General features: G+C 37.7%; 1 long non-coding RNA gene across 1 annotated transcript; it reads right to left on the reverse strand.

Annotated features, from left to right (window-relative positions):
* Positions 1 to 21888: 21888 nt before the first annotated feature.
* On the reverse strand, positions 21889 to 100489 carry LOC132594385 (uncharacterized). The gene is made up of 3 exons (XR_009560530.1): positions 100418 to 100489; positions 30245 to 30405; positions 21889 to 21937 (listed from the first exon to the last, which is right to left on the reverse strand). It is a non-coding gene; the product is annotated as an uncharacterized lncRNA (long non-coding RNA).
* Positions 100490 to 108951: the final 8462 nt, after the last annotated feature.

Raw genomic sequence — 108951 nt, forward strand, 5'->3', positions numbered from 1 at the left:
TAAAACAATAATAAATAATGTCTATGGTTATAAATATGGAGCAAATATATAGAACCATTCATGACTGAGCACTTGTTTGGAGGAAAGTAAGGAGAAGAATGGGGAGTTATAAATGGGGAGGCTTAATTCTGTGTGTAATATTTTATTTTCTAAAAAAGGTAATTCTCTGGGCTTCCCTGGTGGCGCAGTGGTTGAGAGGCCGCCTGCCGATGCAGGGGACGCGGGTTCGTGCCCCAGTCCGCGAAGATCCCACATGCCGCAGAGCAGCTTCGCCCGTGAGCCATGGCCGCTGAGCCTGCGCGTCCGGAGCCTGTTGCTCCGCAATGGGAGAGGCCACAGCAGTACTGCAAAAAAAAAAAGGTAATTCTGAAGCAAATGTGGACTAATGTTAATATTTGATAAAGCAGGATATTAGGTACATAGGATTTCATTATGTTAGTCTTTTCTTACCCGTGTGTTTAGTATACTTCACAATACTTTTTTTCCCCTTTTTTAAGAAAGAAGGTGCTCTTTTCTATGTGCTCGCTCACTTTTTTCTGGAAATGGATACAGTAAGACCCAGGGGTGGGTCTGAAGAAAGAGGAGAGTTTGCCTCTAGTTTGGCCTGTAGCTTAAGAGGCAAAGGGCATTCTCAAAGTCTCCTATTTGGTTCAGCCTGTTCACCGGGTTTGGAGATCATTACAGAAATTGAGGTCAAGGTGCCAACTAGCAGTTAAAAATATTCAAGCATCCCTTATAAGTCTAGTGTGCTTTTAAGTAGTGCAGTGAGCTCAGGTATCCAAAGATCCAGAACCCCTGAAACTGTTCCCATCGAGAGATTTAAGTAGAAATAAGTTTCTGTTGGAGACGGGGTGGAGGGGTGGGTGAGGGCTTAGGAAGAGGAAGGGAAGGGGCAAAGAAGGTCTTAGTGCAGGGGGAGGCGAGCTCTTTGAGGAGAGCCCTGGCCAGTGAGGGTTGGTGTGGAGACCCTGTACACCTGGGGAAAAGGATGAAGGTGGCATGAAAGAAGGAATTGCAGATGGAAGGCATAGAGGCCCAATTTGGCAACTTCATACTTTTTTTTTTTTTTTTTTTGCGGCCTCTCACTGTTGTGAGATCCCCAAAGGAGAATCACCCAAAGGAGAATGCTTGGAAGTGTGGCTGAATGATTAATGAAGTCGTGCTACTTTGCTGGGTGGAAGGATTGTACTTGCCTAAATGTCCAGATGGCAACTTGTTCTTTCTCTCCAGTGTCCTGCAGAACACAGAGGGGATCCTGCTCTGTCCCCTCATGTGGCTGGTGGAGTGATTGGATTCCCAGCATGCCAGAGGCCGAGGTCTCATTAGAATCCTCCTTCTGGCTTTTAGTGAGCAGCCTTCAGCCACTTCTTAGTGTCCTTAGGGAAGAGCGTTCCATATTCAGCAAGACGTAGCTCTCTTTTAGATGCATGAAATGTTTCTGTATTTGAGCAATGAGCAAGTGGCCTTGAGGACTCATGGTAAGTATATCTTGTCATAGAAAAGCATCGTGGGCTCTTCAAAAATGCTATCTAAAAAGGCAACTTGCTGGAGAAAGGAGTTTGGGAGTTTAAGGCAGGATTAGGAAACTTTTTAATTTAGATGTTTTTCTGGTTTATATATTGTGTGTATTTTAATGTTTAAGGAGGAGTGGAGGAGATGGTAGAAGGAGAAAATAAAGAGAGCTGCAGAGGTGAGGGAGAGTGAATATGTGCTGTAGGTGATGACAGTGTTGGAGAAGGTTCCTTTGTTCCCCGACATGGACAGAGGTTTATGCTATAAAGGATCTCCATCAGGTTATTTCTCTTTCCCTTTAATAAAAATTGAAAGCTTCTGTTGTTTAGCCTGTACTGCCTCCTCCTGGTTGGTCTTGGATTAGCAGCTAAGATATAACAAAAGTAAACGTTGTATTAATGAATCCACATGTAACACAGACGTTATGTGCTAGATTATGCTGCCTGCTCATTGCCCTTGACCACAACGCTGGTAATATATCCAGGTATTGAGGGGCTGGCTTAGAACTGTTATGGTCCTGTTTTGTGACCCTTACCACTGTGACCCCATGTATATATTAATAAAATGTCTGAGTAGAACACTTCAGCTCTTCCAAAACTGAGGAAGGCAGTGTGCACACTGAGGTATCTGTGAGGTGCTTACTTCTAAATGACAGCAGTTGTACAAAATATTAAGCTTAATGAAGGGACATTTCTTGCACACCTCCAGAGTTGACTTTAATTTTTCTTCTGTGACCTGGCAGGAGTGTAGTGGAGAGATTAAAACTGTAGTCTCCAGAATCACAGACAAACTTCAGTCCAGAGAAAAGGTAATTGGTCCTTTCTTGGTGAAAAGAATTCTCCACTTTAATAGACAGATTTTGAGATTCTGAGAATTATACCTGTAAAGTGAAAGAAAAGGAAGAGACTGGGAAATAGGAAGCAGAAATACAAAATTATTGATTTTTGAGTAGGTAAAGCCAAAGCTTTATACACACACACACACACAAATTGTGTGCATGCGCACGTGTGCGTGTGCGTGTAATCTGAAAATTGTATCTGGAAATTGCACAATGTAGAGAGTCTGTGAGTAACTTCAGGTTGAAGAGGAATGAGAAATGTTGATATAAAAGGAAAATGTTGAAAGTGAGTAGCATGGCTGAGACCCTGTTTCCAGCCTCTATTAGAGTATCCGTGCATGTGGAAGTGCTGGGAGTGGGGAGAAGTTTATGTCTAAATGGTGAAAGCTTGGGAGGTTGAACTGAGTGAAGAATTAACAACAAGCTGTGGCCAACTATACAAACTGAGACAGAATTGGAACTAAGTGAAAACAAGGAAAAACACAAGTAGGAATCAGAAAGCCATAGTACTGTCATGTGGGAAAAATCCAGTGGAGAAAGAGGGAAATCATTCTGGGTCAAATCCCAAAGAACCATAAAGTCACATTGAGAGCCAAAAGTGCATACACTGAGCTGAGACAGAATTTACCTTCATAGTTTCTTGTCTTTTCAAATGACTGTTAGTTCCTGGTTCCTCCATGCACAGAGGTTCTACTCCTGGAGAGTCTAAGGCAGCAAGTGGCTTCTAAGGAATATTGTTGGAAGGACATTAGCTATCCTACTTAAGAGAGATTAGTGATGAATAAGTGTATATTATACTGCATTGTGTGTGTGTGTGTGTGTGTATAAAATGATTGGATCACTGTTGTTTGTTTTGGTTCTTCTTAGCTAATTATTTCGTCTTTAAAGTCTCAGAAAAGAACTCCATTCATGTACCTCTAAACCAGAAATAAAGGTTGACTGAAGTAAACTTGGAGAAAACAATAAAGACATAATCAGATAAGGTCCCCTTGGATCAAACCTCAAACCTGCTGGCCCACCACTCAGATCTTTGCTATTGAATTGATTTAGGATTAGGGACTGTTTCCACCTTGTAAATGATAAGGACAAAAAAATTACAAAGGCACTATATAGTAATCTGATTATCTGTTGTTCTTTAGAATAGAAAGATATGGGAGAGCCTTGTCTGTGTTTTGTTATAACAGAGCCTAAAATTCAATAAATATTAACTGACAATGATAACATGAAAATCTTCTTGACTGCTCCAGAGATGACAAACTAAACCTCATATTCTCTTCCAGGGACCCAATAAAAGCTCAAATAGCTAATTAGGAAAATGAATGAAAACCAAGCCAAACCACAAGGAGACAATTCAAGGTAACGTACATAACCAGGCAGGTGACTTCAGTTCCAGTAGGAATATTTTGATAACTGGGAGCAAGATGAAAATGGAGTATTAGTAATTATCATTTTCCTTCATAGTTAAGATATTAGAAACCAAAGAGATATTCCATAGCTTGTGAAGGCAGAGCCTCTAATTCTAAGAGCCAATTTATTTTATTCTAATTGGAGAGGTTGGCAAGACTTTCGAGATTGTTATTTGAAATGGCTCTTGCTATTAAACTGTGGTTAGGAAATCCTCTCAGCCAAAATGATGCTAAAAGAACATTAAGTTTATGAGTCACAAAAGCCAGAATGATTCCAATTAGTTCCCTGCACTTCAGCACAATAGAAGTCCTTGATAACCAATGGGGCACTGCTTTAAACTGGAAACAAGACAGGAGATCAGAATCTTGGCTTCTCTCCTCACCTTGGTAATTGACCAAGGAAGGGTTAGGTGAGCTGTTGTGTTGATTCACTTGAAAGATTCCTGTTCTGACGAAAGGGGTTAACAGGCACATTTGGGTCTGGTGGGGCACAGAGCAGTTTATTGTGTCTCTTCAGAGTGAAGTCTTTTAAACACATGGACCAGGCATGGAAGGCACTGAAGGTCTGACTCCTTCTCAGGCCCTTAGATTCAACTTTCTCTCTTCCCGCTCTGTGTACCCCTCTCCTTGGACTCCTTTTCTTTCTGTTATTATTATTATTATTTTTCTTTCATTTTTACCTTTCAAATTCATCTACAAAGTTCAGTTTAACCTGATTCCATCTAGTCCCCATATTCTGAGCAGGAAATGGCAAGTCAGGCTATGGGAAGGGTCATACCTTAATTGGATTAATTGGCACAAATAAAATACCAACACACCTGGATTTCTGGGAGCTCTGGAGGTTCTTGACAGTCTGTATTCTCAAGGGTTTTCAGCTCTTTCTGTCCCATGTATTATTCCACAAGGCTCAGAAATGCTTAATGAGATGCATCACTCAGATGTCAAAGATTATCTGGGTAATAGGCCAATGAATCTTAAATACATAGTATTGTTTAACAGAAGATTTAACAGGGAAAAGGCAAAAAACTTTCTTAGATCTCTGTCATCACAGTGGAAGAAAGAGAGACCAATGGAATTTCTGATATGCTTTTTGCCTCAACTATAAAGGCAATATATGTTCATTTTAGGAAATCTGTAAAAGGCAAAGCAGTACAAAAAAGCAAAAAAGAAAACTGTAATCTCACAATCAAGAGACAACTGGTCTTGGTTCTGTGTTGTGTTTCCTCCCAGTCTCTTTTACACATTTTCAAACTGTTTGGTATCTTTTGTCAGATAGCAAATATTTCCCCAGTTATTAAATTTCTTAGAAAATTTTATTTTTAGAGGTAATATAATTCCACCATGTGGATGGATCGTAATTTACTTAACCATTTTCTTTTCTAAAAATTTTTAAATTTTGGGGGGGAGACCTTCAAGATGGCGGAGGAGTAAGATGTGGAGATCACCTTCCTCCCCACAAATAAATCAGAAATACATCTACACATGGAACAACTCCTACAGAACACCTACTGAACGCTGGCAGAATACCTCAGACTTCCCAAAAGCCGTGTGGCTGACAGGGTCTTGGTGCTTTGGTCGGATGTCAGGCCTGTGCCTCTGAGGTGGGAGAGCCGAGTTTAGGACACTGGTCCACCAGAGACCTCCCGGCCCCATGGAATATCAAACGGCGAAAGCTCTCCCAGAGATCTCCATCTCAGTGTTAAGACGCAGCTCCACTAAACAACCAGCAAGCTCCAGTGCTGGACACCCCATGCAAAACAACTAGTAAGACAGGAACACAACCCTACCCATTAGCAGAGAGGCTGCCTAAAATCATAATAATGTCACAGATACCCCAAAACACACCACTGGACACGGTCCTGCCCACCAGAAAGACAAGATCCAGCCTCATCCAACAGAACACAGGCACCAGTGCCCTCCACCAGGAAGTCTACACAACCCACTGAACCAACCTTAGCCACTGGGGGCACCAAAAACAATGGGACTTACGAACCTGCAGCCTGCAAAAAGGAGACCCCAAACACAGTAAGTTAAGCAAAATGAGAAGACAGAGAAATACACAGCAGTGAAGGAGCAAGGCAAAAACCCACCAGACCTAACAAATGAAGAGGAAATAGGCAGTCTACCTGAAAAAGAATTCAGAGTAATGATACTAAAGATGATCCAAAATCTTGGAAATAGAATGGAAAAAACACAAGGAACGTTTAAGAAGGACCTAGAAGAACTAAAGAGCAAACAAACAATGATGAACAACACAATAAATGAAATTAAAAATTCTCTAGAAGGAATCAATAGCAGAATAACTGAGGCAGAGAATGGATAAGTGATGTGGAAGATAAAATAGTGGAAATAACTACTGCAGAGCAGAATAAAGAAAAAGAAGGAAAAGAATTGAGGACAGTCTCAGAGACCTCTGGGACAACATTAAATACACCAACATGCACATTATAGGGGTCCCAGAAGAAGAGAAAAAGAAAGGGACTGAGAAAATATTTGAAGAGATTATAGTTGAAAACTTCCCTAATATGGGAAAGGAAATAGTCAAGTCCAGGAAGCACAGAAAGTCCCATACAGGATAAATCCAAGGAGAAACATGCCAAGACACATATTAATCAAGCTATCAAAAATTAAATACAAAGAAAAAATATTAAAAGCAGCAAGGGGAAAACAACAAATAACATACAAGAGAATCCCCATAAGGTTAACAGCTGATCTCTCAGCAGAAACTCTGCAAGCCAGAAGGGAGTGGCAGGACATATTTAAAGTGATGAAAGAGAAAAACCTACAACTAAGCTTACTCTACCCAGCAAGGGTCTCATTCAGATTCAGTAGAGAAATTAAAACCTTTACAGATAAGCAAAAGCTAAGAAAATTCAGCACCACCAAACCAGCTTTACAACAAATGCTAAAGGAACTTTTCTAGGCAGGAAACACAAGAGAAGGAAAAGACCTACAATAACAAACCTGAAACAATTAAGAAAATGGTAATAGGAACATACATATCGATAATTACCTTAAATGTAAATGGATTAAATGCTCCAACTAAAAGACCTAGACTGGCTGAATGGATACAAAAACAAGACCCGTATATATGCTGTCTACAAGAGACCCACTTCAGACCTAGGGACACATACAGACTGAAAGTGAGGGGATGGAAAAATATATTCCTTGCAAATGGAAATCAAAAGAAAGTTGGAGTAGCAATTCTCATATCAGAAAAAATAGACTTTAAAATAAAGACTATTACAAGAGACAAAGAAGGACACTACATAATGATCAAGGGATCGATCCAAGAAGAAGATATAACAATTGTAAATATTTATGCACCCAACATAGGAGCACCTCAATACTTAAGGCAAATGCTAACAGCCATAAAAGGGGAAATCGACAGTAACACAATCATAGTAGGGGACTTTAATAACACCTCACTTTCACCAATGGACAGATCATCCAAAATGAAAATAAATAAGGAAACACAAGCTTTAAGTGTTAAATTAAACAAGATGGACTTAATTGATATTTATAGGACATGCCATCCAAAAACAATAGAATACACTTTCTTTTCAAGTGCTCATGGAACATTCTCCAGGATAGATCATATCTTGGGTCACAAATCAAGCCTTGGTAAATTTAAGAAAATTGAAATCGTATCAAGTATCTTTTCTGACCACAACTCTGTGAGACTATATATCAGTTACAGGAAAAAATCTCTAAAAAATACAAACATATGGAGGCTAAACAATACACTACTAAATAACCAAGAGATCACTGAAAAAATCAAAGGGGAAATCAAAAAATACCTAGAAACAAATGACAATGAAAACAGGATGATGCAAAACCTATGGATGCAGCAAAAGCAGTTCTAAGAGGGAAGTTTATAGCAATACAATCCTACCTCAAGAAACAGGAAACATCTGAAATAAACAACCTAACCTTACACCTAAAGCAGTTAGAGAAAGAAGAACAAAAAACCCCCAAAGTTAGCAGAAGGAAGAAATCATAAAGATCAGATCAGAAATAAATGAAAAAGAAATGAAGGAAACAATAGCAAAGATCAATAAAACTAAAAGCTGGTTCTTTGAGAAGATAAATAAAATTGATAAACCATTAGCCAGACTCATCAAGAAAAAAAGGGAGAAGACTCAAATCAATAGAATTAGAAATGAAAAAGGAGAAGTAACAACTGACACTGCAGAAATACAAAGGATCTTGAGAGATTACTACAGGCAACTATATGCCAATAAAATGGACAACCTGGAAGAAATGGACAAATTCTTAGAAAAGCACAGCCTCCCGAGACTGAACCAGGAAGAAATAGAAAATATAAACAGACCAATCACAAGCACTGAAATTGAGACTGTGATTAAAAATCTTGCAACAAACAAAAGCCCAGGACCAGATGGCTTCACAGGCGAATTCTATGAAACATTTAGGGAAGAGCTAACACCTGTCTTTCTCAAACTCTTCCAAAATATAGCAGAGGGAGGAGCACTCCCAAACTAATTCTACGAGGCCACCATCACCCTGATACCAAAACCAGACAAAGATGTCACAAAGAAAGAAAACTACAGGCCAATATCACTGATGAACACAGATGCCAAAATCCTCAACAAAATACCAGCTAACAGAATCCAACAACACATTAAAAGGATCATACACCATGATCAAGTGGGGTTTATCCCAGGAATGCAAGGATTCTTCAGTATACCCAAATCAATCAATGTGATAAACCATATTAACAAATTGAAGGAGAAAAACCATATGATCATCTCAATCGATGCAGAGAAAGCTTTTGACAAAATTCAACACCATTTATGATAAAAACCCTCCAGAAAGTAGGAATAGAGGGAACTTTCCTCAACATAATAAAGGCCATATATGACAAACCCACAGCCAACATCGTCCTCAATGGTGAAAAACTGAAACCATTTCCACTATGATCGGGAACAAGACAAGGTTGTCCACTCTCACCACTGTTATTCAACATAGTTTTGGAAGTTTCAGCCACAGCAATCAGAGAAGAAAAAGAAATAAAAGGAATCCAAATTGGACAAGAAGAAGTAAACCTGTCACTGTTTGCAGATGACATGCTACTATACATAGAGAATCCTAAAGATACTAACAGAAAACTACTAGAGCTAATCAATGAATTTGGTAAAGTAGCAGGATACAAAATTAATGCACAGAAATCTCTAGCATTCCTATACAGTAATGATGAAAAATCTGAAAATGAAGTTAAGAAAACACTCCCATTTACCGTTGCAACAAAGAGAATAAAATATCTAGGAATAAACCTACCTAAGGAGACAAAAGACCTGTATGCAGAAAATTATAAGACTGATGAAAGAAATTAAAGATGATACAAATAGATGGAGAGATATACCATGTTCTTGGACTGGAAGAATCAACATTGTGAAAATGACTCTACTACCCAAAGCAATATACAGATTCAGTGCAATCCCTATCAAACTACCACTGGCATTTTTCACAGAACTAGAACAAAAAATTTCACAATTTGTATGGAAATGCAAAAGACCCCAAATAGCCAAAGCAATCTTGAGAAAGAAAAATGGAGCTGGAGGAGTCAGGCTCCCTGTCTTCAGACTATAATACAAAGCTACAGTAATCAAGACAGTATGGTACTAGCACAAAAACAGAAATATAGATCAGTGGAACAGGATAGAAAGCCCAGAGATAAACCCATGCACATGTGGTCTCCTTATCTTTGATAAAGGAGGCAAGAATATACAGTGGAGAAAAGACAGCCTCTTCAATAAGTTGTGCTGGGAAAACTGGACAGGTACATGTAAAAGTATGAAATTAGAACACTCCCTCACACCATACACAGAAATAAACTCAAAATGGATTAAAGACCTAAATATAAGGCCAGACAGTATCAAATTTTATAAGAAAACATAGGCAGAGCACTCTATGACATAAATCACAGCAAGATCCTTTTTGACCCACCTCCTAGAGAAATGGAGATAAAAACAGAAATAAACAAATGGGACCTAATGAAACTTAAAAGCTTTTTCACAGCAAAAGAAACCATAAACAAGACCAAAAGACAACCCTCAGAATGGGAGAAAATATTTGCAAATGAAGCAACTGACAAAGGATTAATCTCCAAAATTTACAAGCAGCTCATGCAGCTCAATATCAAAAAAACAAACAACCCAATCCAAAAATGGGCAGAAGTCCTAAATAGACATTTCTCCAAAGAAGATATACAGATTGCCAACAAACACATGAAAGAATGCTCAGCATCATCAATCATTAGAGAAATGCAAGTCAAAACTACAATGAGATGTCATCTCACACCAGTCAGAATGGCCATCATCAAAAAACCTAGAAACAATAAATGCTGGAGAGGGTGTGGAGAAAAGGGAACCCTCTTGCACTGTTGGTGGGAATGTAAATTGATACAGCCACTATGGAGAACAGTATGGAGGTTCCTTAAAAAACTATAAATAGAACTACCATACAACCCAGCAATCCCACTACTGGGCATATAGCGTGACAAAACCATAATTCAAAAAGAGTCATGTACCACAATGTTCATTGCAGCTCTGTTTACAATAGCCAGGACATGGAAGCAACCTAAGTGTCCATCGACAGATGAATGGATAAAGAAGATGTGGCACATATATACCATGGAATATTACTCAGCCATAAAAAGAAACGAAACTGAGTTCTTTGTAGTGAGGTGGATGGACCTAGAGTGTGTCATACAGAATGAAGTAAGTCAGAAAGAGAAAAACAAATACCCTATGCTAACACATATATATGGAATCTAAAAAAAAAAATGGTTCTGAAGAACCTAGGGACAGGGCAAGAATAAAGACACAAACATAGAAAATGGACTTGTGGACACGAGGAGGGGGAAGGGTAAGCTGTGACAAAGTGAGAGACTGTCATGGACATATATACACTACCAAATGTAAAATAGATAGCTAGAGGGAAGCCGCTGCACAGCACAGGGAGATCAGCTCCTTGCTTTGTGACCACCTAGAAGGGTGGGAGACACAAGAGGGAGAAGATATGGGGATATATGTATAGCTGATTCACTTTGTTATAAAGCAGAAACTAACACACCATTGTAAAGCAATTATACTCCAATAAAAGTGTTAAAAAAAAGACATCTTCTGAGTATACTCAAACTTAGAATAAATAATTTTATATGTCAAAAAAATTTTTTTTTATTTTTAAAATTTAAAAACGTTCTTTAAGGTTTTGTGGCTGTGCGGCATGTGGGATCTTAGTACCCTGACCAGGGATTGAACCCGTGCCCCCTACAGTGGAAGCACGGAGTCTTAACAACTGGATTGCCAGGGAAGTCCTTTAACTATTTGCTAATTCTGGATATTTGGCTTGTTTTTATTTTTTATTATAAATAATAAATGACAAGCAATTTTAGATATACATTTTGTTATATAATTGAGATTCCTACATGTAAACCTAACTGAATCAAAATCTGCACATTTTAAGGCTTTTGATGCATGTTACCAAACTGCCTTCAAGAGAGGTAGGAACAATTTACCCTCCCCATATCCATATTTGAGGAGATCTGTATAACACCGTGGTATTGCACTGGTGTAATAATTTACAATTTTATTTTTCATGAAGTTGAATGTATGTTTTTTGTTTTCCTATATTTATTGGCTGTTTTTGTTTCTTCTTTTGTTGAGTTGCCTATTCATATTCTTGACTCATTTTTCCATTGGGTTGTCAACTTGTCCTACCTAATTTTGTAAGAGTGTTTTATTCATCAGAGACAATACAGTTGTCTGTAATACATACTTCCTCAGTTTGTTATACCTTTGTTTACTTTGGATTTTAAAAATTGTTTTAATTGCCTGTTGGCAAATGACAGTTTATATATGCTTTCAAAGACCTTCTTTACCCCATTATTATCCAGTCATTCAGCTAACATTTAAATTTGTCGTCTCCCTGGAATTTATTTACGTGAAATGTGTGAAGTGGAACTCTTAACTTGATTTTTCAAATGGTTAACCACTTATTATAATATCATTGATTATTATTATTATTCATTCTCTTCCCCACTTTATCATGTCTAAATATTTTTACATATATTCCTTTCTGTACTTCTGATTAAATTTCTTTAATCAAATTTTTTTCTTTAAATTCACCAAAAATCATATTTTTTCACTGAGTATTTTAAAGTCTGTAAGGAAAGATGCCACTTGCCACCCTTTAATTATGTGTATGACAGTGTGTGTATATTTTGGTATAATTTTTCTTCCTGATAAACTTTAGGAGCACTTTATAAAGTTTCCAAACAATGACCACACTCTTCCAGCTTTAAATTGCTTTAAATTTATGCATTAATTTGGGTAGAACTTAGGCCTTTGAAATATTAACTCTTCTCATCCGTGCATTAGGTATACTTCCTTATTTATTTAGCTTTATATCCTAATATACAATTTAATAGTTTTCTTCATATAATTCCTTAATGGCATTTAAATTTAATTTCTAAATAGTTTATATAGAGATCTAGAAATGGAACTCCTGTGTCTTCCTTATACAGAAGAAGGTTTTTTTAAATTTATTTATGTAATTTATTTATTTTTGGCTGTGTTGGGCCTTTGCTGCTGCACACGGGCTTTGTCTAGTAGTGGCGAGCGGGGGCTACTCTTCATTGCGGTGGCTTCTCTTGTTGAGGGAGCATGGGCTCTAGGCGCCTGGGCTTCAGTAGTTGTGGCACGTGGGCTCAGTAGTTGTGGCTCGCGGGCTGTAGAGCACAGGCTCAGTAGTTGTGGTGCATGGGCTTAGTTGCTCCGCGGCATGTGGGATCTTTCCAGACCAGGGCTTGAACCCGTGTCCCCTGCACTGGCAGGCGGATTCTTAACCACTGCACCATCAGGGAAGCCCTTGGATACACTTTTTAAACTCCACTTTTTCCCTTTTAAAATTGTTTTTGAAGAGGTGGATAAGTGGATGAGCATTAGCTCTAAGTTAGATATAGTCCTAATCATCACAATTCTATGGTTATATTTTATAAGGTACATGGTGAATTAGTTTCCTAGGGTTGCTGTAATGAGGTACCATGAACTATGTGGCTTCAAACAACAGAAATTTATTCTCTCACAGTTCTGGAGGCCGGAAGTCTGAAATCAAGGTCTACAGGGCCATGCTCTCTAGGGGAGAATCCTTCCTTGTCTCTTTCTAGCATCTGGTGGTGCTGGCAGTCCTTGGCATTCCTTGGCATGTAGATGCATCATCATTCTCTGCCTCTGTCTTCACATGGCTGTCTTCCCTGTGTATCTGTGTCCAAATTTCCCTCTTTTTATAAGGACACCAGTCACTGGATTGGGGCTCACCCTAATCCAGTATGATCTCCCACCTAAACTTGATTACATCTTCAAGAATTCTATTTACAAGTAAGGTCACATTCTGAGATGGTGGGGGTTAGGACTTCAACATACCTTTTCTGGGGAGTGGGATACAATTCAACCCCATTCATAATAAATGGCAAAAGGGAATGCTTCATTTTTGCATTTGCTCAGAGAAGGCTGAATAAGGCTGTAGTATAGTTACTTACCAATTTTCTCTAGAAGTCTCGTAAGACTTTGGCATGAATGGGCTTGTTTTACATGTGAGGTAGGCAGCCACATTCCAAGATCATCAAATTCAACACTATAGTTTTGATAGTTGAAGAAATGTGTTAGCCAAGAGTCTTAATAAGTTGCAAAGTTCAAACAGCTGATGATAAAGGGCTGAGAGTGTGATCCACTCCTAGCCTAGGGCTCTTCCTTCTGGTGCTGAGCTGGTGAGCACTGAGGGGTACAGTGGATCTGTGGTTACCCAGGGAAGCAGCGACACAGCTCTGCATGCTCGTCATCACACTGTGAATCAGTGAAGCCTGTTAGTTCACCTTGTAGCTGGGCATCTCTAACGCTTTTCTGAAAGAGGCGAGGTATAAACAAATCAAACGAATAAAACAAAAGCGTAAACTGTTATCCCTCCTTTGGGACATTTGCATTCAATGAAGTAGCCTGGGCCCCTTCCCAGACCTTTTGAATCATGATCTCAAAGGCAGAGTCCTGGGGCAATCTGTGTATTACAGAGCACACCAGGTGACTCACATGATAGGGTATGTTTAGGAAACACTGGAATAGAGGAATCCTGACTTTTGAACAGTAGAGAGTAAATATTTAGGGGAGGGATTTTAGGTAAGAATCAAGAGGGGATGGTGGAGGGAGAGAGTGGGGAAAGTGAAAATTAAATTACTCAGTGCCCTCCAAGGAACACCAGAGTCAGATGCATGATTCTCTACTTGGTGTCAAGTTTGAGGCCTGGTGTCTGCCTCAGGAGGGATCCTAAAACAGGTTTTCTGGCCTCAGAGTTCAGTACCCATCTTAGGAGAAGCAGAATAGATTTAGGTTTGCTTATGAAGTGCAGAGACTGGGGCTTCTGGAGACTGCAGGGCCAATTCCATGTTAAGGGAGGTATTGGAGAAAGTTCCAGCCCTGTTCTCTTGCCTCCTTTGTTATGCTGCATGCAGCCAGCAGTTATGTACTCTCTCTCTCTTTTTAAAAGAGCTGCTTTTTATTCGTTTTGCACCTGAAGTTATAATCTAGTGTCTGTGACAGAACATTTAATTGTGTTTAAATGAAGGTGATAGGAAAGGCAAAGAAATGAGTAGGGAAAAAAATCTGGAGAACAGATGAGAAGAGAACAGTGTTTTTGAATCTCTCAAGGTAAACATGGTATTGAAAGATGTTCCAAAATTGTTTGCTTGAAAAACCACACTTGGGTCTGAGCAATATTTTTGTGCGATATTTTATTTTATTTTGGCCGCGCAGTGTGGCATGCGGGATATTAGTTCCCTGACCAAGGATTGAACCCATGCTCCCTGCAGTGGAAGCATGGAGCCCTAACCCCTGGACCACAGGGAAGTCCTATGATATTTTAAAATTTATTTTTCTTTGAAGGCTGGTTCTCTGGAATTGAATCTGAAGACTGCTTAATACAAAGTGTAACATATTTTCTTCTGCCAGGTTTTATTGTATTCTCAATTTAGTTTTTACAGATTAAATTTTTATTATTTCTGCATTCAGGATGGAAATCTCCTGGCAGTTTCTATCTGAATGGGACCCTCTGTAAATGGTGACACCTTTTTCTTTTATTATTTCCTATTTCTTTATATCTGTTGCCTTTCTTCAGTTTCATCCTGTTTAGTAACATTTATGGAGGCTCTCCTATGTGCCAGCACTGGGCTAGGACTGACACGCAAGTCTCTGCTAAGGACCACCAAGTTCTTAGCAGGACTTAGCAAGTGAGAAGGATCTGGAAAGGGCTCACTTCCATGCATCATAAAAGTGACAGATTATGCACTTTGTCAGGGTGCTTGGGGAGCACAGATAAGGTGAGTTGACCACAGTTCTGGGGGTCTAGGAATGCTTACTGGAAGAAATTACACCTGAGCTGAAACTTGAACTAGGGGTGCAGGTTAGCTAGGCAAGCTAAAAGATTCCTCTACCCTCAGCTTCATTGGCTGGGCCTGTGAAATGAACTGACAAAGGCAAAGTGACAAGAGAAAAACAAAGAGTTTATGAACACATGCATCTTGGTATTTAATTTTTTAAAACCCCATTTGTTCTTTGTTCTTCCATTTTTCCATTTCTGACTACTTTTCATTAAATCACATATTTTTTAATATTCCGTGTTATTTGAGTTTTTAATCTATATCACTGTGTCAATTTTATAGTAGCAGCTCTAAATTGATTACAATATGCAAACTTAAATTATCACAATCTATCTTTAAATAATATACTACTTCACAGATTGTGAGAGAATCTTACAACACTGTACTTCTTCATTCCTTCTCACCTTTTGTGATCTTTTTTATATTTTACTTCTTCATATACTATGAACTCCACAATATATTGCTATTATTGTTTTTTAAATAAATCAGCATGTAAATTTTAGTGAAGTCTTTTTTTAAAATAAATTTATTTATTTACTTTTTGGCTGCGTTGGGTCTTCATTGCTGCGTGTGAGCTTTCTCTAGTTGCAGCGAGTGGGGGACTACTCTTCATTGTGGTGCACGGGCTTCTTATTGTGGTGGCTTCTCTTGTTGTGGAGCACAGGCTCTAGGCACGCAGGCTTCAGTAGTTGCAGCACGCGGGCTCTAGGGCACAGGCTCAGTAGTTGTGGCGCACGGATTTAGTTGCTCCGCAGCATGTGGAATCCTCCTGGACCAGGGCTTGAACCTGTGTCCCCTGCATTGGCAGGTGGATTCTTAACCACTGCACCACCAGGGAAGTCCCAGTTTTAGTGAAGTCTTAAGCTTTAATAACATAAGTGCTACAAATTTATTTAAAAAACACATTTCAAAGGTTATTTAAAATTTTTAAATATTAATATATTTTTTATTCAACTTCAATGTAACCAACATCTTATGCTATACATTGTTTTAGTCAAATTTGGATTTTGTAAAAATTTCATCAACTGCTGCTCAGTGACCAAAATGGTGAAGTGACCATTTGTAATCCTAGACTCAGGATCATCCAAAGAAAATTGTTTTGATATATACATGATACTTATGAGTTACCTAAACAAAATGTCTGTTCTTTACATGTCCCTAAAGAAAAAGTCTAATGGAGAGTAATCAGGTGGCTGATATGGCCAAACTAGATGCCTCTTATATCTGACTATCTAGAAACTATCACCCAGAAAAAATTAAAATTCACAAAATAAGCTTTGAAATGTAAATCAATAAACCTACAAATGAATTTTATATAAGCTTGTAACATTTATGTTTTTGAAGTTAATTAAAGCTTAAAACTACCCTAAGAATTTTGGGATACTCTATATATAATACAGATCCTTTTTTAAAATAAAATGGCTTTTTATTTATAAAAAGTATTTACTCTTTCTGATGCTCTTTATTTCTGAAGTTTTGATATTTTATCTGAATTTTTATTTCCGTTTAGCTTGAGAAACTTATTCTAGCTTTTCTTGTAATGCAAGAACTTTTATCTTTCTGAAAATGTTTTATTTTGCTTACATTTCTGAAGGATATTTTCCCTAGATATCAAGTTCTAGTTTGAGCAGTTTTTTCCAAGTACTTTACAAATGTCATCCCAGTGTCTCTAGCCTTTATTCTTTATGGTGAGACGTCAACCATCAATATAATTGTTCTGTTTGTGATGTGTATTTTTTTTCTCTCATTGCTCTTAAGATTTGTCCTTTATCAGTTTTTATCAGCAGTTTGACTATGATGTGTCTAGGTGTGTCTTTCTTTGTATTTAACCTGCTTAAAGTTCCTGCACTGAGTTTCTTGGTTCTATAGGTTGACTTATTTTGTCAATTTTGGAAAGTTTTTTTTTTGTAATTATCTCTTCAAGTATTTCTTCAGCCTCATTCTCCCTCCCCTCTTTGTGGGTCTCCAATTATACATACGTAAGATTATTTGATGCTGTCTTACAAATCTCAGAAGTTCTGCTCTCAGTTGCTTCTAGGTTGTCTGAAAATAGTTCATTGATCTGTTTCGATTTAAAAAGGAATTAATGACCCTGCTTCCAATGGTAAATGAGACTCTGATCGTCAGTGGCATTCAATAACAAACAAGTGGTTTAAATTATCAGCTGTAGACAACTGTGACCAAGTGCTTATAGAGTCAAGGAATTGGGTGCCCAAGTATTTGCTGCTATGGAGCGAGAACTAATAAGTTAGAGAGAATCAACTGGAAGCCACTACAACTTCCTCTCCCTACCAAAAAATTTTTTTAAAAACTGCATCTTGGATTTTAAAGCTTAATAATATCATCACAGACTTGAAAGATTCAGCAGTGGTGATTCCGCATTCAACTTGCCTGTTTGGCCTATGCATACGACAATCATGAAGATCAGTGATGGGTTACGGTAAACTTAATCAGGTGGTGACTTCAATTGCAGGTATTCTTTCAGATGTGGTTTTGTTGCTGAAACAAGTCAACACATCTCCAGGCACCTGGTTTACAGCTGTTGATCAAGTGAATGCTTTTGCCTATCTACAGCTGTTAGTAAAGACCATCAGAAGCATTTGCTATCAGCTGGCAGGGTAAGTGATAAACCTTCACTGCCCTACCTCAGGGCTACTTTCCATCCCTAAGTCATATGTAGTCCTCAGTGGTCTTGGTCCCTCTCCCTTCTACAGGATACCAGGTCCCCTCTCCCTTCTACAGGATACCATACTGCTTTAGCAGTCCTAGTTCTGGAGGGAGAAATGCTGCTACCAGGAGACACGACAATGGCGTTATTCATTAACAGGCAAAGAATGGACCACTGCACTGGATGGAATAATTGGTGTTGGTTAACAAGGGAAATATTGGATTGTCTCTACACCGTGGAGGTAAGCAGGATTATGTTTGAGATGCAAGAGATCTCTCGGGATGCTTCTTAGTACTCTCAAGCTCTGTGATTAAAGACAATAGAAAACTACAACAATCAAATACAGGTATTATTACTAAGACCCAGAACCTTCCAGGAATGAAAGTTTGGGGTCACTCCATGAGGCAAGGAACTGCAACTAGCCAAGGTGCTTACTAAGGGCAAAGAGGTTATGGAATGGAGAGTGGAAGAAAGTAATTATAAGTACCAGCTATGGGTAATTGCAGAAACGAGAACTATAATAATTAAATGCATTTCCTCCTCCTTTTGTTATGAATATCAAAAAGTTTCTCCTTTTTCCCTTCTCCTGCGTCTAACATGTGTTAATAACAGTTAACTTATATCTCAGTTTTATGTTACAGAATATCAAAGGGGAAGAGCGATGTGGCATAGGAGAGGAATAGCTCTCCTCCAAAGACAGATAAAAGACTTTGTATCCTCTATTGGAGAGAGAATCAGTATGTCTTTCAGTTATATGAGCTACAGTTGTATTATGTTCTGCATCGTGTTGCTATTTGCTTTATTTTGAAGTTAAGTATAATTGAAAGAGGTTTACGTGGACAAGGGACAGGTTGTGGTGGATTTGCGTTACGTCAACTGAGCTAAACTGGAAGTACCTTTCCCAGAATTTTCTTGCTTGTCAGTTCTGGTCTAGCCTGGACCGTAAGAGACATTTTGCATCAGATTTGGAGAAATAAAAGCAAAGGAGAGCCATCTTTATTTTTTAATGTTAGGACAATCAGTACAAGGCGTGATGGCCTCTCGTGGTTCACATGTGCTTTCAGTTACCTTCTGGCTCAGCTGGTTAGTGTGTGGCAGTGGCTGGGCCCACGATCGCGGTGCCTCTGGCTCCCCCCAGATCCTCCTTAAGCTTTTTGACCAGGTGCATGTTTAGCTCTACATTGAGGGAGCCCCTGTTTTTCCCGTGCGGCACTCCCATCATCGATATCAAAGGTTTTAGCAGGTTCCATGCTATTCTTGTTGATTCCAAGTCAGCCTCATAGATTCTAGTTTGCTGCCCCACTTTATATTCATCTTATTTTTTCTTCTTACTGCCTTTACTGCAGACTTCAGACTCCAGTACAAGATGTAGCACATCCTTACTGTGAACCAGCTCCCATAATTGCATATCATCACATCCCTATAATAAATTACACATCTCTGACCAAACCCTGATGATAACATTGCTCTTTGATGTTTTACCCCAAATGAATCTTCATGACAAGAAATTCACATTTCTTTCACATGTACACAGTTTGTAAACTGATTTCAGACTCTCCAGTATGGAAAATAGTAACTTTGGTGTTCCTGTTGTTTTGTATCCTAGTAATAGCAAGAGGATACAGAGTTTGGGATCATGTGACTACTCTATGGGATATACTTGTAACTGCCAGAGGGACTCATAATAGAGAAATTGGCAGGACCAACAAGACCCAGAGAGTGAAGAGTATAAAAGTAGAGGTTAACATGGAGAACTACTTAGCGTGAAAGGATATGGATGTTTCATTTCATTTTCTCTCCATATTTTGAAAAATCCCTCTTTTGCACCAATTTCTTCTCATTGCCCCGTGGCAGGTAGAGGTGTCTGGGACTCTAGCATCATCTGGATAAGTCTCTAATTTTCAGGCAAAGGCACCGAGGCCCAGGTAGTGAAGGGCCTGTGGTCAAAGGCCTCATGATGAGGGGTCCTGCTGGCCCCTCCAGTGTCCCTCCTAAGCATCCCACCCCGTCTCACTCACAGGATGGGAAGCTGCTGAAACAGAAGCATTGGAGGCCCATACTTCATCAAAATGCAATTTGAGTTCGTGGTGAGGTAGATAAGAATAATTCATAGTCAGTAAAGTTTAAGTAGAGAAAACTGACTCCACTATATATATATCTCCTATACATGTCTATATGTCAGTGAGGTACTTGGTAAAAATTCACCCAAAAGGCACGCCCTCAAAAAGGCTGATGGCTCTTGAGAGAAAAGGTAGGAGTGGAGATCATAAGGGAAGGTAGGAAAGTCAATCTTTAGGTGAAAAATTACGAGTATTCTTTTAAGTGTTTTCTTTAAAAGTTTATTAGGTTTCCTGCTCCACATGCCTCCATGCTACTGTTCACTCTAAACTTTATTTTTCGTTGTATACATTCACAGGAAATGACCTAGATTCATATGCCCTGTAGTTTTACTAAGTGTTTGAAAATCAGGTTTTGGGGTTGCTTTTATTTCAGCTAATAGTTCACACTTTTGAACTCTGTCTCTTTCAGGGTTTTTATTACGATGTTTATTAGGGGCCTTATTTGGTCCTATTCATTGTTTGGTTTATGAGCTTTGATTTTAATTCCTATAGAAATGATTACTGTGCAGTATTTTCAAATGCTAATTTTATTATGTATCTCTTTGGTAGAAGATTCAAAACATTACTCTAGAAAAACTTGGCAGCAAATCTCTCATTTATTGGCAACCTGAAATGTAAGTTTCTTGGACAGAAATAACGCTTCCTTATCTGATCTTAAGTCTTGGCCCTGATTACAAAGTGCTTGTAGTCCAACCAGCTGGGATCTGATCAAGTCTAGGAAAGAGGCCAGTTTACTAATAGAGACTGTAATAATGAATAGAAAAGAAAAAGTAGGCTGCAGAGCAGGGACTCCTAAGAGAACAGCGTATGACATATTTATAGTGGTGGAAGGGGGAGAGGAATAGTAGCTCTGGACATATCCCAGAACATTAATTGTAGGTAAGACAATATGTTCCTTGGTAGAGGGAAGTGTGGATATCGTAAACAGCATGTAACTAGCTTGGATTTCATGGAGGGATTTAATGGAAGAATTTAAACAGATGATTAATACATATCAAGGCAATTTATGTGTCAAACATCGTGCTCCTTATATATTTCACATAGTCATTATCAAAAGGTAATACACTACTGAGGACTGGAAAAAATCAATAGTTGAAGAATAAAATAGTTCAATGAAAAGACTAGAAGGATTGAATCAGATGGGGTTTTTAGAGAAGACAAACTTAATGAGATATTTTAAGTAGTAATTTGAAGAAAGAAGATAAAATTATTTTCCAAAGAGAAAATCTTGGGAAATATAGAACAAAATAATTCAAAATCTGAGATGCATAGACTTTGTTTTAGTAAACAGAAGGTAAATAGATACGTATTTATAGATTATAGGTGGTAGGATGTGGACTGTGACCAGAGCAGTGATTCTCATGGCCTGCAAAAGGGAGGTGCAGGTACTTCTGAAGGACCTTGAGCAGATGCAGAAATATAAGGTCTTTGTCAAATTTTTCTGGTCAAAAATCGTGTATTTATAAATTTATATTATTTCTGTAAAATAACCGAACTCCTTGTGATTTCCTTTTAAGCAAATTATGGAGGGTTGTTAATAGTTGGTACTCATTTAGAAGCTAGCTTATTACTCTAGCTTATTGAGGTCTTTGATTCAGTTTTCTGAGGTTTTATGAGACACAATGTAGAAAGACAACTAGTATACTAGGTACATACTTATTGTTTAAATCTCCATAAAAGTATAAAATCATGATCAAAATGGCAAGGTTGATTTAGCACTAAACATAATATATCACTTGAAAATTAAAGAAGAAAAATCATACAACTATCTCAGTAGATGGAGAAAAACCTCTCCATCTTTTATTAATGATAAAAACTCTTAGGAAGAGTGGAAACACTTCTTTTCAGATCAAAACAAGACACAGATACTCACCACTTGCATTTTCTCTCTTTCTCTCTGTCTCCCTCTCTTCCCTTTTTCAGTCTTGTATTGAAGGTCTCAGACTTTTCAGGAGAACAAGAAAAGAAAAAGTATTGGAATATGAAAGGAAGACATATTTGTAAATATTTATACATGATATAATTAACCATGCAGAAAATCCCCAATAAAATACAGAGGAATTATTAGATTAACAAGAAGGTTTAGCAACAATATTGGATATAAAGACAACATATAAACCCATCTGTATATCTATACACAAGGAAAAATAGAAAATATATGAAAAAAGATGCCATTTACAAGAGCAATAAAAAAAATTAAGGGCCTAATAATATATCAAGTAAAGATATACAAGACCTCAATGAAGAAAATCTAGAAAACTTAACTAGAAGATTATAGAGTAGACCTAACTAAATGAAGAGATAGATCATGTTTACGGATAGGAGGAGCTAATAACATGAAGGTCTCAATTTTATATATGTATAAAATGTATTTCAGTGCAATTCCATAACAATCCCAAACACTAATTTTTGTGCAAATTTACAAGCTGGTTCTAAAATGTTTATGGAAGAATAAAGGGCCAAGAATAGTCAAAACACACCTGAAGAAACAAAATCACAGAGCTTATAACATTATAATAATTAAAAATGGATGTATATATAGATCAATGGAACAGAACAGAAAGTTTAGAAACTGACCTATTCATTTAGGGAAATGAACCATTTTGGAGGAGTGGCATTGCAGATCAGTGAGAAATTATTTTTTTATGTTGATTACATATATGCAAAATAGATAATTGAATCTCTATCTCATGCCATATATGAAATTCAATTCTAGGCTTAGTTAGAACTTAAATGTGAAAAATAAAACTTTAAAATTTTTAGAGAATGAATATCTAAGAATACTTTACAGGACTGGAGAGAATTTCTTAAGAAATCACATATACCATAATCTCAAAATGAAAAGATTGGTAAATTGGACTCAATAAAATTGAGACCTTAGGTTCATCCAAAGAGACCTTAAATAATGTATAAAATAGCAGCAAACTGGAAGAAGAAATTTGCAACACTTTTCATTAACAAAATAGATTATATAAATAACTGCTACATTTCAGTGGAAAAAGACAAATAAGGGACAGGCAGAGGACGTGGCAGAAATAGTAGAATTCTTAAACTAGGTAATCTTTGGACCATATATACATTCTTTTCCATTCCTTTTTAAAAAACTGCTTCATAGAGATATAATTCACATACCATGCAGTCCATCCATTTAAAGTGTACAACTCAGTGGTTTTTAGTTTATTCACAATTGTGTAACCATCACCACAATGTATTTTAGAGCATTTTTAGCACCCCCAAAAGAAACCTGATACTCATTCGCAGCCATTCCTATTTCCAATGCCCCCAACCCTATGCGACCACTAGTTTACTTTCTGTCTCTCTACGTTTGCCTGTTTGGGACATTTCGTATAAATAGAACCATATAATATGTGGTCTTTGTGTCTGGTTCTTTTCATTTAGTATAATATTTTCAAGTTTCATTCATGTTGTAATATGTATCAGTACTTAATTCTTTTTTTTATTCGAATTTTATTTTATGTATTTTCTTAATACAGTAGGTTCTTATTAGTTACCTATTTTGTACATGTTTGTGTATACATGTCAATCCCAATCTCCCAATTCTTCCCACCACCACCCCCCACATTCCCCCCACGGTGTCCATACGTTTGTTCTCTACATCTGTGTCTCTATTTCTGCCTTGCGAACCAGTTCATCTGTACCATTTTTCTAGATTCCATATATATGCGTTAATATACGATATTTGATTTTTTCTGTCTGACTTACTTCACTGTGTATGACAGTCTCTAGGTCCATCCACATCTCTGCAAATGAGCCAATTTCGTTCCTTTTTTATGGCTGAGTAATATTCCATTGTATATATGTGCCACATCTTCTTTATCCATTCGTCTGTCGATGGGCATTTAGGTTGCTTCCATGACGTGGCTATTGTAAATAGTGCTGCAGTGAACATTGGGGTGCATGTGTCTTTTTGAATTATGGTTTTCTCTGGGTATGTGCCCAGTAGTGGGATTGCTGGGTCATATGGTAATTCTATTTTTAGTTTTTTAAGGAACCTCCATACTGTTCTCCATAGTGACTGTATCAATTTACATTCCCACCAGTAGTGCAAGAGGGTTCCCTTTTCTCCACACCCTCTCCAGCATTTGTTGTTTGCAGATTTTTTGATGATGGCCATTCTGACCGGTGTGAGGTGATACCTCATTGTAGTTTTGATTTGCATTTCTCTAATAGTTAGTGATGTTGAACAGCTTTTCATGTGCCTTCTGGCCATCGGTATGTCTTCTTTGGAGAAATGTCTATTTAGGACTTCTGCCCTTTTTTGATTGAGTTGTTTGTTTTTTTAATATTGAGCTGCATGAACTATTTATATATTTTGGAGATTAATCCTTTGTTGATTAATTTGCAAATATTTTCTCCCATTCTGAGGGTTGTCTTTTTGTCTTGTTTATGAGTTCCTTTGCTATGTAAAAGCTTTTAAGTTTCATTAGGTCCCATTTGTTTATTTATTTGTTTATTTCCATTACTCTAGGGGGTGGGTCAAAAAAGATCTTGCTGTGATTTATGTCAAAGAGTGTTCTTCATACGTTTTCTCTAAGAGTTTTATAGTGTCTGGTCTTTCTTACATTTACGTCTTTAATCCATTTTGAGTGTATTTTTGTGTATGGTGATAGGGAGCATTCTATTTTCATTCTTTTACATGTAGCTATCCAGTTTTCCCAGCACCACTTATTGAAGAGACTGTCTTTTCTCCATTGTATATCCTTGTCTCCTTTGTCACAGATTAGTTGACCATAGGTGCATGAGTTTATCTCTGGGCTTTCTACCTTGTTCCATTGATCTATATTTCTGTTTTTGTGCCAGTACCATATTGTCTTGATTACTGTAGCTTTGTAGTATAGTCTGAAGTCAGTCCAGCTCCGTCTTCTTCCCTCAAGATTGCTTTGGCTATTCGGGGTCTTTTGTGTCTCCATATAAATTTTAAGATTTTCATTCTAGTTCTGTAAAAAATGCCATTGGTAATGTAATAGGGATTGCACTGAATCTGTAGATTGCTTTGGGTAGTATAGTCATTTTCACAATATTGATTCTTCCAATCCAAGAACATGGTATATCTCTTCAACGTTTTGTGTCATCTTTGATTTCTTTCATCAGTGTTTTATAGTTTTCTGAGTACGGGTCTTTTACCTCCTTAGGTAGGTTTATTCCTCGGTATTTTATTCTTTTTCTTGCAATGGTGAATGCGATTGTTTCCTTAATTTCTCTTTCTGATCTTTCATTATTAGTGTATAGGAATGCAGATTTCTGTGCATTAATTTTGTATCCTGCAACTTTACCACATTCATTGATTAACTCCAGTAGTTTTCTGGTGGCATCTTTAGGATTCTCTACATATAGAATCATGTCATCTGCAAACAGTGACAGTTTTACTTCTTCTTTTCCAATTTTTATTCCTTTTATTTCTTTTTCTTCTCTGATTGCTGTGGCTAGGACTTCCAAAACTGTGTTGAATAATAGCGGTGAGAGTGGACATCCTTGTCGTGTTCCTGATCTTAGAGGAAATGCTTTCAGTTTTTCACCATTGAGAATGATGTTTGCTGTGGATTTGTCATATATGGGCTTTATTATGTTGAGGTAAGTTCCCTCCATGCCTACTTTCTGGAGAGTTTTTATCATAAATGGGTGCTGAATTTTGTTGAAAGCTTTTCTGCATCTGTTGAGATGATCATATGGTTTTTATTCTTAAGTTTGTTAATATGGTGTATCATATTGATTGATTTGCATATACTGAAGAATCCTTGCACCCCTGGGATAAATCCCACTTGATCATGGTGTATGATCCTTTTAATGTGTTGTTGGATTCTGTTTGCTACTATTTTGTTGAGGATATTTGCATGTATATTCATCAGTGATGTTGGTCTGTAATTTTCTTTCTTTGTAGCATCTTTGTCTGGTTTTGGTATCAGGGTGATGGTGGCCTCATAGAATGAGTTTGGGAGTATTCCTTCCTCTGCAATTTTTTGTAAGAGTTTGAGAAGGATGGGTGTTAGCTCTTCTCTAAATGTTTGATAGAATTCACCTGTGAAGCCATCTGGTCCTGGACTTCTGTTTGTTGGAAGATTTTTAATCACAGTTTCAATTTCATTACTTGTGATTGGTTTGTTCATGTTTTCTATTTCTTCCTGGTTCAGTCTTGGAAGGTTATAGTTTTCTAAGAATTTGCCCATTTCTTCCAGGTTTTCCATTTTATTGGCATAGAGTTGCTTGTGGTAGTCTCTTATGATGCTTTGTATTTCTGCAGTGTCCATTATAACTTCTTCTGTTTCATTTCTAATGTTATTGATTTGAGTCCTCTCCCTCTTTTTCTTAATCAGTCTGGCTGAAGGTTTATCAATTTTGGTTATCTTCTCCAAGAACCAGCTTTCAGTTTTATTGATCTTTGCTATTGTTTTCTTTGTTTCTATTTCATTTATTTCTGCTCTGATCTTCATGATTTCTTTCCTTCTACTGACTTCGGGTTTTCTTTGTTCTTCTTTCTCTAGTTCCTTTAGGTATAAGATTAGATTGTTTACTTGAGATTTTTCTTGTTTCTTGAGGTAGGATTGTATTGCTATAAACTTCCCTCTTAGAACTGTTTTTGCTGCATCCCATAGGTTTTGGATCATTGTGTTTTCATTGTCATTTGTCTCTAGGTATTTTATTGATTTCTTCAACAACCTTTCTTGGTTATTTAGTAACGTTTTGTTTAGCCTCCATGTGTTAGTGTTTTTTATGTTTTTTCCCTGTAATTGATTTCTAATCTCATAGCATTGTGGTTGGAAAAGATGCTTGATATGATTTCAGTTTTCTTAAATTTACTGAGGCTTGATTTGTGACCCAAGATGTGATCTATCCTGGAGAATGTTCCGTGTGCACTTGAGAAGAAAGTATAATCTGCTGTTTTCAGGTGGAATGTCCTATAAATATCAGTTACATCTATCTGGTCTGTTGTGTCATTTAAAGCTTGTGTTTCCTTATTAATTTTCTGTCTGGATGATCTGTCCATTGGTGTAAGTGAGGTGTTAAAGTCCCCCACTATTATTGTGTTACTGTTGATTTCCTCTTTTATGGCTGTTAGCATTTGCCTTATGTATTGCGGTGCTCCTATGTTGGGTGCATATATATTTATAATTGTTATATCTTCTTCTTGGATTGATCCTTTGATCATTATGTAGTGCCCTTCCTTGTCTCTTGTAACATTCATTATTTTAAAGTCTATTTTATCTGATATGAGTATTGCTTCTCCAGCTTTCTTTTGATTTCCATTTGCATGGAATATCTTTTTCCATCCCCTCACTTTCAGTCTGTGTGTGTCCCTAGGTCTGAAGTGGGTGTCTTGTAGACAGCATATATACGGGTTTTGTTTTAGTGTCCATTCAGCGAGCCTGTGTCTTTTGAGTAGAGCATTTAATCCATTCACATTTAAGGTAATTATCGATATGTATGTTCCTATTACCATTTTCTTAATTGTTTTGGGTTTGTTTTTGAGGGTCCTTTTCTTCTCTTGTGTTTCCCACTTAGAGAAGTTCCTTTAACATTTGTTGTAGAGCTGGTTTGGTGGTGCTGAATTCTTAGCTTTTGCTTGTCTGAAAAGCTTTTGATTTCTCCGTTGAATCTGAATGAGATCCTTGCTGGGTAGAATAATCTTGGTTGTAGGTTCTTGCCTTTCATCACCTTAAATATATCATGCTACTCCCTTCTGGCTAATAGAGTTTCTGCTGAGAAATCAGCTATTAACTTTATGGGAGTTCTCTTGTATGTTATTTGTCATTTTTCCCTTGTTGCTTTTAATCAGTTTTCTTTCTCTTTAATTTTTGTCAATTTGATTACTGTGTGTCTTGGCATGTTTCTCCTTGGGTTTATCCTGCCTGGGACTCCCTTCACTTCCTGGACTTGGGTGGCTGTTTCCTTTCCTATGTTAGGGAAGTTTTCGACTATAATCTCTTCAAATATTTTCTCGGGTCCTTTCTCTCTCTCTTCTCCTCTGGGACCACTATAATGAGAATGTTGTTGCATTTACTGTTGTCCCAGAGGTCTCTTAGGCTGCCTTCATTTCTTTTCATTCTTTTTTCTTTATTCTGTTTCGTGGTAGTGAATTCCCCTATTCTGTTTTCCAGGTCACTTATCCATTCTTCTGTCTCAGTTATTCTGCTATTGATTCCTTCTAGTGTATTTTTCATTTCAGTTATTGTATTGCTCATCTCTGTTTGTTTGTTCTTTAATTCTTCTAGATCTTTGTTAAAGATTTCTTGCATCTTTGTTTTTTTTGTGTGTGTGTTGCACTGGCCTCTCACTGTTGTGGCCTCTCCCGTTGCGGAGCACAGCAGCCATGGCTCACGGGCCCAGCCGCTCCACGGCACGTGGGATCTTCCCAGACCGGGGCACGAACCCATGTCCCCTGCATCGGCAGGCGGACTCTCAACCACTGCGCCACCAGGGAAGCCCCTTGCATCTTCTTGATCTTTGCCTCCATTCTTTTTCCAAGGTCCTGGATCACCTTCACTGTCATTATTCTGAATTCTTTTTCTGAAAAGTTGCCTATCTCCACTTCATTTAATTGTTTTTCTGGGGTTTTATCTTGTTCCTTCATCTGGTACATAGCCCTCTGCCTTTTCATTTTGTATATCTTTCTGTGAATGTGGTTTTCATTCCACAGGCTGCAGGATTGTAGTTCTTCTTGCTTCTGCTGTCTGAAAGCTTCCTGATGGGAAGGACTGGTGGTGGGTAGAGCTGGGTGTTGCTCTGGTGGGCAAAGCTCAGTAAAACTTTAATCTGCTTGTCTGCTGATGGGTGAGGCTGAGTTCTCTCCCTGTTGGTTGTTTGGCCTGAGGCAACCCAGCACTGGAGTATACAGGCTCTTTGGTGGGGCTAATGTCAGACTCTGGGAGGGCTCACGCCAAGGAGTACTTCCCAGAAATTCTGTTGCCAGTGTCCTTGTCCTGACGGTGAGACAGAGCCACCCCCTGCCTCTGCAGGAGAACCTCCAACACTAGCAGGTAGGTCTGGTTCAGTCTCCTATGGGGTCACTGCTCCTTCCCCTGGGTCCCGTTGCGCACACTACTTTGTGTGTGCCCTCCAAGAGTGGAGTCTCTGTTTCCTCCAGTCCTGCCGAAGTCCTGCAATGAAATCCCACTAGGCTTCAAAATCTGATTCTCTGGGAATTCCTCCTCCCGTTATTGGACCCCCATGTTGGGAAGCCTGACGTGGGGCTCAGAACCTTCACTCCACTGGGTGGACTTCTGTGGTATAAGTGTTCTCCAGTTTGTGAGTCACCCACCCAGCAGTTATGGGATATGATTTTATTGTGATTGTGCCCCTCCTGCCATCTTATTGCAGCTTTTCCTTTGTCTTTGGATGTGGGGTATCTTTTTTGGTGAGTTCCAGTGTCTTCCTGTCAATGATTGTTCAGCAGTTAGTTGTGATTCTGGTGCTCTCGCAAGAGGGAGTGAGAGCGTGTCCTTCTACTCTGCCACCTTCTTCCATTCATCACTTGATAAAGGTCTGATTGTTTCCATTTTTTGGCTGTTAATTTGGCTGCTATATACATTGATGTACAAGTTTTGTACATCACTGTGTGGACATATACTTTCATTTCTGTTTTGTCTATAACTAGGACTAGAATTACTAGAACATTTGGTAACTCTACGTTTATTCTGAGGAACTGCTAGACTATTTTTTAAAAGTGGCTACAGCGTTTTCTATTCCCACCAGCAGGATTTCAATCTCTCCACATCCTCACGGACACTTGTTGTTATCTGTTGTTTTGATTATGGCCATCCTCGTAGATGTGAAGTGGTATCTCACCGTGGTTTTGATTTGCATTTCTCTGCTTGCTAAGGATGTTGAGCATCTTTTCATGGGTTTATTGGCCATTTGTATGTTTTCCTCAGTGAAACATGCATTCTTTTCAAATACAAACTATTTCATAATAATATAAATTTTAAGACAAACAATAAATATGAGGAGAAAGATTGAAAAGTTTATGGAGACAGTTCTGTAGATAAACTTTGCTGTAAATGGCAGCAGAGGAAGGAGATAATTCAAAGGAGATGAGAGTTGAAGAAAGACTACAAATATTTTGGTTCAGCATTCTTTTTTTTTTTTAATGCTACAGTGATAATTGTAGTTTATAGCCACCATCTCAGTGGGCACAGAAAGAGGGAGGCAAAGTGAGGAATAGTAATGGGGAGGATGAAAGTGGGATGAGATTGAGTTTATTGCACAACGGAGAGTGACTGAATGATAGAGAGTTACCTTGTCTGGCCAAGTGTTAGAAGCAGGTTCCTGTAGGTGCAGAAGGAAAGCTCAGAGGCCACTGGATAAGCAGACTTAACTCCACTGTGAATCAGAATCTCCAGTCACTCTGCTTTCCTCTCTATCCAGGGACGTTACTTCTCCACATTCCAAGGAACTAGCTAAACAGGAGAAAAAGGAAAAACACACCAACTAGTTAAAAAAGTCACACAATTCTCAAAAAGCCCCTCAAGAGTATGTTAATGTAAATACAGTTTGAACTAAACCACTTGCCTGGTTTAAACACACAAAAAGACCTTATTAAAAATGAGTTTTTTAAGAAACGCTTGCATGAATTATTTGAATAACTGAACCATTGAAGGGTGAAATTAAAATAAATGTAATCAAATCAAGGTATGCAGTATAAGTGAAGAAAACTACAGTTCAAATTCTGAGTTTTATAAAAATATTTATATAGACTATAACTATCAAAGTTATCTCAATTAGGCTATTGTTCTTATTCCTTAATGTTTTAGTGTATAATGATAAAGAGCAATAAAACAAATAAAACCTCTTTGATTTGGGCATAAAGGGGAAATCCAGGCTATGGGAAATACAGTGGGACCTTCAGTGTATGTACAGATGTACATAGGCTGGCATTAAACTATTGCCTTACTTTCAGTCCCACACTTGTGTCCTCTGTCTGTGATGCCAGGCCCAGGACTCTGTAAACCACATTTCTCTTGTGCCAGCCGACTACCTGTTAAGCTCTCCTAATTAGGAGATGCTAGAGGCAGACTAGAAGGCTGAAGGAGGGAGAAGGAACACAGTTTCTCCTGTTTGCTTCCTGCTCCTTTCAGTGACATCTCAGCATTTATTTTCCATCCCAGCAATGATAGCGTGTTTCAATAGCAACAGTTGGGTCCAGTTTGTAGTTCTGACAACGTTCCTAGAACTAGTTTTACTGTACTTCAATACCAGCACCAGCTGGCAAGCACCCATCCTGAGAGATCTGGGCCCCAGCTCTGAGAAGTAGCTCAGCTTCTAAATTATAATAATTCTAACCTTGTGTCTGTTCTCTTTGCCCTAAGGGTGGTAGGTGATTCCTACAGCTTCCTATCCCATGATATTTTAGTATTCCTTTTTGTCTTTTCAGTTCTTCAATATCTGGCTGGTTAACAGTTCTTTATATTAAATATCTCTAAAAATGACTGTTGCGGTTTCTATTCTGTATCTTAAGTGGACCCTCACTAAATGACTCTATAGTCATTCAGGTTCCCGGAGCATAGTGAGATATAGTTTATGTAAAATTATTATATATATTTTATAATACATTATTATTTTAATATACTTCAGTATTGAGTAAGCTAAGCTACAAATTTATATGTTTGTCAGTGAAAATGACCCGTAGTTGCCTTTTCTGATACTATCTTTTACTGTTTTCTTTTTTTTTTTTTTTTTTTCTTTTTTGCGGTACGCGGGCCTCTCACTGCTGTGGCCTCTCCCGTTGCAGACAGAGCACAGGCTCCGGACGCGCAGGCCCAGCAGCCATGGCTCACGGGCCCAGCCGCTCCGTGGTATGTGGGATCCTCCCGTACTGGGGCACAAACCCGTGTCCCCTGCATCGGCAGGCGGACTCCCAACCACTGCGCCACCAGGGAAGCCCCTCTTTTACTGGTTTTGATATTAGTGTTATGTGATCTTTGAGGAATGAGCTAGGAAGCATATTATGTACTTTTAAATTAATTAAATTTTATTGACATTACTTTTTTAGATCAGTTTAAGGTTCATAGGAAAATTGAGGGGAAGGTACAGAGATTTCCTATATACTCCCATGCCCACATATGCATAGATTCCCCTGTTATCAACATCCCCACCAGAACTGTACCTTTGTCATCATTGATGAACCTACATTGACACATCATAATTACCCAAAGTCCATAGTGTACCTTAGGGTTCCTTCTCGGTGTTGTATATTCCATGGGTTTGGACAAATGTATAATGACATGTATCCATCATTACGGTATCACACAAAGTATTTTTATTGTCCTTAAAATCTTCTGTGTTCTGCCTCTTTATTCCTACCCCATGCCTTAACCCCTGGAAACCACTGATTTTTACTGTCTCCATAGTTTTGCCTTTTCGAGAATGTCATTTAGTTGGAATCACACAGTCTGTAGCCTTTTCCGATTGGCTTCTTTCACTTACTGTATGTTTTGAAATAATTGGTATAAATTGGAATTATCTGTTTCTTGAAAGTTTATGAAATTTATCTGTAAATCCATCTGGATCTTGTACAATTTTTAAGATAGTTCTTCAGCTGACGTTTCAATTTATTCTAAATCTATATTTTCTATTTTTTGTGGAGCCAATTTTGAAAATTTTAGTTTTCTTAAAAGTGTCTATTTTCATCTAGATAAGTAATATAGTATTTTTTATAAAAGTTTAAAGTCATTACCTGTATTTCTACTTTTGTTCACAACATTGTTAATTTATATTTTATCTCTTTTTTGAAATTATACATCCCAAAGTTTTTTAAATGGTTGATCTTTCCAAAAATCACCTTTTGGTTTTATTGCTAAACTTTTCTTATTTTCTAATCTCATTAATCTCTTTTTTAACCTCAATTATTTCTGCCCTAATTTTCTGAGAGTTAAAATCTAGTTGAAAGCTTAGTTCAACAATTTTCGGTCTCTCTTTTTTAAAATACTGCTTTGATGTAACACTGTGGGTGTAGCCTCATGTTCTCATTCTCACACTCTTCAATACTTCTGTACAGTTTGTAATTTTCATTTTGTTTCCCCCTTGACCTAAGAATAATTTTGAATGTGATTAACAATTCCAGTTATTTAATAATTTTTTCAGTGGGAGGGCTGTGCTAACATTTTTTGTTAAGGTTATTAATTTCTGTTTTGTTTTTTTTTGCATTATCCTTGGTGGTTGCCATGATTTCCACTTTTGAGAATTTGTTGAAATTTCCTTTGTGGCTTAATAATACATGGTAAACTTTGTCAATGTGTTTGAAAAAAAGTGTATAGAGTTTGAATTTCATGTGTAATGTTTTATTCGTTCTAATTAATTGTTTTGACTCCTTGTTTTATCAGATTTTGAGACAGCTTTGTTAGCATCTTCCTTTAAGATTTTTTATTGTTCATATCTCTTTGTATTTATAGTTTTTCATTATATACATTTCAAAGCTATTTTATTAACTATTTATAGATTTATAACTATTGTAGCTTCTTACTGGAGTCCTCCTTTTTTTAAGGAATCATTTAATATTTTCACATTAATTTTTCCTTTGTCTTATATTCTTCTGTAATTTGCCTAATGTGTATTTTTCCACATTGTTATTTTAGATTTTCATGTGTGCTTTCAGTTTTAGGACATTTAAGGATGTCTCTATAGACAGTTTATAAAAAAGGTGTTTTTTGTTTTTTTTTTTTAACCTAATCTGTGAGTTGCTATCTCTTTTAATAGATGCGTTTAACCCCCTGGCATATGTAGTATAACTAACAATTCATTTAACTTTTTCTGGAAATTTTATTTTGTTTTCTAATTACCTCACTTGCTATATATTTCTCTTTTTACCTCCTTTCCAGCCTTTTACATTAATTTTTTTTTTCCTCACTCTGTTTGGAAGATAATTCTGAGTAATTATGTCTGTATTTCTCTTGTACAAACATGTATTTAATTATTCAGAGTTGCAATCTTCCCCATTATTTAGACAGGTACCTCTATGCATTTGTCATTTTTATATAGTTTGGAATTTTAGTTTGATAGTTGCTGTGGTTTTATTGTTCTGTTAACATGTTGAGACAACTCTAAATGTTCTTTTGTTGTTGTTATTGTTCATCATTACTCTTTGAATTCCACTTTTTCTTCATGTATTTTTTTTTTTTTTTTTTTTTTGCTGTACACGGGCCTCTCACTGCTGTGGCCTCTCCCCTTGCGGAGCACAGGCTCCGGACGCGCAGGCTCAGCGGCCATGGCTCACGGGCCCAGCCGCTCCGCGGCATGTGGGATCTTCCCGGACCGGGGCACGAACCCGTGTCCCCTGCATCGGCAGGCGGACTCTCAACCACTGCGCCACCAGGGAAGCCCTCTTCATGTATTTTTAATCTTTCCTTTTCCTTTTCTTTCTTTCCCCTCTCTCCCCATCTCCCACTCTTTGCATCCTCTAGTAATCATTTCAGACAGCATTTGCAAGCAGTAAATAATGTCAATCTTTTTCTCTTCTCCTGTAACTTCTGTAAGTTGGATATCCTGTATTTATTCATCTGGTTAGTTTTTATTTCTGTAGGCAAAATTTCAATCTCCTCAACCTCTTGTTGATTTTATTTTAGGATGAAATATTCTCTTGAATCTTTTGTTGGAATATTATCTATAATGATCAGAAGTCCTGGCCTGCTCACACTATCAATTTTCTTTGCATGTAAATTTCTTCTCTTTTTTGAATTTTCTATTGCACTTTCATGGTGTTGGCTTTCTCTAAATATTTGATGAGTCTTGCACATCTTTGTAACTGAAATTCTCTCTTAAACTCAGAGAATGCTGTATCTGGTTTTGCAGCCTGCTTGACGGGAGAAGCAGGACCAGTTTGTTTTTTTTTTTTAATTAATTTTTATTGGAGTATAGTTGCTTTACAATGTTGTGTTAGTCTCTTGCTGTACAGCAGAGTGAGGACCAGTTTTTGAGTGAGATCATAAGTAGATAGAACTCTGTGTCCAGGGCTCACTATTCTCCTGGGTGTCGAGAGTTGCCTGGAACAGCATCCTGTCTCTCCGCCCGCTCTCCCTTACCTGAAGGGGGAGTTTCTTGTTTCTCTTGCCTGGCCCTTGGGCAGGTTCAGGAGAGCAGGGCCGAGAGGGAAGATGTGTGTGTTCTGGACCCTCTCCTGCTCCTGCCGTCCGCCAACCTCAGACGTGGGGGCAACCGTGCTTCCCCTGCTCTGTGCAGCTTCCCTCTCTTAGTTGCATCTTAGGCTGTGGTCTCCTCCTTCAATCCAATCCTCTACTTTCTGGAGTCCTTATAGTGTCTCCTTTGTTTTCTACTGTTGAGATGAATTCATTTATTTTGTTTCCTGGCTTGTAAAGGGATTTGTGCCAGGAGCGGAGGCAGCGCGCTGCCCTCAGCCCACCATCCTGAGCTCGGATTACCCTTCACCCCCTAAGATAGTTTTCCTTAAACAAAAATAGCAAAATTCAGTAGCCTCTTTAACATCCTACGTGTATTGTTTTGTTTGGGGCTTTGCTTCTGTTTCTAAACCACAACTCACAAAACATAAGGGTGGTAGCCAGAATTAACATTAATCAGCTAGCAGCTGCTTTGGGCTATCGTTTTTAGTTATGCTTAGGCATTCTGTATTTTCATCCTATGTTTTCACATTCTAGAAAAGTAAATCTAGGGCTGTATCTGTGTATTTTTAGTCTCGGAGAATATTGAAATGGAGGATAGGTGTTGGACAATTTTCTCATTCATTCGCCATTTGGAATGTTTTCTGTCATTCAACCAAATGAAGATGCAAAACAATAAAAATATTTTTTCAGAGAAGGTAGACATATCCAAGCAGTGTTTGTTTTTTTTTTTTCTCGGTACGCAGGCGTCTCACTGTTGTGGCCTCTCCCCTTGTGGAGCACAGGCTCCGGACGCGCAGGCTCAGTGGCCATGGCTCACGGGCCCAGCCGCTCCACGGCATGTGGGATCTTCCTGGACTGGGGCACGAACCCGTGTCCCCTGCATCGGCAGGCGGACTCTCAACCACTGCGCCACCAGGGGAGCCCCCAAGCAGTGTTTTTAAAGTATGAGATGTGATTTGTTTGCATTTTATTGTCTTCTGAATATATCCCTAAATAATTGAAATTGATGAGAGACGTTTACTAATGATCCCAGAGGAATTTGCTGCTGAGGCTCAAATACAAAGATGCCGTGTGATGATCTGGAAGGCTGGTTAAAGAAAGCTGCAATATTGGCTACTTTGTTGGTGTGCTTTACAAAACATCCCTGGAATTTAATAGGGGATTCTTATTGTATTCGATGGTCTAGTGAGAAAAATTCACAAAACCTTTTCTGGGCTGATCCTCTGACATATCAACATTTAAATAATCTGTGAAGTGTTGGTGGGTGTGTGATTCTATTCTAGGAAACTTAATAGATTGTTCAGTGGGTGTTTGCCTCCATATATACCCACCTCAGATCCTCACTGTCACACGTGACTCTTTTCTCTTCCAATTTAAAAAATCCTTCAGAGAAAGATATTAGATAATATTCCATGTGACCGGCACTATTTCCATTGCCTCATCTGAATATTTTATGCTATAGGGTAATTTAATTCTTGTATTCTTTCCTTAGTGGCCATAATAATAATTATTACTACTACTTTTTGGGCTTTACTTCTCTACTTGTAAATATAGGAATGCACATGAAAGTTATTTATAAACTATAAAGCACTTTTCAAAAATATTAATATTATCTAATGCTAATATTATCATTAGTGTAATATCCTGTTACCAGCATCATTGACTTTAAGGACTTTGGATTAAAAAGTAATGAGAAAGTGTGTGTGTGTGTGTGTGTGTGTGTGTGTGTGTGTGTGTGTCTTCCTTTCTCTTTTGGTAAGTATATGGTTCTTCTCAATATAAGGAAATAAAAGACTTCCTGAACTTTCTAGCTGCGCACCAGAAAACTTTTCAGCAAACAAATTGATGTTTTCATATATCAGTTGGCTTGAGGATAAGGTGTTGGCATGATATTTAAAGAGAATAAGTTATGAGTAAGTTTGGTGACTTTAAGGAAGTAATTAAACTAGAATCAATTATGATAAGTAAACACACTTTTTGGAGGAACTTGGAGCTTCTCAAAGAAAATCAGCAATTTAGCGGAGAGTGGTCTGCATTCTCTTTATGCTATAGTAGCCATGAGTCTAAATCTTTCATGCCTGCTCTTCATTTTCTGTGAAACTGGGATCATACTAGCCCTCCCCTTCTTAAAAACTTGTTATAAAAATACATTATGAATTGTAAAATCACAGGAGGCAACCAGCGGCTTCAGTGTTCATCTAACACCGTTATTTTCCCAAAAAGGAAACAGCTTCAAGTGGACAAATGATTTGTCCCAGGTCAAAAAACTCGTTGAGATATAATGAACTGAAGGCTTTTTAAATCGGAAGAGGTTTTTAGTTATATATTTAAATCTTTTACTAAATCAGAAGTTCTCTACAACCTGTCTTACAATCATTTTGAGATCTTTCCATGCTAAGAATATGACTGCTTTTTTCAGAGCAGAGTGTTCTATTTTTGGACCACTCTAATTTTAGGCAGTCATTGCTTGTGATGAATTGGACCCTGGGTTCATGTGACTCCTATACCTTGACTCTGTCACAGGTGGGATTCCTCAGGAAGCAGACTCTAAAATAGAAATGAGCATGCAGGAGGCTTATTAGGGAATGCTTCGGGGTTCAACACTTATGGAAAGGAAGAGAAAGAAACAGGGTTTGTCAGAGAGAGAAGTAACCTGCAGTGCAGTTACAATGGAATGTTTTAACTGAGGTTGCAAGGAATTTGGAAGATGGAATCACTTTCAAGTGGTCTTGAGTTGGAATAAGAAGGCCAGGCCCTTAAACCTCTATGTCTATCAGTTGCTGAATACAGGCAGCCCTGGGTAGGGGCTGTGGCCTTGCTGAAACAGTTTTCTTTTGCTTAGCCAATCCCAAATGGGACTGGCCTCTGAGGACTGTTTACAGTTGGCACTACCGGTGGCTAAAGAGCAGAATTCCTTTATTTCTGAAAGGGAGTATGGGTGGTACTTCATAGCATCCACCACGAATGATAAATTTTAACATTTTCTTATGAACTTCTACTAAAAAAAATCCCTACTGTCTTTAACTGGGATTTTGTTGTATCTATAGATAAATTTAGGGAGAATGGATATATTAACAATCTTGAATCCACATCCAGATATGTTATACCTCTCTATTTATTTAAGTCTTCTTTAATTTCAGTTAGCAATATTTTATAGTTTTCAGTGTACAAGCCCTAAACACATTTGAACACATTTGTCCTTAAGTATTTGATGCATTTTTGATGCTCTTTTAAATGGTATACTTAAGTTCTTGTTTAGAATATTTATTGCTAGTATATAGAAGTACAGTTATTGATTTTGTAGATTGGTCTTGTATTCTGACCCTTTGCTAACAAACTCACTAATTAGTCATAGTGGGTTTTCTCAGTAAATGCCTTAGAATTTTCTATGTTCATGATCATATTGTCCATGAATACAAAAGTTTTACTTCTTTGTTTCCAATCTGTATGCCTTTTTATTTCCCTTTGTTGCCGTATTGCAGTGGCTTAGAGCTGCAGTAGATTGGAGTAGAAGTGCTGGAAGCAGACATCCTTCCCTTGTTCCCAATTTGGTTGAACAACATTTAGTCTTTCATTAAGTAAGATGTTAGTAAATTATAGTAGGTGAATGAAAATTCTAGAGTAGCAACATGAAAAATATGCATTAAGAGACAATTGCTTATAGTCACTTTAACTGCATCAATACTGGATACAGCAGTAGTTGGGACAGGTGTGAATAATTGCCTCCTTCCTAGCTTTGTTAGAGAGCACATTTCTCATCCTTTAGAAACTTTTCCAAAGTAACAATGGAATAACCAATTCTTTAGCATATGGAAGAATCATAATGTCCTGCAAAAATAATCATGTAGAGGAAAATTAAGTAACTCTATCAGATATTCATCACTTATGTTCGCTGATGTTCACGCTGAGAGAAGTTCATGCTTAGATTAATCTTCAAACAAACTTGTCTGGGATAAATCTTTTTGCCTGGCCTTCTTTGGAGGGGATGTTGACATTTTAACATTAAAATTATAAACACATGTCATATTTATATAATATCTAAACGCCAGCCACTGCTGCAAGAACAGAGCATGAGCATACTTATGGACTCATTTCTCCACCACTTCCCCCAACCCAGCCCTTCTTTATATAGGAATTCAGCTTCCTCTTAAAATCTCCCTTAGTCAGTTCTGGAATATTTGAGGATTGTTTCTCATTTGTGTCTAGGAACAAGGTTTTTCCCATTGTACTATGTCTGCCTCCTCATTTAGATCTCACTTGTTTCTGCTGGTACTGCTTTTCCTGAAAATGTCAATGTTTCTGCTGTGCATACAGTCCACTGGTGTTCCTGAGAGACACTCCTTTAGATGCTTGACTCTGTGAAGGGCTTTGTCATTTATGCCCTGAAGCATCAGTGGTCTTGGTCAGAGTTTCCATAGTCTTTCCTGAAGTCGGCTCCTTTCCCTCCGCAGGGGTCACACCAGAGGGAGAGTGGAAAATTTCTTGCTCTCCTCTTTGCCGTCTTTGACATTTCTCTCATCTTCTCCAACCAGTCATACCACAAACAAGCAAACAACAACAGCAATAAAGTCAAACATTTTCTTCCTTAGTCAAAATATTAAAACCTTTATGCATATACCTGCAAGGGTCACCTACAAACCAGTGATAAACAAATCTGGCCTCAGTTGGAGACCTGGCTATACAGCAATGCTTCGATTGACTACAGTCAGCCAGTTTGGTTTCATTTGCAAAACAATGCAACAGTCATTTACTGAAGACTCATAGAATCATAATCATACAGTGAGGGACATTGAAATGAAAATAGATGAAAGCAAAAATGTAATCTTCTCAATGCCTTGAAATTAGAACAGCTTCTACTTCACATAGCCTTTTTGTTTTGTCATTATTTTTTCAAATTAACTAAAATCCAGCTCATTATTTTCCAGGCACAAATATTTGCTCACTATATTTAAACACATAAATATTTGATGCCTGAATTAGCAGTGGACACTTGACAGAAAATGGAGTAGAGCTGATTGTGACATTATATGCAAATGAGGAGTGCCAGATCTCTTCATGTGTTGAGATTTCCAGACAGTCAAAAATGACACTCTCTAAAAACCCAGAGCTGTACATTCCAAGGTGTATACAGGACCAAAGGTAGTACTGGATGTTACTAGTTGTAGTCATTGACTTTAATCAGCAATGCCAAGCATGATATTTAGAGGATGCCTGAGGACATTAGCATCTTGTAAATATCAAACATGATCATTCCCTGCATTGCTTCTGAATCCTCTACTCTCAAGCATAGTCAGATATTTTCCTGTGTCTCATTTTTACTCAGTTGGAAAAACAAAAGCTGGAACAAAGATACCACCTCATTATTTAATCACCATTTCTTAAATAAATACAATAGTTATTACTCTTATTTATAATAACCAGTCGTATAATAATGCCTCCCTCTAGAGAGAGATTTTCATTCATAAGACAATTTTCTGAATTCCTCTACTCATTTATCAAACTGGAAGTTTTGATGAATTAATCAGTTAAAATTTTTTAAAACTTTTAGTTTTCTTCAACTCTGAAAATTTAATGAGCTGATCTGGCTCATAACGTATGTAAACATGAATATATGTATTTCATTCTCCCATAAAATTTTGGCACCAATACAGATAACAAAAGTTTTAATTCACAATTTCTTTGCTGTCTCAATTAGAGGTTTTAAGCCTATTCCTTCAAGCTGCCACTGCATGAGTCATCAGGAAATAGAAATCAACATCCTGAAATAACTTGAATTGGGGTTTGGTGAATGGTAGGACGAAGCAGTATCTCACCAAATGAAAGCTTTTTATTAACTCTGAAGAAAATAAAACCATCATCAGGCTACAAGTCTTTAATGGAGCTTGAGAAGCATAACTTCCCCAGTTTGGTGGTAGATGTTTCCAGGCTGAGAAAAACTGGTTCTGCCCAGATCGGATGGTAGTGACCTGCTCACTTCCTGCACTTGCTATCATGAAATTTCAGTCCCAACTTCATATCTGCTGATGGGTTTCATATCCTTCTCCCTCTTCTCTTCCTGTTAAAATTTGAGCCATTTTTCAAGGTCTAGCTCAGGTCTTTCCTTGGAAACCTTTTCTGATCCAGCTTGATTGAATCTCTTCTTCCTCTTAGCTCCTAACAGCATTTCTAATCTGTACTAGTCATCTGACCCTGAATCATATGCTATTTTGTTTAGTTCATTGCATTTTCAGAGCTGTTTGTCTGATCTCCGTAGCTAGATTAAAGAGTCTTTTAGCGCAAGGCTGTTCGTTTTATGCTTATATGGCCCAATGATCCCCAGGGATCAAACCCGTGCCCCCTGCAGCGGAAGCACAGAATCCTAACCACTGGGCAGCCAGGTACAGGGGGGAACTATTATGTGTCACTGATCTGGAACCATAGGCTGTAATCTTTTTGCTCCAGGAGGCCTGCTTTCATTGGGATCTAAGTGTATCTATCAGGTCTATTCTAATTTGTATGATCATAGGTAATGGTCCTGGAGTCAGATAAACCTAAGTTCAAATTCTAGCTCCATCACTTATGAAATGTGAATGTGGGCAAGTTTCTTAATTTCTTTAAGCAACAATTTGCTCACCTGGAAATAAAAGGATTAATACAATTGTTGAGAGGATGGAATCAGATAATGCCCATTAAGCACTTAGCATGGTACCTGGCACATAGTTAGCACTAAATAATGGTAAGTATTATTGTCTCAAGTGCTATAGGTGTTGAAGCATGGTAGACACTCAGTGGCACTGGTCAGTGAGGAAGGAGGATTGTCTGGGGTGATCCTTGCCCAGAGTTGTGAAGCTGATCAGCTAGTCATCAAAAATCAGAGTCCAACACAGTGGGGTGAACTCACACTTGGTGTAGGTCAGTGTCAGGGAGGATGCAGCGTGTCATTGAGACCCATGCCAACAGGAGTTGCTGGCAGTAACAATTCTAGAAATTCAGTTTCTTTCCAGTACTGGTTTTGGGTGGTCTTTTCAGTTTGGATCAAGACAGCAGCTAGGATTTCTGAAAACAGGACCAGTTTTTCTAAAAAGCAGGTCAGGGGAGGGAGAGGTCGACATTCAGGTGCCTAGTCAAGCAAATAAGTGTTTAATGTTTTGTTGGTTTAATGTTAATGCTTTTTCTTCCAGCAATGACCCAAAGTCCTTCTGCCTCTTCTCGTTTGGAGAGTCATCTATATTCATTGTTACCATTTTCTCATCTCCATTCTCTCACCAACCCAGTGCAAAAGAGTCTCCTTTCCTACAGGACCACCAAAATCTCTCCCATGGAGATCGTTAGTGACCTTCGCATTTCTGGCTCCGTGCCCCCATCCTTCATCTCACCAGCGCTGAGCTCAGTTACCTACCCTCTTATTCCTGAATGAGAAGTTTCTCTGCTTTTGGCTGCTCTCAGACCAGTCACACGCTCTTCATATTCCTGTCTCCTTTTTGGATTCTCCCAGCCAGCTTTTTTCCAGGTTCCTCTTTCTCCCATCATGAAATGTTGGTATTCCTCAAAATTCTTCGTCCCTCCTTTCTTGCAGCTCTACACACTCTCCTTCATGGACCTTGCCTGCCTTACCAGATGGTGCTCATGAGTTCACCCACCAGCTTTCTGTTGAAGGCTTCTGAAACTCTGGTGTGTATCTAGATCTTTTTCCTGAGCTCTGACCTACACTTCCAGTTTACTACCAGACATCTCAAACAGACTCTTACAACTCTCCAAATTTATTTATTTTTATAAATTTATGTGGTTTTTGTTTTTGTTTTTTTTTTTTTGGCCACGCCGCTCGGCTTACAGGATCTTAGTTCCCCGACCAGGGATCAAACCCGTGCCCCCTGCAGTGGAAGCACAGAGTCCTAACCACTGGGCAGCCAGGGAAGCCCCCAGCTCTCCAGATTCACTCTTTCTCCCGTGAACCCATGTTCTTCTGGGTGGATATGTCTTGTTTTGCCTGCCATCTGCAAACATATGGACTAGAGTGCTTACTTAAAAGTGTTCTTTTTCTAACTACGTGTTACCACATAGCTTAGTCAGTTTTGCCGCATCCCTTTATGTATGGATTTAGGAAATGTACCCACAAAAAGCTTCAGTCTTTGGAAATTGCATAATCAGAGATACTATTTTTTCCTACGGGAAACCAAATATATTGTTCGTTAAAAATGGTAGGTAAATTCGACATCATTTGCATCGTAGAAACTAATGTGTGTGCTGATTATAATCCCAGTATCAATGGAGCTTACACCATTAGCATCTGCAGTACTATTACTTGAGATAATGCTGACAGTAAAGTTTTATGTTTGTTAAAATAGTAATTGAACATAATTTAGAAAATCATATAGTGCTACAGTGCTTATAATACTGTGCAGTGGTTATCAATCCCAGAGGAAGACTCTGCTCACTTCTGCCCACTGCATCATGGTATCAGAGTTAACAAGGGAAACGTAACCCAGTCAAGCACTGGATGGAACAATGCTTTACTCACATAGAGAAGAGACAGAGCAAAATCACCTTCAGTAGTAGGCATTCCATTTCCCGTGGCCAGCAGGTCTCTCCTGGAGGCCAGTGCAGGGCATTTCACCTGATGCACCCCTCTCATAGCAGAAGGACCACAGTAGACAGACCTTGTCCCCTCTCTGAGGGGGACAGATGTAACAGCGAGGTTGGCAATGTACCATATGACGCACACACTTTAAGCAGAAACAAAGTACTCGTCGAGCCTGCAGGGAGGAAAGATATTCCCACACAAGAGGATGATGAGCCTGGTGCAGGCTGTGTGGACTCTTTACCTCTGGGTAAGGAAGTGTCCTAGGCCCGAGGCCCATTCTGAGTGGACATCGAAAGACTGACCACAGGAGACTGCCTTTCCCAACAAAAAACATTCCGTGACCTCACCCCTCCCAAACCCAATTGTTCACGTCCTAGAGGCAACCACTTTCACTGTTTTAGTTGTTTCTTCTAGTGTTGCTTCTACATTTCTAAGCAAAATGCTTATACTGTGAATTCTTGACTACACTTTATTATTTGTCGACTTCTTGAGAGTTTTGCTTTCTTATATCACTCCTGTCTCCTCTCCATCCTAATACATTTATATCCTAATTTCTATTTAAATTAATGTTTAGGATTTTTATTATCATGGCTTTGGTTATAGCTGAGCCCTGTAGTGTACTATAGTACATTTTCTTTTTGCTGCCAAATGTTTTTGGTTTTCCTGGAGTTCAAACGTTCTTATTTTTAATGTGTTTTAAATTTCTACCTGCTACTAAATCAGCCACGTGCTTTGCACAAGAACTTTAAACATCTTCCCAATGTGATCAGGTTCATTTTTTTTTTTTTCTTGTAGAATTCCTGCTGGAACCCTCTATCCTACTCTAATCTTAACTGGTTACAATCTAAGCCTCGTCTTTTCATTCCTTCTGAGAGTTCTCTCTACCTTTCTCCTTGATTCTTTTTAGGATTACTGGATTTCTTGATTACTGTGTCTTAGATTATACCTCACATTGGTGGAGAACATTCCCCAGTAATTTCCTGAGAAAGGAGTCAAGGGAAGTAATATTTGGGAGGAACTTGAATGCTGAAACTATGTATTTTGTTGTCACATTCGATTAGCAATTTTGCATGACATTGAATTTTCAATAAAAAATCCCTTTCTCACTGAAATTCTAAGGTAACTTTCCATTGTCTATTATTTCCAGTGTTGCTATGAGAAATCTAATGATGCTTGGATTAGTAATTTTCATATATGATATTGTTTTCTCTGAAGCTTTTGGGAGATTCTCTTTCTTCTTGATATTCTGAAATTTCACAGTGAAGTACTGTGGTATGGCCCCAGTTCCTGAATAGCTCCTGAAGTATGAGAGACTTAAACATTTTTTTTCCTATTCAGTGGAGTTTCAGGGTGGGTGGAGAAGAGATAAATCTGTCCTGTAAACAGGGTTCAATCTTCCCTGTTTAACTAGAAGTCTATACTAAATGGTTTAATCCAAATCACCTCTAAATCTTAATATATTAAATAAAAATTTCTCTTTGGGAATCAGAAGTCTTTCATTCTCTATGAATCCTCCAAAATAATTTAGTGATTAAGAAAGTAAATGTATTTCCTTAAGATTTTATAAGCCTTTTGGTTAGGTGTTAAAGTATATATTAAGACTTTTCTTGGATAATTATTTTTAAATTGGTCCATTAGGTTTTATTTCACTATTCTGAGTCATTTGGTTTTCTCTTATTAGAAAGTCTTTTGAATTGTAAGATGTATTTTTAAGACGTGACTCCTAGGTCTAACATTAAAAAAAAAAATCAAAACGCATGCTCTTAGCAAATGTTATCAGAATTAGTCAAATGCCAGAAATTTATAAGCATTTGCTCTGAGCCTAGCAATATGCCTGGTTCCTTGGACTCTAAAATATTGGAAAAATCGCTTGATATGAAATCAGTGAACTTGGAATTTAATCCCAATTCTACCACTGGCTACATGACCTTGAAAAAAAAAATTTTTTTTGACCTTAAGTTCTTAGTATGTAAAATTGGGCTTAAACTAGTTCGCCTAACAAGTAATATTCAGTGATTCATTGATAATTATAAATATACAGAAATAGACTAGATGTAGGTGTAGATAGAGATATTATAAATGGCATGGTCCTTGTTCACAAGGACCTGGAAAACTACAAAGTCAGCATTAATATCAAACAAAAAGATATAACTCTGTTAGGTTTTCTCCTGTTCTTTAATATCTCTTTTCTTCCAATTTATCCTTTTAAATAATCTAACTAAAGTGAACCTGGGTCATGTCATTTTCTAGCTCAAAAATCTCTCCATGGTCCACAGGATGCAGACCTTCACTCTTTTTCTTCTAATGTTCAATCGTGCCCTAGGTACCAACATTGCCAATAATTTCAGATTCTGCAAAAACATTGCACATAGCAAGTGCTTTCTAAATATTCATTGATTTGAACGCAATAGTAAACAGGCCAAGATGGTATGAGTGCGTGTTTGTGTTCGTAACTGAAACCTTATTCTTCAATTCCACTTTTATCTTCTATGCTGGCAGTAATATTGCTCAGATTTCTAAGAAAACATGTTTTTCTGGTTCAAGAAGATATCATTTTGGTGGGTCAGGGTGTGGAGATCAGTGGGAGGGAAGATTTTACTTGTAAAACCACTACTAAATAGTTGAAATATGAGCTATCCTACTGCTAAATCCCAAGGCTTTTCCCAATCCTCAGAGGAAAAAAGTTAATGATAGACTTTGCTGAATTTGAAATGTTTCTTCCATATATCTGTCATATCCTTTTGATGCTTACTTGTCTATATGAGGATTATAGTAAACTGTGATTCCCAATTTATGACAAAATCCACTTTTCATTATTTAAATTCATTACTATTTCATCCTGCTTTCTGTGTGATTACTCAGAATAAACTATGAGTAGAAGCAAGGGAGACATGGAAGGAAAAGTATCATGGTACCGAAGTTGAGAGGAGTTTAAGCAGAGGAGAGAGGGAACAAAACTGAGGAGAAATGGTGGGCAATCCAAGAAGGAAAGGGATGGATGGGAAATAGGGACTTCTGAACTGAAGAAGCAAGTTACCACACAAGGAAATCTGGCTCCAGAGAACAATTTATTTTAATACACTTCCTTTTGCTGTTTCATTAACTCAGGAATACTTGGCTTTTTACTGTTGCTATGGAGGCAAAATAAGAATTAAAAACTTACTGGTACAAAACAAGATATAACTTATTTAAATGATAGAAAGACTAGAACAATCACATTCATTTTGCTCTTCTTACTATAAGCTCTAATCCTCCATGATACCTCTCTACGCACAGAGTATTTATTAAGAAAAAACTTTGGTGATGATATTACTGGTCACATTGACATTTGAAATTAAATGATCAATGGATAATATAAAGAAGGCCAGGACAGAGTAATTTTGTAATATTTTAAGTCACATTGATGAGACACTTGATAAGAAAATGATTTGCTTTTATTGTGGCATCACTGTTTGTTCTGAGTAAAGCTAGAAAACAAATAACATAATTTGCATAATGAAACCATTGAGAGTAAATCGGGGTCATTCATCAGGGTATCTGTACCATTTTGACTTACAGTTTAAATTCATCCAAGTTTATTTCTCTCCTTACCCCAGCTAAACAATGTTTTTGATTTATTCTTGCCATTTAGTGTCACATAAAATAAGGTGTTCTTCTAGGAGGAGAAACAGTTTGTCAAGTAGAACTATATTAAGTGAAACATTCTCTCTGATATGTTTTTAATTTGTTTTATCCCATTTTGCTATTGTAATTTTCCCACCTGCCAGTGGAGATAAGGGACCGTTCAATTCTTCTTCCTTTGGCTCACTAAGGCCACATGTTCATTTTGTCAAGGAGGGTCCACCTGTCTCCAGCAAGAAGGATGGAAGTAACTCAGAAGGGAAGATCCTGCCCTGGGACTCAGCCAAGAGGTCTGACCATCCAGGAGTCAGTTAACAAACGCTCCTGCACACCTGACTACTATTTATCAAACATTGTTTTAGGATCTGTAAGAAAAGCCCAAAACAGTGTTCTTACCTAGGCTGATGAAACCTCATGCTAATTCAGGCTACTCTGAATAATTCATGTACATTCCAAATGTGCTTACCCTTTCCTTTCTCCTACGGAGGAGGTTTTTTTTTTTTAATTTATTTTAAAAATTGAAGTATAGTTGACTTACAACAGTATATTAGTTTCAGATGTACAACATAGTGATTCGACATTTTTATAGATTATCCTCCATATAAATTTATTATAAAATATTGGCTATATTCCCTGCGCTGTACATTACATCCTTGTAACTTGTTTATTTTTATACCTACTAGTTTATACCTCTTCATCCCCTACCCATATCATGCCCCTCCCCCAACCCCTCTCTCCACTGGTAACCACTAGTTCTCTGTATCTGTGAGTCTGTTTCTGTTTTGTTATATCCATTTGTTTGTTTTATTTTAAATATAGGGTCCATAGGCCCACAGAAGCCCTTGGATAGAATTCAAATGGTCTGTAAAAATTCCATCTTTTAAATTAGTAATCATTAAAATTTAACAGTTCCTTCAATTATATACATAGGCACAAACCACAGTAGTATTAAGAGTGTCTGTGACCTTATCACCAGTAGAGCTTACAGACATTTTCATATCACATTACAGTTGTTGCAGATCTCTGGAAATGCCGTTTATTCTTTATTACTACTTTTAAGTCAGTTATTGGCAGCTAGAGTTCATTATTTAATGCGTTAATACAGAAGCATATATATCATAAATTGCAATTTCTTTCTTTTGATGTTTTTATAATTGTATTTTAATTTAATCATTTTGTAATCCTCTGTATTTTCTTTTGTACATTCAAAACATTAGTCTGAGAAGTGGTCCATAGATTTTACCACCTAGCCAAAGGGTTCAGTGACACTAAAAAGGTAAAGAAGCCCTGTTGATGGTTATCAGATTTGGTAATTTCTTTATTTGTTCATAGTTCCAGTAGAAAAAGAAGAGGGGAAAAAAATGGAAAGAATTTAAATTTAGAGGCTCAATTTCAAATACTAAGTTTGAAGCAGTTAACTGCATTGACGCTTCTGAGTTTTCCTTTTCTTTTTATACATTCATTATGTTGATAATTGAGAGTTATCTAGTAACTGACCTTGACTGTCCTGACAAATCTTTCTCTCTGTTGTTGCTTACCAACGTTTTCTCTAATCTGTCATCTTGTGACCTTGGGATATTACTTTACATCCCGGCCTTACTTTTCTTCATTTGCAGGCTGGAGATAATAATACCCAGTTTGTTTTTACTGTTGTGTGTTTATGTGTGAGGGTTATGTTCCTGGCTCATTGTAAGATCTTAAAAAATATTGAATGAATTTAATTAAGTAAGAATATATCTATAGGCAATTTGAAAAGTCTAAAGCATTATACAAATACACAAATGCCATGAATTACAATTATGGATGTTATAGAATGCTAGGTAGTTGACAAATTTTTAAAAGAAAACTCTTGTCTGTGAACTAAAAAGTGCTATGTCATTGTTGGGTAAGGGGTGAAGCCTCAATAATGTAAGAAATGGACCCCTGTGGCGATGTCTAGTGGGCACACAGTGCTTGGAAATATTATAGCTCTCAATTTTCCAGGAAATGATGTGCCATTGTCAATTTCCTGTTAAACACAGTTCTCACATGGTTAATAGCAAGTGAATTTCCACAGTTAGGGTGGATGGTGGGGTGGAGTGGGCATTAGCATCTTTTGGTGCGCCTGTGATGGTGCCCCCATGAAAGTAGTTTCTTCTCAGTAGTTGAAGGGACTGCTTCATTTCCCCTTGCAGAACTGAGAACATGTTACGGCTGGTAGAGTTAAGGAACGTAGTGGTCTATCCGTCATCTTTGTTCTTGCAGCCATTATATTTTCACTATGACTGAGACACCAAACTTTTCAATAAATAACAAATGTAAACTTTTCTGGCACCTAACATTGTATACCATGGCCAAAATATGTGGAAGAAGTTTAGTGTGAATTGCAAAGAGATGGTTGTAATGCAACACCTCTCCTGTCACTTAAATCAGCATGACAGCCAATATATTTTAAACTTTAGGTGAGGGCGATTAACCCAGCATCCTCCGTGTGCAAAGCATTTTATACTGATTTTTATTAGTGACTGCTCCCAATGTCCCTTGGTGCCGCTGATGTCCCCGTTGTGAGCTGTTCCGAGAGCCTTGATTATGAGACACAGCGTCTCCAACCTTCCGTCTCTTAATGGGCAAGGTAAGCAGGCTGTGGGAGCAGCATTTAAAGAACAAGAAGGCTTTGAAGCAGACCAGCAAACATTTCTTTCTCCTCAAGAAATTTCATAGCTAGATTCTTACTTCTTTGCTAGCACCTACAGTGGCATGAATGCTGCCTCTCAACTTGACATTAGTATTCTGAACTGTGTCACACAACTCAGGAGGAGGAGTAAGTTGTGATGACCGTCAATAAGCTCCTCAGCGCCACCCTTGCTTCATTAAAAGTCTCTGATCAGTGTCAATCTTTGGTGACATCATTACAGCCCTTGCAATTGCAAGCCACTCTTTAAAACAGAAAGAGAGAGAAAGAGAAAGAAAGATGGAGGGAGAGAGGAAGCAAAGAAGGAAAGAAGGGAGGAAGGAAGGAAGAAAACCATTCTGGATTCATTTATTGACCTTATGAGATAAGAAGAGGCCAATGCTTTTATCTGAAAACTATCTAAGAACCAGGCATGGAGACTAGGGTAACTAGGGCAACTTTGGTTTTTAGAAAGAAGAATGCTCAAAATCATAATATTTTAGTTTAAAGGAGTTTGGCTTTATGCTTTTACTGCTTCAGTGCAATTTAATAGCAGGATTTGAGAAAACAAACCAAAAACTCTCTCTGACATTCACTGAACAATAAAGAATAGACAAACTTTCAGAAGGTAGTAAGCCGCAAGGAGCATCTGGGAGATGTTAACATAGGGGACGCCCACTGTTTCACTCTCCCCTCCACCTCCCCACCAATGACGTCTCTGTTTCACATAGCCTTCAATCTGCAGACTATGCCAGTGGATATTTATTTTTAATATGGCTCATTCTGAAATACGTTATTGGTTTAGAGAGGTCAGAATGAGAAGAGGAGATATACTTTTATTATATGATTTAGTAGGTTTTCACTGCAGCTTTGAGACAAGTGAGCAATTTGCCCTTCCTTTGATAGACTCTGTGGGCTGTCAGTCAGGACATGAGTAAAGATCTCCCTTTAGAGAGGCACCACTTTCTGACAGTAACTGTGTCTTGATGGAGAGCACGGCATATGAGTTATGAGTTCTGGCCTCTGAGCTGTGAAAGATGACTCAGAAAATATAGCCTTGGAGAACTAACTGAGGAAGCTCCTCTGGCAGTGCTAAGCCCTGAACAGATTCAGCTCATTTCTATTTTTAGTTCCTCTCCAGAGGTCCAGAAGGGCGCCAGCCAGCCAACGCTGTTTCTAATTGCTCCTGTTGCAATGTGTTGACATCTCTTTTCTGCTTCGTGAGAATGTGTGGAGCCAGTTAGATGAGAGCAGGGAGAGGAAGGAGAAAGGGGTAGTTTTAAGCAACCTTTACGGTCGTGACCAGAAAGGGGTACAATTTGAATGTCATGGAGCAGGAAAGTGCTAGAGAAACAGTATTAGGGAGAGAAAAGCATTGGGTGAAACCTGAAAACATTTCTGTTTTAGCATAAACACTTTATGAATACTGACTAAGAAAAACAAGATAGAAAGCCCATAGGATGCAACAGAGGCTGTAAAGAAAGGGAAACGAGAGGAGAACATTCGAAGTATTTGAAACTAAGCGTTATAATGATTGTATGCCAACACTGAATACTTATTTTGCTCCCCTATCATTTGCTCAAAGTCTCCTAGGGATGGGAGAAAAAGATACATGCCAAAAAAAGGATAAAAAGGGTCAATAAGGAAGGAACAAATGGATGAGAAAGAATGAAGTAATAGGACTTAAAAAATTATTTTTGGCAAAGACCGTGTAAGTGTTTTTCATAGGGACTTAAAAGTTTTTTTTCCTTGGCAACAAAGTTATTGATAAAATTGAAAATGCCATCTTAAATGCTATGTTACAGAACTAATGATTGTGGGATTTTTATATTTAGATGCACAGGCTGTTAGAGCCGTAAAGGACACTAAAGATCATTTAGTCTACCTCTCCTTTTAGAGATGGGACCAGAGGCTTGGAGTGATATTCTCAAGGTCACAAAACCAATGAAACAGCCACTCAGGAACTTAAATTCTGGTTCTTAGTCTAGGACTAAGGACCACAGCACTTTCTTTTCCTTCTCAGTAATAGTGATGAGGAAAATAATGATCAGATGGTTTACTGACTTGATTGAGGTCAAGGGACACATTAGAAGCAAACATGTGACTAGAACCACTCTTTTGATCTCTGGTCCATAGCATGAATTTACTTAATATAACACCATCAGTGGTTTCACAGGTTAAGTTCTCTGGGATGACGTGAAGATGGTATTTGTAGACTGATGATGAGTCTGGAATAAACTGCTTCCCATAAATTGCCTAGATGCAGCTCAGGCTAGCGTAAGCTAGTTACCCCAGGCTGGCTTCCCTGTTCCCCTTCACGTTATGGAACTAATTGCAGTTGGCATCCATGTTCGAGAGCTGTAGACATACTATGGATTGGAATTAATCCATAACCAGTAATTATGTTCTTCTATTTACATATTTGGACACAGTGATCTTGGGCAAGAGTTGATATAATTAAGGATATGAGTTTGATAAATATTGTTAGACTTTATGTCTTATATTATTCAAAATATGGAAAGATGAATTTAATCAGGAATTTCAAAAGTGAACACTCATCTGAGAGGTCTTCTCTGACTTCCCCATTTAAGTAGCACCTTCCTCATTATTCTATGTCTCCTCACCCTTTTTGTCTTTGTACTCATCACTATGTGATTTATAATGTACAACATTTATTTTGGGGTGGAATGACTGGATCTTCCACCTCCGTTTGGAACGTGAGTTTCAAGGAAGTGGGGAAATTGGTCTCCTCTGTTTATTGCAACGTCACTAACACGTAGAAGAGTACTTGACACATGGTAGATGCTCAATAAATGTTGGCTAGTGGATGGACCAATGAATATATGAGTCAGACTCTATCTGGTTAATAGATTTCCCTGCTTTTGGAACACATATTTGTTAAGGTCATTAATTAGGTTAAGAGTTAATGGTTGCTTTTGTTGAATTCAGGGCTAAAATGGCTTAACTTTTCCTCTGTGAGAGTCTCTGAAGTTTTGGTCAGAAAGTTAACTGTGGTTAAAACCTCATTAAACACTCTTTAATTTCAGCACCGAGACATTCAGATTTCATCAGTTGTTCTGATTTTGTGGCTCTTGACAGCTACTAATGATGCTACTGTAGCACTGATGATGATGATGAGGAGGAGGAGGAGGAGAATGATGATGAGGATGATAGCAGGTGATATTCATTGAGCAGCTTTTGCTAGTCAGTGCTAAGAGTTTGACATTCATTAACTTACACGATGCTCACTACAGCTCTGTCAAGAACAGTTTACCATTATTCTGATGAGAAAACCGAGGTGAAGAGAAGTAAATATCCGAAGCCATACACCTAGCTGGTGGTAGAACCAGCATTTGAACTGGGGTGAGACTTACACCCAAACCTGTGATCTTAAAGACTATGTGATTCTGAGGCAGTAGTGAAGTGAGACAATGGAGAGGAAGGAGATGTAATATGAAGGAAAATAAATAACATGCTCCCCTTTCAAAATTGTGCGTGGGGAAATGGGAGGGAATGTTTGATGGGAGGGTAGTTCCGAAACACCATGTACAAACAGGTAACCATGAGGCAAGAAGAAAAATGGCAACATCTGAACATCATTTGAAGCTTAGTGAGAGCAGAGGAGGAGATCCAGGGTGTTCAGTGGGATGGGATAGGCTCATAGAGGAGTTTCTAATTCAGCTGAGACTGAGAAGTGGAGGAAGGACATGCCAGAAAGAAGGGACGACAATGCTGACATATTGTCAGAAGTAAGGTCCATCCAGTAATGTATCTAATCAGTGTAGTAAAAAACTTCTAAGTAGGATATTGCAACACATTCTAAATATATTATATAGGGTTGAAATTTTTTCTAATTTCTCTTTTATTCCATCCACATTTATTGGTTGGCATTTCCCCCATCATTTTTTGAGCAGTTTTTTACTCTCTGGTACAATAAGATATTCCAGGCTCATCTTGTACTTTCTTTCCCCCACCCCTGGAATCAGCCATTTCTCCAAGTAGCCCTAGTTCTTTTATTGGGTAATGGTATCTTGAAACCAAGATTTGGGTGCTAGGTGTGCTTATTGCTACTGGGCTGTCATTGCACATATGTACATTTTAATATTGCTGTAATGGGACATGTGTCATTGGACATCGTCCAAGTGGATCTGAAGGGTACATCATTTGCTCATTGCTACTGGGCTATCGTTGCACATACGTATATTTTAATATTGCTGTAATGGGACATGTGTCATTGGACATCATCCAAGTGGATCTTAAGGGTACATCATTTGGGGAGTAACCACCAGTTACGAAGAGCTAAAATCCAGATGAAATCCTGATTATAAAAATTCTTATTAGTTTAATAAGCAATTACAGCCATAAAAGACTGCATAATCTTTTAAAGTCATCTTGAGAGAAACAATCAGGTCTCATTTCCCAACTAAGGATCAGTTGGTTGGTAACCCAGATTCTATAACCTTAGATTTCTGAGACTGTGTTCTTTATCCTGTTGATTTAATAAGAATACTGTAACCTGGGATGGTATCAAAGTTAGTATGTCCATAACATTAGCAATATGTAAGGTTGTCTAGAAATAGTAAAGAAAGAAATCAAGCACATGTTGTTAATATTTAGAACAATGTTAGGTCTAAGTATAGTAATACATTTTGAAAACATTGTATTTCTGTATTTTTTGTTTACTGATTAAGGTGTTTGAGGTTTCAAAAGAATCAGCCAGTCTAAATTTTAAAGTCTATTTTAAATTGGTTAAGTAGATTTAGTTAAGTTTATAATAAAGGTTGAAATATTTAAGGAAACTTAATTTATACATCTTATTGGCAATGATTTAATAAATTGAACATTCAAGAAACGTAACAAGGAGTGAATATAATGCAAGCACAAAAGACCCTTGCTGTTGAAAAGTTGAGGATCAGTTGGCCCTGAGGTGGGATCTGGACAGAGCATCACCATATCCACTATGATATTTTGGGTTTCCCTTGTAAGGTCAAATAAAATGTCAGAATATGTAGATTCATAGATTATCAACCCTGATAATCTATGGGGACCTTGAATATTACACATTTTATAATTTGGATCCTTAGCACAAACAGATTCCAACACTTGATAAGTGTCACTTCACCATGGTACCAAAAAATTGGCTAAGATAATTCCCTATGTGTCAGGCCTCACACTCTATCCTTCCCAACAATTTTATGATGAAGATTGAAGGGATACGTTTTGGATACTCCATATCTCACTGCAAATATGTTACTGAATTCTATATCAGATACTGCCTGTGACAAGTGCTAGAAGAAACAATGAATTACAAATGAATGCTGGTTCATTTGATTCCTTCTGCCATGGTGAAAAAAATGAATTTGTTTAATGGGTGAAAATAAAGCTGTTGCATAGAAGCCAGGGGATACAGGTGGGAACATCACAGTTACTACCCAGGATAGTTGAAATTAAATATGGCCTAGAGGCAGGGAATTGAACCAAGTGACCTGGCAAGGTCCCATCAGCCCTTTCTCTGTGGGACTGAATTGAGAAAGTATTATTGTTTTTAATTGGTTCCCATTCGACCTTATTAAAAGTTTAAGTGTGTTTTTACTCTAACCTTTTATCCTCTTGACATTTCCTTCCCTGTATTTTATAGGTCCATTTGTCTTCCTTCATCATAATTTTCCCTTTATATTTTACTGTGTTTCCTTCTGGAAAAAAAATGGTCTGTCTCCTTGCCATTTGTTAAAGGTACCAATAGCAAAATATTCTTGAGGATGGAAATTGCCTTTATGGGCTGAGTTGCTGAAAGAATTATATGAGGCAATTACTTCCATCTATGAGACCTGGGCCATGTGTTTTAACAATAATTGCTTGCAAATATGTTTGCCTTTATACTGTAATCTGTTTGAGAGTAATCATATTTATTTTCATCCTTGTTTCCCCAACAGCCTGACATGGAGTAAGTTCTCAATAAATCTGTTGAATGAATTAATAATTGGTAATGTATTATAATTCAAGTATCCATCTCTTTTGCTAGACTGAATTTAAAGATGGGGATCGAATCATATTAATCTTTGGACTACTAGCTCCTGTATACACCGTTCATGTAGTAGGTACTCAAAATATCGCAGTGAATGAAGGAATGAGAAAAGGAATGAGACAGAATAAGAGAAACTCTGCATCGTTACTTAAGAGTTGTGGAGAAGCTCCCTCCACAGCTAGCTTTCTTCTATTCCACTGCATGTTTATGTACTGTCTGCTGCTAACAGAGCCTCTTGATGAAGTAAGTCCAGAATTTAGTAAGAACTCAAGGTCTTTTTTAGAAGCAATTACTTCTTCACAGGATGAGAGCACCGGCTACCTGAAGGGAAAAAAAATGATTTAAGGTGGGCAAAGGACACTGAAAGAGGAATGTTTTGCACTTTGTAATGTTGCCCTAGGTGAGCCTGGCAGTAAAATGCAATGACATTGAGACTGTCTATTGAAGTGTGTAAATATTAAAACCAGAAAGGAAATCCATATGCAGCAGTATTGCTATAGGGTTAAAGAGGAGAGAAAGTGAAACAAGGCAAACATACAAGTGAAAAGCTTCATTTATTCATCAAAGAAACAAATAAACAAAAAATATTTTGGGGTGCCTACTGTGTCCTAGGAACTGTTATAGGTACTGTGTATATAGCAATAAACAGCAACATTTTCACTATGCTGAAGAGTTTACCAGCTTGTAGGGGAGATTGATATTGAATAAATATGACCAAAAAACTATACCTTTACAGTTGAAAGAGCAATATGAAGGAAAAATTGCTGGTGTTGTAATGCATATAACAATGAGATTAACCTAATCTGAAAGGTAAGGAACAACTTTCTTGAGGAGAGGTCCCAGAAGATAACACTTGAGGGAAAAAAAGGCATTAGCAATACAGAGTGGGAAGGAAACACGTTCTAGATAAAAGTGAGAACATATGAAAAGATCTCAAGGCAGGAAGGGCTTGAGCATTCCTGGAGCTAAAAGAAGATTATTGTGGTTAGAGTTTGTGAGAAATGGGAAGAATGGAGCAAATTAAAGTTGGAAAGGAAAGCAAAGACTTGGGACAAATTGTGCAACACTTGAAGGCCAAGGACTTTGGATTTTATTTTAATAGAGGGACATCAAATAATTTAATCCAATTTATGGGAGAGATGTAACCAAATTATGTTTTTAAAAAAGATGACCAAGGAAGATGGCAAACTAGGAAGCTCCATTCTTTGCCCACAAAAGCATCAAGTAAACAACAACACACTGACCAAAGTAGCTTTGTGGAAACTCTAGAAACCAATTAAGGATCTGCAGCAACTTAATCAATTCCCAGCCAGAGAAAAGCCATGCTCAAAATGATAGGAAAATTTGGGGCATGCTTGCTGACCTTTGCCCCACACTCTACTTGGTGTGGCATGGAAGGAAACCAACCAATTCCTGGCTCCTTTTTTAGGTTGGAAATAAAGTAAAACTTGTTTGCAACATTCTGGCTTTATGGGGGCTGCCCAAGGGACTGGTTTCTGTCTCACCTGACTTGGAGCACTGAGGGGAATGATGGCATAGTTTGGCTATCAGGTTGGAGGTTGCTAAAACAATTGGCAGCCACCATGATGTGAGAGAGCTTCAAGAGGGCTTAAGACTCATAGATGACTTGGGGCAAAAGATTACAGGCAAGGGAATACAATAGAATACCTAAGGTCCTGAGAAAGAATAGGGATGAGACTCTTAGGGAAATTAAAACATTTAAAAGCAGTCATGAATGTATGGTAATAGGATGAAAGCACACACACTGGCCCAGAGAAGATTAATGCACAGAAAAGGACTGAGAAAATCTTTAATCTTCACACCAGGCTTTTCAGTGAAGGTCTTTCCCCATAAAGAGACAGTCTCCAAAGACTGGGTGGGATGGCTGTCTTTTAAAATGCCCAATTTTCAACTAAAGGTCATAGGGCATACAAAGAAATAGTGAAACATGGCTCATTCAAAGTGGCAAGTCTCCAAAAACTGACCCTAAAGAAACACAGGCTTCAGGCTTATTCGACAAAGATATTAAAACAACTGCCTTAAATATGTTCAGTAAGATGAAAGGAGAACACAGATCTAAAAGAAATTAGGAAAATGTTATAAGAACAAAATGAAAGGTACAAATTATAAAAAATAGCCAAACAGAAACTCTTGAGCTGACAAATACAATAATTAAATTGAATAATTTACTAGAGGTTTTGTACTTGAATAGACAGAAGAAAGAATCAGTGAGCTTGAAGACATGTCATTTGAAATTATCGAATCTGAGGACCAAAAAGAGAAAAGAATGAGGAAAAGTCAGCAGAGCCTAAGGACTTCTGAGACACCATTATTTGGACCAACATATGCACTATAGGCATCCCAGGAGGAGAACAGGGAAAGAAAGGAGTAAGGGGCAGAAAACTTATTTGAAGAAATACTTGTGGCTGAAAAATTCCCCAGTTTGAGGAAAGACATGGGCATACAATACTCTAAGCTCAATGAACTCCAAGTAGACTAAACCCACACTGAGACATAATATAATTAAACTGTGGAAAGTCAAAAACAGAGAATCTTGAAAGCAGTAAGAGAAAAGCATCTCATCACATTCAAGGGATCCTCAATAGGATTATCAACATATTTCTCAGCAGAAACTCTGCAGACAAAAAGGCCACAGAATATATATTTAAAATGCTGAAAGAAAAAGCCCATCAACCAAGAGTTCTATAACTGGCAAAACTGTCCTTCAAAAATGAGGGAGAAAGTAAGACATTCCCAGATGAAGAAAAGCTGAAGGAGTTAATTACCACCAGACTTGTCCTACTAGAAATGCTAAAGGGAATCCTTCCAGTTGAAATGAAAGGATTCTAGAGAGTAACTCAAAACCATATGAAATATAAAGTTCTCCAGTAAAGGCGAATACATGGACAAATATAAAACTTATTATTGTCATTTTGGTTCAAACTCCACATTTATTGCTTTATAGGATTTAAAAGACAAAAACATAAAAATAATTATAAAAATAAGTTAATATTGGGACTTCTCTGGCAGTCCAGTGGTTAAAACTCCATGCTTCCACTGCAGGGGTCATGGATTCAATCTCTGGTCAGGGAACTAAGATCCCACATGCTGTGCGGTGTGGGCAAAAAAAAAAGTTAATATTTGCACAATATGTAAATGTATAATTTGTGACATCAATAACATAAACTGGGGAGAGATGCAAAGTACAAAAGCTGAAATGTATAAATTCTTAGAAACATACAATCTACCATGATTGAATCATGAAGAAATGGAAAACTTGAACAGATCTATAAAGAGTAAGGAGATTGAATTAGTAATCAAAAACCTTCCAGAACCGTATGGCTTCATTGGTAATCCTACCGAACACTTAAAGAACAATTTCTTTAAATTATTTCTAAATTTTTAAAAATCCCCCTCAAATTCTTCCAGAAAACTGAAGAGGATGGAACACTTCCAAACTCATTCTATAAGGTCAGCATTACCCTGATACCAAAACCAGACAAAGACTTACAACAAAAGAAAACTACAGACCAATAACCCTGATGAATACTGATGCAAAAATTCTTAACAAAATACAAGCAAACAGCACATTAAAAGGATTATACACCATGACCTAGTGAGATTTATTTCTGGAATGCAAGGATATGTGAAACATATGTTTAACAAACAAAAATCGATTAATGTAATACACCACATTAATAGAATGAAGGAAACATCCACATAATCATCACAATTGATGCAGAAAAAACATTTGAAGAAATTCAACACACTTCTTATGATAAAAACTCTCAAAAAACTAGGAAAAGAAGAAAAGTATCTCTACATAATAATTAAAATCATACTCAGTGGTGAAAGACTGAAGTATTTTCCTGTAAGATTAGGAAAAAACAAGGATGCACACTGTCACTGTTGCTATTCAACATCGTACTAGAAGTCCTGGCCAGAGCATCAGGAAAAAAAGAAAGAAAGAAAAGACATCTAAATTGGAAACAAAAAGTAAAATTATCTCTGTTGGCAGACAATATGATCTTATATGTAGAAAACCCTAAAAGTTCCACACAAAAAAACCTTGTTAGAACTAAAACAAATTTAGCAAAATGGCAGGATACAAAATCAATACACAAAGATCAGTTGGGTTTCTATACATTAACAATGAACAATCTGAAAAGGAAATTAAGAAAACAGTTTTATTTAAAATAGCATCACGAAGAATAAAATACTAATTATTCAAGGAGGTGAAAGACTTATACACCCAAAACTATAAGTTTTGCTGAAAAAAAATTAAAGACACAAATAAATGGAAGGGCATCTGTGTCCATGGATTGAAAGACTCTTATGCTGTTGATACTACCCAAAGCAATCTATAGATTCAATGCACTCCATATGAAAACCCCAGTGGTGTTTTTGCAGAAATAGAAAAACCCTTCCTAAAATTCACGTGGAATATATGGGACCCTGAATGGTCAAAATAATCTTGAAAAAGAACAAAGTATGAGGTCTCACACCTCTTGATTTCAAAACTTATTACAAAGCTACAGGAACCAAAGTAGTGGGAACTGGACTAAAAATAGACATATAGACCAATGAAATAGAATACAAAACTCAGAAATAATTTCTTACATATACAGAAATCAAATATTTCAACAATGTTGCCAAGACCATTTAGTGGGAAAAGGACAGTCTTTTCAGCAAAAGTTGTTGTGTAAAACTGGATATGCACATACAAAAGAGTGAAAGTAGACTCTTACCTTAAACCATATATAAAATTCATTACTCTGGGGCTTCCCTGGTGGTGCAGTGGTTGAGAATCCGCCTGCCGATGAAGGGGACACGGGTTCGAGCCCTGGCCCGGGAAGATCCCACATGCTGCAGAGCAGCTAAGCCCATGCGCCGCAACTACTGAGCCTGTGCTCTAGAGCCTGCGAGCCACGACTACTGAGCCTGTGTGCCACAACTACTGAAGCCTGTGCGCCTAGAGCCTGTGCTCTGCAACAAGAGGAGCCACTGCAATGAGAGGCCCACACACTGCAATGAAGAGTAGCCCCCCTCGCTGTAACTAGAGAAAGCCTGCGTGCAGCCACGAAGACCCAACACAGCCAGAAATAGATAAATAAAATAAATAAATTTTTAAAAATCTTTAAAATTCATAACTCAAAATTGATCAAAGACCTAAAAGTAAGAGCTAAAACTATAAAACTTTTAGAAGAAAACAGGGGAAAAACTTCATGACATATTTGGCAATGATTTCTTGGATATGACACCAATAACATAGATAACAAAAGAAAAAAACAGATAAATTGGATTATGTCAAATGTAAACATTTCTGTGCATCAAAAGAAACAATAGAGTGAAAAGGCAACCCATAGAATGGGATAGAGTATTTGCAAATCATACATTTGATAAGGGGTTAATATCTAGAATATATAAAGAAGTCCTACAAGTCAACAAGAAAAAAATCAACCTGATTAAGAAATGGCTAAAGGACTTGAATAAACGTTTCTCCAAAGAATATATACAAATGGCCAATAAGCACACAAAAAGAGGCTCAAGGTAACATTATTAGGGAAATGCAAATCAAGACGACAATGAGATACCACCTTGCATCCATTAAGATGGCTACTGTCAACAAAAAGAAAATAACTAGTGTTGGTGAGGATGTTCAGAAATCGGGATGCTCGTGCACAATTGACAGGAGTAGAAAATAGCGAAGCTGCTATAGAAATTAAAAGTACAGTTTCTGTATGATTCAGCAATTTCATTTCTGAGCATATGTCCAAAAGAATTGAAATGAGGGTCTTGAAGACATATGTGTACACCTACGTTCATAGCTGCATTATTCACAGTAGCCAAAAGGTGGAAGCAACCCAAGTGTCCACTGACAGATGAATGGATAAACGAAATTTGGTACTTACGTACAATGGAATGTTTTTTCAGCTTTAAAAATGAAGGAAATTCTGACACATGCTACACCATGGATGAACTTTGAGGTCATTATGGTAATAAGATAAGCCAGTCACAAAAAGACAAATACTATGTGATTCCACTTATATGAGGTCCCTAGAGTAGTCAAATTCATAGAGACAGGAAGTAGAATGGGGGTTACCAGGGGATGGGGGTGGGAGAGAAAATGGAAGTCACTGTTTTTGGTTACAGAGTTTCAGTTTTACAAGATGAAAAGAGTTCTGGAGATGGATGGTAGTGATAGTTGCACAACAGTGTGAATGTATTTAATACTGCTGAACTATACCCTTAAAAGAGTTAAGATGGTAAATTTTATGTGCATTTTACGACAATTTAAACATCATAATAATAAAAAGATGACTGTTAGCCTCCAGTTCACTTATGTTCCTTCCCTCTCAAAGCAGTTTTATTGAAAAAAAAAAGTACAAAAATGATTTAAAATGCCAAGAACTAGGGTGAGGTATAGGGACACTGGGCCGTGAAATTGATAAATATCTTGCAAAAGTTTCACAGCGTAACTGAATGTTGACCAACAAATTTGAGGGGAGGAGGGGGGGTGAGAAAGGGTAGTATCAGGGAGCTAATTCTTTTGTCTTTTATAGAAAGATGTTAACAGATTTTGCTTAAAATTAATAAAATTAGGACTAGTGATATATGTTTGAGATTTATTGAGGTAACAATAAAAGAACTAAAACATACTTGATCAAAAGTGATACTTTCAGTAAGTGGGCCTGGAATAGTAGAGCTAGATTGGAAAGCTCTAAATTTTCATATTATACCCTTTATTATTCTTTAAAGGTTTTTATTTCATGTACATACATCATTTTAATTACAGTAATTTAAAACATTACAGAATATAGAAAAGTAGCAATACAATTAACACCTCTGTTCCTAATACCTAGATTTATCAAATCTGAATATTTTAACATCTATGCTTCAGATATTTGTTAAGAAACAGTGTTATTACAAATACATTGGAAGCCTCTTCCTACATCAGAGGAGGTTGATGTTTGTCATCTATGTTTTATTCTATGAAGGTAAAACACTAAATAGTATTTTCAAAACATTTAAAAAGTTTATGTAAATGGCATCATCCTTTCTATATCATTCTGCAGTTTTCTTTTCTGCTTTATATTTTTGAGGGGAGGGGTTTTGAGTCCTCGTAGTAAAAATTATGACTTATTGCTATTGGTATTTATTTATAGAAAATATATAATTATATAACAATATAACGCATAAGAATCCCTGTTGTGTAACTGCATGAATAATGTTCTATAATCAAAGGCATTATGAACTTTGTATCAAAATGATCATTGAAGTCCCATTTGGAGCAAAAACTAAGGAAAACATTGACAGAAAAGAGGAACCTCTTTTTTAAATGATGAATATTTTTTTCTATTTCAATTTGGATAAGTTTTTCTGAATTGTATCCAATGTCAATTTTCATAACAATATATGGGTTGCATAACCCATTTCCCAATGTGCCTTTGCTGAAGAAGTTATTGAAGTTGAATAAAACTGTAAGTTTTTTCTCTGCACAGGAGCAGTTTCTGAACTATTGAGAGAAAATGTTCCCAAGGACCTTAACGATTAGACCCTCATGACCCCACGCAGTATTATAGGTGCTGAGCTTTCATTAGAAATCATATTTGTCCCAGAGTATTCTATGTATCATTTCATCTCTTCTACAGTCTTAGGAAATAGACATTATTTCCTCATTATTCAAATGAGATAATTAGAGCACAGAGGCTGGTGAATCACCCATGGTCACATAGGCACATGGTTTAATTGGGACTTAAAGCCAGGTCTTTCTTCCTCAAGAGACCGTGTTCTTTCTGTTCTCTGCCAATGCAGATAAATCTATGAAAAGATGTAAAAGTATGATCTGGGAAAATGAATTTAGATCATTTTCTTTTCCTAGTTTTCCATCTGATTTTCTTGGAGAAAATATGTTGTTTGTGAGGTTTCCACATATTTTTATTGGCCCTGGCTATGTGATTCTTTTCAAGGCCTAAAAAAGGACCTTTTTTCCCCCCAAAACTGATATTGATAACTTCTAGCTGAGATTATCAACTGTGCCAGAATGTCTCCTTCATCTCTTCCCTGTCATACACACGCATGTATATTTTATTTCCATGGCTATTCCCTATCTTCTTGCTTCCCCAGGTTCCTTTTGTAGATCAAATACAGCTCATGGCATTGATAATATCTACTGTACCTTCTTACAATGTAGCTGTTTGTACCAAATGAGAAAACAAATGTAAAAATGGTTTTGCAAACCATGATAAGCTGTACATGTCAAATAGATCAAGAAATATATATTTCAGTCTGAAGGTTAAGGTCACTCTCATGTAGGTAAGGATTCCCAGCGATGTCAATGAACAGGAAAAGAGATACATTTTTACCCCGGTTTTGTTGAGTTCTTGAAAACTTATGGTCATTATTTTGTTCTTTGTAGATAAAGGAGAAAGAATGAGAGTATATACAATGCTTTCATTTGCATATAAAATAGCAGAAATCCAGGGAACTGTTATAATCATGCATTTTTATTTTAGTAGATAGGTTTTTTTTCCCCCTGCAATTTAAAACTGGTGATTTTTATTGTGTGTAAATTATAACTCCATACAGTTGGTTTTAGAAAGTTTTAAAGTTCAACTAAAACAAAGAATGCCACCTTCGTGCAACTCCTTCAGATCTAGGCATTGAGCGGCAGTGGCTGCTAACATTTCCCGAAGAGAGACAATTGAACACTGTGTCTTCTGCTGAAAGAATACACCACTTCCTAGAGTCTGCAAATGAAAAGCAGGAAGCTACATCCGATCTAGCTTCTGGATCCAGCATCGAATTTACAGGTAATCCAGCAGCTAGGTGATATGTTAAACTACTCCATGAGGAGTCAATCTGCAAAATCCATACTCTGAGAGTCTTTATAGGAAAAATAGCATTCATAAGTAAATTTTAAGGACAAAATAAAAGAGATGGGAGGGAACCCTGTAAATTAAGGCACAAATCATATTGAAAAGAGATTATAATCCCTCAGCTTTGTATTCATGTCTTTTGTTACTAAACTTTTCACAGTGCCTTTCCACCCTAGGAGGGTTACCTACTCCACCCCATGGCACTGGGCTCTGATATACTCAGTTTTCCCTGTTACTAACATCTTACATTAGTAGGATATATTTGTTATAAATAATTAACCAATATTTATACACTATTATTAACTAAACTCCGTAATTTACTTAGATTCCCTTAGTTTTTACCTAACGTCATTTTCTTCTGTTCTTGGATCCCATTCAGGAAAATACGTTACACGTAGTTATGTCTCCTTAGGCCTCCCTAAGCTATGGCAGATTCTTGACTTTCCTTGTGTTTGATAACTTTGACAGTTTTGAGGAGTATTGGTCAGGTGTTTTGTAGAATGTGCCTCTGTTGGGTTTGTGTGATGTTTTTCTCATGATTAGATTGGGATTATGGGTTTTGGGAGGAAGATCACATATACCAGGGGTATATGCTATCACATGACATCACTATTGATGTTGACTTTGATCACCCAGCTGAGATAGTGGTGGTCAGGTTTCTCCACTGTTAAATTCCTCCTCTTCCTTTTCATACTACACTCTTTGGAAAGAGTTACCATGGAAAGCCAGTATTTGAGGAGTGGAAAGTTATGCCTTTCCTCCTTGAGAAGGTCTGTATAAATTATTTGGAATTCATCTGCATGGATTTTTTTCAAATCCATGCATTTCATTCCACTCTTTTCTTGCTTTCATGGTTTCTGATGAGAAGTCTGTTGTAATTCTTATTTGTGTTCCCCTATAGGGAAGGTGTTTTTTTCCTCTGAGTTCTTTTAAAGTTTCTTTTTGTCTTTGGCTGTCTGCAGTTTGAATATGATATGCCTAGGTGTGGGAGTTTTTCTTGTTTTATTTTGGTATTTATCCTAGTTAGTGTTCTCTGCCCCTCCTGGATCTGTGCTTTGCTTTCTGTGATTAATTTAGTAAAATTCTCTATTACATAAAACATTTCTTCTTTTCCATTCTCTCTTTCTTGTTCTATTGCTATTTGAATTATGCATATATTACACCTTTTGAAATTGTCCTGGAGTTCTTGGATATTCTGTACCGTTTTTTTTTTTTCCCCCATTCTTTTTTTCTCTTTGTATTTCAGTTTGGGAAGTTTCTATTGACATATCCTCAAGCGCACAGATTCTCATTCTTTCTTTGGCTATGTTAAGCCTACTGATGAGCTCACCAAAGGCATTCTTTACTACCTTTTTGACTTCCAGCATCTCCTTTTGTGTTTTTTCTTAAAGTTTCCATCTCTTTACATTATATATTTGTTTCTTGTATGTTGTCTATTTTTTCCATTAGAGCCCTTAACATAGTAATAATAGCTATTTTAAATTCTTGTCTGATAATTCCTTCTGAGTCTGATTCTGATGACTGCTTTGTCTCTTTAGACCTTTGTTTTTCTTGATTTTTGGCATTCCTCATAAGATTTTGTGGGGAGCTGAACTTGTGTTGGGTACTAGAGACTAATAAATGGGCTTTCAGTAAGAAAAGTTATGTAAATCTGGGTTTAATGTTTGCTGTAGCTATGGTGCCAGAGACTTCAGATCCCTCCATTGTCCTCGTTTTTGTCTCCCTTCTTGACTTTGGGCTTCCTATGTATTCCTCTGTAGTGAAAGTCTGTGGCTTGCAATTCTTTCATCTGTAGCCTATTATCATTATACTGGGGCTCTGGTAGGGTCGTGGTAAAAGGTGGGGGAGGGGGAACAGTCTATAATCTTAAGATTAAATCTCAGTCTTTCAGGGGGTCTGTGTCTCTTGGCTGTGACCTTCACAATTGTTTTTCTAGTGGTGTAGCTTTTAATTTTTTTCTCCCTGCTCCTTATTTCCTTACTTGTCTGCAATGTTCCCAATCTATTTTTTGAAGCCCTGACCCCTGTTAACTATTTTTTTTTCTCTCTTAGATGAGACAGAAAGCCTGCGGGGGGGTCTAGAATTTGAGGAATGACCTTCCCCCATCTGAGATAAGACTCAAAATTGCTTTTTCTGATATAGGCCTTTACTGTGGAGAAGGTGCTGGGATTATTTGCAGTAATCACCCTTGACCCTCTCCCTGCCAAAGCCATGAGGAGATCTCAGCTGTGACTCTGAACATGCCTTCTCTCCAGATTTTCAGGTGTTCATTTACCTGCAACCTCAGTTTTCCTATGGGTCTGAGAAAAGTCATTGATCCTCAGATTGTTCAACTTTTTCTTATTGTTCATATAGGAGTGATACCTTCCAAGTTATTATTATTTTTAAATTTATTTAATTTTGGCTGCGTTGGTTCTTTGTTGCTGTGTGTGGGCTTCTCATTGCAGTGGCTTCTCTTGTTGCGGAGCACGGGCTCCAGGCGCATGGGCTTCAGTAGTTGTGGCATGTGGGCTCAGTAGCTGCGGCTTGCGGGCTCTAGAGCTTAGGCTCAGTAGTTGTGGCGCATGGGCTTAGTTGCTCCATGGCATGTGGGATCTTCCCGGACCAGGGCTCAAACCTGTGTCCCCTGAATTGGCAGGCGGTTTCTTAACCACTGCGCCACCAGGGAAGCCCCCAAGTTCTTTTTATTTCAGGGCTGAACCTGGAAGTTTTTATAATGTTTTTAAGTGTCCTTCATACAAGTTTGGCCCATGACTTAAGTTTATTCCTGCATATTTATTCGTCTTTGTTGGTATTTAGATAAGATTTTCTCTATCATTACAACTGTTAGCTTATTTGCTTATTTAAATGAAGGCCATTGATTTCTTCATGTTATTTTTATATCTTGCTACTTTACTGAATTCTTTTGTTGGTTAAGTTTCTTTTATCATTCATTCTCTGAGGTTATAATATCTGCAAGTAGAGGTATTTTTACTCCTTCTTTAAACAATTCTTATACCTCTAATTGATTTCTCTTCTCTAATTGCCCTGGCTAATACCTGTAGTACAAAGCTGAATAGTCATGAGGTTAGTGGACTCCTTGCCTTGTTTGTGATTTTACTGGAAATTATTCTGATGTTTTCATATATATATATATATATATATATATTAGGACATATATATAAAGTATATATACACATTATATATATATAAATTATAATACATGTTATCTGTATATAAAATATATAACATGTAATAATATAATTATCATATGATAAGTATTATGGTTATATACTTATTATAAAATAATTATATAATTATATATAACATATATTATATGTTATATATATATTTTATTATGCTAAGAAAGTAATTATCAGTTCCTATTTTCTTGAGTGTTTGCACCAGGAATAGTTGTTGAGTTTTGTCAAGGGAATTTTCAATATCTACGGAAATAGTCATATGATTTTTCCTTCAATTTATTAATATGGAGTATGATATTAATGGATTATTTTATATTGAACCAACCTTGCATTTCTAGAATAAATGCTATTGGTTATGTTGTATTTATTTCTTATTGTTATATAAGATTCTGTTTACTAGCATTTTATGTAGTATTTTTATATCAGTATAAGTATATAACTCTATAGGTGTTGTTTTTTACTTAAAAAATTCAGATTTAGTTATCAGTGTAATACTTCATTAAAAATTATCTTCATTAAAAATTATCCCTTTATCTTCAATGTTTTAGAACAATTCATAAAGCATTTGAAATACTGACTCTGAAAGTTTGACAGAATTTTCTTCTGAAATTATCTGGGCAAAGTGGTTTTTTTTTAAGTGGCATAGTTTCTTTATTTTTATCTTCTGTGAAAAATATTATTTATTGATAATGGAGTCAAACACTGTTAGCCTGTATTACCCCAGGAAATTATACATTTCATGTAGGTCTTCAAAGATATCTGAATAGAGGTCTGCATAATAATGTCTTAGGATGTTTTTAATTCTTTTGTTTCAATGGTTGTTTCCCCTTATTATTTCTTATTTTTCGTATTTGTGATTTCTCCCATATTTCATTAATTTCTTTAAAGTAAACCAACAGTAATTTTCTTTGTTAAGTATACTATTTTTCTATTTCCTGCCTCATTAATTTCTACTTTTTATTTTTTTCCTTCTTTGTGCTTTCTTATTCTTTTTATAGGGTTTTAAGATGGTATTTAACTTATTCATTTTCATCCTTTCATTTGTTTGACTTGCAAAAATGGAGTTTTGTGAATTTTCCTCTAAACATTAATTTCAATATATCTCTCTATTATCCTTACTTTTTAGAAATTCTGTCATTTCAATTTGTATTTTCGCTTCACAAGAGTGTTTTTCATACACCTGTTGTATGCCATTTGTATGTCTTCTTTGGAGAAATGTCTGTTCAGGTCTTTTTTAATTGGATTATTTGTGGCTTTTGTTTTTCGTTTTTCGTTTTTGCTATTGAGTTGTAGGAGTTCCTTATGTATGTATTTTGAATATTAACCCTTTATCAAATATATGTATTATAAACATTTTCTCCCATTCTCTAGGTTGTGTTTTCACTTTGTTGATTGCTTTTTTTTCTGTTCAGAAGCTTTTTACTTTGATTGATCTTATTTTTCTATTTTTGCTTCTGTTGTTTTTGCTTTTGGTGTCATATCAAGAAATCTTTGACAAGCCCAATGTTAAGAAGTTTTTTCTCTTTGTTTTTTCTAGGAGATTTACAGGTTAAAGTTTTACATCTTAATCCTTTTTGAGTTGATTATTGTGCATGGTATAAGATTAAGATCCTATTTCATTCTTCTGCATGTTGATATCTAGTTTTCCAAATACCATTTATTGATCAACATCACTAATCATCAGGGAAATGTAAATCAAAACCACAATGAGATATCACCTCACAGCTGTTAGGAAGGTGATTACCATGAAAACAAAGGACAACAGTGTCGATAGGATGTGGCGAAAAGGGAACCCTTGTACACTCTTGATGGGAATGTAAATTGTTGCAGCCACGTTGTAAAACAATATGTAGGCTTCTCAAAAAATTAAAAATAAAACTATCATATAATCCAGCAATCCTACTGGTACATGTTTGGAAGTTGCATTTGCATAGCAAGATATGATTTTTACTTGGATTTGGGGAGGGAGAGAGAGAGTATCAAAAACCTCTGTGAGACACCTCTTGGCTTCCCTACTGATTAAGACTTTAGTTATTCTTTTTTTTTTTTTTTGCGGTACACGGGCCTCTCACTGTTGTGGCCTTTCCCGTTGCGGAGCACAGTCTCTGGACGTGCAGGCTCAGCAGCCATGGCTCACCTGCCCAGCCACTCCACGGCATGTAGGATCTTCCCGGACTGGGGCACAAACCCGCATCCCCTGCATCAGCAGGCAGACTCTCAAGCACTGCGCCACCAGGGAGGCCCCTGACTTTAGTTATTCTTGAAACTTGTTTTAGAATATTTTGGCATTCTTATTTTAATCTTTAGAGTAATTGTACGGAATGTAAAAACTCAAAACTTAAAAAAAGTTCTATTTTAACTAGTTTGCATTCAAGTACTTGAAAAATGGACATTTCGTTACAGATCATGTTAGGTATATCTACCTTACTATATCCATGGCTGTATGTTTTCTAATGCATCTACCCTTTCCTAGTAATACAGAATGAGGCTGTGGCTCCTAAGTAGGCAGTTTGGGAAAGAAAAAAAAAAATCTAGGTGCTGCTCTTTAGGGATAAACTACTCATCACACCAGCATATCAAAGAAACCCAAATAACCTACGTTTACACCTGTTTTAAATCAACATCTTTCTCCAGTCTGTGGATAGAAATTCAATGTGTAGTCTCTGTGAAGCTCATAAAAGAACAACTCTCCATTTAAAGGGTCTAATGGTCTTAGAGCCCCTTGAGGAATCTAGATTAATGGAGATTACTCAGAGAATTGCAAAACGTAGGAAATCCAGCTAGTGAATGTGTAACACTTGGATCCAAAAGGCAAAACGCTATCTCATGAGGCAAAAGCAAACAAAGAGAAATATCCACAGATGTAATAAAATACTGATGACGTAAGTTTTTCCTGTTGTGTTTTTGGCTTCGCAGATACAGTGTGGGTTTATATAGAAGTACATCAATTATATCAGCTTTATTAAAGGGTAGATTATGAAGAAACCAATATTATTTGTCGCCGTTCAATAGTTTCTATATTCCCTCCTGATCCTGCTATCAATAATCATCAAAATACTAAGCTGGCTTCCACCTGGGAAAGTCATCCCCAGAGTAGCTGTTTACCTTTTTAGGCTTTAAATGACACATGTTGACCTAAAACTTAGAATTAAAATACTACCAAAACAATTGCTTCAATTTTATAAGGTAAAGCTCAGTTTGCAGCCTCTTAGGTGGGTCAGGATTATTCTTGTAGCCTCCATCTAAAGGAAGTGGAATCCAAGGTGTAGGACAGTAGTGAGATGCCAATGTCACCCAGTAATAAGTGGAGGACTGTGATGAGGACCAGTGATTCCCTGAGGAAATTGAGGCCTCTCTGCCTGAACCAAGCTTGGCCAGGCCTAGTGAACTCATTTCTCCTAACTCCACAGATTGGTTTGGGTGTACTCAAGATGAAATTTATCTTTGCAATATTTGTTATTTATTATCAAAATTTGATGAGCAAAGTTATAGTAAATGCTAGATTTTGGAGACAAAAATAATGGGTGATTATTTTGAGTTACTTGACTAAGTTTTAAGATAGGAAAACTAGCATATAATATTGAACTGAGTGCTGTCAATTCAAGCCATTCCTATCTAAAGGCTAATGGGAAACATTCCCTACTTGGCCATAGCAAACACCTCACACCATTTCTTAGTTTTTACTTAATACTGCCATTCCAGTGAGTCAAGGGACTGCTTGTCTTAGATTAGTTCAGATTTTTAAATTTCATATACCGGCAGAAGTTCACAGAATCTGGAAATTTATGTAGCATTTTTATTGTGCCAAGTAGGACCTTAAAAGCAATTACCATTTGCAATCGCCTTCATTTCAAAAAAGAAAGAGAATTTTAACCATAAGAAGAAATGGAAAGACATGCTTTCAGAATCAAGGACAGTCCCTCAAATGGGACAGCATTATAAAAACCTGTGTTTTCCTATCTTGGTTTTGGTTTTCGTTTGTTTTTTTTCATTTTGCAAAAGAGCAGTGTCAGTTTTGTCACGTGCTGGCATTAGCTTGAGGACCAGTGTCTGATGTCTGTGCCTGAGACTTTTAAGCAATGTAACCAGAACATTCTCTCATACCCTAAGTGAAGTATGATGAGAATCGTGTATATCATTTCATAAAGATAACTTAGAGGGAGCCGAAAGAGCCTCTAATTGGCCAACATCAAAACAGACAGAGAAATAAATATAATTATGGGGAGAAACTGGCAGAGAATAAAATACCAGTGCTTTGTAATGGAGATGGAGATGGAGATGAGCAAATTTCAATCTTAAATGAGACATAAAGAGGATAGCAAATCAGCTGAATTGTTTAATTAGAAACAACAATTCTCAATGAGAAGAAAAGGGGTTAACTTTTAAAAGAATGGCTCAATTTATGATAAGCCCTAGAAGCTTTAGACTAAAAACAAATTGTTTTCAAACAGGCATGTGTTTGGAAGGACAGTGTATCTTCATAGTCACCTCTGTGTGAGCTGTTGGGATCATGAGAGCTTGACTTTCTGCCTTGTTTTAGCTGCTCGACACAAGGTTCTGTTGCCAGTTGTGGGAACACTAATATAAAAAGCAGAATTTGTATGTGTTGTTGGTACGTATAGATCATAATTGAGGGCCGTGAGAAATGTGCAGTTGTTCTTTCATTGCACCAGAAAAGCAAATGTTTCTGTTGTGTTACAAGTCTGTGTGCTTATACCTTCCTAACTTGCTCCTTTCAGAATAATTTCCCCAGAGTCAAATCCCAGCCAAGTGCAGCCTTTACATATTGAGGTGGGCAGAACTGCTACCTCGAGGGTTTTTCTGAAGTTGTTAAAGGTTGACGGGTACGTTATTGGTTGGCTCAAGGATGAAATTGTGGAGGTTTTCATATCAAAACAGCTGCACTTAAATTTTCCATCCAAAACACCTCCCCATTTATTCAGAATCAGGGGATAATTGGAAAAGTAGTTTCATAAGATTCTGGCTTTTTAAAAGAAAATAAATTTGTTTAAAAACATGCAAATTATTTTCTTTGTCGTTGACTTTTCTTTCTTTCATAGTGTAGTTGTACATTCGTTCATGCCCTGCTTGGTTGTCTATGTTTGGTATCTACATTTGTTTTGTTTCAGGTCTAAGATGTTCTTTTACTCCAGTAAAAACATTATTCATTGTACCAGAGATGACACGGGGAACCCTCGTTATCTATGCAAGTGGGTGAAAATACAGCAAAACAACATGGATTTTCATGGATAAAATTTACACAGTTGAACACAGTGCATTTTATCACTAAGATAAATATTACCATCTTTTCCTGATTGTTGCCATGTAATTCTTATGAGAAACAAAATTAAAATAAATAAAAAAGAAAAGTCAATTCTGTCTCTTTCCAAAATGGTAAGTATGTATGTCAAGTTCCCTAAGAACTGTTAATGGCTTTTATTAATAATTTTTTTATCCCAGATGTAATTACATTAAGTAATTTGGTTTCCAGAGGAGTTTGAATAATTAAAAAGCACCTGCTGATTTTCTCCTGTAGAGTAAAAAAGTATTTTAATATACAAACAGCAGAAACTGAAGAATAAAAGACTTAAGTAAAGGATCAATTAACTAACCAATTTATTAATTTTCAAATTTCAAGCTTATCATTGCATTTATACCAAGACTTGCTACCCAATAGTTACAGATGGATGATGTTAGTGAGAAATTAGCTACATTGTTGTGTTTTTTTGTTTACCTTAATGATAAATGCTTCCCTTCCCCCTTTGATCTGGCTTGTTCAATACCCATATGGGAGACATGAACTCTAGGTGACTCTCTTGATTACCTATGGAATTGGAGTGAGGGTAGTAGGCTTAAATGATATCCACAGTTAATCTTGGGACATTTTAGCTTTCATTTCTCCAACCTCCCCATTCCTCCAAATTATTTCAGAATCACAAAGTTGCAGGAAAATGTGCTGAGTGTGGTTTTTTCCATCTCCTACTTTGGCTGATTACCTTAACAGAAGTCCAGGGAAAATGGAATGGTCATTGTGCAGGCATGAGGGAAGAGACATTGAGTTTAGCTTCTCATCATTAAGTAAGCTTGGCTGAATTTGCTATGCTCTTTTCCTTGCAAAGCATTTTTCTTCAGCCTCAACAAGTTCTAACCTACCTACTGATGAGACTTGTCCTGACCCTTCTGCGTGCCTAAAAGCTGCTCAGAACCTAAGACAAAGGGTCCAGCTGCTGCAGAACTTCTTCAAATGAAGAGCATTCTACATGGGGTTAGGGATGGATGGCTGGCTAAAAAGAAACTCTTAAAAAAAAAAAAATTCCAATGAATCTCCTGCTATTTTTTTTTAAGTTTGGACTATCCCGTAAGTAGCCATTATTTTTATTTATTTTGAAAAACAAGTGGCAGTTCCAAACTAAGAACCCCTCAATTCATTTCTTTGTAAATAATGTATAAATTAATAAATCTATTTATAGTCTCAGTGTTCACCATTAAGAATCATTCTAATTTCTCTGGTTTTAGGGAAAAATAGACTGGCCATCCAAGATTTAAGCCTTCAGTTATCTAAACACCAGGAGGTGCTATAAGATAACATTAAGGAACACGATTCCCCCCACTTCCTAGATTTACAGGTTTGAAATTATAGTAACACAACGTTCATTAACAGAACTTCTTTCTCTAAGAAGGTCCTAAATGGCCAGATTCTAAGGTAACAGACCATCCCCTGGATCTAAAGGACTCTTTCAAGCGAGGACAGCAGCCTTGTCATTAATAAAGATTTGCAGAGATATTTTCTACATGCCTAAAACCAGGAACTCTTTGTGGAAGGATAGTAATTAAAGAGTACTGATACTGTTTTTCTGTGTGTAACGCAGTTTAAAATTGCAATCAGAAAACCAGGTGAGACTGCCAAGTGAAATTCTGGAGCTGGTGTGTTACGTCTTGCCTGGTGTGTTTACTCTTCCAACCATATATCAGGTAAGTCTGTGAAGACACCTTTTCAGGTACATAGTTAAAGAGAAATGTATTTGTATTTTTCTAGTGAACGTATAGCATCATCTCTTTGGGGAAGCTTCTAATGAGCAATTTTTAAGAATTATCAGCCTCATTGAGATATAATTAACTTAAAATGAAACCAGCCAATTTGAAATGTACAATTTGATGAAATATATATAATCATATAACCACCACCAAAATCATAATGTAGAACATTTTTTTGGCCTTTTTTTTCTCTCCCATCTGCTTTTTTAAAAATTGATGTACAGTTGATTTATAATATTATATGAGTTTCAGATGTACAACATAGTGGTTCACACAATTTTTTAAAGGTTATACTCCATTTATGGTTATTATATTGGCTATATTCTCTGTAGAACATTTTTATCACCCCCCAAAAAAGTTCCTTCATGCCCCCTTTCTTTTTTTTTTTTAACATCTTTATTGGAGTATAATTGCTTTACAATGGTGTGTTAGTTTCTGCTTTATAACAAAGTGAATCAGTTATACATATACATATGTTCCAATCACATCACATCCTGGACCCTGGCAATCACTGATCTGTCTTCTAGGACTCTACTTTTGCCTTTTCTAGAATTTTATATTAGTCTTTTGTGGCTAACATTTTTTACTTCTCATAATTCTTTTGAGATTCTTCCATGTCACATGTATTAGTAGTTTATTCCTTCTTATTACAGAGTGATATTCTATTATATGGTTATATCTCAGTTTGGTTTATATTCACAACTTGATGAACATTTGGGTTCCTTTCAGTTTGGGGATGTTATGAGTAAAGCTGCAACAAAGATTCTTGTGCAAGTCTTTGTATGGACATATGCTTTTCCTTTTCTCTTGGGTAAATACTGGGAATGGAATGGCTAGAATGAAAAAAAAATATATATATTATATATATATATGACATATATATATTACATATAGAATATGTAACTTTTTTAGAAACTGCTGCAGTATCTTCCAAACTGGTTTTACCACCTTACATTACCACCAATAGGTTATGAAAGTTCCAAATCTTCCACACTTCACTAACACTTGGTATAGTTGGTCTTTTTAATTTTAGTCATTTGTAGTGGTTTTAATTTACATTTAATGAGTAATGATACTGAGTATCTTTATGATTTTACTAAACCTCCAAAACTCTTCTTTTGAAAAGTTTTCATTCAAATATTTTGTCAGTTTTTAATTGGCTTGTGTTTTCTTATCATTGAGCTTGGGGAGTTCTTTATATATAAAGATACAAATCCTTTATGAGATTTATGTTTTGTAAATATTTTCTTCCAGTCTGTGGCTTGTCTTATTCATTTTGTTTTCAATGAGCAGAAGTTTTTAGTTTAGATGGTCTTCTTTATCAATTCTTTTTCTTTTATGGATCATACTTTTTGTGTTGTTGCTAAGAAATCTTTGCCTGACTTAAGGTCATACAGATTTTCTCCAAAGTTTTCTTCTAGAAGTTTTATAGTTTTAGGTTTTACATTAGGCCTATGATTATTTGTGTTAATTTTGTATATGGTGTGAAGTTAGATCAAAGTATTTTTTTGCACATGAATATTCAGTTTTTATAGCATCCTTTGGTAAAAAGACTATTCTTTCCCTGCTACATTGCTTTTGCACCTTTGTCAAAAATCAGTTGTGTTTGTGGATTTATTTCTGGACTCTATACTGATCTAATGACCTATTTCTCTATGTTACACCAATACCACAGTCTTGATTCCTTTAGCCAAGACTAGCTACACAATATGTGGGGTCGAGTATAAAATGAAAATATGGGTCGTTCAAAATTTAAAACTTCAAGGCAGTGACAGCAGAGCATTACACCAAGCACAGAGCTTTCCTAAAAGTGGGGCCTTGTGCAACTATGTGAAACCAGCCCTGATTGTAGCATTTTAATATGTTTTGAAATCAAAATCAGGTAGGGTTAATATGTCAACTTTGTTCTTCAGTTTCAAAGTTGTTTTGGATATTCTAGGTTCTTTGTATTTCTATATGCGTTTTAGAGACAGTTTGTCAATTTCTTAGAAAAAACTTGAATTGTTTCTTAGGAGTACAGTGAATGTATAGATCAGTTTGGGGAGGATGTCTTCACGTAATTGAGTCTTCACATCAATTTAGGGCTATTCCGGTTATTTATTTTTCTTGAGTGAGTTTTGTATTTGGTGCCTCTCATGGAATTTGTCCATTTCATCACAATGTCAGATTTCTTGGCATATAGTTAACCATAATATTCCCTTAGTCTTCTTTTACTACATGGAGAATCTCTAGTAAGATCACATCTCTCATCTCTGATATTGGCACTTAATATTTTCTTCTTGTTTTATCAATTTTATTGATTTTCTTCAAGGATTGTCTTTTAGTTTTATCGATTTTCTTTATTACTTTTATGTTTTTTATTTCACTGATTTCTGCTCTTATTTGTATTATTTTTTCTCCTCTATTTGTTTTTCATTTAAATTCCTTCTCTTTTTCCAGTTTCTGAAGGTGGGAACTGAGATTGATTTGGGCCCTTTCTTCTTTTCTAATATAGGTACTTAGAGCTATAAAGCTATAATTTCCCCCCAATTATTGCTTTAGTGGCATCCCACAAATTTTGATATGTTGTGTTTGATTTTTATTCAGTTAAAACATTTTCTAATGAAAAAATTCTTCAAGTCATGGGTTATTTAGAAGTATGTTATTTATTCTCCAGATATTTGAGAATTTCCCAAACATCTTTCCATTATTTATTTTTAATTTAATTCTATTTTTGTCAGAGAACATTGTATAATTTGAATCTTTTCAAATTTACTGGGATTTGTTTTATCACCCAGACTTGTTTATTTTGTTAAAATATTCCATGTGCACTTGAGAAAAATGTATATTCCACCTCTGTTGAGTGGAGTGTTTTGTCAATTTCAGTTCGCTCAAGTTGATTGATAATGTTGTTGAAGTCTTTTTTGTTTGGCTGTTTTTCTATCAATTTAAAAGAGAATGGTATCCAACTATAATTGTGAATTTATTTCTCTTTACAGTTCTATCAGTTTTACCTCATGTATTTATAAGCTGTTACGACGTGCAAAAACTTTTAGGATTATTATGACTTCCTGCAATATTGAACTCTTTAACGTCATGAAATGACCTCTTTATCCTCAGTAATATTCTTTTCTCTAAAATATACTTTGTCCTATTTTCATATAGACACTCCAGTATTTTTTTATTACCATCCTTTTACTTTTAATCTGCTTGTGTCTGTATTTTTAAAGTATGTTTCTTGTGGGTAGAATATAGCTGGGTCATCATTTTTAATCCAATTTGACAGCCTCTACCTTTTAATTGGGATGTTTAGAGACCTTACATTTAATGTGATTATTGAGATTGTTAGGTATTAGTCTTTTTACATTGGTTTTCTGGTTCTGTCTGTTCTTTATTCCCCTTTTGTACATCTTCTGCCTTTTTCTTGGATTTATTGAACAGTTCTTATGATGTCATTTTGTATTCTTAGCTTATTAGCTATAACTCTTATGTTTTATTTTTTAATGGCTACTTTAGGGTATATTTTATGCATTTTTAAGTTATCACAGTCTAAGTGATATTATACCATTTAATGTATTGTATAATAGTATTACTTCCATGTCTTCCATTCTTTATATTATTAATGTCATGCATTTTATTATACATGGGTTATAAATACCATAATACATTGTTATTATTTTGGTTTAAATATATTTATCTTTTAAAGAGAGGTAAAGAATAAGAAGAATGTCTCACACACTATATGTTACCATTTCCAGTATTCCTTCCTTTGTGTAGACTCTCATTTCCATCAGGCATTATCTTCCTTCTTCCTGAAGGACTTCCTTTAACACATCTTACACTGTGGATCTCCTGGTGATGCATTCTTTCTGCTTTTGTATGTCTGTAAATGTCTTTATTTTGTCATCGTTATTAAAATGTGTCTTTTCTGGGTATAGATTTCTAAGCTGACAATCTGATTTTTGTCTTTCGTTACTTTACTGGTTACTCCACTGTATGCTCACTTGCATTGTTTACTAAAGGAGATCTGCTATCAGCATTATTATTGTTCCTAGTAATATAATGTGTTCTTCCTGCTGCTTTAAGATTTTTTCTTTATCACTGGTTTTGAGGAATTTGATTACAATGTGCTTTTGTGTGTTTTCTTCATGTTTCTTGCACCTATAGTTCATTGAGGCTCTTGAATTTGTAGGATTATGATTTTCACTAACTTGAAAAAATTTTCAGTCATTATTTTTTGTGTCCTGTGCATTCTCTTCACACCTTTAGACAATTCAGTCATATGCATATTAGGCCACTTAAGTTGTCTTGCAACTTTTTAAAAAAATTATTTTCTTCTCTGTATTTTCCATTTTGGATAGTTTCTACTTACTGTGATATATTTAAGTTCACTAATTTTTTCTTCTGCAATGTCTAATATGCTATGAATCCCATCTAGTGTTTATTTCATCTTAGACACTATTTTTCATTTAGAAGTTTGATTTGGGTTATTTTTATATACTCTTTGTCTCTGCTTTTGATATGATATGTGTGAAATATAGTTACAGTACCAATTTTAATATTCTTGTCTGCTAATTCTAACATCTGGGACAGTTCTGGGTTGACTTTGAGAGATTTTCTTATCATCATGATTCATATTTTCCTGATTCTTTGCATAACTAGTAGTCTTTGATTGGATGTTAGACATTGTAATTTTATATTGTTGGGTACTGAACATTTTTATATTCTTGTCAGTATTCTTGACCTTTGTTGTGGCATGGAGTTAAATTACTTGGAAAGAGTCTGATCTTTTTGTAACTTGCTTTGAAGATTTGTAATGCAGGACCAGCATAGCATTTAATCTAGGGCTATTTATTTCTCACCAATGAGGCAGAATCCTTCTGTGAACTCTCCCCAGTGCTCCATGTATTAAGAGGTTTTCAAGTGTGGCTGGTGGGCGCAAGCACTAGTGCCGGCACTGTCATGCATGTGGGCCCTATTTTCTCTAATCCATTTGGTTGGCTCTTTTCTCTGGACTCAGCAGTTTCCTTCCAGGTATGCTGATCAGTACTCAGGGAGCACCCTCTGCAGACCTCCTGGCTCTCTCCCTCTGTTCAGCATTTTGTTCTCCAGTACTCTTTCCTGCAAACTCGAGCCATCTTCATATCCTTAGATCCTCAGCTCCATCTCTACACAGGTTGTCAACCAGGCTCTGCTTGTGTTCCTCCTCTCTGTTCTGTGGCCTGGAAGTTCCCACAAGGCAATATATCTGGGACAATCAGATGGATTAACTGGTTTGCTTCTTATCTCTCTAAGATCACTGTCTGTCATTGCCTGATGTCTAGTAGCTTGAAAACCATTGTTCTGTGTATTTTGTCTTTTGTTGTTGTTGTTGTTATTTCAAGTTGGAGATTGAAGGGTAAATCTGGTCCCCTCTTACTAGAAGTAGAAGCAATTCCCTTACTCTTCTCCATTTTTTGGTATTTTTCATTGAGATACAATTGACATGCAACATATTAGTTTCAAGTGTAGAACACAATGATTTGATATTTGTATGTATTGTACCCTTTTTAATTTTTTGACTTCATTTCTCAGTCCCTGGCTTTAGTTTAGATAGATGTTTATTTTCTGTCTCACCAGAGGTCAGGTACTCTAGTTTATTTTTTGTTGAACATGAGTAAATAAATAAATAAAGGGTATGATCAAAAGGAGATGATTACAATAAACATGGAAATCTTAAAGCTTTCTATAATCACCTATCAAGTTATCTTGATTTATAATTGTTCCATGTTCATTATCAGCAGCTCTTTTGTAGAGATCTGGAAGTTTTTTATTGGTTGTTGTTCATGATTTCTAGTGATATGGGAAGGGTTCTTTCTCCTTAGCAGAAGAGAAGGTAGAACACTTTAAACTTTTGTTTTGAAGTGTCAAGAAAATTTTGTTTACATTGTAAAATCAATGAAAATATTGAAGCTTTTCTTTCTGGAAAATATTAAATATTTAAATAAGAAAAATTTTAGTTTGTTCCTGTGTAGTTTGATTGGTGATAATTATGAGAATTATATAATTTAAATCTAAACTCTTGATGTTTCTTTTTTTGGCAATTCTTCCTTATGTTAACTATAAAAACTCTTTTTGAGAATTACTGAATCAATAATTTTCACAAAGTATCCGATTCCTCATTACTCTTAGTTGTCAGTATGAGAAATCCCATTCGATTTATGGTGTTACAATATTTGTAACTCTAATGGTTCAGTTCTGACAAATTTTTATTTTCTTTAAAAGTATTGGCACAAGGTTAAATTTCAAACAATATAAAATTCTCCCTTTGCATTTATATATCTATCTAACTTTTGGAAAATTTACAGAAGAGTATTATACCCACTGTTTTGACCTTTCTTTTTTCATAAGCATATCTTGAAGGTATTTCTTTGTTAGCTTTACATTTCTCTTTTTTAAATTGCTGCAAAATATTATTTTATTTGCATGTATTAAAATTTATATAACCAGTGCTCTATTGAAGTTTTAAATAGAATTCTTTGTTTAACTAAAAGTATTAGTATCAGCTATAATTATTTCATATTGGATAGTAAACATCTGTGAACCCTTTTGGGTTTGTATTTTATTTACTGAATTTTCTGGAATCTTTGGACCATTCCAGTTGGCACATTTAGATCATAATTTTTGGCTAAGACAAAGTGTGAACGCTTTAAAATGTCCATGAAAGCAGCCTCTAGAGCAGCTTCTCTTGGCAAAGCACAGAGCAGAACCAAGCCAACAGAGGCCACGCGGTGTCAGTACCCTTTCTGTAGGTGTTTCAGAAGAACGCTGTAACTCATATTTGGAATGTGAGAGTTAGTAGTTTGGCAAAAATGAATAACACAAACAGGTCCTGGTCTGATGATCATACATTACAAAAAATTTTGGATTCATATTTGCAAACATTTATGAATTTCAGGATTTTTGAAAATTGATATCTAGCCTGTGAAATGAGGCAAAACAGTTTCAAAAGCAAGGTTTAGGATTACTAAGAAATTTCTGATACTATTTTGCGACAAGATTGATGAAAGAAACTTTTTGAAAAAGAAATATAGAAGAAAGGAAGATCACCTTGAAAATAATACAAATGTGCCACACGTTTAATACCTTTTCTCCTAAAAGCTAAAGCTGCTTCCTTAGATATCATCAGGTTATATGTCACTGTAGTCACGGAAGAAAGATTAGGGAAGGAATCACAGACATCTGTGGGCTCCCCATTTTCCTCCAGGCAGAAAGGAGGGACGACTAATATTTATTGCTCAAATTTCTTAGATGAGTCACCTGTCATACACTGTCTACTATAATCTTCAGAACAACAGTGTGAGGGAGCTGTTATTCGACCTGAGATTCAGTGATATTAGGAGTTTGAACAAGGCCATATAAGCTATTAAGTGACAAAGTCAGGATTTGATCCCAGATCTACCTTTTGCCAAATCCTGTGCTTATTTCTCCAGAAGGAAGGTTTTTCCCACTGTAGGGTATTGTGTGCGTATGTATGTGTGTGCATGTACGCACATGTGCATGTCTGGAGAGTTGCTCCAAGATTCACAAACACCTACATCCTAACATAAAGAAAAAAATCCGCATAGCCTGCATTTGTTTTGAAGAGGAAAGGAAATGCATTTTCATGTGAGCGTGAGCCCACTACTTTGTACTCTCCAAATACTCTATTTGCAAAAATTGATGGGGGTTGGAGGCCTGACTAAGAATTTGACCTTTGACGACTTAGAGACAACCACATTTTAAAAATGTGTGCTCTTTGGTTGGTTGTCACTGGAACTGGAAAAAAAGAGAATAAAGTTCTCATGAGAGGAGGGTCTTAGCAGAATGGAAGCAAAGTCTAAGTGAGGATGGATTTGTTATGAAGAGATTTCTGTGGTCGGGACTGGAGGTGAATTGTTTGGAACAGTAAAGTCTGACGTAAAATTTGAAGTTGTTCCCTGTTCTATGTTATAATTATTATTTTTTATCAGTAAGTCTTCAGGTAAAATTTTACATGTAATTTCCTTGGGTTGGTTCTAACATGGGTAATGAGGGAAGGGGTGATGTCTCAGGTGGGGTAAAATAGTGAGGAAAGGGGAGGTAGCAACCACAGAAGGTTAGACGGTGAGTAGCATCCCAAGTATGCAGCAGCTGTAGTTTAAAGGGGGAGGTGGGAGAGATTTTGCTTCTCCTCCAGCTTCCATTCTGCTCTGCCCTGAGAATCGTCAGCAACAGTAGGACACTGGACTTACCGTAGTGGGTGAAATGGGGATTTCACCATTTTCAATCCCCTGAAATAGGGATTGAACCTAAAGGAACCTAAAGCAGATTCTGTGAAGGAGGCTAGAAGATTTAGGGACACTTATTTATTTTTAATTTTTATTTTATATTGGAGTAGAGTTGATTAACAATGTTGTGTTAGTTTCAGGTGTCCGGGCAAAGTGACTCAGTTATACATATACATGTATCTTTTCCCATTTAGCTTGTTACAGAATATTGAGCAGAGTTCCCTGTGCTCTGCAGTAGGTCCTCGTTGGTTATCCATTTTAAGTATAGTAGTGTGTGTATGTCAGTCCCAAACTCCCAATTTGTCCCTCCTCCCAACCAGGGACATTTGATTTAAATGACTTTCATCCTTGTTGGGCTTTCTTGTTTTGCCATTTGGGGCAGTTATAAGTTGCCTCACAAAAATATTCCTGAAGTTACTCTCAATATCTCTGAAGTGATAACTGACTACATTGTCAAGTTGACAACTTGTGTCCTTACAGAGAGAGAAACTGCTGCTGGGTTGCTTTCTTGGCTTCCTTTCCTTGGTTTTCTTTCTCTCTTTCTTCTTTTCCTTTTTTATATGTGGGGGGGTTATGTGTGCGGATGGGTCGAATTCCTTACACATAGCAAGTGGCTTTCTCTCCAGGTGTTTAAAGTTCACACTGAACATGTTGTAGGTTTTTGAAACAATCTCATGGATGTAAGAAGACTGAGAAATTGAGGCACAAGGAGAGTAACGTGTTGTAGCAGAATATGGAGCATATCCACAACAGCACGAGGTAAAGTGACCTGTGATATTTTTATAGGTTATAGAAGCTGTCATTGGCATTGCTTCCATGTAATTTTTTTCTGAAGTTATTGATGGAAATGGGGAGAACATAACAAGATTAAAGAAAATTTTTATTTTACTCTTAGTTAAATTCAAATAATACTAACCCATTTTTTTTTAATAAATTTATTTATTTATTTTATTTATTTTTGGCTGCATTGGGTCTTCACTGGTGCACACAGGCTTTCTCTAGTTGTGGTGAGCCGGGCTACTCTTCATTATGGTGCGCGGGCTTCCCATTGCGGTGGCTTCTCTTGCTGTGGAGCACGGGCCCTAGAGCATGCAGGCTTCAGTAGTTGTGGCTCATGGGCTCTAGAGCGCAGGCTCAGTAGTTGTGGTGCATGGGCTTAGTTGCTCTGCGGTGTGTGGGACCTTCCCGGATCAGGGATTGAACCCGTGTCCCCTGCATTGGCAGGCGGATTCTTAACCACTATGCCACCAGGGGAGTCCCAGTACAACCCCATTTTAAGAGAGGTAATTTTAAATGTCCATTTTTTAAATGTAATGCTTCAGTTGTCTATTTCTTTGAGCCTCCTTAAGTCAAGTCCTGGTATTAAAATTTTTTAACTAGATAATTACCTTTCCTTTGTGTGGGAGGAGTCTCTCCTCTTCCCAAGAACAAAGTCATCTTAGCTATTATTTTTCCTTCATAAAGTCTCCTCTGGGACTGTCATTTATGATTCTCAATTTAAGCAACCTTTTCTCAATGTCTGCAACTTAAGTACATAATACTTTATATTGTTTTTCTGGCTTATTTAAGTAAATTACTGCAGTTGTTCCCTTGTCCACCCATTCATTAAAAACTGATGTGATATACAAAACTATTTGAATATTTAGACTTTTAATCTTCCTAATGTAAGTCAAATATTAATATATCCTTACATACCTCCATTAAGAGACAGCTGTGTCACGGATAAGAGCATGGACTTTGAGATGAATGCCTGGGTTTGGACCCAAGCTCCATCACTTACCAGCTGTGTGAAACTGATCAGGTTCCTTAATCTCTCAGTGTGTGGTAACCTCATCTGAAAAATGGCAATTAAATAGCATGTCCCTTTTCTTGTTCTTGTGAGAATTAAATAAGCTGATACATGTAGAGCAATTAGAATAGTGCATGGGACACCGTTACTATTTAAGTTTGGCAAATAAGTTTTAAAACCAAACTCAAGCAAATTTATCCCATGGTATTTAATATTTTTGACATTAGAAAGGACACTAAGAAGCAATTTAACTTAATAGTTAACAGCAAAATATCATGCTAAAGTCATCTCTATTTAATGCAGTGGTATGTAGATTTAAATCATACTTGATGTTGCTGCATTATCCCAATTGTTGTAGGAAATGGTTTAATTAAAACATTTTTCCTCTGGCAGTATAAAAAGATATGAATAATAAAATCCTGAACGTATAAGTATATAGGCATCATTATCATAGCATCTATTTTATTGTTTATAATTTTACTAATTCTAAGCCTTTTTTAAAAAACAAATTTCTAAGATAATTAAATATATTTATCCTTATTGCCAATCTTAAGAATTTTCTCTTCAGTTGAATTCATTTTAACAATAAGGAAAACCAATAGGGCACTTTTGCCTATACATGTCATTAACCCATTTTTTTTGTTTTATACCTGCTTCATCCTGGTGAATTTCTTCCCCATTTTTATTGGGCTCAAATCCCTGAATTATAGTCTGTGATTTTTTGGTCATTCTGAATCTCCAAAATTTATTGCATTTTCTACTCCTCTTATCACCCTCCTTGAGGCATCTGTGAGGTGAAAATGGGAGGAAGAGTTACCTCACAAAAATGGAAACTGATTTGAGAAACTTTAAGTAACATGCTAAGCTACCCTAGGATTGAGGGTTGAGAAAAAACAGAGAGTAGATTCTGGTTAAAGTTTCATCTGTTCATAGGATAGCCTTGTTCTCATATATGGAGGACACATTCTAGGGTCATCCCATGATTTCCAACTCTTGATATTCACCAGGTGTACCAACTCTCCTCCCCTTTGAGTGTGGGCACAACCCATGACTTGTTTCTAACCAATAGAATATGGCAAAGGTGATGGAATGTATGTGATAATGTGCATGTGCGTTTGCAACACAAAATTGTGATGCCTCTCTTGTGAGGAGACTCACTCTCCGTCCTGTTCACTTTGAAGGAGCAAGCTGCTATGTTGTAAGAAGTCCACATGGCAAGAACCGTCGGCCCCCAGTCTGGCAACCCGCAAGGTACTGAATACCACTAACAGTCGTGTGAGCGAGGAAGTGGATCCTTCTCCATGCAAACTCCAGATGAGGCTACCAGGCTGACTCCTGGCTGTAGCCTTGCAGACTACCCAGCTAAGCTGTGCTCAGACTCCTGACCCACGGAAACTGTGAGATAATAAAAGTTGTTTTTTAAGGTACTAAGTTTATGGTAATAGATAAGTAAATGATGAATACCGATTTTGGTACCAGGAATGGGGTGTTGCCACAACAAATACCTAAAAATGTAAGAGTGACTTTGGAACTGAGCAGTGGGTGGAGCCTGGAAAATTTTTGAGGAGCATGGTATAGAAAGTGTCTGAAATCTATAGAGTGTTCAATAAATATTCACAGAAGTAAAGAAGAAAGGAAGAATGACAGGAAGGAAGAAAGGAAGGAAGGAAAGATTAAAAGAATAAAGGAAGGAAGGTTGGTTTGTACCTGTGTCAGACTAACTTGGTTTATTATACTAACTTGAGAGATTGGTATGTTGGTATTTGGGCAGTTTGATAAATTCAGAGGTGAGAACTGCTAGAGCTATTTCCTGAGACTGGACTTCTATAAGTGATTCTTATCACAGTATTAGAGAACACAGCAGTACTGGGACATCACGGACTTGAAGTCCATGTGCATTTTTTCCTGCTCAATCAAGTGTGTAACTGAAAGTAACCTATGCACTGCCCTTGGGGGCAGTTTTGAAGCCTACCTGTTGCATATGTTGTTGGAAACAAAAGTCAGCCAGACCCTTTTACATTTTCAGATGTTCCATGTTATCTTGTTTTCTTTAAACAGCTTTCTTGAGGTGTAATTTATATAGCATAAATTTACTTGTTTAAACTGCATAATTTAATGATTTTTTTAGTAAATGTATAGACGTAAACAACCATCATTATAATTCCCTTTCAGGTTATTTCCAACGCCCCATAAACATCCCCTGTGCCCATTTGCACTCAACCCTTGTCATTCTCACCTTCTGCTCCAGACAGCCACTCACTGATCTACTTCCTGTCTCACAGATTTCCCTTTTCTGTGCATTTCTTGTAAATAGAATCAGGTAATATATGGTCTTTTGCACATGGCTTTTTTCACTTAGCATAGTATTTTTGAGGCTTATCCGCATTGTAGCATGTATCAGCACTTCATTCCTCTTTATTGCTGAGTAACATGCTCTTGTATGGATAGAGCCCATTTTGTTTGACAGTTCACTAGTTGACGGACTGGATTGTTTCCACTTTCTGTTTAATAAAAATAATGCTGCCATGAATATTCACACGCAAGTGTTTGTGTGGAAATATATTTTTATTTATCTTGGGTAAATTGCTAGGGGTATAATTTCAGGGTCATAACTTTTGTCATGTTAACTTCAGGACAAGACTTTGAAAAAAAAATTTTACGGCCTGACAATGCTCTTCATAAATAGTATTTATTAAAGCTCTATTTATTTGATTTGTGTGTTTAAAGAAAAAAATGTGTAGGATGGGTTGCTTATTTTATTTTATATAATAAGGAATATTGCAAATATAAAAGAAAAGCACACCTTTAAATTTAAGGGACATGTATTACCAACTCTCCTCCATTGCTGTATAAAGTACAGCTCTAGGTATTGAACACTTAATGACTCCCAACATGATTTACTTACAGGAATACTTGAACCCACGTTAAATGAAACTAAGTCTTTAAAATTAAAGTTTATGGATCTAATTATCATACACCTTAAGGAAGTAAAAATAAGAAGTCATTTTATATGCTTAATTGTATAACATCTCTCAAGGGCAGAAACATAAAACTAATCATCATATACTGATGTACAAATAGACAATTGATAGCAAATAAAATAAGAAACTATGCTCAGGAAAGATCCATTGCTTTTCTTATAATGAACTGCAATTGTCTTCGCATTTTCATTGGCCAGGTGAACAATTCATTGATCTGAATAAGGAGAATCATGAGCATAACTGGGTTTTCAGAAAAATGAAAACAAAAACAAAACACCCTACAGGTTTTATCATGTTAATAAAGTTCTCTAGAAATTAAGTTCAAAATATCCAGAATGGCTTTCAACTCATATGCTGGGTGTATGACACTTCTTATCACTCTAACATTTATTTACTTATGTGTGGAATTCTGGAACAAAATCTTTTAGTGAGGATTAAAAGTGTAGTTTTCAGGATGAATATAAAAAAGAAAGTAGACATGTATTTAGCTTGCCATCCTCCTAGAGTGGAATAGATTAAAAATGGCACATGATTTAAGAAGGATTGGCATAAATTAAGGAATGACGGGGATTCTTTTTTTTAAAATTTAATTAATTAATTTATTTATTTAAGTTTTGGCTGCGTTGGGTCTTCGTTGCTGCACATGGGCTTTCTCTAGTTGCGGCGAGCGGGGGCTACTCTTGGTTGCGGGGCGCGGGCTTCTCACTGCGGTGGCTTGTCTTGTTGTGGAGCACGGGCTCTAGGCACACGGGCTTTCAGTAGTTGTGGCATGCAGGTTCAGTAGTTGTGGCGCATGGGCTCAGTTGCTCCGCGGCATGCGGGATCTTTCTGGACCACGGATCAAACCCGTGTCCCCTGCATTGGCAGGAGGATTCTTAACCACTGTGCCACCAGGGAAGTCCCAGGAATGACAGATTCTTGATGGGTCCCAGGGAAGGTATACAAGGTTGTTGGTGTACATTCCTGAATGCTTTCGTTTGGTTATATTGGAGGGCAGCCATATTATCCCTGGAGCCTTCTTCTGGGTACCACTGTCAAAGAGAGAACGATGAGCAGCCAAAGCTGGGGGTGCAGCTCAGTGTGGTGTTTCTTTTTTTTTTTTGGTTCGCGGGCCTCTCACTGTTGTGGCCTCTCCCGCTGCGGAGCACAGGCTCCGGACGCGCAGGCTCAGCAGCCATGGCTCACGGGCCCAGCTGCTCCGCGGCACGTGGGATCTTCCCAGACCGGGGCACGAACCCGTGTCCCCTACATCGGCAGGCGGACTCTCAACCACTGCGCCACCAGGGAAGCCCCAGTGTGGTGTTTCTTATGTTCTAAACTTCAGGTATGACAGACCAGAAGTAAGTAGGTCACAATTCTTTACAATTCCAAGCGTTTAACAAAGTCACCTCATTTTTTTTGATGTCCAGATGTTATATACACATTTTTCAATGGCAGGAAGCTTTAAAAACATTATACGTACACATAATGGATTACATGAGTATCTAAATTAGGACACAAAATTGGGGGAATTTGGCTTCCCTGGTCGCGCAGTGGTTGAGAGTCCACCTGCCAATGCAGGGGATGCGGGTTCGTGCCCTGGTCCGGGAAGATCCCACATGCCGCGGAGCGGCTGGGCCCGTGAGCCATGGCTGCTGAGCCTGTGCGTCCGGAGCCTGTGCTCTGCAACGGGAGAGGCCACAACAGTGAGAGGCCCGCATATAGCAAAAAAAAAAAAAAAAAAAAAATGGGGGGAATTTATAAGTCAATTTCTGCCTGGAAAAACTAACTGGCAACACTGGGTAGCAATGCTTTTTGGGAAATTACCATGTGCTAAGCATTGTTCTAACTGCTTTATATGTATTAATACATTTAATCTTCATAATAATTCTACGAGGTAGGTATAATTATGATCCTCCCCATTTATTAGGTGAGGAAACTGAGGCACAGGAAGTTAGGTTAATGGCTCGTTTACCTGATGGCAACATCACACAGCTAGGAAGTGCTGAAGTCAAGATTTGATCTCAGATACTCTGGCTCCAGAGCCCACGTTCAGAACCAGTATGCCATATCATTCTCTTTAATAATTATGTAGGGACTTGCCTGGCGGTGCAGTGGTTAGGACTCTGTGCTTCCACGCAGGGGGCATGGATTTGATCCCTGGTCGGGGAGCTAAGATCTCTCATGCTGCGCAGCACGGCCGAAAAGAAAATTATTCAGTCATTTATTCATATGAAGTAATATATACCCAGCTGATAATCGGCTTGTTTTCTAAACTATGTACTTCAATAAAATCTTTAAGATTTGCCCATTTTTTATTGAGAATTTGTAATCATTTGAAAAGAAATTTAATGAAGTTTAATACTATTAATAACTATTTGGAGAAGAAACTATTTTGTAACTCTTTTGAAAATAGAAATCATGTTTCTGTTTAATATATCCTCTTAACCAAAAATAGTTTCTATAGTCATGATGGTTATTCTTTCTTTCACTAGTTCTGTCTCAGGGATCGTTGCTGGTGGATGTGCCTGGTTGAGAGTCAAGGACAAGTTTTAAGATGTTCTCCCTCTTAGGAGTCCACACCGCATTTGAATGACTCTATCCCATCAATGCCAAGATTGGATCAAAGAATTATTCATAAGATGTATAGTCAGGAAAATATCTTATTATATTTAGACAGATGGCCTTTTCAGACCTTGCTTTAAATTAAATATTTTGATATTGATGTTTAGGTATTTTAATGCCAAAATTTATTTTGATGAAAGAAGCATTCACTGAATGAAAAAGCGTACTGTATGTTTTTCAGATAACCAAGATGAGGTGGAAGGCTAGCAGTTGATACCACAAATGTACGGGACTGTGGCTTAGCTAAACGGAAGGCACTTGGGAGGGGAGTATATAGCAAACTTTGCTTTCATATGTCCAAGTTAATTTATAAAATAAAATTGCTGGGAGGAGATTTAGAAATTATTTCAGTAAACAGATTGTTTTTGAACACCCTCAAAATGGAGAAAAAGCAACTGTTTACCTCCAAATAATTGATATGCTAATTTTAGATAATTCTTTTCTAGGCATTAAACCAAATCTCATGAGAACCACTAGTATGAGGGTAGTTCTTTGATTAGTTTGAATTTTCTCAGGCACTTGTAATTTTTTCCAAGATTGTATTTCTCTGAAAATATCCTATAATTTAAGATTTCCACCCTTCCTGGCTATTCTTTCCTTGGTTACTCCAAGAGGCTACTCTCAAGTAGTGCCCTAATTTACAGGGTGCATATTTTGTATTCCTGTCCGTAATTCTGTGAAAATAAAGCAATTGTTCAATGAGTAGTAATAAGAATGCAAAATTTTTTTCCCCTTGAAGCATTAACATAATTTAAGGTACATTCAGTAAAACTAAAGCAGCCAATAAGGAATATAATTCTTATTTACATTTCGAAATGATGGTAGCAAAGTGCTTTGTTACCTGTTTTGTAAATGCAAACTCCACATTGATTTAAACAATGTGGGCAATATAAGCTACTCAATTTTTAGTTTTTATTGCTGAAATCATAGTTCTTTGGTTAGGTGAAAAATAGGAGTTGAATATTTGTTTCCCCCCCTAAATTCCTGGGTTGAAGCCCTAATACCAACGTAATGGTATTTGGAGATGGAGCCTCTGGGAAGAAGTTAGATCATGCGGGTAGAGCCCTCATGATGGGATTAACACTTTTTTAGATGGGACACTAAAGAGTTTGCTTTTGTCTTTTTCTCTCTCTGTCCACCATGTAAGGGTCCAAGGAGAAGATGGCTGTCTGCAAACCAGGAATCCAACCATGTTGGCACCCTGATCTTGGACTTCCAGCCTCCAGAATTGTGAGAAATAAATTTCTATTGTTTAAGCCACCCAGTCTATGGTATTTGTTATAGCAGCCTGAGCAGACTAAGATAATCAATCCATAAAGAAGGAAATATAATAATCTAACTTCTCCTGAACTCTATATAACATTAGCTGTTGACCTATATTAATATGTAGTGAAGATATATAAGCAGAATGTACAGTGCACAAGATATGCTTATACCAAGGTAAAATAGGTAATAATGTTTATCTTAAATTACATAGATTCATTCAGACTCTTGGTTTTATAATTTGGCCTGTTTGTTACTACACCTGTGAACTTCATGTGTATTTCAAGTTTTACAACATGTAAATGTAGACAGTTTATAATGGGATAGAGCTTAAATTGTGAGAAATACTCAATTATGGTAAAAGAAATACACCAGAAGTAATACTTTGGCTGTCTTTAAATTTTATTGGAATTAGATGTCAAGTAAGATAAGCTGTGCAAGAGAGAGCAGATGTGATGGGGTATGGAGTAAATCTTAGGTTCTACTGATCATTTCTTAGAAATCAAAATCAATTTAAGACATCAGTTTTCAATAGTATTCTTATGTATAAGTAAAACAGCGATACGTAATATCTGGTACAACAGAGATGCATGGCTTCTAGTCTCCTGAGACATCTGTCTTCATGAAAAAGACGAAGAGCACCAGCTCATGAGTTACGTAATCTTGAGACAATTTCCCATGTCTGCTTGCAGTTACGAATAAATGTCATAATACAGACCAACTATCATTTGTTATATACAAATATGTGGGGTTTTTTTTTTTTGACATTTTTCTGGATCTGATAACTACAGGTGACATTTCTGAGAAATGCAGTGTACTGAATTCAATGGAGAAAGTAGGAAAGTCTTATGTCTCCGTTAACTTGTGAGAAGTTTCATCATTCCAGTTCTCTCCAGACAGCCTGATGGTCTTTATTTTCCCTGAACTCACATGGTCTGTGACAGTCATTCGGCAATTAGTTGTGCATGGAGTTAAAATGTAGTCTGTGTACGTTTCAGGACACATGTAGGGCTAGATAGGGAGGTATTGTTGTTCTGGTTTCCTGGGAAACATACTCTGAGATGATGAGATTTGTGTGAAGGAAATGTATTTGGGAATGCTTTGGGGAGCAGTGGGAGTGAGGGAAGCAGAAAAAGGCAAAGGGAGAAGTTGTACTTCAATGCCGAGGCAGCAGTTTCTGCCGGTCCTTCAGGGAGGGGCCCACTTGGGGGAGGCAGCTCTCTGCCTGAGGGAGGTTTCCAGGGTGTTCGGAGCCAGCCCACCAGCGGTCAGTACTTCTGACAACTGATGAAACCAGAGCCTCGGTCCTGAAGCAGGGACCTGGGAGGTCACCACAGCATTCCCTGCAGGAGGTAACGGGACGCAAGGTGAACTGCAGAGCATCGAGAGTCAGATGGGCTGGCTTGAAACTGGTTTCTAGGCTATACCGGTTATGTCACCTTGGGCAAGGAACTTACTCTGCCCCTACTAAGGGGGGCTAAGAACAGTGTAGACGGCTCACTGGGTTATTGTGGAAATGGATGAGTAAACACATGTAAAGCATATAGCAGTTCCTGGAATACTGTGAGCACTCTGCAATTGGCAGGTATTATTATTAGAGGTTGCTATAAAACAATGAAACTATTTTTAAAACTAACTTACCCATATGAACATTTGTTCCTATATAGGTCAGAAGGGGCTAGTAATAAAAAAACTCCAGCAACTCTAGTTGCTTAAAATAACAAGGATTTATTTCTTGGCCATGCTACATTATGGGCTGGCTCTAGGACCCAAGCTGACAGAGCAGCCACTAGCTGGGTAATTGCCAGTGGTGCGGCAGAAAACAGAGGTAGCATTTTAAATGCTGACTCTTAAAACTTCCACCTGGGACTTCCCTGGTGGCGCAGTGGTTAAGAATCCACCCGCCAATGCAGGGGACACGGGTTGGAGCCCTGGTCCAGGAAGATCCCACATGCTTCAGAGCAAGTAAGCCCGTGCGCCACAACTACTGAGCCTGCGCTCTAGAGCCTGCGAGCCACAACTAGTGAGGCCGTGTGCCACAACTGCTGAAGCCCGCGCGCCTAGAGCCCGTGCTCCGCGGCAAGAGAAGCCACTGCAATGAGAAGCCTGCGCACCGTAGCGAGGAGTGGCCCCCACTCGCTGCAACTAGAGAAAGCCCGCACGCAGCAATGAAGACCCAACGCAGCCAAATAAATAAATAAATTTATGAAAAAACCTTCCACCTAGAAGTGATATATGTCAATTCCGCTCATATTTCACTGGTCAGAATTTACCACATGAATACATATAACTCCGAGGGGCGGGAAGGGAAGTATAAGCTACCCTTTGTCTGGAAGGAGAACCTGAATGACTCCATAACAGCCCTAATGACTATTAATGGTTTAATTTTTAAAACTACCTGGAACGATATACACTCAATAATAAGACAACTTTTCTTTTTTTTTTTTTTTTTTTTTTGCGGTACGCGGGCCTCTCACTGTTGTGGCCTCTCCCGTTGTGGAGCACAGGCTCCGGACGCACAGGCCCAGCGGCCATGGCTCACGGGCCCAGCCGCTCCGCGGCATGTGGGATCTTCCCGGACTGGGTCATGAACCCGTGTCCCCTGCATCGGCAGGCGGACTCTCAACCACTGCGCCACCAGGGAAGCCCCAAGACAACTTTTCTTGAACACTTATTATGTGCCAGGCACTGTGATAAAGAGCAATACTATGAAATAGACCCAATTAATATCCCAAATATTGTACATTAAAAAAGTACTGAGACTTAGTGTAACCCAATCAATACCATGAATCTACCTAGTGGTAAACGTGGACTCAAACTCAGGCCTGTCTGATTACAAAGCCCACACTGGTAACTACGACTCTATGTCCTCCCAAGAACTTCACTGACAGTAGTGTGATTCACAATATTTTCAAAACACATGCTCTGTTTTTTTTTAAAGGAATTTCTGTTGGAATCTATTATTTAGAGTGTCTTAATTTCCAAAATGTTATGAAGTCTCACATGTAGTAGAAGTCTTTTTTCCTGTTCCCGCGATGGTACTGGAAGGGTAAGCAAATGAGTCGAGTGTCCCTCTTCCATTGGGTAACTCGGACAGACTGATGGAGACTCTACCATCTTCCCCACGAGGCATCCAAGGGTATCTTCCCTCCAGCCAGCCAGCGGGATGCCCGTGGACCAGCCCTGGAAGTGACGCACGTACCTTCCATTGACCAGAAACCCATCACGGGGCTGTTCCTGACCACAAGGAATGCTGGGAAATGGAATTAGCTGCGTGCTGAGTGAGTCTTGCTCATGATACATTGACTGCTTTATATTTTCATGGGATTGAAGAGATCTTAAAATGGAGCAAATATATTTAAGGTTAGCAGGGCATAATCTCAAAGCTGCCTCATTGTTTGGTCTGCATTTCTCTCTTTTCAGTACTCCAGAGCAGTTGTCTTATTTGGGTGTATCCCACTTTCTTTTAGTGTCCTGCCTTTCTTAACATGTGTTGTAGTTTGCCTTTGTGCTAATGGAAAGGTTATAGTTACACTTATCTTTCCTTTAATTGCTCCGTAAGACTGTGTAATCTATTTATAGTATTAATGCAGGAGGATACAGAGGACACTCGGCTAATAAGTATACACAAGGCTGTAGTCTGACCTGGAGGAGGGTTTCACATGCTCTTGGGCCATCACTGCATGCTGCAGGGGCCCACCAGACCACCAGATAACTCTGGGGTCTGGTAGGAGGGCAACATCTTCAGTCTGATGCTCTAGATGGTCCCTTACAAACTATGATAAGAATTTTTAAGGGTCATACAGGGCGCGTAATAGGAGAGCGAATTGCAGGACTGGAAGAGAATTCTGAAAGCTGTTGCAATGGATTGTGAGATTTAGCCCTTATTAACTCTTAGGAGCTTACCCCTTTAATCTGGGCAGGTGCTGTTGTATTACCTACTCCCATAATTAATCATAAATAAAGAGGCTTAAGATTGGGTTCTGTATTATCCCATCATTGTAGGGTGACCATCATTACTGGGAACATGAGGGGTCCAGTAACACATATAACTTTAAAAAAATTTTTAGATGCTTTCGCAGATATAATTTTAGTTGGATTCTGTCCACTAGGGAGGGTCAGGGTCTATGTTCCTCACATTCAACTTCGTATTTCTAGCCCAGTCCAGGGTTTGTATATTTTTTACGTGGAGCATGTATTAACAACAGCTCTAAAAGTTAACAAGGCAGGTATCTGCATCATTCTTTGTAGAAGAAAAAATGGTTTCAGCCAGATTATATGACTTCCCTTAGGTCACATAGTTGGTAATAACACAATGAATTTTTTAAAATATAAATTTATTTTATTTTTAATTTTTTTTGGCTGTGTTGTATCTTCGTTGCTGTGCGTGGCTTTCTCTAGTTGCGGTGCAGGGGCTTCTCATCATGGTGGCTTCTCTTGTTGCGGAGCATTGGCTCTAGGCGCGCGGGCTTAGTTGCTCTGTGGCATGTGGGATCTTCCCGGATGAGGGCTCGAACCCGTGTCCCCTGCATCGGTAGGCGTTCTTAACCACTGCACCACCAGGGAAGCCCAATACACTGGATTTTGAAGCAAGTTCTTCTGATTTATGTTTTGTTATTCTTTCCACCCAACTATGCTACTTATCACATTAAAAAAAATGTACTTAGGAGTATCAAATATTCATTCCTCGAGGATAAATTCTGGTTTTGGAAATAGCCAAAAGTAGTCTAGTATTAAATGTGGTGAATAGAGTTGGTTAGACAATGCTCTTTTGGATTAAAAGGATGAGGTATGTCTCATAAAATAACACATTTTTGAGACTTATAAACTGGCACGTAATACACATCCCTTAAATATTTGTCAGTTTTGAGAAAAATGCAAAAATCTTTTAAAACTCATATCTTGACTATGCAGCCATGCAACTTTTACCTATATTAAGATCAGAACCAGATCCAAGGAAATTGAAAACGGAAACTAGCTAAGAGCAAAAAGTGCAGAGTTCAAACGATGGCTGTGTTTAAAATCTGAACTTATTTTCAGTGATTTTTAAATAAAATCTAGTATGTATCACTCAGTTTGTGATTTGGCCTTTGAGAGGGGTTATGTATAAAGGTAGTGAGAGAATGAACAGTTACTCCTATCCACTGTGTGTTAGGTGATTTACTTCATTTAATCTTCAAATCAGTCTGTGAAACAAATATTTCCATTTTAAAGAAGAGGGAAAGGCTCATGGTTTTCAGTTACTGACCAAACATCACACAGCCAGTAGGAGGCAGAGCTAGAATTAGAATCCAAGTCCATCTGTTTCAAAGCCAAGGTCTTTCTTCCAAACAATGCTGTTTCTTTTCAAAGGGGTAAAAGAGGATGGAGGTATGGTGTATTGAATGGTGGTCCCCCCATTAATAGAACCTGTAAATGTGACCTTATTTGGAAAAAGGGTCTTTGCAGATGTAATTAAGAATTTCGAGATGAGAGCATCCTGGATTATCTGGAGGGGTCCTAAACCCAACAACAAGTGTCCTTATACGAGATACATATGGGAGATACTGATGGAGAGGAGAAGGCCATGTGAAAGTAGAGCAGAGATTAGAGCGGTACAGCCATGAGCAATGCTGACAGCCAGCCACCAGAAGCTGGACGGAGCAAGGAACAGATTGTCCCTAGAGCCTATGGCGGGACACTTTGATTTCAGACTTCTAGCGTCCAGAACTATGAGAGAATGAATTTCTTGTTTTCAGCTGCCAAACTTGTTGTAATTTGTTACAGCAGCCCTAGAAACCACTACAGGAGGTACGGGGAGGAACCTGCAAGGAGGATGGACACACTGATTCATTTAAGAGCAAAGAAGAAAGGCTGCTAACTTTGGAAACAAGTGGGCCTGGGGTTGAATCCCAGCTCCGCTGCTTATCTGCGTGTCCTGTAGAAGTAATTTAACCTCTCTAAGGTTTGGTTTCCTCAGCTGTAAAGTAGAAATTATAATGCATTTCTCATTGGATTTTAAGGATTTAATGGGAGTATATAAAGGACTTAGCATATATAAGAAATCAATTTACTTCCTTTTGTGGATCAGAAGAATATTTCATAGTGAAATAAAACATTATCCTTGACTTTGATTTTTTGTAAATGAAACAGACAATGCAATATAGTGTTATAAGGTCCATAATAGAGGTAAATATGAGACACAACAGTGGCACAAAAAAGGGAGTGACTGACTCAGGCTGGTTGAACCAGGGATGCTCTCAAAGGGGAAGACCCTTGAGCTGAGATTAAAAGATGAATAGGCTTATACTAGGTAAAAGATGTCCCCCAATCCAGAGACCCCCTATATTACCCTCTCCAAGGAATAAACCTACAGGATTATGTCTGTGGGGAGAAGAAGCAGGCATATAGGATCAAGGAGTCAGAGGGAGGAATCTGCAAAGCTGTTAAAAATTGATCTCCACCAAGGTCCATCACAATATTTCAGAACACTGGGGATAAAGAGAAGATCCCACAAGCCTTTGGCGGGTGCGGGCGGGGAACCAATCTTATAAAAAGGAACAGGAATTAGAATGGCTGCAGATTTCAGAAAAACAATGCTGACAAAGAACAATGGAGCAGTAACTTCTACATTCTAAGGGAAAATCACTTCCAACCGAGAAACCTATACTCGGCCAAATTGCCAATGAAGTGTAAGGACAGATTAATTTGCCAGTGAAGTATAAGGACCTTCTTAAAACATTTACTCCATTTCTTGGGAGGCTGCTGAAGGATGTATTCCATTAAAACAAAGGCGTGGACCAAGAAAAAGAGAGACATTGTATCTAAGAAACAGGAGATTCAACTCAGGAGAGAAGCAAGGTCCATTCATTGGATAGTAAATGGAATCTCCAGGTAAAAACTCTTCATCAGGCAACAAGAGTAACTGGCAGAGGTTAGAACAGGTTGGAATTATAGGAAGACAATTCTTTAAGAAGATGAAGCTGATAGAATAGCTAATGTAAATAAATGCAATGGGAGGGTGTTTAGACAGGTAAGGAAGGATTTGAGGTTGACTTAGGGGTAAGTACATAGAAAGTTAAACAAATGGGAAAAACTCCAAATAATTGTTTTACCTACCCTACTTCAGGGTAGGTAAAATTTTGAGCAGGGAAGGCATTTCAGTCATAGCTTATTACATGGCATAGTCCTGAATTACATACATAGGTATGATAATATAACCACTGAATATCAAAATTTTGTTTTAAGACTACTGGGGCATGGAGAGTGTGCTGCTTTTGGGGGGCTAGAAGGAGAAAAAAAAGCTAAATTCCTGTCTTCCATAGTTAATAGATAATGCCTAAAACTGAACAAAAAAAATCTAGCAATAGCTGTTCAAGCATGTTCTTGGGGTAAAAAACAAGAGTCACTAAAAGAGCTGAAAGTGAGCATTTTATGGACGGGGAAATGAGGAGTAGGGATATTTTGAGACTTAACAAATCTTATAGAAGTGGTATCATCTTGGACCATATGCATGCATCACTTGGATAAACAAAACTTGTAAAAAAAAAAAATGTCTTCTGTTCAAGAGTTTCCAACCTCAAGAAATTTCTACTCACTCTGGTGAAAACTTCAAGAACCTCTACCATTCCTCCCCAAATTGTCATGAAACCATGGATGCTGACACTAAGCTCTTTGCTCTCGGATTCCTAGACCTTAGGGCAGTTTTAAGCATGGCTTCCATCTGAAGCCTGCTGGTGAATGGTGGAAAAGTAAGACTATCCAGGTAACATTAGCCTGTAGCAGGGTTAAGCGTAACTAAATTTGGTCAAGCTGGGGGATAAAGACAATAGGAAGGTGGTTCTACTATCAACTAGCCTGTTACCAGAACTTTAGAATTTGAGGCAGAAATATAACAGAAAATGTTAGGGGAGATGGAAAAAGTAAAGATGTTAAGAACAGATGAGTGTAGAGCAGATTAGCTTATTAGATCATGGAGAAGACATGAAGGAAGATCTTATTCTTCATTGGACCAAGAACTAATTTCAAGGGGAAGTTTGCTGCTTTATATAAAAGAGGGAATTCTGAAGATAACTTCTATGTGACACAGGATGTCAATGTTGTTCATTTGAAAAGGTTGAACTTGATAAGGAGCTTTTCCCTCTTTGATCTTTCTGTTATTTGTAAAGAACGCAGGGTATCTCTAACTTAGCATTTCACGTCCATTGTTTGAAACTCCAGACACGATTTCCTATAGAAACAATTGCAGGTGGTGGGATCCACAGGCCAACCCTCCAATGACTCATTAGTCTCTGGGTGTCCCAACAGCACTGAACTAAACCAATGTTTCCATGGAAAAATTCAAATATGATTCATATTGAGCTGCAGGAATACTTGTGACCACATTTTTGTAACAGAAATTAAAAAGGAGTGATGAGTGGGTGGGATCAGGGATAGAGATACTCTGTAAGGGCAGGAGAGTGTCGCTACTGCAGAAGAATAAATTACAGCAGTGGAAATTTACCTCTCTTAATGCCTCTTGACAGAAAAACGATGGTATCTTGAACCCGTTGTGAATCTCATTGATACAGTTCCTAGGTGAAAACAGAATAAAGATATAGTTAGGAGCGTTTCTAGGCTGTAAGAGGTTGAAGAGACAGGAGAATGGAATTTCCAGAAGAAAGAAGAGTTCTCTGGTCACATGGCATTTGGCTTCACAATTCTCTCCCGGCCACAAGCACCTCTCTCTCTCTCTTTCTGTCTCTCCCCCATATATATATATCACATGTTAAGCTTGTATAAATCAGAAGCTGCTTATAAATCATTATGATATCTGGTAAACCTAACAAAAACTCTTATCAATGAATGTTTTGAAATTTCACAATTAAGTAGAGAATAGCAAAGTTTAAGTGGTGAATGTATAAACTCTAAATTAAAATGCTTTAATAATGAAGAACTTTTGCCTTGAGGGCCAAGGATGAAATCCAAGAATTGTACATTAATTTAACTTAATGAAGAGAAAAGTCACTATTTAAAGAGTTGACCCTTTTCTAAAATTCTAGAACTAACAGTGCACATAACTGAATGTTCATAATATAGTAAAGAATGCTCAGTCTATCAAACACAATTTTAATCAATTATTCACTGCATCTGCATTTTTAATATCAAGATAAAATAACTTACTGCTTTAGTATTTTCCCAAATGTTTGTTCTTGGTAGGCTGACATCTGCTGTAGATAAACGTAGGGTTCACAGACATTTTCATTCCTATTTACCATATGAGTTTTTGGCCTATCTTTCATATTGTATTAATGACCTCAGAAGAGAAATGCCCTCCTTCCCTTTTACTTTTCCTTTATAGAACATTTCAGATACTTTCCTTGCTGATTTTGGGATGTTGCCCCAATTCCATGCCTGGCACAAAGGTAACATAAGCCAGGAGATACTTTGTGAACTTAGTAACCTGTGACCGGACTTGTCCTGGGATCATCACCCTTTTACTCCTTACCTCATTCCCATGGAGGGAAGCAAGGAATACACAAAAGTAGAGAGCAGTTGGCTTAACTGGGGAGGACTGTGGCATTTTCCCACTCACTTCAGGTAAAAGAAGGTAACACCTCTTTCAAACCAACTGAGAGGGTGCAGGGAAGCTACAAGGTGATATTGGGGGTCCCTAGAATATGAGGAAATTGGCAGCTCTCTCCTGCACTAGAGACTTGTTGAAACATGGAAGCCCTTATGCCTTCCCTGGGAGAGAGAGATCAAGGTGCTCCTTGATGTTTGGAGACTGGGACCTACTTCTTACCTGGGGAATTTTGAAGGTAGGACAGCAGATGGAGCACCTATAATGACAGAGCAAAATGAGTGGGTAGTAGCCCGCCTTGTCATCGTCTGGCTTGGAAAGGATGTTTGAGTTTCCTATGGCTTGAGAGTGCTGTGGAAGGTAGAAGCTATCTTTTTAAAAAATATTTATTTATTTATGTAATTTATTTTGGCTGTGCCGGGTCTTAACTGCAGCACACGGGATCTTTTTTTCTCTTCTTTTTAGTTGTGGCATGTGGGCTTCTTAGTTGCAGCATGCACGCCGGATCTATTTCCCCAACCAGGGATTGAACGCAGGTCCCTGCATTGGGAGCGTGGAGTCTTACCCACTGGACCACCAGGGAAGTCCCAGAGCTATCTTAAAAGTACCTCTCCCAAAGGTACCTTGCTGTGGCAAGAGAACACTATAGTCTTAGACTGGGATGGGAGGAGATATACCATTAGGGATAGGGAGAATTTCAAGAGGTAAGCCAAAACCTGGATCACCTTTGTCTGGGAACTGTGCAGTGTTGAGTACCTGCAAAACTCCTAAAGAAGCTTCCCGTGAACGTCACAAAAGTGCTAGTTATTTGGATGTCAGCCCAAAAGAGGTCACTGATAGCCAGCCAGTATTAACCAAGGAAGAACTAAAATGCAGAGTAATTTAAGCAAACAAAAAATACGCCTTTCCTTTAATTTGATCTTCCTTAACCCAGACCCTGGAAAAGCCAGAAGCACAAGGGGGAGGGTGGGGAGGAAACGGGAGGGAACAGGCCAGTCTCCCCCACATGGCTGCCCGATTTGGGGTATTTGGAGAGCGGCTTGGGATTGGAGATGAGATTGCACTAGATTTAGACTGGACCAGACCCCTTTAATCCCTGCACGGCAGTTACATTAACGTAATGGGGTTGCGTTCTTTGCATCCTTTTAAAAATCTGGAAGCTACAGGATCTGTCTGAAACAAGGACCAAGAGATGGAGATCCAACTGAGCGTATTTAAAAACAGTGACTGGAGAAAAAAGTAATGCCATTTCCCACCAAGTTGAGACTGTTCAACTGATTACATGGGGATAGATTATGCAGAAGGTGTTTTTGCTGACTGTTAAGGAGGCTCTTTGGGGATGTTATGCCCAGAGTATGAAGTTCAGAAGTCGGTGGATTCTTTCCCCGAAGAATCAATGTTTGGGGCTCAGTCTATTGGGAATGACTTATTATGAATATTAAAATCAGGGTTTTTTTTTTTTTTTTTTTTTTTGCGGTACGCGGGCCTCTCACTGTTGTGGCTTCTCCCGTTGCGGAGCACAGGCTCCAGACGCACAGGCTCCAGACGCACAGGCTCAGCGGCCATGGCTCACAGGCCCAGCCGCTCCGCTGCATGTGAGATCCTCCCAGACCGGGGCATGAACCCGCGTCCCCTGCATCGGCAGGCGGACTCCCAACCACTGCGCCACCAGGGAAGCCCTAAAATCAGGTTTTTAAAACAAGTCCTTAATATGATCTTCATCTGTTGCTTCATTCATTCAAACATTAATTGCCTTTGTCCTGCACACACACAAAAGTAATTCTAAGGCAGTTGTCACTGTGATCAAGAATAAGAATGAAATCATAGTAATTGATATGCCACTGACTATGTGCTAGGCCCTCTTCTAAATGCTTTATGCATGCTAATCTAATCAAGTGTATTTCATCCTAAAAGGGAGTTACTGTACTAGCTATATTTTATAGGTAATGAAACTTGAGGCACAAAGAGGTTAATTAACTTGCCATGGGTATATAGCTAGTAGGGTTGAAGCTGGAATTTGAACTCAGGAAATCTGGCTGTAGAGTTTACATCTAATGCCATATTATTGCTCACAATATTAGATATTTCCTCTAATATAGAGTTTAATGAGAATATGACTAAGTTTAAAAATAAGATTACAGGGTGAAAGATGAACGTGTCCTGTAAACATTGGAAAAGGCTTCAAAATCATGTTCCAGTGCCACTGGAGATCCCACCATAAATTGTAGATAGATCTTTAGGACTTGTCATGGAAAGACTCACTAGTCTCATTCCAAAGATTTAGCTGTTTGTAATACCCATTATAATATCTTCTTTCGTCGTATTGCTCAGAGAACATATCCTTTGTAATAAAATATATAGCTTAATGAGTTTCTTTATAGCTTAACAAATTTCTTATTTTTGGAGCAGTCTTCATAATTCCATTTAGACTTCATGACTTAGGAGATACTGCTCTCTATCTATATTTGCAGTAAATTTTGTTGGTATTTCATTGTGGAGTTGTTTTTGAACCCTGAAACAAATCTCTTCTGATTGTTGGAGGAGGTCATCAAGAGGACATGCCCACAGGTCATCCTGTGAACTGGATCCGGTCAGTAGGAGGCTCCTTACTCTAGTGCCTGAAATGTACATTTCACCTGCTATTTCCGCACTTGGACCCAGTTCAGGGTCACAGCCTTGGGAGAGTAATGTGAGCCTACCTGGACTGTACACGTGACTGAACGCTGCTAAAGCCTCTATATGAACTCCTAAGATTCTGGCGGGCGGGTGCAGAGTTAGGCTTATTTTGCGGCGCCCAAGACAAGCCTCGTGTGTAAGTTCCTTTGTTTATTAAATCTGACACCCACCAATCTGGAGTTATCTGCCTGTTTCTTCAGTCTTTCTTTGCCCTCCTCCTATGGGGGCCGGTGTTGGATTTTTTCTGAACACGGATGTATTCCAGGAAAAGATGATGGAAAAGTCTTTAACTTTTTCATGTCCCAACTGGGGCCTATATCTTATGCCAGAGAAGAGCTTAACTATGGAAAAATGAAACACTCAAGAAAGAGGGACCACAAATAGCAAGCTGTTGCTTGTTGTGTTTTGGGAATGGTGTTCTCAGGAGAAGCAGCCGGAAGATGGCTCAGTGCTGGCTTAGGGGCGAGACCTCTTTCCTTTGTAAGAGGAGACCTTTGTGATGGAGAACTGAGCACTGTAGGTGCTGAGAACTTGGCCTTTCTGAAGTGCTACGATTGTGTATCCTATCACTTCTAGAAATGGTTTTTGAAAGGCTGCCGGCTTTTTAGGGAGGCTTATGACGGGGTTTTTAGTTAAACTATTGTGGCTTGTGGGCACGGCACAGAATTGGGAGAGCTGGAGCCTCAGTTCTAAACCTCATACTAAAAATAAAGAGCTTTATGACCCTGGGAAAGGCAGTCAGCTTTTCTGAACCTCTTTATCATTTATAAAATTAAGAACTTCAAACTAGATACCGAGGATTCTTTCCTCGTCTAAGATTTGATGTGTTTCTCTCTGAGTCAAAGCATCAACGAATGGAGAAAGTTAGAACTAATGTTCTAACATGGCACCCCAGGTTAGGGGGTGGATAATAAAATATTTATTTATGCCACTCTTTCATGAGTAGATACAGTAAGAGCTGATGCAAAACCTCCCAGTAGAGCCTCTTCTTTCTTCGCGTTTGGCATATTTGTAAATGGCAACAATAAGTCCCATAAAGTGTTCGTAGAAATAAATAAAATTCATATTCATTACTCCTAAATATCAGTAATGATATCACGGTGAAATTTTCAAATCAATCTTTGAGGGCAAATGAATAACGTATAATATATTCATTATCTTAAGTAGCATTATTTCTATTGGATGGTTCATGTACTAATAAGGCAAAAGAAAGAAACTTTTGCTCAATGAAAAGTGATAAAATAAAAATAGTATTTGATCTGAACAACTGCCTTCAATAATCTGCAAAATGATGATAATGATTCTTTCTTTATATCACTGTATTGTGTTATATAATATAGTCAATAATAATAACATTAATATTCATCATCTCATCGTCCCCAAGGAGGGTACCAGGGAAGTCATATTAACACTGATACCTTTATTTCTACTTTATTAGCTAACATGGTGATGATAACAGGCCCCTACCTTGCTATCCACGTTCCCCCTCCAGTGTGCTATGTAATGGCTGGGAATTTCCACCACGGGGCTGCCACACATGAGCTCGGGCTGCTATGCTTCTTCTGTCTTCTTTCTTAAGAGGCGCTGTGATGAGAACACAGCCCCATTACTTCTAAGTGCAGTGACATCCCCACTGCTGTCTTGTTCCCCCTTAGATCCTTCAGGACACGTCTGCAGTGGTCCTTCCTCCCAGAAATGGAAAGTGGTCTTCCCCTTCACATAGCCTTTTTACTTTTTCACCTGAGTTTTAAAGCAACATGCGTGGCGTGGTGCCTTTAAGTGTTATAATAGTCTTCATCAAAAAGGCCACTTCAGCTTTTACTGTGGTTCTGTCCCTATAAGCATGAGCCTTTGTTCTGAGCTGGAGCCTGGGGAACACGTCCCATAGTGCCCTCTGTTTTCCATCCTCCTCTTTCCTCTGTTTCTTCCCCAGGTTCCTCCTTTCTCCTTTAGAAAACACACTCTCCCATTCTCTCTCTCTCTGACCCATCAGAAAACATCATTAACTCATACAAACAGATGGGCCAGATGATGGGAGAGATAGGATCGCCAGCCTAGACCAGCAATCACAGCTGACTCACTGACTCAACTGAATCACAGTCTAAACAAATAGTGATATAAGATTGGTGCACACCAGAGAATCACCGTTTGAATTTTATGACCAGGTCAGAAATAAGTATCTTACAGCCTGTTACAGAAAAGCACGTTTAAACAGTCAGAGTCCTAAGTTTTTCTGGACCTTATGTCTTCTCCAAGACAGGCGGCTAAGCAAGTGAGGATTCTTTGGGAGACTGCAAATTCGAGACACCACGACCAGGAGAAGAGTTGTTTCGTGATTTATGGCTGAAGGTGTGCATTCTACATGCTGTTGGTCAGTGATGATAAAGTAGGTATCAGTGCCTCTGTGGATTTCCTGTTGCCCCTTCAAGAGCCACCATTTAGAAGCATCTAATCAGGTATAAAGTGCTGGGGGTGAGAAAACTTTTTCAGGTTGCCACTGCACTTTGGACTTCCTCTTCAGATTTTCTAAACTAGTAAAAATACTATTTCACATCTACCTGAATAATTTTGTCTGTTCTTTCCCCACCTGAGCACATAAAATATTCCCAGGTAACATGATGACAACTGTTCTGATCGCTCATTTTTCTGTTGGTTCCAAATGACCAATGAGACTAATTAAGTCCTCAAGGAAACACTCACCTTTACTGTCAATAGGTGGTCATCTTAACTAGTCAGGATAAGTAAATAGGGCCAGTCTCTAATAACCAAGGAGGCAATCCATATTTCCTTTTCAGAACTGGGATGGGGAAAATTTGTGATGGAGGGGACACTGAATATTTGAATACAATGCTTAAATATGTTTACACATGTTTATATTATCATTATGCCATGTATCCTGGAGTTAATAAATCTAAAGTTTTTGTCAGTGGTTCTCAAAGTGTGGTCTCTCCACCAGCAGTGGCATCAGTAGCACCTGGGAACTTATTAGAAATGCATATTCTTAGGCCCTACCCCCAGACCTTCTGCAACAGAAACTTTGGGATGGGACTGGCAATCGGTGCATTTTGATGCACAAGTGAGTCTGGTGCAGGGTTTAAGTACCCTGGTTTTAGGATGTTTCCAAGAATGAGCCCTTTTCTTTTTGTCTTTTTAAAACAGTGTGGACCAATTAAATTGTCCCTTTTCTGAAGAGCATGTAATCACACTGAACAATTGTTCATACATTTCTCAAGTATATGTTAATCATATTAGAAATGTTCTCCCCCTTTCATTCAAAAGGGAAACATCCTTTTAACATTTGGGAGCACCTGAACAGGAAGACTCCAATACAAAAACAGCAAGGAAATATACGTGCAAATGGTTCTCACCTATGCTTAGAAAAGATCCACAAGAGTTACCCCTTAACACTACTTAGCTGAGAGAGGAGTAGAAGAGAATGTGGGAGTGAGGTAAAGGCATAAAAAAATACAGAAAAAGGGCATTAAAAAAACATATGAAGCAGCTTATGTTTAATCATAGATAAAATGCTTGGTGAAGTCCTAAGACGGGTATCTGCGCCTGTAAGCCAGTGCTTTAAATGTTATTGTTTTCACTTCCCGGACTTCCATCTCTGTGACAGGGTGGGTAGTATTGGGGTAACGTGTGGGAAGCACGTTACCACATCAGTCCTGATTAATCAGCTGACATTTATTGAGTGTTTACTATATCCCCCCCAGTTGGGTTAAAACGGGAATGCTGGAAACACCGTCTCGGCTTTTTAACAAGCTTTTACTAGTTGAAGAGATGGGAGTCAAACGGAAACACTTGGGCACAATAAAATAACATGTTCAAAAATGAGGCACAAGACAGATTGCAAATGCAGGGGGGCTGCAAATGCTGGGGTCACTCTGAGTGTCTAGTGTTTAAGAAGGCTACAGGGGGCAGGTGGACCTCAAAGGATGCTTACTATCTGTAGTGGATTGTAGACATGGCCTCAGGTCTTCTTCCCGAATCTCTGCCCCTTGGCAATGCAAGTTTCCAGCTCCTCACATGGAGAACTCCTGTAATTCGCCTTGTAACACAGGCAGTGGTGAGGTGCCAGTTCTGAGGCCAGGCCTCAAGACACCTTGCATGCTTCTGTCCACTCTCTTGGAACCTGTCCAGCCGCCATGAACAAGCCCAGGTTAAGCCTGTTGAAAGAGACCACATCCATTAAGAGATGAGCTGTCTCAGCTGAGGCTATCTGAGACTAGTCAGCGCCCAGCAGCACCATCAGTGAGCCCAGTCAAAATTGCCGCTCCTGGGGCTTCCCTGGTGGCGCGGTGGTTGAGAGTCCGCCTGCTGATGCAGGGGACACAGGTTCGTGCCCCGGTCCGGGAAGATCCCACGTGCCGCGGAGCGGCTGGGCCCGTGAGCCATGGCCGCTGAGCCTGTGCATCTGGAGCCTGTGCTCTGCAACGGAAGAGGCCACAGCAGTGAGAGGCCTGCGTACCACAAAAAAAAAAAAAAAAAAGTTCACCGATCCACAGAATCCTGGGCTATGTGAATCAATATTGTTTTAGGCCAACAAATTTTGGACTGGTTTGTCATACAGCAGTAGATAGCTGATACAAGGTCTGAAAGGTGGAGAGGAAGGGAGAAAGCGTTCTAGGCTGGAGTTGCAACTCCAAACAGGTTGAGAGTCAGAAAGGTGTGAGGTCAGGTCAAAGAAGAGTGAAGACACCAGTAGGATTGGATGTCTGACCACTTTCTTCCAATAAATCAGGAGCATGAGCATTTAAGAGAACATATACTGGAAGTCAGACCTGCACTATTACAAC

Source organism: Globicephala melas, chromosome 21 (genome assembly GCF_963455315.2).
Source record: "Globicephala melas chromosome 21, mGloMel1.2, whole genome shotgun sequence".
Taxonomy (NCBI): domain Eukaryota; kingdom Metazoa; phylum Chordata; class Mammalia; order Artiodactyla; family Delphinidae; genus Globicephala; species Globicephala melas.